This window comes from Megalops cyprinoides, chromosome 1 (assembly GCF_013368585.1).
Source record: "Megalops cyprinoides isolate fMegCyp1 chromosome 1, fMegCyp1.pri, whole genome shotgun sequence".
NCBI lineage: Eukaryota > Metazoa > Chordata > Actinopteri > Elopiformes > Megalopidae > Megalops > Megalops cyprinoides.
The window spans coordinates 6,605,998-6,750,176 of record NC_050583.1 but is presented as its reverse complement, the minus strand read 5'-3'; the positions used below and the strand labels follow the sequence as shown (position 1 = coordinate 6,750,176).

Here is a 144,179-nt window from a genome sequence, read left to right as displayed (position 1 = left end):
AAGTATTATCTATTACAAAAATAAAGCAAATGGATGGAGAAAGGGGAAAAATGCAATAAATTCTTTTTAAACCTTCAACAGAGAAATAATGCAAAGAAAAATATACTAAAATTAAATAAGAATGATTCAAAAATTCTCACTACACCAGTTGATATTTTGAATGAACTAAATGAAGACAATTGTAAATTATTCTTTCCTCATACTCATGTTAAAATATCTGACGAACAGAAAGAATCATGTGAAGGCCTAATTACAGAAAATGAACTTTACCAATCTATTATGTCCTTTCAGCGGGGAAAAACACCTGGCCTTGATGGTATTCCAACTGAAGTGTACCAAACATTTTATGAACAAATCAAAAAAACCCTCCTTACATATTTTAATTTTTCATATGAAAAAGGTATGCTCACAGGTACTCAGCAAGTGTAATCTCTCTGTTGTTAAAGCAAGAGCCTACTGGCCAATATAAAGATCCAGTCTACCTGAAAAACTGGAGACCCCTTACACTTCAGTGCTATGATGCCAAAATATTAGCCAATGCATAGCTTTTTGTATTAAACATGTCTTACCTGATATCATACACCATGACCAGTCTGGTTTTATGCAAAGACAAAATATTGCAAATAACATAAGACAGTTACTTGAAATTATAGAACACTGTGACAGAACAAAGAAACCAGGATTATTTTTTATAGCAGATTTTGAGAAAGCTTTTGATAAAATAAGATGGGATTTTATATATAAATGTTTGGAATTCTTTAATTTCGGAGATTCTTTAATAAAATGGGTTAAAGTTCTGTATAATGACTCTACAAGCAAAGTTATAAATAATGGATATCTATGAAAACCTATCGCACTTTCACGGGGGGTAAAACAAGGTTGCCCTTTATCCCCATATTTATTCATCATAGCAATTGAAATTCTTGCTGTTAAAATAAGATCAGATAATAACATCAAAGGTTTGGAATTTCAAGGGCTAAATGCAAAAATTTCAATGTATGCTGATGACTCAAGTTTCCTGCTGCCCTGACAACAAATGCCTACAAAACCTTATAAATGACCTAGACGACTTCGCAAACCTATCTGGACTAAAGCCAAACTATGATAAGTGTCACATACTGAGGCTCGGACCACTGAAAAATACAGATATCTTCCTACCATGTGATTTGCCAATCAAATGGACAGATGGATCAGTTAATGTATTTGGTATTCACATCCCAGAGAACATGAATGGAGTATCAACAGTAAAATCACAAAGATCTTGCAGCCCTGGAAAGGAAAACATTTGACCATTTATGGCAAAACAACTTTAATTAATTCATTAATTGTATTCCAGTTTACCTATTTATTCATGGTATTACCAACTCCTGAAGAATCATTTTTCAAAACATATGAACAGAAGGTATTCTAATTTATATGGAATGACAAACAAGATAAAATTAAGTGGACATATCTCTATAATGATTACGTATCTGGTGGTTTAAAATGACTAAATTTAAAAGCATTGAATCTCTCACTTAAAGCCTCCCTGATTCCTAAATTCTATTTCAATTCACAATGGTTTTCCAGTAGATTACTTAAGAGTGTTCACCCCATTTTTAAAAAAGGCCTTTTTCCATTCCTACAAGTCAAACCTATGCATTATTCAGTCATTAATTACATATTCTCTAATGTCTCCACTTTTTTGAAAGAAGCTCTACAAAGTTGGTTACAATACCAATTTCATCCACCAGAAAATACAGAACAAGTCTTACAACAAATTATATGGCTGAACTCCAACATTATGATGGTTAGAACAATGATTTTTTGGAAACAAATGTTTGACAAAGGCATAATTTTTATAAAGGATATGGTTGATGAAGAAGGTAAACTCGTGTCATATACACAACTAATTCATATTTATGGAATTGTTTGCACATTACAACAATACAATCAACTTATTGGATCTTTACCCCAAACGTGGAAAAGAAAAACTAGAAATGGCACTGGATACCAGTTAGTCTGTAGGCCACATATGAAAATGGCAACTAGGCTAAAAAAAAAACAAAGATTAATAAAGATATCTACAAATTTTACTTAAGAACAAAGAACTTAGTTGCTATACCATACAAGATTCTAGATAGCTGGGAAAAAAATGTTAGATACACCAATCCCATGGGATCAGATTTTCATAATCCTTTATAAAACACTAGATTAAAAAATAAGACATTTCCAACACAAACTAATATATAAGTTGCTGGCAACGAAAAAGTTGATAAATATCTGGGGAATTGACCCATCCCCTGTATGCTGATTCTGCCAAGAAGAGGTGGAATCTGTAGAGCATTTGTTTTGGTATTGTCCGATTGTGGCCTTATTTTGGACAAAGGTTCAAGAATGGTTATCAATGCAGGATGTTTGTCTTTAATTAAACTTGTTTACAGTGATACATAATTATATTGCTGGTAAAAGTATTTATTTTTGGGTTGACATCAGTGGGGACTAAGAATTGAGAGATTCAAGAACTTTGTCAACTATTATTGTAGAAGCGAGTGTCTTAAAGGTAAAGAATAATGAAATATATTGTATAATAAGCAGATGACAGAACAAGATGTTGTCCTCCTCTGGGGGAGGGGGGGGGGGGGTTAAATAAAATAAAGAAAAATTATATATATATATATATATATATATATATATATATATATACAATTTGTACAGTGCTGTCGATATTCTGTCGTTGTATTTTTCTTTTTTTTGTTCCTCCACATGTACTTATACATACATTTATTTTGTCCATTTGTTGATCCAGCCATAGCTTGTCCTTTCCATCCTGTCTACGGGGAGAGTAGGGGGGGGGAGCAAGGACTGGGTGGCTAGAGGGTGGGGGGTCTATTTCTTTGAAACTGTTTTTGAAGACTGCTCTCTGTTTGTTCTGTATGAAATCCAATTTAAAAAAAGGGACTTAGTGCCTAAAATCATGGCTGCCATAATCCTTAATCTTGCAAAATGTTTTTCAAAACAGTTCTTGACCATCAACAAATTAACCACTTGGTAAAAGACTGGTAAAACTCTAAAAATTCAAAAACCAACAGGAATGTCAGTACAGCACAAACTTATCTGATCCTAACATTATCAGAGCGGAAATAATGTCACTATACTGTAAACCAGTGGTTCTCAACGCCGGTCCTGGGGACCCACTGCCCAGCATGTTTTAGATGCTTCCCTGCTCCAACACACCAGATTCAAATGATCAGCTTGTTATCAAGCAACTACAGCAGTTAATACCCAGTTGATCATTTGAATCAGGTGTGTTGGAGCAGGGAGGCATCTAAAACATGCTGGGCAGTGGGTCCCCAGGACCAGAGTTGAGAACCACTGCTGTAAACCTCATTGCATTTTCAGACTCTGCTGGTATTGTTCATGTTAGTTCCAGTCAAAGCACTTTTAGATATATTGACACTCACCTGATACCTGGATCTGGACTGGGTTGCTCTCTGTGTACCAGACTGGGTTTCCCCTCCCAGCTCTGCACCTGTACTCCCCTGTGTGTGTAAGAGCAGCAGGGCTGAGTGTGTAGGAGCCTTTAGCTCCACTGGCAGAGGGGGGCAGGGTATATGATCCAGTCTTGTACCAATATTCCCAGCCAGCAGAGGACACTGCAACCTTACAGGACAGAGTGATAGTCTCTCCTTCATAGATATGCTCATGTGGAGAGACAGACAGGACAGGCTGGGGTTTTGCTGAAACAGAAACACATAAATCCCATTTTCAAAGTAATGGACTTTGAAAAGACAGTACAAAAACAATCAAACTGTGATTCAGAAGAACACATCTCAATTTTACGTTAATTACTAAGTTCTCCAGTGGTGCAATGTGTAAACATTGGATAGAAATATTTACTTTCCATATTTAAATATTTTCACACATTAATCTGTGCTGCACAATGCAGAAAAATCATAAATTGTAGGTGTACGTTTTTCTCACATTCTGATCTCTCAGATTAGAGCATACAGCTACCTGAAAATGACAATATTAAAAAATAGCACTGAAATAGAACAATGTATTTTATAATAACTTTACACATCATTACCTGATACCTAATATATAGTAAGTAACTTTCAAAATAGGCAATCATTTCTGTACTTTCTGTGGTGTGATTTTTTTTTTTTTCTGTAGACAGCAGAATGCAAGACCAAAGAAGTATGATAAGGTGCTTGGTCAAGAATGAGAAAGTTACTGGTACATGGACTTTATCATATTCCAAATTAGGATGTACCTTATGCAAGTAAAAATAGTTTTATGGCCTACTTATGTAATTGCAAAGTTAGGGTGCCTGGTCAAGAATGAAATTGAGATAACCATCAATAATTTCCTAAAAATTATTTTTAATTCAAGGGTCTGCCAATCTGCTCTACAGCATGGGAAATTTTGGGATATTATTCATCAATCTGGCGCTGAGAATGGGATCCATATCCACTGAGATGCAGGGAGTCTCTGGCCCCAAAAGAGGTGAGAATCTTTTCACCATTTCCACCTCCTTTTAGAGAATCAGGGGATAGCTGGTAGTTTGCTCATCAGAGGGGATATCCTAACATCTAGTTTATGTGGAACTGCTGAAAATGGCAAGAGTTGTTTGCCTTGATACAATTTTACTGAAAATGGCTAGAAATACATACAGTATATTCATTGTCATTGGATTAAATAAATGAATTTTCATTTGTTTTTTGGACCTCACTGAGAAAATAATTAAAAAAAACTGGAAAAAAGTCTAAAATAATAACAGACTGCAGTAACTTCAAGATATGTGGAGTTAATAATAATAAGCCTGTGATCCTTGATGTAGATAGAATATGATTGTTGAGTTCTTCGCAGTATGGATACATTTTCCTTACTTAGCCTTCAGATACACTTTAAAGGACATCTTTAGGCACCAGTTCTCAGCATCAAGCACATAATGAAACAAAAGGCTGAGGAATGCAAGTATAAACTCAAATGCAATTTCATTGAGATCTAGGAGCAGTGACTTTCTGTGAAATGCTTGAAAGACTTCATTTGAAATTGAAGAAGATTTATGTGAAGTTCATATAATATCAATGAGATTTCATATTTATAATATAAAACAGTACAAAATCTAGATCTCAATGGCATTTTCATATCCTGTGAGCTGCACTGTTCAGCACTCACCTTCCACAGTCAGAGTGATGGGAGCACTGAGCTGTGATCTCACATTCCTCCCTTCCAGCTGCACCTCACAGTAATATTCTCCCTGATCAGAGCTACTAACTGAAGTTATGGTGTAACTGTCACCAGTTAATCTCTTGTTACTGGTCTGAGTCAAAGATTTCCAGCTCTGGTCTTTGTACCAGAAATAATATGTCCATTTGCTGTGAGAGTCTGCTCCACATTTCAGGGTAACAGTCTCTCCAGTGTACAGGGGGCGCCATTGTGGCTCTACAGTCAGAGTGACTCTGGGCTGTGCTGTGGAAACAGACAAAATGGCGTAAAAGCTCCTTTTGTCAGTGGCATTTAGGCAAAAATAAAGAGGAAACCAAGCAAATAATGCTTTTTCTATATCATAAAGAAAGGGCCACAATGACTAGAATTATGGGAGCCCTGATGCTTAATCTTGCATAACCATCAAAAAATGAAACATGGCAACTTCAGTCTTTTAGCTCTACTTAACTGGTACAGTATGTTGAAATATGACCTGTAAAAAACATTAATTTATTTTAATTTTAACAATATATTCTAACTCATTAACTTGTATTGTACAAAGAAGCAAGTGCATCTTAATGTTAACCAGACGTTTTTCCCACATTCTGTCTGTAAGATTCAAGCACACATGAAAATGACTGAAATCACACAAATCATCATTTAAAATGCATTTTCATTAACAAATGTTATTGACTACTTGTATAATTGCAAATGTATATTTTTCTGTAACTGGTAGAATGCCTATAAAAAAGAGTCTATAGTTGAGTAATGCCACAAAAGCAAAAGGAATTTAATTTAAATGTACATGTCATTTTAGTGAGCTCAAGGGGGAGTTTCAGAGATCTCCCGATCATGTCATTCTGAGACATGATTGGAAGATTACAGTTGACATTATACAAGATTTCCGGTAGGTTCACATAATGTCTTTTCATTAACTCAATGAAATTTCAGGAAGTAGTTCTTCAAGAGAAAACAACTGAAATATACAGGTATATTTAAAGTTTTTTTTTTCAAAATCTCATTTTATTCAAGACGGAAGAAGGAATAAATAATTGTGATCTTAATGACACTTTCATATCCTGTGAGCTGCACTGTTCAGCACTCACCTCTTATAGTCAGAGTGATGGGATTACTGCGCTGTGATCTCACATTCCTCCCTTCCAGCCGCACCTCACAGTAATATTCTCCCTGATCAGAGCTACTAACTGAAGTTATGGTGTAACTGTCACCAGTTACTCTCTTCTTACTGGTCTGAGTCAAAGATTCCCAGCTCTGGTCTTTGTACCAGAAATAATATGTCCATTTGCTGTGAGAGTCTGCTCCACACTTCAGGGTGATGGTCTCTCCAGTGTACAGGGGGCGCCATCGTGGCTCTACAGTCAGAGTGGCCCTGGGCAGTGCTGTGGAAACAGAAAAAATGGGGTAAAAGCTCCTTCTGTCAGTGGCATTTAGGCAAAAATAAAGAGGAAACCAAGCAAATAATGCTTTTTCTATATCATAAAGAAAGGGCCACAATGACTAGAATTATGAGAGCCCTGGTGCTTAATCTTCGATAACCATCAAGAAATGAAACATGGCAACTTCAGTCTTTTAGCTCTACTTAACTGGTACAGTATGTTGAAATATGAAAAAACATTAATTTATTTTAATTTTAACAATATATTCTAACTCATTAACTTGTATTGTACAAAGAAACAAGTGAATCTTCATGTTAACCAGAAGTTTTTCCCACATTCTGTTCGTAAGATTCAAGCACACATGAAAATGACTGAAATCACAGAAATCATCATTTAAAATGCATTTTCATTAACAGATTTTATTGACTACTTGTATAATTGCAAATGTATATTTTTCTGTAACTGGTAGAATGCCTGTAAAAAAGAGTCTATAGTTGAGTAATGCCACAAAAGCCAAAGGAATTTAATTTAAATGTACATGTCATTTTAGTGAGCTCAAGGAGGAGTTTCAGAGATCTCCTGATCATTTCATTCTGAGACATGATTGGAAGATTACAATTGTCATTAAACAAGATTTATGGTAGGTTCACATAATGTCTTTTCAATAACTCAACAAAATTTCCAATTGCTGCTATTTCCAGCTCTAATAACAACTGAAAAAAAGTTTCCAAAACAACAACAGAAAACAGTAACTACTAAATCTGTGTAGGTAGTAATAGTTAGCCTATGTTACTTGATGTAAGTTAAATGTGATTGATGAGTTCTTCCCAGCATGGGTACATTTTCCTTACTTAGCCTTCAGATAAACAGAATATCTTTGGGCATCCGTTCTCAGCATCAAGTAGATAATGAAACAAAAGGCTGAGGAAAGTAAATATAAATTTAAATGAAATTTAAATGAGATCTATAGCAGCTGTGTCTTTCTGAGGCATGCTTGAAAGATTGCTTTTGGAATTAAACAAGATTTATGGAAGGTTTATATAATATCATTTCAATGACTCAATGAGATCTTAGGTGGAAGACAGAGAATATAACTGAGAATAAACTCAGGATCTCAAGGGGATTTTCATATCCTGTGGGCTGCACTGTTCAGCACTCACCTTCCACAGTCAGAGTGACAGGAGCACTGCGCTGTGATCTCACATTCCTCCCTTCCAGCCGCGCCTCACAGTAATATTCTCCCTGATCAGAGCTGGTAACTGAAGTTATGGTGTAACTGTCACCAGTTACTCTCTTGTCTCTGGTTTGGGTTAAAGCTTTCCGTCTCTGGCCTTTGTACCAGATATATGTCCAGTCACTGTGGGAGTCTGCTCCACATTTCAGGGTAACAGTCTCTCCAGTGTACAGGGGCTGCCATTGTGGCTCTACAGTCAGAGTGGCCCTGGGCAGTGCTGTGGAAACAGACAGACTGGGGTAAAAGCTTCTTCTGTCAGTGGCATTTAGGCAAAAATGAAGAGGAAACAAAGGAAATAATGCTTTTTCCAAGCATCATAATGACCAAAATTATGGCTGCTCTTATGTTTAAACTTGCAAAACTTTGTTTTCCAAAATATTTCATGTGAGATTCAACAAGTTTTCTTTGAGGATGACATAATACTGAACATTCCATAATGTACTGAAATGGCGAACTTAGTTGGGCCGAATGGCCTGTACTCGTTATAATATGTTCTTATATTCTTATTTTCTAATACGTCTCTAAAATTCATTGGGTTTTCAATAACTGGTTCTAAAAAAAACAACTGAGAAATACGTATTTTAAATTTTCTCATTTTGGTCAAAGAGGGAAATACAGTCCTAGGGGACACCCTGTACAATCCTATAGGCTACCCTGTTCATCACTCACCTTTCACAGTCAGAGTGACAGGATCACTGCGCTGTGATGTCACTTTTCTCCCCGCCAACCGCCCCTCACACCAGTACTGCCCCTGGTCAGATCCAGCAGCCGCAGTGATGGTGTATCTGTCACCAGCTACGCTGTGGCCTTCATCCTGGGACACGGATCTCTGGGGCTGGTCTTTGAACCAGTAATACGTCCAATCACCATAAGGGTCTGCTCTGCACTTCAGGGTGATGGTCTCTCCAGTGTAGTACAGTGTGCGCTGACTTGGCTCTGCATTCAGAATGCTTTTGGGAAGTGCTGCAGAAATAGACAAATGATGTCAGTTTTTTTTCTGTCAGTAGCATTTTACCAAGACTAAGGAGGAAACTGAGGAAATGTTTGTCTTTCTAACATAAAGAGAATACACCAGAGGGTAGATTTATGCCTCATTCAGTCCCTAAATTCTGAAAATTCTCTTTCAGTATATTCCATACTATACAAACCAGAAATTAACCATAGCATAATCCATAACATAATTCTATTTCACAACCTCAAAGTAATACCCCAAGAATCACACCATCAGTATGAAAACATTCATTCTATCATTTTACCAGCAGGTGTCTCTGTACCATGAAGAGTTTAGTGGAAGTAGTTTCGTTTTCTCGTTACATTTCGGCAGTAATTAAAATCAGATTGAAGGCAAAGAAAAACATTTCACTAAAGTCCTGTGATATATACATGAATGTAAGGTTTTAAAAAACAAAGGAATCATATTAAATACAACAATATGAAGAAACCACTGTGTTTCTCAGGAGCAGAACAGAGCTACTGCTAAATGTATTTCATATAATTTGCAATGTAAATGCTTTTCACACATGTAAGATACCAACAGAAAAATGTTAAACACGATTAAAAAAACTGAAGATGTTTTGAAAAACCTGTGTTGTAGCTAAGTCAGTTAACTTCAACTCATAGTCAAGTCTCAAGTCACTAGTACTTAAGCCCAAGTTCAAGTGTTTGGTGAGAGCCATCTGACTTGTTTGGTGTGAATGAATACATTTTCTTCACTCAAGGGTCTGATGGTCTGTTCCACATCACTGGAAATTCAGTGTATAATTCATCAATTTGGCCATGTGGATAGGATCTAGGCTTCATATCCACTGAACTGCAGGGAGTCTCCGGTGCCAGAAGACAAGCTTTTCACTATTACTACCTTATATTAGTGAGCTAGGGGACAGCGCTCCATTTCCTCATCAGGGGGACTAAGGATCTAGTGACATGAACTAAGAGGCGTGTGTCGAGTTAGTATAGAAATATGACCGCATCCGATTGTGTTGAAACAGTTGCAGCTGTCTTGGAGGTAGGGGATACCCATGGCCTGTGGAACACCTATCTTAGTTCCACTTAGGGGATTAGATACCCAAGGGTCTGGGACCCAGTGACAGGGCACAGGCATGGAGTCAAACGCAGACCAGGCGCACTCAGGTTCCAAGATGCTTTATTGGCAGGGAAATTGCAGGGCAGGTTCGTAATGGCAGAACAGGCAGGGTCAAAAAGCAGAAAGGCAGTCCGAGGCAGAACAAATGAGGAGCAGGGATCAAAAACAGGAGCAGGCAGAGTCAAACCGGGCAGACAGGCAGATCAGGCAACCAAGGCAGGGCGACGGGCAGGGACAAAGTCAGATGCCAGGCGAAAGTAAGAACAGGAACAACACAACAAAGGTACGGGGGGGGTTATGCAACAGAAAAAACTGAAATGATCTGGCAATCAGACAGAGACAGGCAGGGCTCAGAGACAGAGACAGAGACAGAGACAGAGCTAACAAAGACATAGAATGCAGGTGGGCAGGCAGGCAGGTGGAGACGGTCAGGTAATCAGGTGGGCGGGGACAGGGCAGAGAGCGGGGCAGGGCAGGATCACATGGGATCAGTAAACAACAGCACATGGACAACACTGACAGACAGGGAGAAACAAAAAACAACAGCTAGGGGGCCAAAGTACTGACACCCAGGGCTTTGGTAATAGTGTACTTTGTCCTGAAAATGACTAAAAAAAAAGGTTCAGAATAATTATTGGAATGAATATGTACAATCTATTCATTTTCCATTCATAAGGTAATTACATAACTGCATGGGTATGATTTTGAACTGAGAGACTATTTATAATTCTAGTTGTTAAAAGTGGATCTGAGAAATTGAAAACAAAAGAAATAAAAAATCTAAAACAATAACAGAAAACAGTAACTTTAAAATCTGTGCAGTTAGTTATAGTTAGTCTCGGTCACTTGATGTAAATTCAATTTGATTGTTGAGTTAGTTCCCAGCATGGATACATTTTCCTTACCTAGCCCTAATATACATTTCAAAGAGAATCTTCAGGTTCTAGTTCTGAACATCAAGCAGATAGCGCCAAAAAGGCTTTAGAAGAGGAAAATAAATTTCAATGCAAATGCAAGTTTTCTTCATGAATGACATAATATTTTCGATTATTCATTGAGTTTTCAGAAAGTGGTTCTTCAAAAGAAAACAACTGAGAAGTACATGTTTAAAAGTTTCTCATTTTATTCCAGGAGGTGGATGAAATTCAATGGGCTGTACTCTTCATCACTCACCTCTCACGGTCAGAGTGACAGGATCACTGCGCTGTGATGTCACATTTCTCTCCTCCAGCCGCCCCTCACACCAGTACTTGTCAGAGCCAGCAGCTGCAGTGATGGTGTATCTGTCACCGGTTACAATGAGACCAGCAGTCTGAGACACAGCTGTCTGAAACTGGTTTTTGTACCAGAAATATGTCCAGGTGCTGTGAGAGTCCACCTTACACTTCAGGATGATGGTTTCCCCAGCATACAGGGTCTGCCATTGTGGCTCTACAGTCAGAGTGGCTCTGGGCAGTGCTGTGGAAACAGACAGACTGGGGTAAAAGCTTCTTCTGTCAGTGGCATTTAGGCAAAAATGAAGAGGAAACAAAGGAAATAATGCTTTTTCCAAGCATCATAATGACCAAAATTATGGCTGCTCTTATGTTTAAACTTGCAAAACTTTGTTTTCCAAAATATTTCATGTGAGATTCAACAAGTTTTCTTTGAGGATGACATAATACTGAACATTTCATAATGTACTGAAATGGCGAACTTAGTTGGGTCGAACGGCCTGTTCTCGTCATAATATGTTCTTATGTTCTTATTTTCTAATACGTCTTTGAAAATTCATTGGGTTTTCAATAACTGGTTCTTCAAAAGAAAACAACTGAGAAATATGTATCTAAAATTTTCTCATTTTGGTCAAAGAGGGAAATACAGCCCTACGGGCTACCCTGTACAATTCTATAGGCTACCCTGTTCATCACTCACTCTGTCAGAGTGACAGAGTGAGGGCGGGACAGGGCAGGATCACATGGGATCAGTAAACAACCGTCCGATTCTCTTGAAAACGATCAACTCCTTATGAACTCCTGAAGCTGCTTAATAACAAACTGATCATTTGAATCAGCTGTGTTAGAGCAGGGAGAGATCTAAAACATGCAAGGCAGCGGGTCCTCCAGGAGAGGGTTGAGAAACACTGGTCTATTCCACAGTACTAGAAATTTGGGATTTGGGATTTGGGTTGAATTATCATTCATCAATTTGGTAATGAGGATGGGATCCTGGCTGCATATCCACTGAGCAGGGGAGAGTCATGGCTAGAGGAGCTCCTCTGTCAAATGCATTTGGAGGGTTGGATGCCCCAGAGACGAGGACCCCAGCTTTTGGTAACCATGCATTTTGGGGATCAGATTCCCCTCTGACTTCACCCAGCCTGTTTATAATTTTCTGTAATGTGGATGTGGGGACCTTCACATTCCTTGGTGTTTGAAGACAACTGAGCCAGAATCTCAGGACTCATTCATTCAAAATTATTCTAGCTATTGAAGATAATTAAGCAAAGACTGAACAAGTATATTATAGCTGTTAAGGAAATGGCAACGGAAATCATTTAACACTTGAATCACATAACAGTCTAAAACATACTTCCAACAGTATCAGACTATCTGTGATTTATAACTGAACTTTAAGTCCACAGTTCTGTAAGGGTATCTAATCAATCTGCTCATTCTGTCGGCAACTCTTACTTTTCTTCAAGGCGTCACCTAAGAAAACACAGGAGGTTGTTATGCTCTGGATGAGTGTTTAGAATATTGGAGCAAAGCCACAAAGTATCTGCCCAATATAACAAAATGGAATTTGCTGAAAGTCATTCAGCAGAGGCTTAAAGGAGTGTATTGTCATGTGGCCAAGAGTGCACAGCCAACTCTTGAGTGACAGAAGCACTCAGACCTGATATCACACCTCTCCCCTCCAGCCACCCCTCACACCAGTACTGCCCCTGGTCAGACCCAGCAGCTTCAGCGATGGTGTACCTGTTACCAGTTACACTGTGACCAGCAGTCTGGGTCAAAGCATTCCAGTGCCGGTCTTTGTACCAGAAATATGTCCAGTCACTGTGAGAGTCCACTTCACACTTCAGGGTAACAGTCTCTCCAGTATACAGGAGACGCCATTACTGTAGATCTTATTGTATAAATGGTCCACTGAAAACACTGTCGGACAAGTCAGCACTCACCTGATACCTGGATCTTGACTCGGTTACTGTACTCTGTGTTTCCTCTCCAAGCTATGCACCCGTACTCCCCTGAGTGTGTAGGAGCAGCAGGGCTGAGTGTGTATGAGCCTTTATTTTCACTGACAGAGGAGGACTGGTAAGATGATCCTGTCTTGTACCAGTAATAGTTCCATCCAGCAGAGGGCACTGTAAGCTCACAGGACAGAGTAACTGATTCTCCCTCATATATCTGCCCATGTGGAGAGACAGACATGACAGGCCGGGGTTTCTCTGAAACAGAAATAACAGAGAAATCGCACTTTCAAAGTAATGCACTCATCAAACACAAAGTCCAAACGTGATTAAACTGTGATTCAGCAGAAGACATCTCACATCTCTACATGAATTATTAAAGGTTTACTGTACCAATTGAGAAGTATGAAGTATGTCTCTTAGCAGCTCTCCAGTGGTGCAATTTGTTAACATTTGATAGTAATGTTTGCTTTCCATATTAAAATAAAATATTTAACATCATTCTGTGTTGCACAGCGGTGAAAATATATCTAAACTGTGGGCATACAATTCTCCCACATTGTGTTTCCTCTGACTGAACCACAGACCCACGTGAAGATGAATGAAAATATGAAAAATACACTTGAAATATACCAATGTATTTTAATAATCATTTTAAAAATGATTATTTCCTACCTATATACAGCAACTACGTTGTGAATAGGCAATCATTTCTCCACTTTATGTGGAGTGAAATTATCATATTTTTTTGTTAAAAGTAGCATGCTAGGCCTAAGAAATATGATAAGGTGCTTGGTCAAGAATGCCAAAGTTACTGCTGCATGGACTTTGTCAAAATCCCTATTAGGATGTACCTTCTGTGAGGAAAAATCGTCTTTTTGCCTGTATAATTAATAACTTACGGAATCCGGTCAAGAATGAACTTGAGATCACAACTCTAGACCTTCCCAGGGGCACTAAGAATGATTTGCTTTGCTTTATAAGACAACCTTATAATCTGCTTTGTTGAAAGCCATCTGACTTGTGTGGTGTGAATGTGTCTGTCTTGGACTTGAATATTTTTATTATTATTTTTAATTCAAGGGTCTGCTAGTCTGCTCTTTAGCACAGGAAATTTGGGATATTATTCATCAATTTGGTGATAAGGATGTGATCCTGGCTGTACACAGTATACACTGAGCTGGAGGGAGCGTCTGACCCCACAAGAGGAGAGAATCTTTTCACTGTTACCACCAACTATTAGTGAATTAGAGGATAGCTGGTGGTTTCCTAGCATGTAGTTATATGAACTTGAAGGTGTGTGTGGAACTACTGAAAATGGTCAGAGTTGTTTGTCAACAAAGTGTACTGAAAATGGCTACAAACACATAGATTCATTATCATTAGAATGAATAAATACATTTCCATTCATTTATTTGAACCTCACTGAGAAAATGAAAACAAATGGAAAAAGGCTAAAATAATAACAGAAGGCTTCAATGATTGTGGAATTAATAATAATAATCCAGCAATGCTTGATGGCCACAAACTATGATTGATTAGTTAAAAGTTTCTCATTTTGAGGGGGTGCTCGTGAGTTGGTAATGGAGTAGGACGTACTGAGAGAGGCTCCTGCCTGACTTTCTTTAAATCTCTGTTTCGTTGCGCATTGTTCCCACATTTGAGGTGAAATCTGTTCTTTAATACATGTACGAATATTTCGGAGCAAGTTTGAGCTGTATCTGTTGCGTCGATGGCCGCCAGTCTCCGTAAATATAAATACGCTGATACCTCAAACAGTAGGCCCAAAGCCTCCACGCCACAAATTTCTACGGACCACTGTGATCCACCACTTAGCCCACGGTCAGAGTCGAAAATGGACACCGCGGCTCTGAAAGCTGATATTCTCTCCTCATTGAGAGCGGACATTTCTGCTGTTATCAATTTGGAGCTAAAGAATGCACTCGCTGAAGATTTTAGTTTTCTTAAAAGCGAGCTAAAAGAGTTTAAATCTCAAATTGCAAACAGCACAGCGGCTATTCGCTCTGAAATGCATGCTATGAAGACAACTATCAAGGACGTGGAAGAAGGCCTGTCAACATGGTCGGGTGAGGTAACTGCACTACAGACTACAGTGGCTGGACTCAAAACTGAGATGGCGAAGTTGCGGGAGAGGTGCGAGGACATGGAGGGGAGGATGCGGAGATGTAATATCCGAATCGTAGGTATTGCGGAGGAACCTGGTTCGTGCTCTACTGCGTCAGTTTCCAAGCTTTTGAAAGAAGTGTTGCACTTGGAAAAAGACATTATGGTCGATCGCTTGCATAGAGGTCTCGCACCGAGAAAGCCCAATGGAAAACCACGGGTTATCGTTGCCAAACTCCATTACTACCAGGATTGTGTTGATGTGCTGCGTCGAGCCCGAGAGAATGGCCCGCTTCGATACAAGGGAGAACCGATCGCCATCTATCCGGATTACACCGCGAGCGTTGCCAAAGCCCGCGCTGCGTTCAACGACGTCAGAAGCCTCCTCCGAGGCCGACATGACATTCGCTATGGTATATTATTCCCTGCTCGACTCCGCATCCCGTTCAATGTGGATACCAAGGAATTCCTGGACCCGGAAAAAGCAATGGCCTACGTGAAAAATACCATCACAGTAGCAGACGCTGTACACTGACTCTTCATAATTTGATTCATTCTGTTCTTTTTGTCTTAATTTGTAAGGTTTGATGACAGGTAGTATAATCTTTCTTTATCATTCGGGCAGTTTATGTTTGCTCCATTGGCATCATTGAATGTTAATATGTTTTGATGCGCTTTTTCTAATTTCTAATTAGGGGGTTTGGCAGGGGCTGGTTTGTTGGACGCTAATCTGTACCCCACTACTTACACACAATGTGTGGAGTTTTTCTGCGAGGGGTGTTACAGTCACCATGTTCAGTTAGGTGACAGGGGTTGGGGACCTATCAGACCTGTACGTGTATTGGTTTATTTTGGTAATTGCTTTATATATTTTCAATTTTGCTATTTTACTTTTTGGGGGCATATTTATAGTATATTATACATTATGGTCTTTAATGGGGGATGCAAATAATTTCGGAGGATCTAAAGGTTGCCTGGTTAATTTTGTAAACTGGAACGTCAAGTCTTTAAATCATCCTGTGAAGCGCAAAAGGGTGCTCACACATATTAAACATCTCAAAATTGATATTGCCTTCCTCCAAGAGACTCATCTCTGTACCGCTGACCAATTCAGATTGGGGGGAGGATGGACAGGACAAGCATATCATTCTAATTTCGGCTCCAAGGCGAGGGGGGTGGCTATTCTAATTAGTAAGAATGTAACATTTTTAATGTCAAGCATAGAATCTGACTCCTCGGGGCGCTATGTCATTGTAGTAGGTCGATTATACGGATTCCCAATTATTTTGGCCAACATTTATGCTCCAAACCTTGACGACAATGCTTTTTTCATTAACTTTTTCTCCCGACTGCCAAGTATGGAGACGCATCACCTTATATTAGGTGGGGACACAAACTGTGTGCTTTCTCCAAATTTGGACCGTAGCTCCCCTATGGCAACAGCATTGTCGAAATCAGCACAATCAATCAAACTTTTTCTTAAGACATACGGCGTATCAGACGTATGGCGATTCTGCAATCCTACCTCTCGAGGTTATTCTTTCTTTTCCTCAGTCCATAAGACGTTTTCACGAATTGATTATTTCTTTATTGATAAGAGGCTTCTCCCTATGATAACTGATTGTGAATACCAACCCATAGTTATTTCGGACCATAGCCCCTTGACAATGAGAGTGCGCATCCCTAGTGCAGGGCCCAACTATCGCTCATGGAGACTTAATCCTTTACTTCTTTCTGAAGAACCTTTCGTAAATTTCATAAAATCCGAAATTGTTTTTTTCTCGCCCATAATCAGGGAATGTCGCCTTCAACGGTTTGGGAGTCGATGAAAGCATACTTAAGGGGCCAGATTATTTCGTACTCTGCAATACATAGGAAAGCGGACACTGAACGCCTTAGGCAGTTGACAGATGATATTTTGAAGTTAGATGTAGTGTACAGCCATTCACCCACGGATGATGTGCTTAAACAACGTTTGGCACTTAAAATGGAATTTGATCTTCTCTCGACGCGCCAAGCGGAGAATTTAGGCACAGCCTCTATGAGCATGGGGAGAAGGATGGAAAAGTTTTAGCGCACCAGATACGTCAGAGGACTGCTAATCACTATATATCCGAAATAAGTGATGGACAAGGTTTAAAGAACACTGATCACTTAAAAATAAATTCATGTTTTCAGCATTATTATTCTTCCCTCTACACGTCAGAGCCACAAGACGACGAGTATGCCTTAAATAATTTTTTCATAATCTTGATATCCCCAGAGTAGATCCGAAACTTGCCGCGGAGCTGGAGGACGATATTTCTATCGCAGAGATTGTAGAGTCGATCTGAAGTATGCAAAGCGGCAAATCTCCAGGACCGGATGGCTATCCGTCCGAATTCTTTAAAACATTTTCAGAACAACTTGCCCCCTTCTCCTTTCTGTATTTCAGGAGTCGCTTTCCTCTCAATCCCTCCCTCCAACTATGCGTGAGGCAACCATTTCACTTATTCTAAAGAGAGATAAAGATCCCCTTCAATGTGGTTCATATCGTCCAATTTCACTTTTGAATACAGATGTAAAGATCCTTGCAAAGGTTTTAGCCCTTCGTCTTGAAGTGTCCCTTCCCTTAATTATTTCTACAGACCAAACAGGTTTTATGAAGAACAGGTACTCATTTTTTAACATAAGGCGCCTTTTAAATATCCTTTATAATCCCTCTCCATCCGTCATTCCAGAGATTTTACTATCACTTGATGCTGAAAAAGCTTTTGATTGGGTGGAGTGGGATTATCTCTTTTACACTCTTGAAAAGTTCGGTTTTGGTCCCAAATTTATATCTTATATTAAGACTCTATATTCTTCCCCAATGGCTGCTGTGCGTACGAACAATAATTTATCCGCTTACTTTAAATTTCAACGAGGCACGAGACAGGGTTGCCCTATGTCTCCTCTCCTGTTCGCCGTCGTTATTGAACCACTAGCACTAGCCCTGCAACAGGATATTCATATTAAAGGAATTGGTTGTGGAGGTCGGGAATATAAATTATCGCTTTATGCGGATGATCTACTCCTGTACACATCAGACCCTCTGTCGAGCCTTCCTAGATTGTTCGACTTATTAAGCAAATTTGGCAAACCATCTGGCTACAAAATAAATCTCTCTAAAAGTGAGTTGATGCCAATTAATGCAACTGCCAAAAGTGCCTCCTTTAGTTCAACTCCTTTTAAAATTAGTGCAGAGAAGTTTAAGTATCTGGGAGTCTGGATTACACATAATTACAAAGACCTTTATAAAACCAATTTTCTGCCCTTGGTATCTTGTCTGAAACAGGACATCAAACGTTGGGATTTGCTGCCCCTTTCTTTAAGTGGAAGGATCAATATAATTAAGATGAATGTGTTACTTAGATTTTTATACCTGTTTCAAAGTCTTCCTATTTTTTTGACCAAATTTTTTTTTAGGTTCATAGATACACTTATATCAACTTTCATCTGGAATAAAAAACCCCCGCGTATACGGAAATGCATACTGCAGAAGCCTCGTCTTCAGGGTGGTATGGCACTCCCAAATTTTCAGTATTACTATTGGGCAGCTAACATTAGGGCGTTGATGTATTGGCTGAAGGACGTAGATGGTATTGATGCCCCCAAATGGTTAATCTTAGAGAGCGTTACTGTGCTCCAAACTCCCATTGGAAAAGCCCATCTCTTATTATACCAACAACCCCATTGTTGTACAGTCAGTAAAAGTTTGGAATCAGTTTAGGCGGTCATTTGCACTTCAGAATTTCTCACTATTTGCTCCGATAGTTAAAAACCACATGTTTACCCCTTCGACATCAGATGGAGCATTTAATATTTGGTCTAGGAGTGGGATCTCATCATTTCATGACCTCTATATAGATAATAATTTTGCATCCTTTGAGCAACTGGTGAATAAATTTAGTATTCCTAGATCACATTTTTTCAGATATCTACAGCTGTGGAGCTTCGTAGCCTCACATTTTGATTGTTTTCCTTTATATCCCCCCACGTCACTGTTAGACTCTATTTTCAAACTCAGGATAGACCTCAAGCAGATTATAGGTAGGATATACGACCTTCTCAATCTACACAATTTGGTAATTTTAGATGATCTTAAGAGCAGGTGGGAAGAGGACTTAGATGAACAAATTTGAGAAGAAATCTGGCAGAGAATTATTCGAAGAATTTACTCATCATCCATCTGTCAAAGGCATGTTGTTATACAGTTCAAAGTAGTACATCGACTTCATTGGTGCAAGGTTAGACTGTCTAGAATTGGACCAAATTTGGACCCTACATGCGATAGGTGTAAACCAGCCCCTGCAAGCTTATTACATATGTTTTGGACGTGTCCAGGACTACATTATTTCTGGCAATCTATTTTTGATACTTTCTCCAAAATCCTAGAGGAGCCAATAGACCCCTCCCCCTATACTGCATTATTTAGTGTTGTACCGCCGGATGTCCAATTAAATAATCACAAATGCAATATGCTGGCTTTTTGTACTCTGTTGGCCAGGCGACTAATATTGTTTAGGTGGAAAGATCCTCTTCCCCCTACTTACTCTCAATGGATTAAAGAGGTTATGCAGTATCTCAAACTAGAGAAGATAAGATATTCTCTCCAAGGGTCCGTACTGAGATTTTACACGATCTGGCAGCCCTTCTTGACATTTGTGGAAAATATGGAACCAGAGAATATAAAACTATAGTACGCCTCCACTCCCCCCCTTTTATTTATTTATTTATTTATTTATTTATTCATTCATTCTTTTTCCTCTTCCTTTATTATTGGTATTATTATGTATTTTGGAATATGACTAGTTCTATTTCATTGGTACAGGTCTGAGGGGTGGGTGGTATGGGTGGGTTTAGGGGTTTAGTACTGTTTGTACTTTTATACTGTGAAAATCTTTAATAAAAAGACCTTGATTAAAAGTTTCTCATTTTATTCCAGGAGGTGGATGAAATTCAGTGGGCTGCACTGTTCATCACTCACCTCTCACAGTCAGAGCGACAGGATCACTGCGCTGTGATGTCACATTTCTCTCCTCCAGCCACCCCTCACACCAGTACTACACACCTGGTCAGACCCAGCAGCTGCAGTGATGGTGTATCTGTCACCAGTTACACTGAGACCAGCAGTCTGAGACACAGCTGTCTGAAACTGGTTTTTGTACCAGAAATATGTCCAGGTGCTGTGAGAGTCCACCTTACACTTCAGGATGATGGTTTCTCCATCATACAGGGTCTGCCAATGTGGCTCTACAATCAGAGTGGCCCTGGGCAGTGCTGTGGAAATAGACAGGCCATAATTGTTTTGGCAGGACTGTAATTAGAGACATTCACTTTTCTCATGCCTTGTTTTGGGATTTAAGAAAAAAATATGAAAAGAAAACATTAATTACAGAATTTGCATTGATTTTAATGGTAAAATCAGTGATATATTTTATTCCACCAGGATAACACCGCTGTAGTGTTACATTGTTTCCAGTGCCAGGAAACAGGTGTAAGGCCTCATTGATGTTTTCTCTGCTTTCTCATGCTACTCCACTTCCTGTCTGTCAGACCCATGAGCTGGGATTCACTAAAGATGTTTTTGAATAGAGCAAGACCTGTCGTGATGCTCATATATTTACACACCAGGAACACACTGGATATTCATCCACAACAGTTAGAGACCATGGAGACCATGTAGGACAGTACTGCATATATGAACACGTCTTGTTTCAAATGAATGAATTGATGACCACAATGTGCACAGGAAATTTACTGTTAATGTCTGTGTAAAATATGGTTTCTCTGTGGGACCAGTGAGTCCACTTCACCTGATGGGCTGTTCTGATTCACCTGCCATTGTCAGTCTCACTGCTTCACTGCAGCCAGAGCCACTGCAATAATATGAACCTCTGTGGGTATCAGCAACAGCAATTACAGTGCAGTTGCCTTCACTGCAGGACTTTGACTTTGACAGGAGTTTGATGTTGCTTAAATGGCATTGCTACTGAACCCCTGGTTCCTGCTTGTCTGATCCTGACACATTAGAGTGACAACCTCAGCAGTGAATATCTGGGGCCAGTCGGTATACAGGATCAATACAGGATATGTATTTTTGAATTTGCTGCCGTAAGTTAAGAACTCATTAACCGCCTCAGTGATGGCTGGCAGTTAAAAAGGTTGCCTAGAGCAGGATTTTCAACCTTTTTGGGGCTAAGGCACATCAAAGGTCAAACCAGAATGTCAAGGCACACCAACTTATAGTTATCAGTTATGAAGAATGTCACACACATTATTATAAGCTATAATGCCATTAGCGAGATTTGACCCATATTGCACAGCAGACTGTCATATAATTATCAAACATACAGTAGTTAAATCAGACAGGCAATTGTATAATTTATTAAAAATGCATTTAAATGCATCGGAGCAAGAACTTGTCCGAGATGGTGCGGCATCATGAACAGCAACATACTAAAATAAAATAAATAAAATAGAACAAAACATTATTCCATTAACCCTTTTCTGTTTAGTGCGTATGCTAAAACCGGTGCGATTAGAACACTAGATTGGAAAATTCTAGCTAATTTTAGCTTTGAGGAAACAACGATTTTATGTCAAAAATTTACAGCAAATGCTAACTGAAAACCATGAGAAGCTTAATAACGCTAATGAAACGCTTGCTACATAGGATAAAAATAAGTTATGTGCGAAAGGGTTAATAGCACAATATAAAGTATCAGTCTTTTCACAGAGTATAAGTACACACAAACACTTATATTAAAACGCATCGGATTCCTCAAAATTCCACGGCACACTTCACTTTGCCTCGCGGCACACCGGCTGAGAACCACTGGCCTAGAGATTAACACCATTTCACCCTTTCATTCATGGAAACACTCTGGAAAGCTTGAACTTTTCAGCCTCACTCAGAGAAACTCAGAAACATGCACAACATGTGCATTTGTTATGAATATAATTGCATAATAAATTGCAATTTAGTTTGCTTTCTGATCTCTTTGTCAACCTTCACTGTAGGACATGAGTCTCACAGACCCAGACACATTACTGTCCACACATGAAGTCACAGAGCTCCATTCAAGATGTCAGTATGCTGCTATGTACTTGTCTTACCCATGGTGTTCTCTCTCATCAGAACCAAAGGAAAAAGGCATTGTAGTTTCAGTATGACCTGTTTATGAGAAACGATCCAGCAACAGAAAAGATTGTATTGGATCTAGTACTCACGTGATTGAGACTGTCCAAGTCCAGCTGTTAGACTGAGCACTGAAATATAAAGAAGAATCATTTTCATAATCAATTTAATGTTCCAGCTAAAGACATTAAAGTAAATGAAATATAACGCAAATATATTACTGAAAACAGATTCATAAAAGGTTGTAAAGTCCTTACTCATCTCTGTCTGATTTACCAGTAGCTTTGTTAGTCCCCCCTCCAAGTGACAGACAAAACAAATGGCACATCGCTATCTGTAAATTATCCTCTTATTTGTGCATTTGTACATCATTTTAATGTTCCGAGAGTCAGAGCTGATCTTGGGGAAAGTCATGTCAACACTTTCCCCCACAGTCATGTAACAACCAACGGGTTTACATATGGATATCTTCATTCCACTGGGGGATTTAAAAATCACATTTCAAAAAATACCGCAGACGTGCACACATTCTTGATGAAGGCAGAATTCGTGTTGTCATTTTGTGCTGCCATTCTTTGTCTGTGGTTTTGTATGCAAATGACTGTGCCCTGAAAGCTGCTCATTTGTATTTTTCATGTTGATATTTTTGTATACTCTGCAAATTCTGCAAACCTTTTAAGTGGCTTCTTTGCCAAGCCTTCATCATGAATGAGATGCCTTATCTCAGTAAATCTTCCTGGTTAAATAAATGTTAATTAAACTAGACATTAACTGATGCATGATAGTGGCTACTTAAAATTTGCATGCATTGTATTTATGTTTAGTGTTACTCCTCGAATGAGTAACTCGTGAATGAGTCACTGTACAAAATATAATGGGCCATTTTCCACACCTATAAGCCTACTTATGGACCAGAAATAATTTTGGATGAAAATTCAAAATTCATATTCATTCATATTTTTAGATAAACTGGGAGTAGGCTTAATCTGGATCTGGGAACTGTACTAAAAGACAAAAGTAATTGCATCATGAGTCCTAAATCAATACACCAGGCCAAAAAAAGTGAACACACACTTCCTTTGGTAAAGTGCCTATATCAGAGAAGAAATTATCATACATCTGATAATGACATGGATGGTATTCTATCCAGTGATTAGGTCTTAAAATAACAATGCTAGCAACAAATATGCTACATGATGTACTGAAAGCATGCCTGCTATGAAGTTAAGACTATTTCTGGAAGTAATGAGTTTTCTGAAGTTTGCAAACCTTTAGGCTTAAGCCAAACGTCCAAAAGAAAACAAAAAATGGAAGCAGTTTGAAATAAAACTTCCTTTTTACTGTATTCTGTGTCTGTATTGTGCAAATAACTCTCGGACAAAACAGGTGACAAGATCGACAGTGATAGTATAACTTCATGAATATTCAGTTGGAGCGGCCTATTTTTGCAGAGGATAAGCGACAAGCGAGACAGTGATTGGATAATGCAGGCGATGAACAGATTACTAGTGAGACAAACGCCCGTCATATTTTGCTGGATACCTGGCTGGTTACCCAACTGCTGTCATCTTAATGAATTCAGTCGGAGCGGCCACCCCTTACCCTATTTAGGAATGGAGAAGTATGCACCCATGTGCGTTGTTGGGCTCAGGGGATTATATATCAATTATTTCACACATGTAACTGATTGATTTTACTTTATGATGAAGTGATTTTTTTTACAACAGTGCAACACAGGTGCAAAATTACGAACGGATATAGGATAAATAAAGCTGGAGTCTTTGTAAAGGTTAAGGGACTACACGCAGTATTTCACACATTATCATCAAGGGAGTGGTTTATCGTGCACAAGAGACAAAATAACCGCTGCTTTACCTGGGCAATCGTTAGCCTAGTCTAAGACACGTAACAGTAATTGTAATATGTGTATCTTGTTTACACCGACGTATTTATGAATAAATAATGCTTAACCGGTGTTGGCAAGATAATTTAAATTGCAGTAGTACAGGAGATGTATTACAACATTAGAACAACTTCGCTGTAAACAAACTATAGGCCTACCGTGATTTGATACTAATCCATTTCGTGTAGGTAGGTGCATAACATGTGTTACTTGCTATCTGATTCAACATGAACTATCTTGTGAGCAACAGGTATGACACAGTCAGGAACCGAGTACACCTACCGCTGACTGGTTAGCTAGCAAGCAGTTTCTAATGGACCGCCAGTAGCCAGGAATCTTAAATTCCACATCGCGAACTTTCCTACAATCATTACAGTTGAAATAAAATGCACAGTTTGCAAAGTATGACGTAGACAGACAAAACTATTATCAATGAAAGCAAACCATCGGCTATTCTTCACTGACCCGTCGCGTTTACAGATCTTGTTTGCACGTTGCGAACAACCTGCATTAAATGCAACGTGGTAGTAAATAGAAAATGTCGTTCATTTGAATAAAATCTACGCAAATACAGTTAGCAAAAGGCATTTATACTCTTCACAGCAAAAATCACTTCTTCTTTTTTGAGTTTTTGAGAACTGCGTGCGAGAGAAAAGTTTTCACTGATGAAAATGATAAGTTATTTGTGTTATCTTATTTACAAAATCTGTTTCACGGATATTTGTAACAGTGGTCGCAGTTTCTTGTTCCTCAGCAAAAAACACGGTGAAACAGCGGAGATATTCGATATTGAATGTTTCCAAATTGAACTGAAAATCTTGTACGTAATCTATCGCATGACAATCGTTGCGCTATGATTATCAATCGACAATGGTCACATAAACAAAAAATAGACATAATTTCACATTAAATATAGGTCATATCCTCACCATCTCTGTCGAAACGTGTTTTAAAAGCCGGCAGTAATTTCAGCAATTTTTTATTAATATGTTTCACTTGCAGAGTTAGGCGCTTCCTACAGCGCATCCTTCCTGCTTCAGCTCAGCACAACTGATAAAGCTGGTTTATTAATGTTCTTCAGCGCCTCTCAGTCTCACAATAAAAGGACTCATTGAATCAGTGTTTTCACATCATCTGAACTTCTTACTTCTTACTCCTTAAGCTTCAAAAGTATTCAGTATGCCATAGACCTCAAAGATCAGTCTCTCTAATGGACAAGCTGCCATTCACTCACATGTTCTAGCTCTCCCTCTCAGCCTCTTCCTGTACATCACTGTCACATTTGTGCAAATATTTTGCAAACAAATCTCATACAAGTAACTAGAATGATATTCCAGGCCAGAAATCTGGATCACAGCTTGCACATAAAAAACATATTTTTGCTTCATAACACTGTGTTCTTGACCATTGATCCCTACAGTTCTGCAGCTTTGCAGCTATGGTCATAAGACACATTCACTCATACTCAGTACGCTGTCACACGATATACAGCAAATGTGTGCACTGTTTCAACGACCTCATCTGTACTTTACCACAGTGTCTCAATGTTTTTGCATCCTCCCTGTACTTAAAGAGGGCATGTCAGTCTATCCTGCTGACCTGTGAATCTAAAGAAGCTGTTGTCCAAAACGATTCCAAACAGTCTTTTCAGAGTAATATTATTGAGATTTCAAATGATATAGGTTCAACATTCATAAACATGAAAAAATATAAAGGCAATCTGGAGCAGTATTTAATCGGTGATATTAGCGTAAATTTTTTATTCTGAAGTACTTACATGCCAATGCAACAACTCTGCTTGCCTGCATGACTCTGTATGCAGTTATACACTTTAACTTAAAACAGTGAGAAAAAAAGGTGGCTATACTTTCATTTTCATGCTTATGCGGTCAGTCACTAGGCGATGTTTTCTTTCACACCCACCTCCCCACACAGGCCTTCATCTCTACTTCAGCTCTTCATACACAGCAATTTGGCGCCATTCAGTATCTATTATGGAGAATACACGCTCCCTCTTCAACTGACATTATACAGACATGCATCTTTCGTGGGGTGAAGTTCTGCTTTTTTTGAGGGTCAAAAGAGACTCTTAAATGCTGATATAGAAGATGAGCTGTGATGTAAACCTCACAGTTTCCTCCATTGTTCTGGGCCATATTCAGACCACCATGTAGGCACGGATACCTTTGCAAGTGACTAAAGCTAAACATTAAGACATGGGTCACTGTGCCTTGAGTTGAATCTGGTAGCTCCTATTCGCTCTGCACAGCCGATGAAGCTGCAGGTTCATTTGCGCAATTCAACATTTTTATTCTGATTTAAACAGTCGAAATCAATCGACCAAACCTCTCAGTTTTGTTTTCATCACACATCTGACCTGACTGACGTGTTTACCTCAGAAGTTAGTCTCTGTAATGGAGGAGCTATGACTGACTGACTGACTGACACTGTCTCTCTCTCTCTCTCTCTCTCTCTCTCTCTCTCTCTCCCGCTCTCTCTCATCTGCTTTCTAATTACTTTACTGGGTGAGGGCATCAAGGCTGCAGTTTATAAACTGATATCCTGACTCGGATGTACTCTGATGGTCAGGTATCCAAAGCACCATGTGGTGACAAATACAAATCCGCTATTCACATCATATTTAATGATGACCGAATTATCACGTAACTGCTACTGTGTAAACAAAGAACAATCCATTTAAACATTTCGAATTCTTCATTGTTAAGATTTTTGAATAGTTTGTTTCTAAAAGTTTTTCCTATCGCAGACACTAAGATGACAGCACACAGATCAGTAGGAACAAGCCCATTCATAATGGGTGTCTGTTACCCCCACTCCTCAATAGATGGTGACATGTGGAGGCACTATATCATTTCACTTTCAGCTTCAGATGTAAATATGGGTCAAATTAACATCAAAGTGCTTGTACCCATCCAACTCTTCTAGAGCTCCATCTTCCCTCCCCCTCTCTCCCTTATTTTTTCTCAATGTAATTTTGACACAAAAGCATATATTTCTGAAACTCATTTCAGGCCAATAGATGGATTCTCTTTTTGCACATTAAAGGCATATTTTTAAACCCCATGTCTGTCCATTAACGCAAAAAGCAAAGAGAAGGCTGGACTGATTCTGAGGCACTCACCCATCAATGCGACCGCTCTGTATGCCTGCATGGTTCTGTGTGAGAGTTTACACTTCAACTTCTGCTATTAGGAGGGTGAGGAAAACATAACAGTTGCTGTGCAGCACAGATGTTAATTTCTTTACTCTCACACTTACGTACTCAGTTTTAAATAAAAAAATGTTGTACCCTACTTCCTCTCCCAGTATCTCTTTCACTGTAGCTCACAGTTCCTTGTATATGCATTCAAAAACATATTTGTTGTTAGTTATGTGTATTGTCAGTTTATATACCCCCACTTCAAAAAATGCTTAAATTGCTTTAGTCACTTATTCCTCAGTAAAAGTTATGGGTTACAACATGACAAATTATAGGTGTTGGGGCCTTCTCAAAACTTCCATCTGACTCAGAAGTGTAGCATAATGGTAAGGAGCAGTGCTTGTAAGTGAAAGGTTGCTGGTTTGATTCCCAACTGAGGGTACCCTTGGGCAAAGTCCTCAGCCTAAAATTGCACCAGTATATCTAGCTGTATAAATTGTAACCTATGTAAGCAACTCTGGATAAGAGTGCTTGCTAAATGACTGTAATGCAATGACTCATTGTAAAAATTAATTACAATTATTCACTTCCTACCTGAGCTCCTTCTTCTCCATCTTACTTTACTTGCTATATTACATCATCAGTAATTCTCTGGGTCCTGAATAATGCTCATATCAATGACGCGTTTATGTAAGCAGTTTGAATTCCAGATGATTTACACTGTCTTCAGAGCATATATATGAAAAGTCCACATTTAATGTTTTTGAAACTAGCCATATATATGTATTTTCTGCCACAGATATGACGTATAAGCATCCTCACATGAAAAAGAAGTGCTGATTGACAGACTTTAAGACAGAGTAAAACCATGTCACTGATGAAGGCAGTGTACTGACAGGTTTTAATGTTTCTATCCACACTGTCCATCTAATACATGAAAGGCAAATGAGGCTGAAACGGTCATTCTACACCAGATAAAGATCTTACTACCCTCTCTGCAATATATTAGAAGCATGCTCAGTAATACGTAGAAAAAATATGTTTGTGTGTGTTGCACAGAGCTCCGACACCTCATACAGCACTTCCTTCTCATCACAGATGAAGCTACTAGTTGGTTTTCTGCACTTCTCTCTCTCAGAATGAAGTAATGAGTTCTACAACTCCATGAGGAAATCATTGAACTTCTCAGCGCTGTTCTCAACCTTCTAATTTAAGATTCTCATTAATATTGAATATGCTTGTCTCAGATTCTTCTCTCTCATGCTTCCTCTTTAGCTATTCCTTCATCAGTTACACACACAGAGGAACAGTCTAATGTAGCATGAAGAATGTAACACTCTTTCATACAAACTAAACTTTATTGTTTGATCAATAAGACAAAACAGAATACTCAATGATTAAGCTTGCATTAACTAAGTATGTATATAAAGCCTGCCAAATTACTCTGCACCCCAGCACACGTCACGAGCTAGCCGAACAACCCCAGGATCCCCCCCAGGATCACTACCCATCAAAACACCAAAACGCAAGAAGCGATTAGAAGCGGTTTAATTTTATTAACGATTTAAATGCAGCACTTCACGGAACACAGACACAGTCAGGTATTCACTCGACTCGACCCCCCTTTGTCTTCCTTTTCCTGAGCCACACCTCGCCCCAGGTGCACTGACACGACATTGGCGCTCTTCATCTGATCGCATAGCATGGCTCCCGCGGATGCGCTCACTCTCCATCCCATCCGGCACATCAGCGCTTCAGCGCTTCCTCCTGCTACAGCGAGACTGCCCTGGCTTCCTGCTTCTGCGTTTTCTTTCCCCAACCGCTCTCTCTCTCTTTCTCTCTTTCTCAGAAAAGCTGCGACTGGCTTTGCCTTCATTCTTTTGTGGTCAGTCAGTTTTATATATAAATCTTTTTGATTTCACTTCCCCTCTCTGTCTGTTCTCAGCTTTATTAGAACATAACTAATGCATTTTCCTGTAAGGAGTAGATAAATGCTTCAGCTGATGAGAAATTATACCTGTAGTTTATATCATTTATGTTTCATTATCTTATAAGGTATTGAGGTGTGTAGGATTTTTAAATATGTTTAATAAAAAGATGCAATCCCAGCATCCTCTTAGGGAAGGCAAAGCAGAGTTTCAGATTCACAAGGTCACACAGTTCACACACAAACAATGCCAGCTTTCTAAGCAGGGCTGTTATAGACATGACAATATTATTATTATTTATCTCGTAGGTCAGGATGAGTTTGCTTTGGTCCTTGTTGAAATCTTTCTTTTAAATGTATCCTGAAATAATACATCACTGTTTAAACTTCCATTGTGTCAGGTGTGTAACAGTGACAGTAATTAGTGTTATGAATACCTTTTAAAGTCACAATACAGGCATCACAATTTTAATTGTGACTTAATTCTATCGGCATTATTATTTTTGTTTCTTTTTGAAATGTTTTGTGTATATGCTGAAATCATAATTCACACAGAGTGTACCACTGTGCTCCATTGACTATCCAGGCATCTGCCCAGCCCCACCAAGCAGCCCACAGAAGCAGGAAGTAGGAAATACACACTGCAACCCACACCTCTAGTTCACCCCAGAAAAAGCCTCCTGTCCAGCTAGATTTGGGGGTGGGGGGTGGATGTCACAGCATTGCACCCCAAATCTCAGGCCTCCCTTCAGATAACCATATTGGGTTGTTTCCTGTTGTTAATTGTGACAGTAATTGCTATTGTGCATACATGTATGAATTTTTGCATTTTATCATGATGCTGTGAGAGACTTGGATTGATCACATAAACACTCATGCTCTCACCACCCATAAATATCTTCCTCATCTTCCACCTCTGTCTTCTGGGTATCTTTTCCATGGTTCTCTGCGCTTATGCCTTCTTCCATGGCTCTTATGGAAGTTGGAGTTTTGTGAAACAAAAAAAAAAGGTGATAGAAATGATAGAAACAGTTGGTGCCTGTGTGCCCTGGGCAGTATGCTCATGAGCACATACTGTATGTGTGTGTGTGTTTGTGTGTGTGTGTGTGTGTGTGTGTTGTGTGTGTGTGTGTGTGTGTGTGTGTGTGTGTGTGTGTGTGTGTGTGTGTGTGTGTGTGTGTGTGCACGCGCGCGCATTTCTCTGTTCTACTGAGGTTAACCATCTCTTCCGTTTCTATAGACACAAATAGAAAGAGCATACAGTATAGGAAAAAAAACAAAAACACAGCAACCTTAATGCGTCAATCTGAAGTCCAGTGCCACTGAAACTCCACCACATGAATTAATGTCACACTGGGAAAGATGGATGGGTTATTGTGATGATAAAATCTTTAAAATGTAAAAGTTACACTTTTACTCTGAGTTAATTTCGGAGGTGTTTGCACAGAATTAGAGGTCAATAAGTGTGATTTGTGATTTAACACAATACATAATGTCCAATAAACTTAAGAAAAGTTAAATAACTAGACATAGGCCCTGTCTGAAGTATAGGGGCTGGGTAAATGAACTAATACACCACTGATAAATCCTTGATTCTTATTTCACATGACTTCTTGAACACAGTCTTAGTCTAGTTCAATAAATTACTAAAGCGTCACCTAGTGCAAGGTGTGTGATCAGGGCATTGTTAAGGTGACTTGCACGGCAAGTGAACACAGCACTGTCTGCAATGTTGCCAATGTGTCTGTTTCCTTAACCTGTGCTGTTTACACACGCTGTTGCTCTGTGTCACAAAGAGACGAGTGAATTTGTCAATGGATTAACTAGTGGGCTAATCAGTTCACATGCAGGCTAATCTAATGAAAGATGGCCAAGTGACTGCGTATCATGTAATGTGAAAAATAGGTGTTGGCTGTGTGCAGGTGTATTGGAAGATTGTTTTCTAAATAGAAATGTAAGGCAAGAATGTCACTGACCAGAGGTTCATAGTGGATTAAAGCCCCTGACTTAATCTGTTATTCACCAGAGTATTTCAATTTCTTATACCTTCATCCAATTATCCTTTGAATCTAAAGCATTTATGGTTGCAAATTAGTCCAAACAGTCTGGTTTTGCATTGATATTACTGGGATATCAAATGACACAGTCACAACAGACCTTAATGTTAACAAATCTAAAACAAACAGGAACACTATTAATAAATAGGTGTTTCTTCTGCAAAATATTGATTCTTCAGTACTTCCACATCAATGCTACCACTCTGTTTGCCTGCCCAATTCTTACACTTCAGCTTCTGCTTTTAAAATGGAGAAAAAACTGATTGAGGGTGGTTGAGTCAATAAAGTAAACCTCATAGTTTACTTTACTGGACATTTCAGGCCATATTCAGACCATAGAGAGCAATAAGAACAAGACTAGATGTATAAATAGGAAGCATCAGCCAGAAAATAAAGATGAATAGAGAGATTGGAGAAGTTGAAACCTGCCCAAACCGGTCCTGCTGCCCCCCTTATCAGCAGGACCCCCGCAGGCAACCTGAGGCCACACGTGCACCCCCAAGGACGGCCCCCAGGTCACCATTTGCCCTCTGAACTGTCCGTATCCTTCGGCCACCACTCAGAGCCTCAATAAGGCCAAGGATATGGGACAGTATAAACGTGGTGGTGACCTCCCCTACCACAGTATCCCACCAATACCTGGCAGAGTGAAGAACTAGGGAGACCAAGCCTTTGGGGACCAAGCATTGTGTTGTTATTGTGTGCGTCTGTGCCAAAGTAAGTAGTATGCCTAAGTTCAACTGGTTGTAATACAATTGCCTGTAGAGAGAGAAGGGTGTGTGTGCATGTTAATTAAGATACTGTTTGTCCTTGATGTATAAATGTTTCCATAGCCATACCCATTAATGCAGTCAAAGCCTGTATGTCCCATACAATGTTATCCCAGTGCAATGTACTTTGCATAGGGGTTAAATGTATGTTTATAATTGCTGTAATAGCACTATTATGTGGCATTGTATATTGCACATTCGCAATGTACCCATCAGTCCTGATTTATTCTCCCTGCTTACTCCTTGCAGGAAACCACACCCATATAAACAACACACTCCTGTGTTATGCTAGACATCTCGTTGGGGTTGCGGGAGCTAATACGTCAGACATGGTTTTAGCCCTCCCAAGTTGACTTACAGCAGAATTGTTTTATTCTGAAGTTGAGCAGTGGACTTGGATCTCAGAACCTGTGTAGAATGTGCAGCTCTGTGGCACTGCAGCATCACCTCTGACCCTTTAATCCCTCCCATTTACAGCTGTGCCCCACTCCACAGCCTCCACTCTTCTGGGAAGGCTTTCCACAAGATTTTGGAGTGTTTCTGTGGGAATATGTGCCCATTCAGTCAATAGAGCATTTGTGAGGTCAGGCACTGATGTTGGACGAGAAGGCCTGGCTCGCAATCGGCGTTCTAATTCATCTCAAAGGTGTTCAATGGGGTTGAGGTCAGGGCTCTGTGCAGGCCACTGGAGTTCCTCCACACCAAACTCGTCAAACCATGTCTTTATGGACGTTGCTTTGCGCACAGGGGCACAGTCATGCTGGAACACGAAAGGGCCTTCCCCAGACTGTTGCCACAAAATTGGAAGCACACAATTGTCTAAAATGTCTTTGTATGCTGCAATGTTTGCATTAATGTTACCCTTCACTGGAACTAAGGGGCCTAGCTCAAACCCTGAAAAACAGCCCCAGACTATTATCCCTCCTCCACCCCCAACTTTACAGTAGGCACTGTGAATTCCAATAGGTAGCGCTCTCTTGGCATCCGCCAAACCCAGATTCATCCATCAGACTGCCAGATAGTGAAATGTGATTCATCACTCCAGAGAACGCGTTTCCGCTGCTCCAGAGTCCAGTGGCAGCATGCTTTGCACCACTCCAGCTGTCGCTTGGCATTGCACATAGTGATGTTGGGCTTGTGTGCAGCTGCTCGTCCATGGAAACCCATTTGATGAAGCTTCTGACGGACAGTTCTTGTGCTGATGTTGCAGCCAAAGACAGTTTGGAACTCATAAGTGAGTGATTCAACAAGAGGATAGGCAGTTTTTATGTGCTACCGGAGGACCCGCTCTGTAAGTTTGCATGGTCTGCCGCTTCGTGGCTGAGCTGTTGTTGCTTCTAGACACTTCCACTTGACAATAACAGCACTTACAGTTTGACTGGGGCAGATCTAGCAGTGCAGAAATTTTGTGAACTGACTTGTGGCAAAGATGGCATCCTATGACAGTGTCACGTTTAAAGTCACTGAGCACTCCAGTACAACCCATTCTACTTCCAAGGTTTGTCTATGGAGATTGCATGGCTATGTGCTTGATTTTATGCACATGTTACCAATTGGTGTGGCTGAAACACCTGAACTCAATAATTTGGAGGGGTGTCCACTTTTGGCCATATAGTGTTGCTCACTCTATCAATTTGAGAATAAAATTATCCAAAGGAAGAATGAAAAGGCTGTGTTTATGTTCACGAGTCTGTATCCATGGTGACGTTCACACACCTCTTTCCTGTCTCTGGACAGGCATACATAGGGTAGAAAACACAGGAAACCCACTGTGTCACGCTACTAATAAGAATGGTCAAAGACTGAAAAGATTTTTGCTGAAAAGGGGTTTTGGACTCAGCCAAACATCTGAAGTGCAGCACTACTCAAATTGTAGCTACATTATAGAATACTATAGGCCTACACTGAACAGCAAAGTTGCAGCCATCAAACACACTGTGTGTAGCTCCATCACACGAATTAATGTCACACTGGGAAAGATGTAAGGATTATAATGATGATGAAATCTTTTAAGTAACACTTTTCATTAGCCGTAATTTGGAAGATTAGATGTAACGTTCATCAAGAAATACACGTCTTCTCACATGATGCAATCATAATTTATTTCTTAGGTGATGTGTATAATTTTAGGTATGAAGTTACAGAAATATTGTGATGTTGAAGTTTTTGAAGTTTTTAAGTCATTTTTTTGTACTGACTTTGATGATGGTATTAATAAACAGCTGCCCTTAAGGTGAAGTCAAGAGTTAAGAGGAATAAGTGTTTCTCAATCAAAAGGAACCCTGGTCAAGCGGTAAAGGAAGGCAAGGGAAGACAGAGTGGAGCTAAAATGGCAAAACTAATTTCACCTTGAGGTTTTACTGCAGCAAAGTTAAGAAACACTTCAGCAGGGTCAGTTTCTCTAAGCAGGACCCCTGTTCAGCTGATAAATACAAACCCACTATCAAGTGTCATGCTAACCTGGAGCAATTACCTGTGCCTAGCCTTTACCCTGTGGAATCACACCCCAGTAAGAGCTGACACCAGGCCAGCTCACAGTTACTGCCTGAGCACACAACGAAGGAAAAGAAACACTCCTGAGAATAAGAGAGAGCCTGTGAGAATCTCTCTGGCAGGCAATATACCCAGTCATTTAGCTCCACCCATCTGGAGATTCCAATAGCATGTTACCCAGTTAATTAATAATATATTTTGCAATACCGAAAGAAGCACTTTAATCTATGAATAAATTGTTTTCTTACTGCATTTAATGAAGTAGTCTTACTGTAGTAAATTACTCAATTGATATTGAATTTTTTCCTCTCCAAAACTGGTTTCACCAGAAGAGAGGAAGAGATGCCATATACATGTTCCAGTTAAGCATACTGCACTCACCTGCCTTCAGTCTACATTAAACAGAAGCTTTAATGAACCTCAAAAACATCCGCAGCACAGAAAAGAAAAAACTGCACAATAGTGTATGGCCACGGATATGTGCACTCATCCATAATCAAAACAAATTCTGCTGGGTTTGAAGGTGGGTGCATCTCACTGATCTCAGGCTTGGAGGACATCAGTGGAGATCACCTATCCTCCAGTTGGCACCCACTTCACTGAAGTGCGCTTTGTCACTTCTAATGTGAAACATAAGAGCCACTTATGTTACCCTTGTCTCACTTAACCCTTTGGTATATCACTTATTTTATGCTATGCAGCATGAGTGTTACGTTACATGGTTCGTTATGTTTTTATTAGCGTTATTAAGTTTGTTGTGGTTTTCACCGCTGCATTTGCCATACTTTGTAATATTAATTCACTGTTTCTTCAAAGCTAACGTTAGCTAGAATTTATCGGATGATGTCGGCAGAGATCGCCTATCCTCCACGTGGCACCCGTTTCACTGCAGTGCGCTTTGTCACTTGCATTGGAAGATTGCTCTTGCCTCACTTCAGCACTCCTCTAGAATGGCAGGGGTTGCAGGATAGCAGAAACAAGCCAAATGTGTAATTGGCAATTCCAACAAAATGGTCGCAGGAAGGCAAAACGTTTCAGAAATCAAATAAAGACAGCAAAACTAAAATATTTTTCTTTGAAGATATTAATTTATTAATTTAGCAAGAAAACCGAATTTACAATGTTACAATGTCCAGATGACAATGCTGCAGATGGCATTTTAAACTTCATTCATCAAATGAATACCCTTGCTATCAAATGGAAAATCTCCCAAACCGAAAAATGAATATGGAGCCCTGGTGTAGCAAACTCAGTCTAACCTTTCACGTCTGTCCCCATTAAAACAGAACATATTATTACCACATATACATTACCTCCACTCTAAGATATGATAACATCATACTGGACAGTAACCACAGTGTAAGCTATGATAACATGATAATATATGGTAGCTACAGTGCAAGATGTGATAGCGTTAAAGTATACTGTAGCTACAGTATAAGGTGAAACTGTCTCCTGTCTCCATGCCCCAAATCCTGTATTACAAGCTAAATAATGAAAAATATAATGTCTCAAAATGCCTTTATTCCATATATGCATGCTGTTTATATTTGGTGTGGTGTATTTATGTGTGAATTTCCACATTGTCTTCAGTGTACGTGACAGCTGCCTCATGAGATGAACCTGCATGTCAACAAAGAAAAAGAACAAACACAAATGAGCCAGAAAGGTGAATGAGAACAAATGGAGAGATTAAACACCAAACCTGATTCACACGTCGCAGATTAGAGTGGAGATATTTAGCTCAGTAAAAGGAGATCACCTCGAGTCCTGTAACATTTCACACACAGTATAATGGACACCAGCAGGAAAGGAGCAGCACCCAGACCAAACACCAGCCTGTCTGTGGGGTGAGACAGAGATGAGGACACCATGAGCTCTTAGCCTCTTTAGCCCATTAGACTAATCATTTACAGCTATGCTCTGTTCATGAAATCCATTCAACCAAATTAATCAGCTCACTGTGCACACACAGTGATACAAATTCAGAGAACACATCATCATTGACAAGCTTCTGCGGTATAGAAATTTTGACTAAGTGTATATCCCATATGTAGAGTCTAAGCATTGCCAATATGTGTTAGTTTTTGACTTTAACCACATTATTTTTACTATGCACAGATAATTTAATATGTTAGCCTTAAATAAACAATAGATCCTATTATGCCTTGTATGCATGTGAGTAAAAACTAAAAAGAAGGGTCAGAAGAGTACAGAAGACTGCGGGAGGGGTAAGCAGCTGTGAGATACCTGTATGCCAAGTAAGGCTTGTTATTGGGGCTTAGCTGGACGTTGTCCGAGCGCTGCTCGGAAGATGGACCTTGAGTGTAAGATAAAAGACTTGGACTCTGTGAAAGGGGGGGCTGCTGAACAGGGATTCTTCATGGGATATAGCCAAAGCAGAACAGGTCAAGAAGGGATAGTTTTTTTATACATAGATTAGGTATGCATGGCCTCTGTAATATTGGAGGGTAGCTGAGGTAGGATTGATATTCTTTAATTATTTTTTATATACTAGATATGTGCGTCCTTGGAGATAATAGTGTACAGCCAAGGCGAGGTAATTATTTTTATAATTAAACAGGTATGAGCTTGGCAACAATCGTGAACAGGAAAGGCCAAATATGTAATGAGAATGATGCCAGAATGAAAGACAATGGTGTACAGAAAATGTGTTATGAAACTGAAGGAGGGGGGAAGAGCATAAAAGAAAGATGTATTTTGGGGGATTCTGGGACTGCTTGGGGACTGCTAGGGGTTATGGCTGATGACGCTACTGCTCCGCGCGGACCAGCCCAGTTTACTGTATGTGATTGATCACCATATGCAATAAACCTAATTACATCAGACTCTTGAGAATGATATTTCTTCTTTATTGGCCACTGGAATTCATGTTCTGTAATTATTGAAAAGGTATGTATAAATTATATAACTTAGAATTGTTACAACACAAGTGTGGAGGGAGCCTCCAGTCCGATTGGCTTAGACTGGGAGTGTCAGGGCTCCGCCCCCTTAAGCCGCAGTGTTTTTGTTTTCCCTGTCCTTGTGCTTTTGTTTTCCTTGTGTTCCTGCCCCGCCCTGCTCCCCGCCGGGTCCCCGCCCACCTGATTCCCTCATTGCCTTCACCTGCCTGCCTGCTCACCTGCTTCCCATCTCTTCGTTACCCCAGCCCTACATCTTCCCTGCGTGTCTCTGTCTTGTTGCTAGTTCGTTTCAGTGTGTTTCACCTGTCTCGTCCCCGTGCTTTATTTCTCGAGAGTTGTTGCTACATTGCCGTTCCTGCCTGTTTCCTGACCAAGATTCCTGCCTGCCGTTTTGGATCTGATCGCTGCCTCTCACCTGCCTGATTCCTGACCCTGTTCTCCCTGACTCCCGATTTTTGGATTTGCCCCCGGATTGCTTCTCTGTGCTTCGAACCCTGCCTGTCCCTGGATTTACGAACTGCCTGTCCCTTTCTATTATCACCTGCAACCGGAACATCCTGCGGTCCGCGTTTGTGTCCCGACCACCGGCGCTAACAGGGAGAGGTTCCCTGCCACACTTCCAGGAGAGAGATGGAGTTGTTTCCACTCTGAGAGATTAAATTTCAGTGATTTGCTATTTTTTAGGGCATGTCTGTATGTTTCCTTAAATAATCCACACTGTTTATTCTGAAATAATAGTTACATACTTTGGCTTGTAAGAACAAATTTAGGGGTTATAAAACTCACAGAAAGGTGACGACAGGTACAACTTCCTTCAACTTAATTAACCTGAATATCATTAGTAACAATGTCCAGTAATATGATATGCAGAATGCAGTCAATGTGCGACATCCTGAATAAAGGGATCTTTTAAGCAACTGAATAACTGTAGAGTTCTCCAAGCTGAGCCTCGGCAGGGGCATCCATACAGATGAATGGATGGATGGATATATCAGTGCATATAAATGCTATATTTTTCCAGCAACTATTGTTTTGTTTCTTTTAATTATCTCTGAACTCCAGATGACATGTGAGAATGGAATGTACAACTCTTAGTTGGCTGGAATATGGACAAAGCACCACAATGGCTGAAGGCCCCCGTGAGACTCACCTTCCACAGTCAGAGTGATCACATTACTGCGCTGAGAGGAGTGAGGTCTGGACTCTCTCTGTCCCTCACACCAGTACTGCCCCTGGTCAGACCCAGCAGCTGCAGTGATGGTGTATCTGCCACCAGTTACATTGCTGCCAGCAGTTTGAGACATTGCTATCTGGAGCTGGTCTTTGTACCAGACATACGTCCAGCTGTTGTAGGAATCTACTTCACACTTCAGGGTGATGGTCTCTCCAGTGTAATACAGGGGGCGCCATTGTGGCTCTACAGTCAGATTGGCCCTGGGCATTGCTGTGGAAACAGACAGACTGGGTGACAGCTCCTTAGTGGAACTGGGCCAAGAATAGGCAAACAAAAGACAATACGTTTGTCAAAAAAAAGAAAAAGAGCCCTAATAAGTAAAATTATGCTTGTATTAATCCTTAATCTTGCAATAGTTTGTAGTCCCAAACATTGCTCAAGTTAATTAATGGTTAATTTGCACTTGTAATTGTAGTTATACACAGTTCTATCCATTTTTCTCTTTTTAAGATAATGGCAAAACTGCACGTGTATGTGTCAGAGTAAGAGAAACTATTTCTAACTGAATATCTAAAATACCTAAAGTGGAACTATTAGAGAACAACAAAGAAACAAAATTTAAATTATTTTAACATGATGGCACCGGACCTCTTGGAGGCTGCTGCTGATTGTATAAAAGTAACTTATGTGTGTATGAGTCTCTCTGACTTGTAGAAAATCCCATTTGCAATAAGAGAGAAAAGCCAAATGAACAGTTGAGTCACAACAAAACCCATCTCTTCAGCAACCCAGAGCAACACATCATGTAATGCATGTAATGTGATCAGTAAAACCCAATCTCACTTCATCCAGCCTGTTTATAATTTTCTATAATGTGGATCTGGGACCTCTAACACTCAGTGGTGTTTGAAAATATCTGATGGCAACAGAAATCATCTACCTCTTCATACACATAAAGTTTCATTAAAAAATATTTCAACAGTATGAAACTGTGTGTTTTATGACCGAACTTTCTTTCTGCAGAATTTTGCCTATATCCAATCAGTCTACTCATTCTATGGGTAACTGTCATTTTCCTTCAACGCATGTCAGCTAAATAAAAACAGAGGACTGGTGGAATATTCAATTGAAGCTACAAATTATCCTCTCAATATAATAAAACAGAATTTGCCGTAAGCAATACAACAGTAGAAACTTAAAGAAGTGCGTTTTTGTACGGCTTAGACTGTACAGTGCACTGCCAACTGGTTAAAGGTAAGTGTGTTAGTACACTGGTAACATGTACACATCCACCCTCCATTCAGCAACTGATTCAACTCTATTCTGTTCAGCAGCTCAGTGCTGCCATCATGTGAAAAGAATAAGGAGGAATCCGAGGAAACGATTGTTTTTCTACATTACAAAGAAAGGGCCATGACAAATAAAATTGCAGCTGCCTGAATTGTTAATCTTGCAAAAGCTTATTTTCCAAAATATTTCATGACCATCAACCACTGAGAATGACTGGATTTTGTGGAGATTAAAAAAATTTAAAAATCAACAGGAATGACATCAGTGCAACACACACGGATCCTACCTTTGTCAGAGCAGAAACAATGACACTGTACTGTAAATCTCACAGCATTTTCAGACACTGGAGGTATTGTTCATGCAAAGGCCAGTCAAGGCAGTTTCAGGTATGTCTACACTCACCTGATACCTGGATCTGGACTGGGTTACTGTACTCTGTGCGCCATCCTGGGTTTCCCCTCCCAGCTCTGCACCTGTACTGCCCTGTGTGTGTAAGAGCAGCAGGGCTGAATGTGTAGGAGCCTTTAGCTCCACTGGCAGCAGGGAGCTGGGAAGATGATCCACTCTTGTACCAGTAATATCTCCATCCAGCAGAGGGCACTGCAACCTGACAGGACAGAGTGACAGACTCTCTTTCATAGATATGCTCATGTGGAGAGACAGTCAGGACAGGCTGGGGTTTTGCTGAAACAGAAAAAACAGAGAAGACCTATTTTAAAAATAATGCACCCTTCAAACACACTGTCCAAACATCACTAAACTGTAATTCAGCAGAACACCTCTCAATTTTACATTAATTACTGAAGTGTTACTCCACTTATTTTTGAGACATATGAAACTGTTATTAGTTCTCTAGTAGTGCAATATTTTAACATTTGATATTAATGTTTACTTTCCATATTCGAATAAAAATTTCATCTCAATGTATGTTGCACGATGCAGATAATATATCTAAACTGACTGAACCACAGACCTACCTGAAAATGACTGAGAATATAAACATATCATTGAAATAAAACAATGTATTTTAATAGTAATTTTAAAAATCATTATTAGCTATCTATATAAAGTAATTGTGTTGTGACCAGGCAATCATTTCTATACTTTCTGTAGTGTGAAATTGTTTTTTTTTTTTTAAAGGTAGAATGCTAGGCCTAAGAAATATGATAAGGTGCTTGATCAAGAATGGGAAAATTACTGGTACATGAACATGATATTCCAAATTAGGATACTCCTTCTGCAAGGAAAAACTGTCTTTTGCTTATAATTTACAAGTTAGCGTGCCTGGTCAAGAATGACCTTGAGATTACTGTGGTTCATTTTAGATTTAGACCTTCCCAGGTGCACTAAGAACAATTTCCTTTGCTTTATATGACAGCCTTATAATGTGCTTTGAGAGCCATCTGACTTGTGTGGTGTGAATGTGTCTGCCCTGGACTTTATCATCAATATATTTTTTTTAATTATTTATTATTCAAAGGTCTGGCAGTCTGCTATACAGCATGGGAAATGTCAGATATTATTCATCAATCTGGCGATGAGGATGGTATCCTGGCTGTATATGCACTGAGCTGCAGGAAGTCTCTGGGCCCACAATTGGAGAGAATCTTTTCCACTATTACCACCTCCTATTAGTGAAAAAGGGGACAGCTGGTGGTTTCTTCAGCAGCGGGGATATCCTACCATCTAGTGATATGAACTTGGAGGTGCATGAAATTGCTGAAAATGGCAAGAGTTGTTTGTGTCGATACAATTTACTGAAAATGGTTAGAAATACACATATTCATTTTCATTAGAATAAATACATTTCCATTAATGTCGTTGGACCTCACTGGAAAAAAACCAATTGGAAAAAAAGGCTAAAATAACAGAAGGTAGTAACATGATCTGTGGAGTTAATACTAATAAGCCTGTGATGCTTGATGTACACAGAATATGATTGATGAGTTCTTCCCAGTATAGATACATTTTTCTTACTTAGCCTTCAGATGCACTTTAAGGAATATTCTTTAGGCACCAGTTCTCTGTATCAAGTACATAATAAAATGAAAGGCTGAGGAATGCAAGTATAAAATTCAATCCAATTTAAAGGAGATCTAACAGTTGTGTCTTTTTGAGAGTTGCTTGGGGGACTGCATTGCAAGTTAAACCAGATATAATGGAGGTTCATACAATATCTTTTCAATGATGACATGAGATTTCAGGTAGACGATAGAATATAAAGGCACTTTTAGATAGATTAACACTCACCTGATACCTGGATCTGGACTGGTTTACTGTACTCTGTGCGCCATCCTGGGTTTCCCCTCCCAGCTCTGCACCTGTACTGCCCTGTGTGTGTAAGAGCAGCAGGGCTGAGTGTGTAGGAGCCTTTAGCTCCACTGGTAGCAGGGAGCTGGGAAGATGATCCACTCTTGTACCAGTAATATCTCCATCCAGCAGAGGGCACTGCAACCTGACAGGACAGAGTGACAGACTCTCCTTCATAGACCTGCTCATGTGGAGAGACAGTCAGGACAGGCTGGGGTTTTGCTGAAACAGAGAGAACAGAGGACACCTATTTTAAAAATAATGCACCCTTCAAACACACAATCCAAACATCACTAAACTGTAATTCAGCAGAACACCTCTCAAACTGTGTTTCGCAACGGTGAAAATATATCCAAACTGTAGGCATACACTTCTCCTGCATTCTCATTTAATTTTTCTGATTGAAACACAGACCTTCCTGAAAATGCTAGGCCTAAGAAATATGATAAGGTGCTTGGTCAAGAATGGGAAAGTTATTGGTACATGGACATGATATTCCAAATTGGGATACACCTTCTGCAAGGAAAAATGGTCTTTTGCCTATAATTTACAAGTTAGGGTGCCTGGTCAAGAATGATCTTAAGATCACTGTGGTTCATTTTAGCTTTAGACTAACTTTCCTTTGCTTCATGGGACTTGCTTCATAATCTGCTTTGTTGAGAGCCATCTGACTTTTGTGGTGTGAATGTACCTGTCCTGTACTCCATCATCAATAATTTTTTTAAATGATTTTTAATTCAAGGGTCTGACAGTCTCCTCCACTGTATTGGGAAATTTTGAATGATATTCAACAATCTAGCGATGTGGATGGAATCCTGGCTGCATATCCACTGAGCTGCAGGGAGTCTCTGGCCCCACAAGAGGTGAGAATCTTTTTCACCATCACCACCTCCTATTAGTGAGTTAAGGGACAGACTGTGATATCCTCAACAGAGGGGATATCCAAGCATCTAATGATATCAAATTAGAAGTGTGTGTGGAACTGAAAGTGGCCAGAGCTTGTGCTGGCACAATTTACTGAAAATGGCTAGAAACACACACATTCATTATCTTTGGAACAAATAAATACATTTCCATTAATTTGTTTGGATCTCACTGAGAAAATAAAACAACTGGAAAAAAATCTAAAAGAGTAACAAGACAGTAACTTCAAAATCTGTGGAGTGAATAATAATAAGCTTATGATGCTTGATGCACATAGAATATGACTGGCAAGTTCTTCCTAGCATGAATACATTTCCCTTACTTAGTCTTCAGTTACATTTGAAAGAGCATCTTTCAGGCACCAGTTCTCAGCATCTGGTAGCAAATGAAACAAAAGACTGAGGCAGTAGATAATTTTTTTTCTGTTTCCGTTTGTTAGCAGTCTCAAGTCGATCATATTTTTATGAAAAGTAAATTTATGTTTCATAAATTGATTAGGCAAAAAGTATATATGTACTGCACACCAATCATAAACTCGTTCTAGCGTCACCTGACGTGAAGACTGCCAATGATATTTGTTCAAATAGGAAGTAAACAAACGGATGAGAGGAATTGAGACTGAAGCTCAGAAGCTTAGGAAACTGATGTCAGGTAAGGTGTTTCATTTCATATTCATTCATATTCAAATTCATATTTTCTTTCTTTCTTTCTTTCTTTCTTTCTTTCTAATAGCAATACTTATATTACTTATACTCAATATTGGCAACCTACTAAATGCATTGCCACACACATAGTTGCCTCCTATTCCTGTCTGGTGTAGCACATTGTACCAAACGTTGTACACTCTTTGGTTGTAGTTAGTGGACTTAAACTTTGGACGTGTTTAGATAAACAAGATAAAACCCAAGGTTAATTGTGATGACTGTATGGATTGTAGTAGTAATGCTTCCAAAGTTACAGTTTGTTTACTACTCACCTAATCTGTTTCCCCAGGTAACCTGTTATGGCCAGACTCCTGCCAAAGGTGACTACAGGCAGTCACAGGGCAGTTGGCGGGATAAATACTCCGCACATAAAAGTACAACAACCCGGCTACTCACTCTTCCGTGTTTGATCCAGCCGGGCAGAAGACGCAGCGGCGAGTGCTTTGGAGTTTTAACTGGCTAAACAGTATTTATACGGATCAGAGAAAAGATAGTTGGAGAGATAGCAGTGCACAGGAGTTTTAGAATGAGTGGTTTGAGAGAGGGAAGAAGGTAATGTGGAGTAAAGAAAAGTGGAGATCTGGAGATCGGTGCACAAACGGTGGGGACCAGCCAGTCTACAATAGACCGTCGGACCGGCTCCACCGTCCTACCCAAAACAACAAAACAAAACTAGAAAATAAACTCGACAAAAAATGCACCACCGTCTCACGAACTTTACACATAAAGCTGCACTTAAACACTAAGTGAGAAAACAACTAAATTCGCACGATATACCACGCTGGTACTCACTCAAATTCCCCGACGACTATGCTTGCCGGCATAGACGTTTAAATTACCTGCGGTGCACACCTTCGTGCACCTGTGACCCTGACGTTACGTGACCCATAACCCCTAATTCCGTGCATCCTTTACCTGACGTCATGTGGCATACCTGTAACAAACCCCAGATGCTCAGCCCTGCTATCAGACATCTTCTGGACCTGACCTGATTCTGACCCTGACCCATCTATGATGCTGAAACAATGAACGTGCACTTTGTCTTTGATGATTCAGCTTAAAATGGATTCTTAGCATTTATACACTATTTATATAGCATTTATACACTGTTGTACAGCTTGTTACATGCATGCAACACTCCATATTTTTTCCCGTTTGCATCCAGACATGCCAGCTAAGGTATACACATGTTTGGCTTTATGCAAATGAGATGTCAGACATCAATTGAGATTTAAGCCGTACGCGATTGGTTGATATTTTCAATGACGTTAAACACTACAATCTGATTGGTTCACCAACTAGCGCTATCCCGCGATTTGCCTGAGCAGACTGACAATTAAAATGTAAGTTTGTGAAAATATACAGTATGATCAAACCAGAGCTGCCAACAAATTTTATTAGACTTTATAGAATTATTTAATATCATACACAAAAAATGGTTTACTCTGGATGGAGGATGGAGATCGATCAACAACACGAAAAACGCGTACGGTCCACCCTCTAAGGGGGGCGTGGGTAGGTTGACCTCAGGTCTCCCCACTGGAAGCCGGAGGTAGGGGGAGAGGGGGAATCCATCAAATAGCGTACCTCTAACTTTGTACAGTACTAATGCAATTAGTAAAATCATTCGCACTACAAAATGCCACCAATTAAACCACAATTCATAATGCTGTGAATATATAGTTTCACAGACATATTGTTGCATGTTTTCTGGTTTGAGAGAAATCATTAAGAATAATATAAATCCAGTCTGCACACCACCAAGCTGAATTGGTTTATGCATACCTTTATCTCCTGCACGTTTCTCCTCTTCTTCTTTCCTCTTTTTCCTAAACTGGGAACCTTTTTCCTAAACTGGGAAACTTTTTCATAAACTAGACCTTTTCTTATCCATTTGTGCTGATTTGGCACTTAAGTATCAATATATTACCCATTCCCCAACACTGTCAACCAAGAGTCAAGACTATGCCATCTCTTTATGAGCATAATATTATGCATTTAATGAAACAGGCGAGTGTAACACTTATGTTTGTTAGCCTATGTTGCTTGCTCTGCTATTACTCATAGGGCGACAATATTCCGTTTTCTGTCCAATTAGCCCACATAACATTGAATATAATTTCACACAGTTTCATCATGACAATGTGTGTAGCCTGCAGCACAACAATTATAACCTAATTAACACATTAATGATGTGGTTAAGCTTCAATGAGGTGACATAAAAGTAATAAAAGTCATAAAAGTTTTCTGTGATTGTATTGATTAGGTCCTGAGCTCAGGAAGTGGAATTTCCAATGCTGTAGGCTATCTTAAAAGACATCTATTTGATGCAGATATTTTGTGTCTTTTGTGATATAATTAGTGTTTTGGGGTGTCTTATACCTAGAATTAGCCAAGGAGGCTGTATGGTTCATTTGGTTCCTATTCTGAATGTTTGATAAATTGTGTATAAAGATGGCAGCTGTGCAATTTAGTTTGTGTGTTTTTTGTTTGAAGTGCAATAGTGTAATAATCACATTCTCTTGTGTGTGTGTAGTGTGTTATTCTATTTGTGTATATGTGTGATATAGGATTTGTGAAATTCAGTTTTATTTGTGTGTTTTTTGTTAGCAATAGGGTAATAGTGTAATAATTCGATTCTCTTTTTTATTTGGATTTATATGCTAAAATTTGTTTCTATTTGTCTTTGTTACTTCTTTTTGATATTTATGAGTCTTAATTTTGTATATATTTTTATATTTATATAGTTTTAAATGTTGTGATTATTTATTTTTGTTGTTCTAAATGTCTGAATAAAAATTACATTTAGTGCAGAATGGTGATTTTTTTTTTTGGTTGGGGCTGAAGTGGGGGTTTGCAGCTGTGTCTTTCTGAGACATGCTTGGAAGATTGTATTTGAAGTTAAACAAGATGTATGAGAAGTACATATAATATCTTTTCAATGACTCAATGAGATTTCAGGTAAAAGACAGAATATAAACTCAAGATCTCAATCACATTTCCATATCATATGGGCTGCACTGTTCAGCACTCACCTTCCACAGTCAGAGTGATGGGAGCACTGCGCTGTGATGTCACATTCCTCCCTTCCAGCCGCGCCTCACAGTAATATTGTCTCTGGGTATACAAAGTGTCTGAAGTTATGGTGTAACTGCCACCATTTACTGTCTTGCCACCAGTCTGAAACACTGCTGACTGAACCCAGTCTCTGTACCAGTAAAATGTCCAGTCGTTGTAGGAGTCCACCCTACACTTCAGGGTAACAGTCTCTCCAGTGTACAGGGGCTGCCATCGTGGCTCTACAGACAGAGTGGCCCTGGGCAGTGCTGTGGGAACAGATAGACAGGGTCACAGCTCCTTAGTGAAATTTGGACACAAATAAACAGTCAATGAACAAAATGTTTGTTGTCCCAAGAAGAAAAAAGATCCATAATTTATAAAATCATGCTTGCCTTAATCCTTAATTTTGCAACCATTTGTAATCCAAAACATTGCTCAAGACAAAGACATTAATCAGTTAATTAAGGGTTGATTTGCACTTAATCTTAACTGTAGTTATACACATCTACCACACTCTGTTATGTGGCATTCATGCACTCCTGAAAATGACTAATACACAAAAAGGAATTAAAATGGCATAAATAAACACCATTATATTCTTTTTGTGTGTTTTGAAGTCTACATACGAGATACAAATGGTGTACCTTCTCACATATAACATTAGTGAAATACATTTCTATTTTCATTTTTTCGTGTAAGATAATGACAAAACTGCATGAGTATGTGTTAGAGTGAGAGAAGCTATTTCTGGCAAAACACAATTCAACGTGGATCTAATTGAGATGAATTGAATCAAAACTGAAAGTATATGAACAACATGAAAACAGTAACAAAATAACAGAAAGTAGTACCTTAAGAGTCTGTGGATTTGGTAATAGCCTGTGATGTTTGATGTAAATTAAATGTGATCAATCCCTTCATTCCCAGCATGAATACATTTTCCTTACCTAGCCTTCTGATGAACTTTAAAGAACATTTTTAGGTACCAGCAGATAATGAAACAAAAGGCTGAGGAATGCAAATATAACTTTTAATGAAATTTAAATGAGATCTATAGCAGCTGTGTCTTTCTGAGACATGCTTGAAAGATAGCTTATGAAATAAAACAAGAGTTATGGAAGGTTCATTTAATATCGTTTCAATGGCTCAGTGAGATCTCAGGTGGAAAACAGAAAATACAAACTCGAGAGCTCAAGGGGATTTTCGTAGCCTATGGACAGCACTGTTCAGCACTCACCTTCCACAGTCAGAGTGATGGGAGCACTGCGCTGTGATCTGACATTCCTCCCTTCCAGCCGCGCCTCACAGTAATATTGTCTCTGGGTATAAATCTTTGAAGTTATGGTGTAACTGCCACCATTTACTGTCTTGCCACCAGTCTGAAACACTGCTGACTGAACCCAGTCTCTGTACCAGTAAAATGTCCAGTCGTTGCAGGAATCCACCTCACATTTCAGGGTAACAGTCTCTCCAGTGTACAGGGGCTGCCATCGTGGCTCTACAGACAGAGTGGCCCTGGGCAGTGCTGTGGAAACAGACAAAATGGAGTAAAAGCTCCTTCTGTCAGTGTCATTTAGACAAGAATAAAGAGGAAACCAAGGAAATAATGCTTTTTCTAGGGGGCATAATGACTATAATTATGGCTGCCCTTATGCTTAATCTTGCAAAACTTTGTTTTGCAAAATATTTCAGGACCAACAACAAATTAACCACTTAAAATACTGGATTCTGTGGGGAAAATAATCTAAAAATCCAAAAACCAACTGTGCAACACAAACTTATTGGATCCAACCATTAGCAGAGCAAAAGTAATTTCACTCTCTACATCAAAAATAAAGGGAAATAGCAATTAAACTATAGCTACCTCAATCCTTTATCTTTAAAAGGGTCCTCTGCCAAAACCTTCCGTAAGACACAAACATATTAACCCATAAAATAAGAATATAAGAAAATAAGAAGTTTGTTGCAACATTAATAGAAGTTCCAAAACTGACAGGAATGCTGTTGGTGCAGCACAAATGTATTTGATCTTTGCATTATCATAGTAAACATGTCACTTTACTGTAAATCTTGTTGTATAAACGGTCCACTCAAAACACTGTTGGACAAGTCAGTACTCACCTGATACCTGGATCTGGACTGGGTTACTGTACTCTGTGCGCCATCCTGGGCTTCCCCTCCCAGCTCTGCACCTGTACTGCCCTGAGTGTGTAAGAGCAGCAGGCCTGAATGTGTAGGAGCCTTTAGCTCCACTGGCAGAGTAGACGAAGAAATGTGATCCATTCTTGTACCAGTAATATTTCCAGCCAGCAGAGGGCACTGTAACCTGACAGGACAGAGTGACAGACTCTCCTTCATAGACCTGCTCATGTGGAGAGACAGTCAGGACAGGCTGGGGTTTCTCTGAAACAGAGAGAACAGAGAAATCGAGTTTTCAAAGTAATGCACTCATCAAACACACTGTCCAAACATTCAGCAGAAGACATCTCACATTTCTACATCAGTTATTAAAGGGTTATTGCACCTACAGTATATTTGATTTCATAGTAATGTTAACTTACCATATTAAAATAAAATATATCAATCTGTATCAACGGTGAAAATTTGTCTAAACTGTAATCATACAATTCTCCTTCATGACATACATGAAATACACTTGAAATAAACCAATGTATTTCAATAATAATTTAAAAAAATCATTATTTGCTACCTATGTATAGTAACTACATATGTATAGTACTAGTAACTATATTGTGAATAGGCAATCATTTCTGCACTTTATGTGCTGTGAAATTATTTTTTTTTTAGTTAACAATAGAATGCTAGGTCAAAGAAATATGAGGAGCTTCATCAAGAATGGGAATGTTACTGGTACATGGACTTTATCATATTCCAAATTTTTCTACCTTCTCTGAAGAAAAATAGTCTTTTTGCCTATTTATATATTTAACAACTTACAGTGCCTGGTCAAGCATGAACTTGAGATCACAATGGATCATTAACTCTAGACCTTACCAGGCGCACTAAGAATTATTTCCTTGTCTGTCTTAGACTCGATCATGAATATTTTCTTTATTATTTTTAATTCAAGGTTCTGCCAGTCTGCTCTACAGTACAGGAAATTTGGAATGTTATTCATCAATTCAGCAATGAGGATGGGATCCTGGCTGTATATCCACTGAGCTGCAGGGAGTCTCTGGGCCCACAAGAGGTGAGAATGTTTTCAGTATTACCATCTCCTATTAGTGAGTCAGGGGACAGCTGGTGGTTTCCTCATCAGGGGGACCAAGGATCCAATGACATTAAACAAGAGGCATGTGTGCAACTACTATAGAAAGACAACCAGAATTGTCTGTGTTGATACAGTTGCAGCTGTCATGGAGGTAGGGGATAGCCATGGCTAGTGGAACACCTATCTCAGGTAGTATTAAATTAATATTTAGATAGATAGATAAGTAGATTTAGAAATAAACTCCCATTCAGAATCATACCCATGCAGTTATCTAATTAGCTTATGAATAGAAAATGAATAGAATTGTTCATATGCATTCCAAAATTTTTTTTATGTCAACTTTTCCAAATCATTTTCAGGACAATTGCCAAAGTCCAATATTACCAAAACCCTGGGTCCTAGACACTTGGGGGTGTTTTTCTTCAAGGATCACATAATATTTTTGATGATTCACTGAGTTTTCAGAAATCCACTCTTCAAAAGAAAACAACTGAGAAATACATGTTTTAAATTTTCTCATTTGATTCAAGACGGTAGATGAGATTTGATGGGCTGCATTGTTCATCACTCACCTCTCACAGTGAGATTGACAGCAGCACTGCGCTGTGATGTCACATCTCTCCCCTCCAGCCGCCCCTCACACCAGTACTGCCCCTGGTCAGACCCAGCAGCTGCAGCGATGGTGTATCTGTCACCAGTTACACGGAGACCTGCAGTGTGTGACACGGCTGTCTGTAGTTGGTCTTTGTACCAGAAATATGTCCAGTTGCTGTGGGAGTCCATCGTGCATTTCAGGGTGATGTTCTCTCCAGTGTACAGTGGGCGCCATTGGGGCTCTACAGTCAGTGTGGCCCTGGGCAGAGCTAAGGAAATAGACATGCCATAATTGTATTGTCAGGACAATAATTTGAGACATTCACCTTTCTTATGCCTTGTTTTGAGATTTAAGAAAACAAAATATGAAAAGAAAAAAAATCATTGCTGAATTTGCACTGATTTTAATGGTAAAGTTAGTGTTATATTATTCCACCAGACTAACAGTGCTGTAGTGCTACATTGTTTCCAGTGCCAGGTAACAGTTATAGGGCCTCATTACTGTGTTCTCTGCTTTCTCTCATTGCTCAACTTCCTGTCTGTCAGACCCATAAGCTGGGATTCATTAAAGATGTTTTTGTTGTTTCTCTGTGGGACCAGTGAGTCCACTTGTCATCACCTGACGGACTTCTTTGACTTTGACGGTCTCACAGGAATAATATCAACCTCTGTGGGTATCAGTAGCAGCAATTACAGTATACTTGTCTTTACTGGAGGACTTCTTTTGGTGTTGCTTAATGCCATTGCTACTGAACCCCTGGTTCCTGCTCGTCTGATGCTGACATATTAGAGTTATGCCCTCAACAGTGAATATCTGGGGCCGCTCAATATGCAGGATCAACACAACATATATGTATTTTTGAATTTGCTGCCACAAGTTAAGAGCTCATTAACAGCCTCACTGATGTCTTGGAGATGAAAAGGTTGCCAAGAGATTAACACCATTTCACCCTTTCATTTAAGGCAACACTCTAGAAAGTCTGAACTTTTTATTTTGAATATGCATTTGTTATGAATTTAATTGCATGATTAATTGCATATCTAGTTTGCTTTCTGATCTCTTTGTCAGCCTTCACTGTAGGACATGAGTCTCACAGACCCAGACACATTACTGTCCACACATGAAGTCACAGAGCTCCATTCAAGATGTCAGTATGCTGCTATGTACTTGTCTTACCCATGGTGTTCTCTCTCATCAGAACCAAAGGAAAAAGGCATTGTAGTTTCAGTATGACCTGTTTATGAGAAACGATCCAGCAACAGAAAAGATTGTATTTGATCTAGTACTCACATGACTGAGACTGTCCAAGTCCAGCTGTTAGACTGAGCACTGAAATATAAAGAAGAATCACTTTCATAATCAATTTAATGTTCCAGCTAAAGACATTAAAGTAAATGAAATATAACTCAAGTATATTATTGAAAACAGATTCATAAAAGGTTGTAAAATCCTTACTCATCTCTGTCTGATTTACCAGTAGCTTTGTTAGTCCCCCTCCAAGTGACAGACAAAACAAATGGCACATAGTTATCTGTAAAATATCCTCTTATTTCTGCATTCTACTTGCATTCCTGCATTGCATTCAGTGCATTCTTATTTGTGCATCTGTGCATTATTTCAGTGTTCCAACAGGCAGAGCTGATCTTGAGGAAAAAGGCATGTCAATACTTTCCCCCACGGTCATGGAACAATCAACAGGTTTGTATATGGATATCTTTATTCCACTGGGGGATTTTAAAATCACATTACAAAATATACTGCGGAAGTGCACACATCCTTCATGAAGGCAGAACTCATTTGTGCTTCCATTATTTGTCAATGGTTTTGTATGCAAATGACTGTGTCTTGAAAGCTGCTCATTTGTATTTTTCATGTTGATATTTTTGTATACTCTGCAAATGCTGCAAACCTTTTAAGTGGCTTCTTTGCCAAGCCTTCATCATGAATTGTTAGATTGTTTTCACATGTATGTAATTAGTCCCTATGTGTCTGCTGCTCTATTTAAAGCCTGCCTGTAGTTTGGTTCCCTGCTCAGTCTTGAGCTATCCTGCATGGTATGCTTTCCTGTGCTCACGTTCGCTTGGGTCTAATAAAGATTACATGTCATTTAAGACCCTTCTGTGTTTTGTATGATCTCTACATCTGGGTCCCTCCTGCTCAACCATTACATCATCATCATTTTTTGACTGATTTTACTTTCCCAACAGGTCTTTACGCTGGGCAGTTGAGTGAAGAAGGCAATGTGGTGTAGGGGTTGTAAGAAGGAACAGGCAGTTGCATGAATGTTTCTGATGATGATGATGAAGTGATTTATTTACAACAGTGTAACAGTGCTGAAGTGGTCAATACATGCAGTGCAAGATAGAAGATATCCACACTGAGGGCACTCCTCACAGTGGCCTTTTATGTACAGCATCCACAAAGAAACAAAAGAAAACAAGACAGAAATAGACAAAGGATGAGTGTAAAGATGCAATGGAAGCATTCTGTTACCACATTGTACCCCACCGAGAGCTCAATGACATTAGTCACCTATAATACGTGGCGAACAAGACATCCAACTGAACGACTTAACCTTAATGCCAACAAACTTGCAAATATTAGATGAAACATTATTAAGAACAAAGTAATAACATATGTGGAACTTGAGACCATCCAACAAAACAGCAGACAAACTATGGATAACAACAGCAACACAGAAATGAAGACAAGACAATTTGAATTGCTTATAGCTACAGAAAATGATCTAAATCCCAATGATCCTGCCCTCAATGAACAATATGAGACAACCTTAAGAATCAGGAAGCCAGAAAATAGATGAGATTAAAGAAAACACTGAGCAAAAATGGGAAGCTCTAAAAGAAATACCAATGACAGAAAGACCAAGGATACCAAAAACACAGAAAGACCAATACACCGAGGTCATCATCAGTTATGCCAATAAAGCCATACAAAAGATCAAGGCAGAATTACTAAAACCATTATCTTTAACAGATTGAAGTCATCTTGTCCATGCCTCAGCGTCAGCAATTGTAGTCTATAGGAGTAACACCACAACAAATGAAGAAAATTAAGAAAAAAAAAAAAAACAACGGATGTGGAAAGAAAGGATTGAGAAAGAGATAACAAAAATGCATGGAGATTTTTCTGTTCTATGTGAAATTGAAAAAGGATGCAACATCAAAGACAAGAAAAGCACACTATTATATTGAAAACTAATAGTCAAGAAAAAGGAGGACCTACTCACTGCTAAAGAAGAGCTAAATCAACAAATTCAAGCTAAAGCACAAAGATTAAGAAGATATGTAAAGAGAAGTGGCTTCTTTAAACAAAATAAGATCTTTAGGGAAGATGCAAAGAGGTTCTGCCATGAACTAAGAAAAGAGAAGATTGTTGTCAATGATCCACCTATTATCAAAGTTGTGGAGGAGTTCTGGAGCAAGATGAAAAAAGGCATGAAAAAATGATAGATCTGCCTGGATCCTCGAACAAACTGAGCAGCACAAAAACCTGATTACAGAAACTATTACAGAAACCGCTAATGCCATAAAGAAGACCAGTAACTGGAAGGCGCTGGGGATAGATGGGATAGCCAATTTCTGAATAAAAATCTTGCCCAGAATACACGAAGACCTTACATATGCATATAAGACCATTGTCAAGAATCCAGAAAAATGCCCCAACTGGCTGACACAAGGGATCACCTACTTACTCCCTAAGACTGATAAGACCCAGAACCGCAAAAAACTACAGACCCATCACCTGCTTGCCCACCATGTATAAGATCCTAACCCCATCACTACTGAAAGGACTTAAACTCTCCTTGAGAGTAATAACCTTCTACCAGCAGAACAAAAAGGTTGCAAAAGAGGTAGCTATGAATGCAAGGACCAACTTCTCATTAATAGGAGAATCATAGAAGAGGCCAAATCAAATAAAAAACAACCTGTCTACTGCTTGGATTGATTATAGGAAAGCATTTGATAGTGTGCCACACTCCTGGATCTTGAAAAGCTTAGAAATATAGAAAGTTTGCCCAATTACCATCCAATTTATTAGAGAGAGCATGAAGACCTGGATGGCTACCCTAAACCTCCACTATCTGGATGGAACACTAACATCTAGACTAATCAATATCAAAAGTGTAATCTTCCAGGAGGACTCACTGTCACCATTGCTCTTTTGTATTACATTAGCACCTCTTAGCACTTTACTTAACAACAGTGGCTATGGTTTTGAAATGCAGCATGGCAAATTAAACCATTGGTTTTATATGGACTTAAAGACATTTGCCAAAAATGATGACCAACAGACAGGTCTACTTAACATTGTAAAGACCTTCAGTGAAAATATAGAATTTGGGCTTGATAAGTATGCAAAAGCCACCTTTAAAACATCAACCTTGACATCAACACCACAATCAAAGAGCTAGATCAGAATGGTACTGATAAGTACCTAAGCATTGACAAAGGAGATGGCGTTCAACACTCAGCCATGAAGGAGAAAATTCTAAAAGAATTTTATAGAAGAGACAGGATGGTACTGAGAAGTGAGCTTAATATAGCTAAGAAGTTTGAGGCCATTAATACATTATCTATACCAGTAATAACAAATATCTTTAACGTCATCAGTTGGAGCCTTAATGACATCAAAAGAATTGACACCAAAACAAGAAAAATGCTGACCATGGAAAAAATTCACCACCCAAAAGCTGATGTTGACAGACTCTTTATACCACGATCAGAGGGTGGATGTGGCTTGACCCAGATGGAACTGACTTATAAAACTACGACCATTGGCTTGAACACGTATCTATCAACTTGCAATGATGTGCCTCTCCAAATAATGAAACAACACGATAGTAAGAAGAAGGTATGTTCCATAAAAAAAGAAGCTGCCAAGTACAAAATTTAACTAGGAATCGCAGAAACTATACCAACCATTAATGAGGCAGCTAATAGCTACACTGAAAGAGTTAGAAAGAAAGCAAAGCTACTCAGACAGAAACAACTTCAAGAAAGCTGAGAAGAGAAAGCAATTGCCTGGGAAATACCCAAAAAGAATAAAAGAAGCAGACGTGGACAGGCAAAAGACTAATTATTAGGTCAAAAGCTGTGGACTGAAAGCAGATACAGAAGGACTGATCATTGCTGCCCAAGACCAGAGCTTTGCCACCTGATCCTGCCACCATTGAATAATTGGGGCGGCAGTGCAGCATAGTGGTAAGGAGCAGGACTTTTAACTGAGAGGTTGCCGGTTTGATTCCCCACTAGGGTACTGCTGCTGTACCCTTGGGCAAGGCACTTAACCCACAATTGCCTCAGTAAATGTCCAGCTGTATAAATGGATAACATTATAAAAAACTGTAACCTATGTAAGTCGCTCTGGATAAGAGAGTCTGCTAAATGCCAACAATGTAATGAATAATCAAAGATGGAGCAGACCCACTCTGCAGGATCTCTGGTAAATTTGAGGAAACCATCGACCACATTATCTCAGGCTGTCTGGAACTGGCAAACATGGAATATATTTACAGATAGAACAAAATATTGCCTTATCTTCACTGGAAGATCTGTACGGAAAACAATATTGAAGCAACAGACGAGTGGTACTAACACCAACCCAATACTGTGGCTGAATCTAATGGCATTACAATTTTATGGGATATGCCATTCTACACTGATTGACAGATGAGAGCAAACAATTATATAAAAAAAGTTATTAAAATGAACAGTCTGAAAGAAAGTGTTTATTGATTTATGTAGCTGTACCAACAGAATGAAATACATCTGTCAAGCTATCTGAGAAACTATTCCCTTTTCGGTGCCAACATTCAAAGAGCCTGTTTCCAGGTGTTTGGGGAGTGGTACCGGGGATTGTTTTTGAGAGCTGTATGGGAGCTGTTTCAAAGAGCCGTTGCAGAGAGAGAGACATAGTTATTTTCATTGTTTTTTTTTCTCCTAATAAAGATGACAGTAGCTGTTATTTCGTTGTTGCGTTGTTCTTTTGTTTGTTACTTCCCTGACCCTAGACGTCAACATCCAAGAGGTATAGGTGTTGCGAAGCCCATGTATAATATAGTTACGTTTCAATCATTCTACCAATAAGCAGTCCTTACAACCTATGCACCTATCACGTGAATGTGCCTAATCCCTAATGAAGGAGCGCCGGAGAGACTGCGTCAACTTTAGCAGTAAACGTCGCGTATAGCGGGGATGCTAGTTTCTCTTCTTACCGTCTTATTTCTTTTCCTTGCTACGGTTTGTGTGAGTGCATCCTAAGTGTAAGTACTGCAACGTTTATGTTTTTAGGACCAGTTACGGACAATGTTTCCCTGTTATGTGAAGGAACGTAGTATTAATATGTCTGTATAGTTCGTGCTGAGCGTTAGCTGCCTAGTATATGTAAATCCTTCATTCCGACCTTAAAACTCAGTTTATTAAAACTTAATGGGCTGTCGCACTGCACGGCTCACAGAACACCTGTTAAGAATTTTGAGTATTCATTCGTAGTTTATCATGCATGTTCGATGTAGGCAATTGCTAGTGAATTGTGTTTAACTGTCCCCACTACCTCTGGCTATAATATGTAGCTCCAGTTGATTTAGAATAACCCAAATATCGCTTGTACATGCCAAGTTAATGATGTGGTTAATCGTTAAATAAGTAGTATTATTTCCTATTGTACAGTTATCTGTTAAATATGCAAATGGAGCTACTTTACTTATATACGTTTATGTATAATATGAATCATTTATGTATGTAACTGCAATGAGAGATTTATGTTTGTATTTGTGTTTGTATTTGCAGAACCACACACACACCACCTGATTAAAATCAGTTCTGGATATCGTTCTGTGTTCTTGCTGGACACACCCGCAGCGATTCTGCCCTGCCTGAACTAGCTCCATTGCTCATTCCTAAGAATCCAATGATAGGGAAGATAACCTTCCAAGGAACAGCGCACTTTTTGCGGAGGGTGCTCTCCATCACACGAAAGACAATCTGTCCTGTAGCACCCGAGTACCATTGTTTGGACGCAGTTCTATAGACACTACAGCCTGCACTTGGGTGGTGATCAGCAATGTGTAGGCCTACTGTTGCAATAAGGAACATTAAGGCTTTTCTGCCATTGACATCACACTTCACATCAAAAAATCAAAACCGAAATCCAAGGAATATACGGCCGTTATCTTACGTTAAGCCTTTTCCTTATAATGCGCGTCAATGGAGAGGAAAACGCTGAATGAAAGATAATGTCCATACTCATAGGATTTTGGTTTTGATTTTTTGACAGATGGAAGTGTTTATGACAAAATATGTCCGAGAGAAATTAGGTGATCGTTGATCGCTGTTTTAGAACATTAAGCCACGTTAAGCCTTTTCTCGTTAAGCATTTTAGAATTTCCCAAAATATGAAGTGGACTTGCACGTGATCTGTGAATATCAGTAAACACAGAGGTGGTCACCATGTTATGCCCGGTACTTAATAAATTCGGTATATCACAGTTCGTTTTATAGCTATTTTTTTCAGTGTGCCGAGAGCTAGCTGCAGGTGACTAGCAAGCTAACTAGCTAATTGGCACACCTAGTTAGCAAGCTAATTTCTGCTTAAATAGAAATTGAAAAAAACACAATAAATGCCAAATGTTAATAAATGCTCACGCTATTACGATCATACAATCCAAAAATGGTCTATACTTTAATTCTGTCAGACACAATTGTGTCGTCTTTTACATGTAATATTTGGCCAAAAAGCTGGCGCAATAATGCGCCAATCTCCATCAAAGACGTTATATAGGACGTTAGCTTGGTACCTAATATTACTCATTGTGTAGATTTGCCCTGTTTGTATGCTGCGTAGCTATAATTGTGACAGTAGAGTGGGCTGTGGGCGTTCATTCTTCGTTCGAATATGATAGGCCTGCCTTTTTCCAGGTAATGCCTTTACCAACAAAGCAATTGGCCGTTTGGTGTAAAAGCAGGACTTCCCTTAATGCAACCGCCACACTGAGCGTTACGGTCAATGCCATTCATATTTCAAGGAGTGGTCTGTCTCCTCCTTTGTAATGTCTCTGACACACCTCTCTCTCTCTCTCTCTCTCTCTCTCTCAATTTTCAGTTTCAAATTTCAATTCCAAAGAGCTTTATTGGCATGACAAATATATACATATACATCTCTCTCTCTCTCTCTCTCTCATGGAGCGCTCACAAATTGGGAATCTCATGGTTCGCACTGTGCGTACAGCCCTACAGCTGCAGGCGCCCGTGGCGGTCACTGCGGTGTAAACGTATTTAAAAAGGCAGCAGTAATTTTAAAAGGTATTTCTTCGCAGCAGATCTTCTATTTATATGTTTTCATATGTTTCAAATGCAGAGTTAGGCACCTCCTACAGCACGTCCCTCCTGCTTCAGCTCAGCACAACTGATAAAGCTGCACGTCTATTAATGTTCTTCAGCACCACTCACTCTCACAATAAAAGGAGTCACTGAGTCAGTGTTTTCACATAATCTGAACTTCTAATTTCTCCTTAAACCTCAAAGCTATTTAGTATGTCATAGACCTCAGAGATCAGTCTCTCTATTGGACAAGCTGTCATTAATTCACACATTCTAACTCTTTTTCACTCATCCTCTTCCTGTACATCACTTTTCAACATACTGTGTGTGCGTATCATTTATCGGTAACTAGAATGATATTCCTGACCAGAAGTCTGAATCACAACTTACACATGAAACACATACTTTTGCTCTATCGCAGTATGTTCTTGAACATTGATCAGTGCTGTTTTGCACCTTTGCAGCTATGGCTGTAATAATATACAATAATATACAGTACGTTCAATAATATACAGTATGCTGTCATCAGATAGACAGAAAGTGTATGTATTGTTTCAATGACCTCGTCTGTACTTTTCCAGTGTCTCAATGTTTCTACATCCTCCCTGTACTTAAGCACAGCACATCTGTCCATCCTGTTACCCTGTGAATCTAAAGTAGTTGTTGCCATAAATGATTCCAAACAGCCTTTTCTCAGTAATATTGTTGAGATTTAAAATCATATTGGTTAAACACTCATGAACATAAAAAATATAAAAGCAAACACCAGCAGTATTGAGAAAGTGATATTAATGTAAAATGTTGATTCTGAAGTACTTACAAATCAATGCAACCACTCTGCTTGCCTGCATGACTCTTTGTGCAGTTTTACACTTTACCATCTGCTATTAAAATGGTGAGAAAAAATGGTGGCTGTGCTTTTTTTTTTGCTTTCATGCTTATGTGGTCAGTCACTTGTCAGTGAATTCTGTCACACCCATTTCCCCACACAGTCCCTCATCTCTACTTCAGCTCCTAATGCACAACGTTTTAAGCCATTCAGTATCTATTATGGAGAATACACGCTCCTTCTTCAACTGACATTACACAGACATGATGGCCTAGAATATGTGGTGGTGTAAACTTCCCTCCTTTCCTCCAGTTTCCTCCATTGTTCTAGGCCATATTGAGCCCACTGCATAAGACCATTTGCATCTTTTCTGAATTTGGTCACAAAAAATCCAGATGTCTTCGCGACCTCTTTGTCACCCCCCACTGTAGGACATCTCACAGACTCAAAGACATATTACTGTCCATATGTGAAGTCACAGAGATCCATTCAAGACTTTATGCTGCTGTTATTTAGTCTAATAAACAATGCTAACCAGCAAATCTTTGCTGAATCATACAGCAACAGGAAAATGTCACTGCAGTTTCAGCACTGGGATTTTTTTTTACCATCCAGTTACAGAAACTGGATTGTGTCTGAACACCTGTATATCCTCATGTGGTCAAGACTGTCCAAGTCTGGTCATTGTCCTCAGCACTGAAATACAGAGAGGAATCAGTAATGTGTTTCATTGACATTATACTGTCCATCTAAATACATATAAGGCAGATGAAGCTGAAAAGATCATTCTCTACCAAATAAAGATCTTACTACCCTCTCTGCAGTATATTAGATGCAGGCAAAAGTCAGTAATATCTATAAAAATAAGTTTGGGTGTGTTGTGCAGAGTTCTGACACCTGATAGAGCACTTCCATCTCACCACCGATAAAGCTTCTAGTTGGTGTTCAGCACTTCTCTTTCTCAGAATAAAATGTCTTACTGAGTTCTACATGCTCATAGCATTCTACAGTGGTATGCTCATCTCAGATTCGTCTCTCTCATACTTCCTCTTTAAGTTCTTTGTCAGTTTGAGACACAGAGGAACAGTGTAGTGTAGAAAACAGCGGAATTCGATTTACAGTTTTAATAAACAAACTTTTGATAAATAAGACAAAATATAAAATTCAATAATTTAGCTTGACTTTAAATAAATAAGTAAGTAAAATTAATTTGTATAGCGCTTTTCACAGACATAAGTCACAAAGTGCTTTTCCTCCATTGTTCTAAGCCGTATTCAGACCACTGGCAACACGTCACCCAGACAACCTCCATCCTCCCCTCCACAGGATCACTACCCGTCAGAGCATCAAAACACAAGCGGTGATTATGAGCAATTTAATTTTATTCATGATTTAAATGGAGGGTTTAATGTTTCACTTGCACTTGTATTCAGAAATATTACATTTGCATCTTTTGTGAATTTGGTCACAAAAAATCCAGATGTCTTCGTGACCTCTTTGTCACCTCCCACTGTAGGACATCTAACCTGCAATTTTTTGCTGAATCACACAGCAACAGGAAAATGTCACTGCAGTTTCAGCACTGGGATTTTTTTTTACCATCCAGTTACAGAAACTGGATTGTGTCTGAACACCTGTATATCCTCATGTGGTCAAGACTGTCCAAGTCTGGTCATTGTCCTCAGCACTGAAATACAGAGAGGAATCAGTAATGTGTTTCATTGACATTATACCGTCCATCTAAATACATATAAGGCAGATGAAGCTGAAAAGATCATTCTCTACCAAATAAAGATCTTACTACCCTCTCTGCAGTATATTAGATGCAGGCAAAAGTCAGTAATATCTATAAAAATAAGTTTGGGTGTGTTGTGCAGAGTTCTGACACCTGATAGAGCACTTCCATCTCACCACCGATAAAGCTTCTAGTTGGTGTTCAGCACTTCTCTTTCTCAGAATAAAATGTCTTACTGAGTTCTACATGCTCATAGCATTCTACAGTGTTAGGTATGCTCATCTCAGATTTGTCTCTCTCATACTTCTCTGCTTCTCTACATACTCCTCTTTAGCTAGTCCTTTGTCAGGTTCTCTCCCACACACAGAGGAACAGTGTAGTGCAGGGAATGAAATTTTATTTTTTGATCACTAAGACAAAACACAACATTCAGCGATTTAGCTTGCATTAACAACGTACGTACATCAAGCCTGCCCAAAGACTCTGCACCCCAGCACATGTCATGAGCTAGCCATGGCTTTGCCTTCATACTTTTGTGGTCAGTCAATTTTAAATATAAATCTCTCTGATTCTACTTCCCCTCTCTGTCTGTTCACTGCTTTATTAGAACATGACTAATTAATTTTCCTGAAAGGAGTAGATAAATGCTTCGGCTGATGAGAAAGTGTACCTGTAGTTTATATTTTTTATGTTTAATTACCTTGTAACATTTTGAATTTTTTAGGGTCAAGGTAATAAATGATAAAATTAAAGGGTGTAACCCCAGCATCCTCTTGGGGAAGGCAAAACTTGTCTGCCAGAGTTCCACATTCACAAGATCACAGTATTTACACTCAAACAATACCAGCTTTCTGAGCATGTGGTTAAACACACAAAATCAGCAATTATTTGGCCTTTTTTAAACCCAGAGGACTGACTGATTATTTCTTATACAATACTGTAATACATAAATCCAGATTTTCTTCTGTATGACCTGTGAATAACCTGAGGACAGGTCCAAACCATGTAAGGGCTGAATTTCAGTTCAAATAAGTGGTAATATTTCTACAACACAGCAACTGCCCTCATTATGTGAACTCTGACTAAGGCCTGTTACTGATATTACAATATTACTCATGATTTAGATCATGGGTCAGGATGAGTTTGCTTTGTTCCTCGTATCTGGTTTTGTAATATGTACTGTATACTGAAATCATACATCAGTTTTAAATGTTACATTGTATCAGGTGAGTAACACTGACAGTAATTGGTGTGGTTAACACCCTCTGAGGCCACAATACAGACATTATAATTTTGTTCCTGACTTAATGCTTTTAATCGGCATTATTATTTTTTGTATGTATGCTGAAATCATGTCACAGGCAGTGTACCACTCTGCTCTGTTGACTAACCAAGCATTTGCCCAGCCCTACCAAGCAGCCCATAGAAGCAGGAAGCTGGAAATAAAGCAAGCTTTTCTTAACTTTTGTGATTCATAAAAACACATACACCACAAAACCCAACCTCCCCCCATCACTGCACCTCTCCCCTTCCTTTGCACTCCCCCACACTGCAGCCCAGGTCACCCCACACCTCCCCTCTCCCGCACAATCCCCCCCAACCCTGATTCACCCCAAACCTCAGGCCTCCCCTCAGGCAAACTGGGCTGTTTCCTGTGGTTAAGAGTGACAATAATTACTCCATACATGCAAGGTGTGCATAAATTTCTTGCATTAGAGAAGTTTTTCTTGTTTCACCTTTGGGTTTGACGCGCCACTTCAACTTCTGCTTTTAAAAATGGAGAAAAAAATGATTGTGGCTCGGGTCAGATGTGACCTGCGGTGCAAAGCTCACAGTCTAAGTTATTGGACATTTCAGGCCATATTCAGACCATAGAGAGCAACCAGAATACCATTAAATGTGGGAATACCTTTTCAAGTGAACTAAGACAAACAAAGAGATTGGATCAGTGCGTATTGGGTCATATCCATCAGGCTGGCAGTGCTGCTGTAGGGTGGATTTCTGAGTGAACAGGGAGCCTCACTCAGATACACTTGGTACAGAGGAGCTGTGTCTCTTATGGAGTTCCGGTGGATCAGAGTTTGAAAAATTAGACAGTATTAACAGTATGTCCTAGTGTATTTTCAACCTCACAACAACAACAAAACAGCTTCTCTCTCTCAACAAAACAAAATTCTGCCGGGGTTGATTCGAGCCTGAGATCTCAAAATTCTGCCAGATCTCACTGATCTCAGGCTCGAATGATGTCAGCGGAGATCTCCTATCCTCCAGTTGGCCCCCCACTACACTGTGTTTATTGTTTCCTCTAAGGTGAAACATAGGTGCTGGCCACTGCAAGTGCATTTGAAGATTGCTCTTATCTCACTTCAGCACTCTTGTAGGAAGGCAAAGGTCACAGGAAAGCAGAAAAGAACCTAGTGTGCAATTGGCAATTCCCACATAAAGGGTTTCGGGAAGGCAGAACGCTTTAAGAAATCAAGTAAAGACAGCAAAAATAAAATATTTTTCTTTGAAAATATTAATTTATTCATTTAGCAAGAAAACGGAATGGACAATGAACAATATACAGAGGGAATTTTTTAATTCATTCCTTAAATCAAAATGAATATGGAGCCCTGGCGTAGCAAATTCGGTCTAACCTTTCATGTCTGACTGCATTAAAACAGAATATATTATTACCACATATACAGCACCTACCTACACTTTAAGATGTGATAACATCAAATTGTACAATAACTACAGTCTTCGGTACGATAACATTATAATATAAAGTAGCTACAGCGTAAGATGTAATAGCATTCTACAATGTTAGGTGTGACTGTTTCCTGTCTCACTGCCCAAAACCCATTGTGTATCCCTGCTGCTACAGTTCCTGTATTGCACGCTTCATAAAAAAAATAATGAAAAAGATCACTGATCTCTCATGTACATGTTTCATATTATTCAAGATGAAAGACAGCATACTGTATGTAATCAAAATCTCAATGACATTTTCATATCCTATTGGCTGCACTGTTCAGCACTCACCTTCCACAGTCAGAGTGATGGGAGCACTGCGCTGTGATGTCACAAATCTGCCTTTCAGCTGTGCCTCACAGTAATATTCTCCCTGATAATAGCTCCTCACTGAAGTTATGGTGTAACTGTCAGTTACTTTCTTGCCACCAATCTGGGTCAAAGCGCCCTGGCGCATTTGTTTATACCAGATGAATGTCCAGTCACTTCAGGAGTCCACCTTACACTTCAGGATGATTCTGTCTCCAGTGTACAGGGGCTGCCATTGTGGCTCCATAGTCAGAGTTGCCTTGGGAAGTGCTGTGGAAACAGACAGACGGGGTCATAGCTCCTTCTGTTAGTGGGATTTAGACAAGAATACAAGGAAACAGAGGAAATTATTATCTTTCTGTTATTATTATTATTATTATTATTTATTGCCTGTCTACATCAAGAACACAGGATGAAAACAATTAAGAGTTAGAGCTGCATTACCCTGCGCTCACACCGGCAGCGACGACGAGCAACAAAGCGTCCGGAAGTCATTCATCTCCAATGGTCGCTGGTCGACGCTGAGCGACATGGCGAATCTCGTCGCCTGGCGAAGCGATCACCGCGACTTCGCAACTAAAAAAAGTTAAGCAAAGTTCAACTTTATGCAAATGAGCAGCGAAAGAGTTGAGCGACGGCCAATCGGAGCAGATGTGTTCCTCATATTCTTTCGCTGTGAAATGTTTTCTTTAACTTTGGTTCCTATATTAGCATTTTAGTTCCCATAGCAGCAATTGCGAATGCTACTTTGCGGTCCATGGTGAAACAGTAGTGTTTAAACAAGATCACACCCTTTATAGGAAAATTCCCCCCAAAACGTATTTTTCAGCGGGAATGCACCTGATTTGTGGGTTCACGCATATATTGGGCGATATACTGGGCCTGCCTTTAAGAAAATTTGAGCATACAACTCCATGATGAATATAGCAAAGATGACGTAAATATCACATATAAATAAATATAAAATATAATATATATTTATAATATCTATTAGTATATACATTTTTTTTTAGAAAATTGATGCATCTCCTGTCAATACATTTGTAGCCCACTTCCTCAAAACTACGTTAGCAACGCCCACAAGCTGGCTGCAGCAAGCAACACAGTGACTTGGCGACATATAGCGATAAAATCGCTGCTGGTGTGAGTGCAGGGTTAGGGAGGGCTGTGGAAACAGGCAGATCGCACCTCCTCTTGTCAGGAGCATTTAGACAAAATACAGAAACATATATCAAAGTTTGACTGCGTGCACTGACCAATTGTCAAACAGGGGCTAATGTGGATCAGGAAATTATGCAAGTCTGCTGAATTTATCAGCAGAAATTTCAGCTTTTAGTTATGAACATGTAATTGAAAAATTGTTGATTTTATTTGATTAAGAATTAGAGGAACCAGTCAGTCAGAGGGGAAGTTTACTTCATGTAGTGATGGAAAGGAGAAAAGCTTGTAACCAGGTGAAGCACTGCTCTTGTACTTGTGAGTGGTTAATCTGAATTTTCTCAGTAAGAAAGACAGCTGTGTGAATGTATGCTATGTACAAAATGTGAATTAAATAAATTATTCAAAACAGCAGTGTCAGCTATGCACATCTAAGTGACAATGGAACAACATCTTAATACTGTTTTCATGGTGAATGATCACTACTCAAAAGTGTGATGCAAAAAATGACAAAGCGGTAGAAGACTGCCTTGATCAATTTAGCACAACATCATCATCACCTAAAGAGAGATAAGGAAGACATAATCTCAATCACCCCTAATTATGCAATGTTCACAGAGAAATTTGGAGCAAAATTCCAGAGCGGAGGGCATGTGTCCTCTGTAATGCAGCCAATAAGAGATTATGTCAGTTTGTCTGTGGTGCTGCCATTTTCTTGGGGTTAAATACTTGGCAGTTTTTACATTTACATTTTACATTTATTTATTTAGCAGACGCTTTTATCCAAAGCGACCAAAGTAACTGAAAATGGTCCTGGACCCAGTCAAAAGAACATTAACTTTACAGGTTATCAATGTAATTCAAATATTTACAGTATTTTAAAAATAGGTCAATTAACTTTCTCCAAAATTTGAATGTAATTGCAATCACCATTCACTAAAATCAAAGGTTTAAGCTTGATGTTCCCTGCATCATAAAGACAATACTGGCATACTGAGATCTTCATCATAACAGCTTCACCAAACACACTGCACACTGGGTTTAAAATGGGATTTAACACCCTCACATTTCAATTATACATATAAATCTAACATTTCAGTTATACATATACATCTAAATGGTTAAGCAAATGTGTAACATGTTTAATTTCCATTGATTAAAACTATACTATCATGCAACACACTGTATATCTGTCCATCATGGTAACACCAAAGCAGAGAAATGGTCTCTGTAGTGAATATCTGGGGCCAGTCAGGATGTAGGGTCAGTCTGATGTCTTCCTACTCAAACACCACATGCAGTGTGTGAGTACATGGATTTTAATAGTTGTGTTTATAGTGTCCTGATTCATACGGTTTAGAACATATAAACATATAAAGGTCTGGCTCTCTTTTATTGCCTCTCTGTCTGACCTTCACTGTAGGATATGAGTCTCACTGACTCGTTCAATAAATGATGATGCTGTTATAGTATTAGTATGTAGTATATATTAATATATAGTATTGTAATGTGAGCGGACTGATTGAATCGTAATTTTGAATGAGCGTGGACTCAGTGCTTGACCGGACTGATTGAATTGTATGTGCACCAGGTGACTGATTGGGAGTACTTGAGACGTAAAGCATGAGAAGACACGGAAGATACGGGTAAGGAGAACACGGCTGGACACTGTTTGGTGCGGGAGGGTGTCGTTCGCAGTTGTTTAGGACTGCCAGCGACGAAGACAATAAGATTAGGGGGGTAGACGTTCCTGCGTTAGGAGGGGAGGTTTGCTGCCTCCTGTAGAAGAGTTAGGGCCGGGGCTTCAGGAAGTGGACTAGCCGCGGTGAGACCGGTGTGGCGTTCCCTGGTGTGGGGTGAGCGACTTCTGCTTACCCTTCATCTAATGTGGCTCAGCTTCGTCCCTGGGGATTAAGACACTGCCTCGAAGTCAGACCCCAAGGGGGGGGGGGTCGCCAATTGGGCGAGTTAAGTGTACGTTTTAAATCTGTGTGTGTGTATGTGTGTGTGTGGGCGCACGTGTTTGTGTTTGTGTGCGCTGTGCGAGTGTGAGGATGTGGGGTGGGTAACAGGGGCTAGCGGGATAGCCGCTAATACAGTGTATTCATATGGCTTCTCAATATGGTTGTGGGTTGTAGTGCCTCCTGTTCAGAGGGTGTTAGTGAGTGCAGTGGGTTGGTGTGCTTCATTTCAGCGTAGTGTGACGTTTAAGTTTAATGAAGCCTGTGTAATGCTGATGTTGACTGTTGCCCCTGTGCCCTTGTGATTCCCCCCACTCTTTTAAGTAGTTTAAGACATGCTTATGAATTAATAAAGATAATTATGTTTCCTGATATTGTGGTTGGGGTGATCATTTTCAGGCTCTGATATTTACATGATCTTGTAAGGTCCCTTAGACCCCCTTTTATTATAGTATTATAACCAATGGTGACAAGAGGTTCTCTGATTCAGTATTGAGCCAGAGGAAAAATGCCAGCGATGTTGTTAGTTTTGTAAAACATTGATTCTGCAGCACTCACACATCAATGCAATTGCTCTGTTTGCCTGCATGGTTCTGTGCTGCACTTCAACATCAGTTTTTTTTCAGATTCACAAAGTCCCACTGTTAATGCGCAAACAATCCCAGTTTTCTGAGTTGGTGGTTATAAACCCAAAATTAACTCTTTCTTCTGCTTTAGGTGACTGGCTATCAAATCAGTCAATACTCCACATCAAGTTGAATACTGTAACATGTATTCCTAGATTGTTACGGTTGATTGGTCAGTCAATGCACTTTAAAATTGGAGAATCTGGGCATAACCCGAGGACAAGTTCAAGCCCTTTAAGGGCTGAATTCATTTCCAAATGTGCAGAAACACTTTTACAAACGAGCAAACCTCATGGCTAAGGGACATCTGACTAGGTGTGTCTAGAAGTAATATATGTGTTATAAAAAATTATAAATATATATACAGTTTATTAAGTATATAAAAGCTGGGACAGGCAGTTAGGGCGGCCTGGGTTATTTTCAGTCCTTAAATCCTTAATCCTTCTTTAGGTTTTACCACTGGACGTGTTCTTCACATATGAAAACACACAAATCAAAAAAGAACAAGTGAAAGTCAGAACAATATGTTTTCTTCCTCCAGTGAGGTGGAGGTGGGGCTGAGCCGGGCTGGTCTCCACTCTGCACTTCATCATGGAGCAGAAGAGGAGATGCAGCAAAAAGGACACAGAAGAAGAAATGTCTGCTTTGTCTTGTTTATTTGAAACCCGAGAGCATTTATTTTGGTTTGGTGAATTTTCTTCAATATATTTTTTCCAAAAAAAGTCCTGAGGAAAAGCACAAGAGCTGCCCCACTTCCTCACTCCCATACAGAAAGCATTATACAGGCAGGTGACACAATATCACAGGAAACTGTGCATCAGATAATATGGGAGAACTACAAAATGTAACTCATATTTGAAAATATATGTTTATACATATGCTGTCTGTTTTATTGCCAATTTTGCAGGGGTAACCATGCCTTTGCCATGAAAATTGAATCTGCTGCCAAGTGAACCATACAGAGCTGAATTGTACATTCATTTATATAAAGCTGCTTCCTATTATTGCATGCAGAAGTCAAGCATAGGTCTGAATCCTTAGTCAGAGACTGCTGTTGAGAGAGAGAGAGAGACTCAATCTGAAGCTGAATCTAAAATTACATAAAAATCTAAAACCATCACCATTTTCAAAACTGCTGAATACATCTTTTTTAATCAGTATGAAGGAAAATCTAGTTTGACGATGGTCAACAGTGGAGTGAGGTTGACTTTGGAACAGAAACTCACTGTCCCGCTCTGAATCCACCTCTGACTGCGGAGTATGTCACCTCTCCATCATTGCCTACATTGGGAAACAGAGAACTCAGGCCACTGTGTTGAATGATACCAACACAAACACATGCACAGAAAAACATGATCCCACTGTATCACTGGCTCTGTCCGTAAACGAAGTTCCATTGTAAAGCCTTCTCATCTTTAGATTCCTAACAATCTAAACACAAGATCAGGTCATAATCATGGAAAAATTGGGAAATTGTGTGGTTGTATCATTGTTAAAATGGGCCATTTGTGGTGGATTATAGTTTGATGAAGGATAATATGCACACTGCCTTTTGACTGCATTTGCTTCATCACCGTAGCTATATACAGGAAGAATGCTATAGCATGGAAAGTAGACACTGCTAGCTAAATCTCATTCAATATTTCTAAACAGTCCACTGAAATCATAATAGTCCTATAAATTGTTGATTAATATATACACAAGAAGATTTTTTTTAGGTCATTCCACATAGTAATTACCCTAATAACCCATGAAATATGCATTAAGAAATATATCATCAATTAATTGGTCAGATGACCACCATTTGACAGCCCATAAAACATTAGAGGATTTCAGTATTCCTCTTAATCTCACTGTTACTCTTTCAGTGATATTCTTACTCTCAGTGTTCCTTTTATTCTTCTTCAGTCTCTTATTCTTCTCATCATCCAGGACCAAGTCTGAGTAAACCACATCATCACCTGCAGCCTCCTGGGCATCTGGAGGGAGAGCCAGAGAAAGGAAGAGAAACAGAGAGAGAGGAAGTGAGTAAGGGTCAAGGGTCCCTTAATTAGTATTCTGCGTGTTACATAAATTTAAACCCCATAATTTATCAGTTACATTTTCACTGAGAAAAAGACCATGACTGCTGTTGGTGAAGGGTGCATTATTTTGCAGGTGGAGCTTAATGACACAAACTGACTGGCATATTTGCTGCTCTCCATCGACAAAACTGATGTTGCTGAGGGACGGCAGGACTCACCTCTTCGGCCCCTCCGATTGGTTTTAATAATCTGAGAGTAGAGGGCCTCAGAGCTGGATCCCACAGGCTGGTCAGAAACTGAGGGAGAGGTGAGAGTCGATGACAGAGAACAAAGAAAAGTAAAGCAGAGTAGGAGTAGTTTCCTTTAGATTCATTGATTGTTCTTTAAGGTGTGTTCTAATAAAGGTCACCCAGGCCTCTGAGGGAGAGAGACTCTCCTCAGTGAAAAGGAGGGGGACCTATTGTGAGAGACAATCGCCATCAGCAATGTGTCCAGCTGAGAGCTGAGAGCAGACAGAGAGAGCAGAACTGACCTGACTGTCCCGCAGGGGAGAGCTGCACCTCTACTGCTGTATGGGCCTGAGACTGTCCTGAGGAAATACTAAGAGAGAGAGAGAGAGAGAGAGAGAGAGACCAAAGTGAACATTATTAAGAATTCCCTTAGTGGAATAAAGTAGTGGAATTCCATAAGTTACAGTAACTTACTCTGTGTGTAAACAGGGCAGGCTTGGTAAACCTGAAGAAGAGACAGATACAGTGAAATAGGTCAGTGAGGAGGGAGTTAATAGGCCAGCACTCCAGCTCTGACCATTATAAGGCTGCCAACAAGAACAACTGTGGACTTTCCATATTTAAACACACATCAGAAGGGACTGATGATAACATAAAGTATTATGCATTGATATTAACCCCATCAAACACCCTCATGCTGTAAACACAAATAAAACCAAAAGGAGTCTCACCTTGGATCCTGTGGTATTTCATGAAGAATATCAGAGCTGCTACAATCAGAGTGACCCCAGCAGCCAGAGCGATAATCCAAGGGATTGAGAGGACTGATGAAGGAGACAAGGAGAAAACAATAAATAAAAGGAGTGAGAATATGTCCTGTGGCCCCGCCTCCACACCATGCATATTTACATTTATTCATTTGGCAGACACTTTTATCCAAAGCGACTTACATAGGTTACAGTTCTTTACAATGTTATCCATTTATACAGCTGGATATTTACTGAGGCAACTGTGGGTTCAGTGCCTTTCCCAAGGGTACAGCAGCAGTGTCCCAGCGGGGATTGAATCAGCAACCTTTTGGTTACAAGTCCTGCTCCTTAACCACTATGCTACACTGCCGCCCATGTCTCATGACATTACAGATTAGTCATTAGACCTGCTTTGAGACCAGGCAGCCATAACCACCATGACTCCATGCCATCCTACAGTTACAGAAACAGCTGACAACAATCTCACTGAGAAACAGAGGCTGAACCAGCTACTTCCCGCAATATATATTGCAGGGATGCCACCAATCATATTGTCATACATGACATCTGCCTGATAAGCAAGGTTACAACAAGGTTATTCTCCAACTGACTGACAATATCAAAATATCACAAAATCCTTTCTTGAATATTATTTCAGGTTAAATTGAAGATCCATTCAGACTCACCTCTCACAGTCAGAGTGACAGGATCACTGCACTGTGATGTCACATTTCTCCAGTCCAGCCGCCCCTCACACCAGTACTGCCCCTGGTCAGATCCAGTAGCTGCAGTGATGGTGTATCTGTTACCAGTTACACTGTGACCAGCAGTCTGGGAGATGGCCGTTTGATTCTGGTTTTTGTACCAGAAATATGTCCAGTTGCTGTGGGAGTCCACCCCACACTTCAGGGTGATGTTCTCTCCAGTGTAGTACAGGGGCTGCCACTGTGGCTCTACAGTCAGAGTGGCCCTGGGCAGTGCTGTGGAAACGGACAGACTGGGTCACAGCTTCTCAGTGGCATTTGGACAAGAACAAGCAGGAAACTGAAATTTGCAACAGTTTGTAATTTGTAACAGTGCTAATGACAACCAAATAACCCAATTAATTAATTGTTCCTTTGAATGTAATCTTAATTGCAGTTGTATACATCCCCAACATTCTGTTTTGTGGGGTTCAGAAGCTCCTCAAAATGACTAAAAACATAGAATTACATATTAGTTGTAGCAAAGAAATACATTTACAAGCTCATTACAAAATGTTTGGACATGTTTTACATTGAGAAACTAATCCTAATTGAAAAATTAAAGACAACTGAAAAAAATGAAATCAATACCACATGAACAGGAAACAGTACCCGAATAATGTGTGCAGTTAGTACTGATTAGCCTGTGATGTCTGATGTAAGTTTAACCTGATTGATGAGGTAGTTCCCAGCACTGATACATTTTCCTTAGCCTTCAGATGCACATTAAAGAACATATTTAGGCACCAGTTCTTACCATTAAATAGATCATGAAACTGAGGAAGAGGAGGAATGTGAAAAAAAAGTTTAAGTGTAATTTTCCTGAGATCTAGGAGCATTTTCATTCTGAGGCATGCTTGGAAGATTACATTTGAAATTAAACAAGATTTCAGGGATGTTCAGATCATATCTTTTCAATAACTCACTTAGATTTCACGTGGAAGTAGAATCTAGATCTCAATGGCATTTTTATATCCTACATCAATCCTGCACAATCATATGGGCTGCACTGTTCAGCACTCACCTTCCACAGTCAGAGTGATGGGAGCACTGCGCTGTGATGTCACATCTCTCCCCTCCAGCTGCGCCTCACAGTAATATTCTCCCTGATCAGAGCTGGTAACTGAAGTTATGGTGTAACTGTCACCAGTTAATCTCTTGTTACTGGTCTGAGTCAAAGATTTCCAGCTCTGGTCTTTGTACCAGAAATAATATGTCCATTTGCTGCGAGAGTCTGCTCCACACTTCAGGGTGATTTTCTCTCCAGTGTACAGGGGCTGCCATTGTGGCTCTACAGTCAAAGTGGCCCTGGGCAGTGCTGCGGAAACAGACAGACTGGAGTAAAAGCTCATTTTGTCAGTGGCATTTAGGCAAAAATGAAGAGGGAAATCAAGAAAAATATTGTGTGTCTACATCAAGAAAAAACAGCCATAAAAATTAAAATGATGGCTGGCTCAATCCTTAATCTTTAAAAAATAACTCTTCCAAAACATTCCATCAGACATGAAGAACTTACCTACTACAATAATTTATTCTAAGGCAATAATCCAGAAGTTCAGAAAGCACAGATGCCAGCGCAGAGCTTTTAGGACCATGCTTCCAAAATATTATGATGAAAATAATTTCTACAATTTAAAGTCATCACAATTTTATGGCTGCATGAAAGCAATCAATAACATCCAACCAATCTATGAGAAACTCACTTATCTTCAGTGCACATCAGCTTTGGAAAAGGGTTTAGCAGGGTAGGGTTTATGTAGTAGGGTTTATGTTCTGGATGACCCTAAATATTGGAATGAAGTTGAAAAAAGTCTCTTCCCAGTACACAAAAAAATGTATTTGTTGTCAGCGACTCTCTACAGGCTTAAAGGACATTGACATGAGAGAGCAGTACACTGCCAGATAGTGAAAGAGAAGTGTGTTAATGCACTGGTAATGCTAAGAGCGGGTTCTAAGCTCTCCCAATCATTTATTTCTGAGCCACGCTTGGAGGATTGCATTTGAGATTAAACGAGATTTCTGAGAGGTTCACATGGTATGTTTTCGAAAACTCAATGTGATATCAGAATGTGTTTCTCTGTAAGAAAAATAATGTTACGTCCTGGGACGTGTCTGCTCCCGCTCTCGCGCTGTTCCGCCCTCTGTTTTCTTTTTTTTTTCTGCAGATTGGTGCCCCGCTGCGATTGGGTGAGGAACGAGCGGGAAGATTTAAAAGGAGGAAACCTCGGGATGGAGAGATGGCTTCCCCTCGGATAGATTATGCGCGTTTGTGTGCGTGCGCTCTGTTTTTGTATACATTTGTAATATAATGTAAATACTTTGTGTTACCGTTTTGTGGTTTAGCCAGCGGGTAGTAGGGGGTGGGTGCCGTTTTCTGTTGTTGATTCCCCCCCCCCTTTTCTCCTGTTTTCGGATAATTAGGGAGTCAGGGAAGAGATTGTATTTTGTTTTCTTATTTTCCTTGGTTAGGTCATTTATTCCCTTTCTCCTCAGCAAGTTGTGTTATGTTTGTTATTTTGGCTTTGCCCACCCCCGAAGTTTTGAGTTAATAAAAGAACCCTGGCTTTATTTGCGGTGTATGTGTTCTGGACTGGAGACAAGAAAGCGGGTGTCCACACGTTTTATTTTATGTTGTACCTCACCCTAGACGGGGTCGTAACATAAAATTTGGGGGCTCTTGTCCGGTTTCTTCTGCCATCCTGCTGTGTTGGGCTGCAGTGTCTGCTTTGTTCGGGTGAGTTTTTTTGGTTGGCAGTTTTCGTTTTTGTGTGTGGGGGTGTCATAGAGTTTAATTTGGAGGAGGTCGCCATACGTCCCACGCTTGGACAGTTTAATCGTTGTCGAAAGAAAGCGGGTGTCCACACGTTTTATTTTATGTTACACCTCACCCTAGATGGGGTCGTAACAATAACCAAAACAAATATTTTATGAAATGTCTGATTTTATCTGACAACGAAGAAAGAATATAATCCAGATCTCAATAGCAGTTTCATATTCTGTTGACTGTACTGTTCATCACTCACCTTCCACAGTCAGAGTGATGGCATTACTGAAATAAGAGTAGTGTGGTCTGTACTTTCTCTGTCCTCTACACCAGTACTGCCCCTGGTCAGACCCAGCAGCTGCAGTGATGGTGTATCTGTCACCAGTTACACTGTGACCTGCAGTTTGGGAGATGGCTGTCTGATCCCGGTCTTTGTACCAGAAATATTTCCAGTCACTGTGGGAGTCCACCCTGCATTTCAGGGTGATGTTCTCTCCAGTGTAGTACAGGGGGCGCCATTGTGGCTCTACAGTCAGCCTGGCTCTGGGTAGTGCTGTGGAAACAGACAGACCAGGGTTACTTCTGCAGCACTGTAATTTTAGACATTCACTTTTCTCATGTCTTGTTTTAGGATTTAAGAAGAAAAAATCTAAAAATAAAACATTTATCATTGCATTTTCAGTGATTGTAAAGGTAAGTTACTAATGGCTGCAGTTTAGAAAACTGTACTCTTTCTGCAACATAATTTGCAATTTGACTCAGCAAATTGTGATCAGTTCACATGCACACTTCCTTCATTTTGACACTTGCAGCACATAGGAGTAACCTGCAGGGTTAAAGTATGACGTGGGATTTATGAGCACAATACATGGTTCTGTTTTTGTTCTGACATACATGAGAGATTAGCATACAGTACATGCCTAATAAAGTCATCACCTGACCCAAAATGATTAGGAAACTCAAATGAGAAAATCCATTTGATCCACTCAGAGGTCACCCCAGAATACAGCAAACTACAGCTCTTTTCCACAGCTGCTCACAATATTCCATCATGCCAATTAAAATATTGCACATTTGAAAATGAGTTGATGAGTAAAACCTGGCTGATTTGGTTTAATTAGCATAGATTCACAACTTCTGAATGTTGAGAGTAGTAAGAAGATGACATTTTTCAGGGGCATTTTTCTCATATGCAAAGGTTTAATGAACTGGATCACAGCATTTCTTACAATTCAGTCTGAGACCCCTCTGGGCCAGAAACGTTTCCATTACCAAGAGTTTACCTCTCTGAAATTAATATTAAATCAAAAATTATTAAATGAAATTAAATTTCTGCACTTGAGGTTTTTTGTGCAGTGTGTCCTTCTCATCATCACACTGTACTGCAAAGGTACTGAATCCATGAAGTAATGAGGGATATTGTGCACAGTGTTAGAAATGGAGCTGGTTAGAGACCTTAGACCTGTTTTTAAAGTGAAAAACAGCCTCTTAAATGGCAATAAATTATATCTGTACAACCAATAGGATGCATGCATTTTCACAGCAGGGCTTGTGTCTTTTTCTCATTAATCCAATTGCATTCTGGAACATATTGTGTCTTAAAGCCATTCAGAGCTCACCTGTTACTTTTAGCTGGACTGGGTAACTGTAGGCTGTGTACCAGACTGGGTTTCCCCTCCCAGCTCTGCACCTGTACTCGCCTGTGTGTGTAAGAGCAGCAGGGCTGAGTGTGTAGGAGCCTTTAGCTCCACTGGCAGAGGGTGTTACATTATGTATTACATCCCAACTTTTGTCTGGCCCATACCAGTAATACACCCAGCCAGCAGAGGGCACTGTAACCTCACAGGTCAGACCCACAGCTTCTCCTTCATATATCTGCCCCTGTCGAGAGACAGTCAGGCGTGGGGAGGGTTTCTCTGTAACAAAGGGAAAAGTTTGAGAATTCTCTCCCCATCTTTGCAACAATGATTTCTCTAGGATATCAGAAATACATATACAGCATGTGCTCCTAAAGTGCTGTTGCAGCTTGCAATAGTTGTCCATTGAAGCAATCTGCTAAAGATGTTGTTTCTGAGAAAGACCTGTGGTAATGTTCATCCATTTACGCAACAGGAACACTATGGATATTTGTCCACACCAGTTACTAGAGACCATGTAGGGCAGTACTACATATATAAACATCTCCAATTTTAAATGAATTAACTGATGAACACAACACACATTGAGCAGTTACAGTAAACGTCTGTGTGAAATGTGGTCTCTTTGTGAGACCAGACAGTCAACCTGTTTTCATCTGACGTTGTCACCACCTGTTTGGCTCACCTGACACCATCAGTCTGACTATGGGCTGGTCTAACTCACCTGAAATGCTCAGTGTCACAGCGTTACTCCAGGCAGAGCCATAACAGTAATATGATCCGCTGTGGTCCTCAGTAGCAGATGTGATGGTGTAGGTGTCTTCACGGGAGGAAGGAGACCGGTGTACCACTCTTCTACCCTTGTACCAGCTGTACCCCTGCCTCCTGCCCTTCTCACCCTGACACCTCAGAGTGATGGTCTCTCCAGTGAATATCTGGGGCCAGTCAGGATGCAGGATCAGTGTAGGCTTTGGACTCTCTGCATACACAACAGTAAGTACATGGATTTTAATGGCCAAGTTTATAATGTCCCGATTATATGTATTACTGGTAACAGCCTTGCTGACACTACAATTACTCTTTGATAGTTCAAAAGGTTGGCAACAGATTACAATCACAGTTTCGCTAATAAAGACAGTGTCCTGAAAAGTTTGAAATTCTTGTATGAATTTGATTGCATGAAATATCCAGTTTTCTTTGTAACACCTATGTCACCTGTAGGACATGGGTCTCAAAGACCCAGAGACACATCACTGTCTACATACAGAAGTCACAGAGCTCCATTCAAGACCTCATGAGGCTGTTATATATTCTTACTACTGATGGTGCACAGCAAACTCAAACGAAAAGGCATTGTAGTTTGAATATGATCTGTCTATGCTAAAAATAAATGTAACTATGCAGTAACAGAAAGGATTTTATTGGAGCATCACTTAATACTCACGTGACTGAGACCGTCTAAGTCTGGTGATTAGACTCAGCACTGAAATATGGAGAAGACATTGAAGTAAATAAAATGAAATACAAGTATATTGTTGACAATAGATTCATAAAAATACAGACTATACAATTGATAGTTATCTGTAAACTATTCTCTTATTTATGCATTCTACATCTGCCATTGCTTATGAAATGTTATTGCAGTCCTATTGTATATCTATTTTAATGATCCAAGAGTCACAACTAGTTTTGAGGAAAATGGGTTTCAATACTTTCTCCCACAGTCATGGAACAACCCACAGGTTAAAAGAAAATTGGACAAATTCATTCCACAGGAGGATTTTTATCATAGGTTACTTGCCAGTGATTCAACACAGCAAGTGAGTGTCTGACTGGCTGGGTATCTATCTGATTAGTGAACTGCTGTTTTAGAGATGTGGACACCACTTATGCTTGTAGACTCTGCATCTTGTGCGTTTTTAAGCACGTGGGATTGCATGTAGATGAGTTTACACATTAAATTCCAGGGAGTGGTTTAATGTGCATTACGCACAATCCATATTTTGCTTGACTTGTGTATTTGGAGCACCATGATTTAGCTTGTCAGTCTGGCTACTTTTGTTCATCTAGCTAGTTACTCTAGTCTAAGAGATTTATTACATATTGTATTATGCGTAGTTTGTTTACACTGAAGTATTTATTCAAAAAAATAATGCTTACTTGGTGTTAGTTAGCTAAAAATATAAATTGCAGATGTATTACAGCTTTAGAAAATTTTCACTGTAAACAAACTATACTGTGATTTCATACTAATATAAAGCCTGTAGATAGATAATGTGTGTTACTAGCTATCCAATTTAATGTGAAATATCTTGTGAGGAATAGGCTACATATGACACCATCAGGAACGGAGTACACCTACTGCTGACTGGTTACCGAGCAAGCAGTTTCTAATGGATCACCAGTAGACAGGAAACTTAAATAAGATCACATTTACAGATCTTGTTTGCATGTCGCTAAAAAAAAAAAAAAACGACGCCATTAGATTCAATGTGGTAGTAAATGGAAAATGTCAATCATTTCAATAAAACCTACACAAGTACAGTTCGCAAAACAGCACTGGCAGTCTTCACAGTAAAAATAATTCAAGTCTTTAAGTTTACACTTCAAGATTATTAGTGTTGTCTTGTTTACAAAATCTACTTCACGGATATTTGCAACAGTGGTCACAATTTGTTGGCATGTAATATCTCAACAAAAATTATAGCAAAATGGAGGAGATACTCGATGTAGAATTTTGCCAGATTGAATACAAAACTTGTGTGCAAATTAATATCATTGCATTGGCTGTACTATAATTAGTTGACAATGATTTTTTATATATATATATATATATATATATATATATATAATATTTTATACTTAATTTCAAATTCTAATTTTAATTTAATTCTAATTTTAAATTCAAAATACAGGTCATATCGTCATCTCTGATTTCATTAAACCTTCTGGCCGAGTTTACTTTGTAAGGGAATGCGGTGTAAACATTTAAAAAGGCAACAGTAACTTTAAAACATACTGTATTTATCCATAGCAAATATTTTATTTATAAGTTTTCATGTGTTTCACATGCAGAGTTAGGCACTTCCTACAGCATGTCATTCCTGCTTCAGCTCAGCACAACTGATAAAGCTGCACATCTATTAATGGTCTTCAGTGCCTCCCAGAATAAAAGGAATCATTGAGTCAGTGCTTTCAGATCATCTGTACTTCTTAGTGCTCCTTAAGATTCAAATCTATTTAGTATATCACCGACCTCAGAGATCAGTCTCTCTAATGGACAAGCTGTCATTCACTCACATGTTCTAGTTCTCTCTGTCTCACCCTCTTTCTGTACATCACTCGACATTTTACATTTACATTTATTTATTTGGCAGATGCTTTTATCCAAAGCAACTTACAAGTGAGGTAAAGTACAACACAACTGAAAAACCATACAGAGTCATCAATATTAGAAGTGCTACATGACGAAGTTCCAAAGGTTGGCCAGGCAAGGTACAAACTAGCAGGTAAAGCTAGCAAGTGCGTTAAACCATTACAACCAAACCATTACGTTAAACCATTATGACCAAACCCTTACATTTTTTTTTATATAGTTTAGTAGGAGATAGGGGGGAAGTGTTTCAGGTGCTCAGGTGAGAGTGGAAGAGCTGTGCCTTCAATATTTCTGGAAGACAGAGAGGGACTCAGCAGAATTGATGAGGTGTGGAAATTCATTCCACCACTGGGTGACAACCGCCGAGAAAGTCCTGGGTGGTGATTTAACACCACGATGTGACCACCAGGCGCGGTTCGGTGGCCCAGCGTAGCAGTCGGGAGGGAACATAGGGTTGCAGCAGTGAGTTCAGGTACTTAGGTGCAGTTTTGTTGGTCACCCATGCGCGTATATATCGTGCAAACAAATCTCTCATTTACTGGTAACTAGAATGATATTCCAGGCCAGAAGTCTGAATCACAACTTCCGCATGAAACATGTAGTTTTGCTCCATAGCACTGTGTTCTTGACCATTGATCCCTACAGTTCTGCACCTTTGCAGCTATGGCCATGAGACACATTCACTCATACGCAGTAGGCTATGCTGTACAGAAACAGACAACAAATGTGTGCACTGTTTCAGTGACCTCATCTGTACTTTACCACAGTGTCTCAATGTTTTTACATCCTCCCTGTACTTAAAGAGGGCATGTCAGTCTATCCTACTGACCTGTGAATCTAAAGAAGTTGTTGTCCAAAACGATTCCAAACAGTCTTTTACAGTAATATTATTGAGATTTCAAATGATATAGGTTCAACATTCATAAACACTAAAATAAATAAATAAACAAAAGCAGACACCAGCAGGATTGACAAAGCAATATTAGTGTAAGATCTTGAATCTGCAGTACTTACGCATAAATGCAACGACTCTGCTTGCCTGCATGACTCTGTGTGCAGTTACACACTTTAACTTAAAATGGTGAGGGAACAAAAAGGTGGCCATCCTTTTTTTCCACTTTTATGCTTATGCGGTCAGTCACTTGTCAATTAATTCTTTCACACACACTTTTCCACACACTCCTTCATTTCTACTTCAGCTCTTAGTTTTTTACAGTCATTTTCACACGTGCCTCAATACCATGTCCACTTTTTCAAAACACTTAACACATCCACCATATCAGTAGACTATGTGAACTAAACTGTGTTTACTTTTGCATTGCTTTGATACAAAATTCATTCAATCACCACATCTTCTGAAATTCATGAATACCTCTCTCAGTCAATGTTCACCACCAGCAAAATCCTGTACAACTACAGCAAATTTTGCAGACATGAAGATACTCTGTTCAAAACAGTTAACTTAACAGTTAACAGTTAACTAACAAAATTTAGATCACTGTAGATGGAAATATGCTGCATTTTGACAGACAAATGAAACTATATGCTTGAAATAAGACAGATTATTCCATTTTTTTTGTTTGCAGCCTTGTTACCACTTTTGTAAGTGATCATATTTGCGTTGAAATTTGCATGTATATAGGCAAAATATAGATATAGTTGTTGCTGAAGAGATTTTTCCACTATTACTGCTGTATATGTAAGTCATGGGCTATCAGTGAGAGAAAGTGACCCAAGAGTGCAACTACAGTAAATTTACCACACTCAATAGTGGTATCTAAAGTATTGTGACAGGCAAAACAACAGATCAAAAAGTTTGTTTTTGGTGTCATGATAGCTGCTTGGCTTCAAATATTTATGGGGCGTGGGGGATTGTAGGGGTGGATAAGATATGCTAAACTAATGCTATGCTAACTTTTTCTAAAAGTTTAAGGCAAGGGAGAATGTTGCAGTAAATGTGAAAATCATAAAAATTTGACCCAAAATACAGAGTACACCATGGATCAGCATTAGGGCTACAACAGACTTCTAGTGGTAGTATCTAGGTGTGTTGTTGTTTCACTTACTGTACTAGAAATGAAAAGCATCTGCAGACTTTTTGTTGTACTATACTATACCTCAGAAATTGTAGCATACAGCTGCCATGAGGCATATTGCAGCATTTCAGATTTTTTTGGTATTACAATATGTACTGTAAACTTTACTTTTTGCAACCCAGCACTGATCTATCCAAAAACAGAGGATACGGCAACACATAATATATGCATTTTGCAATGCTTCAAGTTGTCTCTGTTTTTTAGTCCATTGTATTTTGAGTGACAAAGTAATCTGCTGGGAGAGACCATTTGCTATACTTATGGCAGCACAAGTCACTTTTGGGTGAATTATGAGGTATTTTGGTGGTTGTAGTGCATTTTGCACAAAAGATTAACTGATGTGCTCATGTGCATGGCTGTTAAGCACACAGTGTTAAGAGTTTTGAAAAAGTGGATTTTTTACGGTTGTAAAAAACTGTAATGCACAGCATTTTAAGCCATTCAGTATCTATTATGTAAAATGCACGCTCCCTCTTCAACTGACAAGACATCATACTGACATGCAACTTTCATGGTGTGAAGTTTTGCATCTTTTGTGTGTCAAAAGAGTCTCTTAAATGCTGAAGTAGAATATGAGCTGTGGTGTAAACATCACAGCTTCCTCCATTGTTCTAGGCCATTTTCAGACCACTGGTAGCAGTGAGAATGAACCTTCTTAGATGTGGGTACAGACAGCTTTGCAAGTGACTAAAGATAAACAGGAAGATATGGGTCCTCCAGTTGAATCGAGTAGCTCTTATTTGCTCTGCTCTGCACAGCTGATGAAGCTGCAGGTTTATTTGTGCAATTCAACATTTTTATTCTGATTTAAACGATGATGAAATCAATCAACTAAACCTCTCACTGCTGTTCTCCTCACACATCTGACAACACTAACTTGTTTATCTCAGAAGTTGGTATCTGTAATGGAGGAGCTATGACTGACTAACTAACTGACTCACTCACTTTCTCTCTTTCGCTCTCTCTCTCTCTCTCTCTCTCTCTCTCATTTGCTCTCTAATTACTTTACTGGGTGAAGGCAGTTTATAAGCTGATATCCTGACTTGGATGCAGTCTGATGGTCAGCTATGCAAAACACCATGTGGTGACAAATACATGTACAATATTCACATCAAATGTAATAATGACATGATTATCATGTAAATGTTATTGTGTAAACAAAGAACAATCCATTTAAGCATTTGGTGATTTTTGTTTTTAAAATTTTTAACAGAGTTGTTTTTTAAAAAGTTTTTAATATCTCAGACATTAAGACGAGAACACACAGACCAGTAGGAACAAGCCCACTCATAAGCCAGGGCTGTGTGTTACCCCCACTCTGTGGTGGGGTAACGTGTCAAAGCTTTAAGTAATTATGTTGTTGTAATTTCAGCTCCAGATGTAAATATGGGTCAAATTAATATTAGTGTGCTTAATAAATGAATGAAATTATTTAATAGAGTGCTTGTACCCACCAAGACCCCTCTCCCTCTCCTACTTCCTGAATGTAACTTTTACACACAAGCACACATATTTCTGACACTCATTCCAGGCCAACAGATGGATTCTCTTTTTGCACATTAAAACAGATTTTTAAACCCCATTCATGTACTTTAAATCAAATATCAACAAGAAGGCAAGACTGATTCTGCAGTACTCACCCATCAATGTGACCGCTGTGTTTGCCTGCATGGTTCTGTGTGAGAGTTTACACTTCAACTTCTGCTATTAGGAAGGTGACAAAAACATGACAGTCCACTTGCAGCAAAGCTGTCAATTTCTTTACTCTCACACTCACACAGTCAGTTTTAAATAACATCTCTCACACCCCACTTCCTCTCCCAGTATCTCTTTCACTTTAGCTCACAGTTCTTTGTATATTAAACACAAACCATATCCATTGTCAGTTATGTATACTGTCAGTTCAGATACCCCTACTTCAACACAAACTTAAATATCTTTCATCACTTATTCCTCAGTGAAGGTTATGAGGTTCAGCATGTCAAGTTACAGGTAAGTGGGTCATACCCAAAACTTCGGTCTGACTCGGTCGTGTAGCATAGTGGGGCGTGTAAGTGATAGGTTGCTGGTTCGATTCCCCACTGAGGTAACCTGTGTAAGTTGTTCTGGATAAGAGCGTTTGCTAAATGACTCATTGCAGTGACTCATTGCACTAATTGAGGCAGGAAGCATGTACTGACTTTCTGATTATGCTGTGAGTAGTGTGGATTTACAAAAACACTGCGAGAGAATGTGTCTAAGTGTATTGTTCTTCATTTTAAGATATATTTACGTGAATTTTTTCTGTTTTATGAATCATGGAGAAAGTATTTTGAGTATTTTGTATTTTGCTCCCAGCTTTGTGAGCAAATATGTCATGCCTCACAGCCAAAATGTGAGGAGTTTGCATCATATTTTGATGATAAGATCGTTAATATCCGAGCTAGTATTGCGAAAAATGTTGACAATCAAAACAATCTAACCGTAAGTGGCTCTCGGGGAAATCTGAATTCTTTTTGTAAAATTAGTATAGAGGAACTCCTTAAAATTATTTTGCAGTTGAACTCATCCACTTGCTCCCTGGATGCAATTCCCACTACTTTCTTTAAGGAGGTCTTAGATAGTGTGATTGGTGAGGTACTGGATATTGTAAATTGCTCTCTAGAAACAGGCATCTTTCCAAATGCACTCAAAGCAGCCCTAGTCAAGCCCTTACTCATGAAGCATAATCTTCATTCTTCTGTTTTGAGCAATTTTAGGCCTATTTCCAACTTGTCTTTTCTGAGTAAGATATTGGAAAAGGCAGTGCTTAGACAGTTGGATGCGTTCTTACATAAGATTCATGAAAAATTTCAGTCTGGTTTTAGAAGGGGACACAGTACTGAAACAGCGCTTGTAAAAGTAATCAATGATCTTAGAGTGAGTGCCGATAATAACAAAGTTTCTGATCTTGTACTTCTTGATCTGAGTGCTGCATTTGACACAGTTGACCATGGGATACTTCTGAACCGATTGGAAAATTAGATTGGTCTCTCAGGTACAGCCCTGAACTGGTTTAATACTTACCTCACTGGCAGAATATATTTTGTTAGTCTCGGTGACCATGTTTCAGACAAGCATGACATTCTTTCTGGTATTCCACAGGGTTCTATCCTTGGTCCTTTACTGTTTTGCTTGTATATGCTGCCACATCACAGATGATTATTTTGAAAATACAAAATTACTCCACTCTAAAGTATCTTGTGACAAATTAGATTTGAATATTTCAGCTCTGTCAAATACAAATTACAAAATTCTCAAAAGTAATTGAAATTTGTATTCGTACAAGTAACAGAAATACTGCCCTTCTCTAGCTGAAGTCATATGTCACTTTTAAATGTTACATTGTGTCAAGTGTGTAACACTGACAGTAATTAGTTTCGTGAACACCCTCTAAGGCCACAATACAGACATTACATTACAATTTTAATTGTGACTGAATTCGTTTAATCGGCATTATTATTTTTTGCTCCTTTTTGAAATCTTTAGTATGTATGCTGAAATCATATGTCACAGGGAGTGTACCACTGTGCTCCGTTGACTAATGAGGCACCTGCCCAGCCCCATTAAGCAGCCCATAGAAACAGGAAGTCGAAAATGAAGTAAGAGTTTTTTCAACTTTTGCGATTCATAAAAACACATACACCACACAACCCAAACTTCCCCCCAGCACTGCACATCTCCCCTTCCTTTGCACTCCCCCACACTGCAACCCAGGGCACCCTACACCTCCCCTCTCCCACACAATCCACCCCCCCCCCCCCCCCAACCCTGATTCACCCCAAACCTCAGGCTTCCCTTTAGGCAAACTGGGTTGTTTCCTGTGGTTAAGAGTGACAATAATTACCCTTGTACATATATGCAAAGTGTGCATGAATTTCTTGCATTACAGAAGTTTTTTTTTTGTTTCTTTGGGTTTGACGAGCCGCTTCAACTTCTGCTTTTAAAAATGGAGAAAAAAATGATTGTGGCTGCCCGGGTCAGATGTGACCTGCGGTGCAAACCTCACAGCTTACTTTATTGGACATTTCAGGCCATATTCAGACCACAGAGAGCAACCAGAATAACATTAGATGTGGGAATACCTTTTCAAAACATAATGCTATGTGAGACTTACTGTTAGGGTTGCAGGAGCTAGCACATCAGACATCATTTTATCCCTCCCAAAGCTGACTTTGATCTCAGAACCTGTGTAGAATGTGCAGCTCTGTGGCACTGCAGCATCACCTCTGACCCTTTAACCCCTCCCATTTACAGCTGTGCCCCACCTCTCCCCTTCAAATCCTTCTCTGCCTTCCTGCTGATGCATCTCTAGAAGCATGTGTTTGTGTGCGTTTATGTGTGCTGAAGATCACACAGCTCTTGCCTGTCTATGGACAGAAGCACCACAGCAAGCTCACTGTGTCAGTCTGATACTAAAATTATCCAAAGGGAAAGGAAAACGTTTTTTCTTATATGTGTTTATATTCATGGGGGCGTGTCCATGATGATGATCACCCACCTCTTTCCTGTCTGTGGACAGACATACATAGGGTACAGAAACACGGGAAGCTCACTGTGTCACTCTAATAATAAAAATGTTCAAAGACTGAAAAGGGGGTTTTCAGCACTACTGAAACTGCAGCTAAATTAAAGCATACAGGGCCACAGTAGCAGAGCAGGAGTTAACAACACCTCCACAGACAGTGCGTGCAGCTCTACCATATAAATTAGCATAACACTGGGAATGAGTGACCGAGCTGCTCAGGAGCCTGGCAACAAAGTAAATACTACAGAGGCAGATACACTCCAATAAAGAGTACAGGTGCACAGGTGTGCTCCACTGATCCTCAAGGTCAGGTCTTCTTCTGACCTGACCTTGAGGAGAGACCTTCAGAGAGAGAGAAGAAAGAGGTTGGTGTAAAATTTATTCACTCAACAAGTATTGATGATCGAGGATGCTCAGTTAGTACCAAAGCTTTGTTAATTTAATTAACAAATTAATGCAGTTACTATCCCCATTTACCCTTTACCCAGCTATACAATGCATCCCACTGACAATGCATCAGTTAATTGAATTAACTGAATATGAAGACTGAATATATAAAACTGAATCTAAAAATCATATAAAGATATAAAGCAGCTCCCTCTGTAGAATGCATAATATTACTTTACAGAAGTAAAACCTGTCTTTAGAGCCGGTCTGTAAGGATGGAGTGGACCTGAGGTGGGAGAAAAGACTTACCTTTCTCTCTTTATCCAACCCTGATTGCGGAAGAAACATCACTGCCTGCAGGGGGAGACAAAGTGCCACATGTTAGTAACACACACACGCGCACACACACACGCACGCACACACTGTAACTCATAACTGTTAGTTTTGTCTATCTAACTTTATACTCTTGAGTATGAAGTAGGAAATATAAAATTAAAACAACCGTTTATTAGGGCATTATTATGTATAGGTATTCACTTGAAGCTTTGTTAAAAGAATGAGATCTGACGGATTAAAGTTAAATGAACAATGAGAATGATTTTAACCCATCATTTCACTCATGTTCCATCAAGCTACCCATTTTTTAAAAATAATATTATATTATGTTATATTACTTGATATTGTTTTCAGTGATAATATCAACAATAATTATTATTGTTATTATTAATAGATAGCAATAGAAATATATAATATTTATATAATTTATATTTATATAATCATAAATAATATCAATAAATATTTAATTAGTACTCAGTGAATTAGTCATGAGTTAGGTTAGCAGATCAGTTGCCATTACTATACCATAATGTACACTCAGTAACAAATTTAGTCTCTTACTGTTCTGCACAGTTTGAGAAAGTTCCTAACTTAGTCTCTCTCAGTTTGTCTTTCTTAGAAGGTTTCTTATACAGTCTATGTGTAAGCTATTGCTCCAGATAAGGATGCCTCCTCAGAAACTCCTACTGTCAGTTTTCCTTTCATTCCCAGTGTTCTTCTTCTCTGTCTTCTTCCTCACATCCAGGACCAAGTCTGAGTAAATCACATCACCATGACCTTCAGCCTCTTGGATGATTAGAGAGAGGGAGAGAGAGAGAGAGAGAGAGGGAGAGAGAGAGAGAGAGAGAGATAGTGAGAGGGAGATAGTGAGAGGGAGAGAGAGAGATAGTAAGAAGGAGAGAGAGAGAGGGAGGGGGAGAAAGAGAGAGAGAGAGAGAGAGAGAGATAAAACACCTCAAGAAATAAATACACACACTCACACCACACACACACACACACTCTCTCTCACACACACACACAAACACATGCATTCACACACCACACACACACACCACACACATGCACACACACACACACACACTTCTGTATTTGTTGTTTGTTTGTTTTAATGTATGTAGAAATGCTTTGGCAATACAAATGGAGTTTTTGTCATGCCAATAAAGCTCATTTGAATTTGAATTTGAATTAGTGAGAGGGAGAGAGAGAGAGAGAGAGATAGTGAGAGGGTGAGAGAGAGAGATAGTGAGAGGGAGAGAGAGAGAGAGATAGTGAGAGGGAGAGAGAGAGAGGGAGGGAGAGAGAGAGAGAGAGAGAGAGACATCACCCATATCTTTTCTGTCAGCTCTGCTGAAACTACAGCTGAGTTATAACTACGTGTGGCCTACAAAGACAATGTGTGTGCACCTCCACCACATGAATTAATGTAACGCTGGGAACAATGCACAGATTATTGTAATGTCAAAATGTTTTCAATAACACTTTGCTGTGAGGGAGGGAGAGGCAGAGGCGCCCTGTGAAAAACCCTGTGTTAACCTACAGTTGCAAATTATCTCTTAGTCCCAATTGAAGTAGTCTTTATATTTCATGCTACCCTCTAGAGGTCTCTAAGATATGACAAGGTTATCGTTGATGCAGGAGATCTTGTTTTGCTTCAATGATAAGCAGGCTGCCGGCACTGCAGCTCTGTCCACTATGAAAAAAGGATGTCTGTGATGTTTCTGTGCAACACAAGCTCTGTTTGCAACATTGTCAATATATGCGAAGCATCTCATGGTCTAATGGCAATAAAACATCAAAATCCCTCAGAAACGAGAGAGGAATTCAACTCTCACTGCTTGACCTGTGTCTCCAAGCTAGTTGATAAAATACACACTGACTTTTTCAATCCATACCATACATTTCTGAGACAACATGTACATTCAGTCCAGAATTTCTTAGATGGCGTGACTGTATTTGATGAGCTGGTCGTTTTTGATTTGATGTGAACATTTGTTCATGTGTATCTTTGTATACTGTAGAACCCAGGACCTCCTGGAAAGCAGTAATACTTTTACCAAGAGGACTATCCCAAGTAAATAAATACAATGAATGAGTGAGTGAGTGAGTGAGTGAGTGAGTGAATGCACTCTGTTCATCGAGGTCTAAAAGGCCGATAATGCTGGGTGTTATAGACTGGTATAAATTCTAATAAACACGAACATTATGAACAAAAATTACACCAAAAAAGTTAAACCAAAAGATAGCATGGCGGTCTCATCTTGGTTCCTGTGGTATTTCATTAAGAATATCATAATCAGAGCTGCTACAATCAGAGAGACCCCAGCACCCAGAGCGATAACCAGAGGGATGGAGAGAGCTGGTGAAGAACCGAAAAAGAGAAAGCATGCTTTAATCTTGAATTAACAATAATATTCTCAACAGCCATATCTTATTGTGCTTAGATTTGTTTCCTCACGCATATCCCCAATAACAAGGAGATGAATTCTACAGATCCTTCTGAATTTGAATTTTGACTTTTCATGTTTGTTTTAAGCAGCACAGGTATTTTGGACAAGGTGTATGTACTGATTTACGAATTGTACTTGTGAATAACTGTTCACTAGAAGCAGTTTATCGTTGTTGTCGATATTGTGTAATTCTTCCCTAAATGTGTGAAGAAAAAAAGCACCACAGAGGCCCCTGAGACTCACATTTCACAGTCAGACAGGATCACTGTGCCGTGATGTCACATTTCTCCCCTGCAGCCGCCCCTCACACCAGTACTGCCCCTGGTCAGACCCAGCAGCTGCAGTGATGGTGTATCTGTCACCAGATGGCTATCAGGACCTGGTCTTTGTACCAGAAATATGTAACAGATGCATCACTCACATCACTCACTCACTTTTTCATACTTCCTATTTCACTAGAGGTCTTTCATTAGTGTGACACACACACACACACACACACACACACACACAGTGGGACAGTGTAATGTTTCAAAAAACAGTACAGTGTACATTTAAAATTTAATGATGAATGCAAGCTAAAATCTAATGTTTTAATTTTTTTTTGACTTATGAGACAAAGAATCACAACAAGTATCTTTACCATTTGCCATTGTATGTGATTGACAGTATAATGTTGAATTACTTGCTTCTTAACTGCAGTAAGCTTTGCACTGCCAACACACACGAACACACAAAAATTCATCTGGTCTCTTCTGTTGTTCTAAATGTTGAATTCAGCAGACTGTACAATATATGAAATGTGGCTTTTCAAGTCCTCATGACATAGGCTATGTAACACTCAGATAACTGTAACCAACAGTGATGCATCATTTGCAGCAGTGTACAAGAATCATACCCATGAATAAAATGCTTCATTTGCCACATTACCACAGTATCTCAGTGTTTTATACTTTCATCCTCCTACCCTATTAATCTAGAATATTTGTTAACTGCTGACAACAGCTCATTTTTCAACTGTTAAGATAACAATATTAATGGAGCACCCAGGTACCATTATAATTCAAAGCTGCTTGTGAAAACAGAAAATCAAACTGGAAGATGATAATCAATTAGCCAATTCTGATTGAAACTGAGGGGGCAGTTTCACCCGTACTAGGTTCAGGCTAATTTGCTATCACAGTGGGGTGTCGGTCAGGACACAGGAGTCAGGTTCCGGGTTCAGGTGTTTATTGGGGATTTTGAACGGATGGATACAAGGGTTTGTGGTGTATGGGTGTGTGTGGTTCCTTTGGCACAGACGCACACAACAACAGCACAATGTTTGGTCCCCAAAGACTTGGTCTCCCCAGTTCTTCACCTCCCAGATATTGTTGTGGTACTGAGGTGGGGGAGGTCACTACCACCTTTATCTTGTCCCGTATCCCCGGCCCTATTGAGGCCCTGATTGGTGGCCAAAGGATACGGGCAGGTCCGAGGGCAAATGGTGACCTGGGGGCCGTCCTTGGGGGTGCGCCTGTGACTCGAGTTCCCTGTGGGGGTCCTGCTGATAAGGGGAGCAGCAGGACCGGTTTGGCCAGGTTTCAGCTGAGTTGTAAACAAGTGCCTGTGAGAGGTGGGGGTGGTGCGCAAACAAAGACAAAGACAAAGACAGAAACATTCACATGTGGCCCTTTTCTACACTGATATTGTAAAACATTGATTCTGCAAGTACTCGCACATCACTGTGATTGCTCCATTTGCTTGCATGGTTCCGTTTTGCACTTCAGCTACAGCTTTTTAAAAGCGAGAAAAACATGACAGTTGTCATGCAGGAAAGCCGCTACTGCCTTTACCTTTGTGCTTGTGTGGTCAGTTTTTAAATATATCTCCAATTCCACATCCTGGCTCTTTCTGCTCTCATATGTTAGAACATGACTACTTTAGTATCATGCAAGAAGAAGGCTAGTGTGCCAGCTTATTATTACTGCAGTCATGTTTTAAATTGTCTTTTAAAGTTTAATTATATGTTTATTATGAAGGTAAAATGTTACGTGATCCAGTCCAGGCATCCTCTGCGAGAAGGTAATGCCCCTCTGCGACAGTCTTAGGCTCAAGTCACACTACTCATGCACAAACAAGTCCAGCTTTCTGAGTTGGTGGTTATACACACAATATTAAATGTTATTATTCCACACACAGAGGACTGATTGATTACTTTAAATAATGAATCATTTTAGATGACTAGCAATCAAATCATTCAATGCTCCACATCAAGTTGAATACTGTAACATGTAATCCTAGATTGTTATGGCTGATTGGCCAGTCAATGTTATTGGAGAATCTAGGCATAACCTGAGGATAAGTCCAAACCATTTAAGGGCTAAATTTTATTCCAAACATGCAGGAACACTTTTACAAAGGTACCCTCTTGGCTAAGATACATCTGACTGTGTAAAAGTATTGCAAATATGTGAAATTTGTGTCAGAATTTCTTGCTTGATAGAGATTTTTGTTAAATGTTTTTCAACACGATTTCATAAGGGACCTCCAGCAGTCAATTGAAAATAATCATTCGATAATGCTATGTGTCAACAAGAAATATCTCTTTTGTGTAAACTGTTTCCTCAAAAACCAATTGAAGAAGCAATGAGAGCTATGGAAGAAGAAAAATAGTGTTACAGCATGTGAGTGCCAAGCAAAAAATATCCATTACAATGAGATGGAGATGAGGAAGTTATTCAGCTCTGGTGAGAACATGAGAGTTTTTGTGATCCATCACTTTTAATGACAAAATAACAGAAACATGATGGGTGCAAGCAACTAGCCAGGGAACAGTTGAGCACTGTGACCCAGCAAGTTTCTGTTTGTGCGTGCGTGCGTGCGTGCGTGCATGCGTGCGTGCGTGTGTGTGTGTGTGTGTGAGAGAGAGATCGCCCATCTCTTTCCTGTCTTTAGACAGAAGTAGAAAGCACAAAGGCTTGAAAACCACAGCAAGCTTGCTGTGTCAATCTGAAAGAAAAATAAACTATTGGAGAAAAAAAAATCATCTGGGTTGTGAAACATGAACATCTGAAGTCCAGTACAACAGAAACTACAGCTGAGCTCCTATGGTGCAGTGGTAATTTTTTTTTTTTTTTATGAGATATAGAATAGAATAGACTTTATTGTCATTGCACGGTGGGGGTGCAACGAAATTGTGGGTGGATATAAGTTTGGATTAATTGTGTGTCACCATTGACTAATAATACTGTTAATTTGGTATATTGTAAAAAGAAGAATTGTTTTGATTCCAATTAATAATTTATGTGAGAGATTCTAATATAACTGGATTATTATAAGCAGTGTCTGATAAGACTCCAGCATGCGTGCAAAACATTTCAAAGCCAATGGATTTGGGGCAGAAAGATATTTATTAAAATTGAACAACAGAAAGACAAAGACAATGCAGAAGAGATGTATCTTTGAACATGATTCTGTTTCATGAGCTGCTATTTTAGTTCTGCTGCCACCATGACATGCAACCACTAGACATGGGTGCTCACACTTGCTCTATGCAAACTTAAAAACACCACCATAAATAATACTAATCAGTGCCTCCTTTATTGCAGAATAGCATATTGTTTCACCTTTGGTTTAGTGCACTTATATGCCAGTTTCCACATTGTCTTCAGTGTATGTGACAGCTGCCTCATGAGATGAACCTGCATGTCAACAAAGAAATACAACAAACACAGATGAGAATGAGAACAAATGGTGATACTAAACACCAAACCTGGTACACACATCACAGATTAGAGTGGACATATTTAGCTCAGTAAGAGGTGATCACCTCGAGTCCTGTAACATTTCACACACAGTATAATGGACACCAGCAGGAAAGGAGCAGCACCCAGACCAAACACCAGCCTGCCCCTGTCTGGGGAGAGACAGAGATGAGGACACCATTAGCTCTTAGCCAGGGCTAATCATTTACAGCTGCGGTGTGTTCATACAATCCATTCAACCAAATGAAACAGCTCACTGTGCACACACAGTGATATGAAGTGAGAGAATGCATCATCATTGACAAGCTTCCAGGAGAGAGAGATGGAACTGCTTCCACTTTGAGGGAGTATTCAGCGATTTTCTGTTATTTAGGGCATGTCTGAATGCATCCTTAAAAAAATAATCCACACTGTGTATGCTGAAATACTAGTTACAGACTTTGGCTTGTAAGAACAAATTTAGGGGTAAAAAAATCACAGAAAGGCCACTGCAGGTGTACCTGTGTTTAACGTAATTAACCTAAATATCATTAGGAAGAATGTCCAGTAATATGAATTGACGATATGTAGAATGCATTCAATGGGAGACATCCTGAATAAAGGGATCTTTGAAGCAAAAAAAAAAAAACCTGAAGAGTTCTCCAAGCTGAGGGGTAGGGGCATTCATATGAACTGATGAATAGATGGATGGCTACACAAATGAGTGTCAATATAATATTTTTCCAACAAATATTTTTACATTATTTTAATGACCTTTGAACTCCAGCTGACGTGTGAGAATGGAAAATACAATGCTTCCTTATCTGGGTTAAAGACAAAGCATCACAATGGCTGAAGGCCCCCTGAAACTCACCTCTCACAGTCGGAGTAACAGGATCACTGCGCTGTGATGTCACATTTCTCCCCTCCAGCTGCCCCTCACACCAGTACTGCCCCTGGTCAGACACAGCAGCTGCAGTGATGGTGTAAGTGTCACCAGTTACACTGTGGCCTACAGTCTGGAAGATGGCTGTTTGGAGCTGGTCTTTGTACCAGAAATATGTCCAGTTGCTGTGAGAGTCCACCTCACACTTCAGGGTGATTCTCTCTCCAGTGTACAGGGGGTGCCATTGTGGCTCTACAGTCAGACTGGCCCTGGGCAGCGCTGTGGAAACAGACAGACCAGAATTGTTTCTGCAGCACTGTAATTTGAGACGTTCGCTTTTCTCATGCCTTGTTTGGGGATTTAAGAAATAAATAAGTAAAAATTAAACATCTATCATTGCATTCTGATTCATTGTAGCTGCAAAGTTAGTGTTATATTATTCCACCAGGATAACACCGCTGTAGTGTTACATTGTTTCCAGTGCCAGGTAACAGGTGTAAGCCCTCATTGATGTTTCTGTCTGTTTGTCTGCTTTCTCATGCTGCTCCACTTCCTGTCTGTCAGACCCATGTGCTGGGATTCATTAAAGATATTTTTTACCTGTTGTAATGCTCATATATCAGCACAACAGGAACACATTGGATATTTGTCCACAACAGTTATGAGACCATTTAACCATGTGCATTGGACAATTACATTAGATTACATGCATTTAGCAGATGCTCTTTTCCACAGTGACTTCCACTTTACATTAAGTGTCTGGGTTTTGCTTGTTTTGATTTACCTGAAACTGTCAGTCTCACTGCTTTGCTGCAGTCAGAACTACAGCAATCGTATAAACCGCTGTCGGCCTCAGTAGCAGATGTGATGGTGTAGGCATTTTCGCGGGAGAAATAAGACCGGTGTACCACTCTTCCATCCTTGTACCAGATGCACCCCCAGCTCCTGCCAGTCTGATCCTGGCACCTCAGAGTGACGGTCTCTCCAGTGAATATCTGGGGCCAGTCAGGGTGTAGGCTCAGTGTAGTCTTTGGATTCTCTGCACAAACATCACATGTACTTGACTGTTTTAATGAATGAAGATATTTCTGTTTATTCTTTCAAAACAAACAAACATAAACACAGGGAAGGGAGGAGGTGCTGATTTAATGCACGTTACTGTCAGGGCTCCCGCCCCCTAGCTGCTGTGTTTTCGTTTTTCCCTGTCCATGTGCTTTTGTTTTCCTTGTGTTCTAGCCCTGCCCCGCTCTCCGCCCTGTCTCCGCCCACCTGATTGTCTTCACCTGCCTGCCTGCACACCTGCTTCCCGTCACCTCATCAGCCCAGCCCTATTTCTACCCTGCTTGTCTCTGTCTTGTTTGCCAGTTCGTTTCAGTGTTTCATCCCTGCTGTTGTTTTGTTCCCGTGTCCGCTGGTTTCACCTTTCCTGCCCGCATCCTGACTACCATTCTGCCTGCCGCCTGGACTCGATTGCCTGATTTCTCGCCTGCCTGGTTCCCGACCCTGTCTGCCCCGCTTCTTCGACTTTGGATTTGCCCCCGGACTGCTTCTCTGTGTTTTGAACCCTGCCTGTCTCTGACCGGTCCTTCTGCCTGCCGTTTTAATAAACGCCCTGAACCTGACGATCGCGTGGTCCGTGTTTGTGTCCCGGTCACTCCCGTGACAATTACACAATATCGAAGTGCAGAGAATTGTGGCAAACCCGTTGCACCTAATCAGAGAGATAAAAAGAACCCCCTCCAAAAAAAAAAAAAAAAAAACTTCAACGTTATAATGGTTTGTGCACTCCTTAAGAAAAGTTGCAACTGAAATGGTGATGAGAATGAATGCCTTTGAAGAACACAAGTTAGTAGAGATTGTGTAGGACAGCACTGCATCTATAAACGTCTCCTGTTTCAAATGAATGCACTGATAATAACCATGTGCAGACAGTTACAGTAAATGTCTGTGTGAAATACAGTCTCTCTGTGCGACCAGTGAGTCCACTTGTCATCACACGCTGGGCTTCTTTGACTCACCTGACACTGACAGTCTCACAGCTTTGCTGCATTTAGAACCACAGGAATACTATTAATGTCTTTGGGTATCAGTAGCAGCAATTACAGTGTAGTTATCTTTAAAAGAGGGCTTGGAGGTTGGTGTTGCTTAATGCCATTGCTACTGACCTCCTGGCTCCTGCTCATCTGATGCTGACACATTAGAGTGACGACCTCAGCAGTGAATATCTGGGGCCATTCAGTCTACAGGATCAATACAGCAAATGTATTTTTTGAATTTGCTGCCACAAGTTAAGAACTCATGAGCGGCCTCACTGATGCTGTAAGTAGTGGCTGGCAGTTAAAAAGGTTGCCAAGAGATTAGCACTTCACTAGAGTTTCACAATTTAATCCCTTTCATCCCATTTTATCCCTTCATTTCAGGCAGTGGGGTGAAAAGTTTGAACTTTTCTGCATCCTCACTAAGAGATACTCAAAAAAATTGAATTTGCATTTAATTGCATAAAATATCTACTATAAAATATGCACTCATATTCGTGATCTCGTTGACACCCCTTACTGTAGGACATGAGTCTCACAGAACCCAGAGACACTTCCCTGTCCATGTATGAAGTCATGGAGCTCCATTTAAGACCTCATAATGCTGTTGCATAGTCTTATTACTGATGATGACTATGTATTCTTTCACATCAGAGCCAAAGGAAAAGGGCATCGTAGTTTAAACATGATCAGCTTCTGATAAACTATCCAGTAACAGGAAGCCTTTTATTGCAACATCACTTAATACTCACGTGATTGAGACACTCCAAGTCTGGTGATTAGACTCATCACTGAAATATGAAGAAGGAATCACTGTTACATTGGCAATATATTGTTGCAAGGAGAAACATTGGACTAAATGAAATGAAGTACAAGTGTATTGTTGAAAGTGGGTTCATAAAAGATTGTAAACTCTTTACTCATCTCTATGTGCTATACCAGCATGCAGCTTTGTTAGCCCACTTCCAAATCACAGACTATACAACTGATACTCGTAACTGACCCATTTCAAGGGTTGATTGAGCTTGGAAAGAAATAAATAAATAGAAAAAAAAAAAAAAAACATTTTAAGACTTTGCCCCTTTTATGGAAAAATCTACAGGCATTAACTTCATTACATGATTTTAAAATAACATTGATTGTATTTCGCCCCATAGGATGAGAAGTGCCCGATACATGTAATCATTGCCAACAGTAGGGTTGTCATAACTATACAATTCATGAAAATGATCAAACATTTCACGAATGTCGATAATTGGCAACAAACGAAAGGCTTCCATTCCTGGTCAGCCTGAAAGCAACAAAAGTAATGCATTTGAAATCGTTTTGCTAATGATAACAATAAAGGCTTTGTTTTTTATTTCTATATTGCAGTTAATATTGCCTTGGTTCCTGATTTTCCTCCAGGATAATGGGCAACAAATCTCACATACGCCATCGCGAGTCAGCAGCTTGTAGATCTTGTGCAGATCCTTGCGCGAGATGCTATTTTACGGTTGGGGATTATCTGGGCTGCTGCCGGATGTGTTCGTGGAGAATGTGAAATCTCCACTTCCCATTGGCCACTTCCCGTCTCCACAACACTAGCCATGAAACCATGAACCATATAGATAATGTGAAGCATAGTGTAAGTCATTTACAGTTTAAGGCAATGCCATAAATGTAACAGTAATGTTTGACGTGTAACTAGGTGTTGTACTTGAGATGTGCACCTATAAGCCGTGTACAGAATGGAGTCACTGTTTTTGGAGGTAACAACACAACAGGATGAAATTGTATTCAAATAAAACTGATCCCCGTCCGTCACCAAAGGACACAAACTTGAATTACTTTTATTAAAGCAGTAAGTTGTGACCTTCTTCATGCAGACGGAATAACAACGTATCTGACGCGGTCGCTAATGGATAAAATCCTTCTTGTCTTATCGTTATCTTTTTAACAGGTCCGTGTTGTTAAATGTATACAAAACTTATCTCCTCTCCCGAATAAGGCGTACGCGTGGGCTTGCTTTGGCCAGACTCGCTCACCCGTACAGATATTTTAGCATCTCAGACTCAGTGTTTACCTTCCCCCTTTACTTTATCATCTTATTATCTCAGTCCATTACTATGTCAGTGATTTATTCCTCTCTCCTAGTGCCCCGTGAATCTAAAATACTCGTGGTTCCTTGTGGACTACCAACGACACAGGTACAACATTCATAAATGTTAAAAAAAATAATTTAAAATAGGCAAAAATGTTGTTTGTGCAGTACTTACACATCAGTGCTACAGCTCTGTTTGCCTGCATGATTCTGTATGCAATTTTATACTTCTGCTTTTAAAAGGGAAGGAAAAAGTGTTTTTTCTTTCATACCCATGTGGTCAGTCAGTTTTAAATAAATTCTGTTACTCATTCTGTTTCTCACTTACCCTCACAGTACTTCATTTCCACTTCAGCTCATAGTTTACATAGTTTTATAAAAGTACCTTGATGTTTTTCCCTAGGGTGAAAGTTGGATGTTAAAGTGTAACTTTTAAGCAACTTTTAAATACTGACCCAGAAGTGAGCTCTGGCGAAAACCTCATAATTTCCTCCTTTTGATAACCATGGCCATATTCAGACCATTGAGAACAACCACTGAACCCTTCTATAAGATCTAATATGAAGCTTTTACGGTGATTTGAGTCATTGTGTCAAACCAACAAACTCGGTGCAAAGCTAAATCCCTTGACAGAGAAACGAAAAGGCCATTCAGAATTTGGTATGACATCCAAGACATTAAATTGTTTCTTAGCAGATGCTGTTGCTTTGAGAGACTTACAAAGCTTAGATTTTACCTGTTGTTCATTCATAAAACTCAATATTTACTGAGCCGATCCGGGTTTGTCCAAAGGTAGTATCAATGGTTATAGGACTGGAAATCACTAGGTTACAAGACCTGTTGCCTCGTGCATAGAATTTGCGTTGATTTCTTGTTAAATTTCAAAGCACAGTTAGGGAAATTTGTATACGCATTTTTGTATGAACGACATGTGTATTGTGTACCAACGGGCACAGGGGTCCTAAAATAATTTCAGCGACTCTCATTGTCATTTCAGCGCATCTCATGTTCATTTCCCTTCAGCGTCTGATATGAGACTTCCTGCTGACTGTGAAGCAGTTCTGGCTCCCCCTGGTGGACTTAAAGGTGTAGTTCATTGTGACTATAGCACTGCAGAGATGGAGCGTACTGTTGAATGTGTTACCACTTCTTTCTTTTTTTTTCTTAGAGGACATGGAAGTTGGCAGAAAAATACACAGGTTCTGTTTATTTACTGGGACATTTTTTTGATAACGATACTATACCATGCATTGCTACTGTCAACCCCTTCACTAACACACACACACACACGCACACACACACAATCTGTTGCATTAAATTAATTTACATTTGATTAGGATAAAACGTTATCAACAGCAACTTAGACATCTTACAATTTTTACGTTTATTTTTACATTTTTACAATTTACTATTTTTACCTTATTGTTACAAATGTTCAACGTATTTAACACAGTACAGTGCAATGCAGGTGTTAGCCATGCTAATAAACATTTCTGTGCTGACTAATAAAAGAGTTTTTGATTTTCTTTTAAATATGACCGAACTGCGTCTATAAAAAAATGATTGAAGCTTGACCAAGGAGCGCAGTAGCAAGAACGGTAACAGACCACCACGTACCAGTTTTTAGATTTTACACGAGGAAAAGGTAGAGGGAAAAGTCTAACAAAATCATTGACATGTGTTACATGTATATTATATTACAGTCTTGTCAAAGACTTGTTTTCTGACAATTCCTTTTCCTTTGTAAAGAAAAAAAAAACTTAATGTTTTCAAAACCATTCGATGAAAGGGTGCAGCACAGAATTGTGACCGCTAGATCATGATGAAAACACATGAGACTTGCTTGAGAATTAAACATGATTTTAATGTCCGAAATACTGTAACCCAATTGAAATCATCTATAAAAAGTAGTTAGTTTGAAAAAGCGATTACAATTTTACATCATAAATCCAAATAATGCTATTTACGACAGAAATTAGCTTGAATCTACAACATATACACTAAAAAATATATACTCAAATAAATTCTATAAGTGTATAGCAATATTGTATGGCAAGGTTGGAAAATATACATTATTTTGCATGACTGTGTAATTAAATGCACAAACAAAGCCTTCCATATTAAAAACACAATACGCAGATCGGCCGCATGGCTGTCATACTCTTAATTATTAATTCAGATTCTCTAATGTTTTGTCCTACTGTAAAACGAAGCATTATACTTTTAACACAAACATTTTTAGTAGGGAAAGGGAGGGGAACCTGACCGTCTCGGCATTATGAACCAACCAATGCTGGTGGTTAACGCCCCAACCCTAATGTTCTTGCTTTTCAACCTGATGTTAGTTTCACTTTTTATTTGTTGTTTAGTTTCACTTTCACCTCATGCACGAAAACAAGACGTATTTTGTTGGGAGCAATGGGAGGAAATATTAAGTGGTGTTTCTTTATGTTTTACCTTCAACAGACGAATGCAGGTGAGACCTATTCATCTTTCGAACGCGTGGTTTTCATGGGCGTCTGCCCATGAAATTACTGCCAACGTGTGCGAACGGGCGAACATAATGGCGTCATCCTCCAAAATAGGCCTAATATGTTATTATGACGGTTATATATGACGGTAATTTAAATGGCACGATATTTGGTGATCGGCTGCCATTATGGATAGCTATGTAGTATGCGATGTGTTGGCGAACGATTACTTTTTGAGTCTGAACACACATTCGATATTTGAGCATTCAAGTATCAGCGTTGTCTTTGAGCGGATGTATAAAGCGCCTAAGACTTAAAAGTGGAGACTGTGAAAATCTAAAAACCTAAAAACGACCACATATTTGATAAATAAAAGTGTAAGAGTTAGAATGTTTACACTCTCTTTGCTAGTAACCACACCATGAGTTATGTAGTTCTGCCTACGGTCCCTAAAGGGATCACTTTCTGTTTACCAACATTACCGTGAACGCTTGTCAGTGAAAGTTCTGGCCAATGCTGCTGGGGAACCGACTCCGATAAGCGGATCCCTGTATATCCCAATATTTAGGATACGTTGCCCGTAAATGCTGATCTAGGACAAGCCCTGCTGTTTAGTTTAAAATAATGAAGGTCTGAATTGTGGTTGGGGAATCTGGTCCTTGTTCAGCGCTTACAGAGGACTTCTGTTGGCAACAACACTGCTGCCAACGGTCATGCAATGAGTCTGCCTTAACCAGAATTCCAGCGAATTTTAGGGTACGATTTACTATATCGTGGGCTCAGGTCAGTAAATTGCGGGCACGATTTAGGAAACCTTGAGCAAGGACTGATAAATTGAGAATACGACTTACCGAATTGGTAGATTGAAGATAGGATTTACTAAACGTGGGTACGAATTGAAAAACTGAGAGTACGCAGAGGGAAGGTTTATTTTTCGACCCGAAAATTTCACCAAAGGCCCGGAATCTGCTGACTGATGACGGCACCACAGGAGAACTGGTCTCCTGAGACAGTGTCATTTGTAATGAAAAGCATTTGTGATTTAATTGTAAAGTAATTATTACGAATAAATCCAACACATATATATTCAGAATAGCAGAATTACTGTTACACAGGGACCCTTGTATTGCAAGTGACAACAAAAACTCAACCAAGCAGAGCCAAGGAACAAAAGGAATCTCCAGGTGATATGACATCCCAATATAAACTGATTCATTTTTAAATGCTTGAAAGAGTGTAGCTTATTGCACAGATTATATACATTTCAATTTAAATATGTCTGAAGCATATTCTTTGTCATGTGTTGTTTTGAATGTCAGTTTTAATCTTTAAAATAATGAGTACAGCATTTTTTAGGATTGTAATTTTTTGTTTGTTTTTGACATTTTTCAGCCATCCATTCTATGAGGGGTTACTTTGTGGGCTCAAAAGGACTTGAATTACCAGAGTATTATGAAGTTATTATGGTGGATGAAGTGCCAGTCTTTTACTATGACAGCACCATGACAGCAGAGGCCCCGATCCCAGACTGGCTGAATTTCCCAGAAGGACGCCTGCACTGGAATGACATAAACTCAATAGCTATACATAACAAACATTCAATGGCTGTAGCCTTACAAGTGACAATCCAACATGTTAATCAAACTGGAGGTGGGGCCATAAACTGATTTATCAATATGTTGTCCTAAGTGTATTTCAAGAGTAATGTTTGCCTTTATTATAAAGTAATAATTTGTGTTTTATTCCAGATTTTCCTTCCAAAGTACATATTTATCAAGGGCATGGTATTTGTGATCTTCATCCAGATGGAACCATTCAGTCTTTTGTAACACATGCATATAATGGCAAAGACTTCTTGAGCTTTGATATGGAGACTAAGACCTGGACTGCCGTGGTGCCTCAAGCTGTTTATTACAAAAGAAAGCGAGAGAGTGCTTCAAGAAGTGAACGTATTGCTGAGTTTTACAAGCACCAGTGTGTTGAACGAATGAAGATCTTTCTGAAGAATGCTCCAGCATTATTAGTGGATAATCACAAAGGTAATATGTCAGGGATCTATGACTGCATCAAAATGACACATCATTTGCACAAAATTTAAAATGTTTGTCTAATGTTAGTTTGACATTTTTTTCTGGATGGGGGTTGTATGTTTAAAGTCAATTGTTATTTTAAAATGAACCTGAGAGGACATGTTTAGTTGGGTATTCCATGCACAAACACAGAAACAATGGCTCTGAACATAGTTTAAACATAAAACATAAAAACACATCAACAGGCTCTGTACCCGTACTGTTGTTATACTTACTGTATGCACTTTTGTACATCGCTTTGGATAAAAGCATCTGCTAAATAAATACATGTAAATGTAAATGGTACAAATACATTAAAATGACAGATTCCCCATATATCCATACATATGCATCTACAAAATAGTTCTGCCTTTCAAAATATTGACGTGAATAAGATGCCTACTTGCAATGAACATATTTGCACACATTACTACTTTTTTCTGTTTTATCAAGTATCTTATTCCAGTAGACACATGAGCAGTATGTTAGTATTTTATCAAAGATATGAAAACTGTAAGTGGCAGACCTGTTTTTGCAAATGGGTATGTACTGTGGAAGGTCTTGTACAAGTGTATAACTTGGAGTGCACCCTGCATGTCGCAATGATGTACAAATAAACCTGTGAAACAAATGCCCACAGACATACATAGACATGTAGAAATCAGTGATGGGTAAATGTGTAAAATGCAAGTAGTTCAGTAGGAGGGGCTCTTCTGCCTTGCAGAAATCCTTTCTATTTTCCTCGCAGCAGCTGTGAACAACTGCATCAGTGTTAGTAGAGAAAGATACAGCATTCCAAAATAATATGTTTATTAAGAAAAGAAGAAACAGCGATTTGGACTTCACTTGTTTTATTTAATCTCACAATATTCAAATAAATGTAATTCTGTCTTGCTTAATTAAATGCAAAATGCTCCAAAAAGATTCCAGCCTTACTGTCACATCTGTGGTATATGATCCTGTAATATTACTGTAATATGTAAGCGGCAGGAAGCTTTAAACTGGCAGTTGGGTACAATGACCAGATGTTGCTTATAGGCTGAATATGTTTAGCTTGTCCTGATAGGTCAGACTAGTGGTGAGTATTATTAGGGGTACTGGAGGATTTGCAATGATATGATGTGACAGATAAAGTAAGATGGAAGATGACAAGGAATAAAGTGCAGTGTGGTTCAAGTTTGGCCATTTATTGTGTGATTGTATGTAGCTGTCCCAAAAAGCATGTATTTCTTGGGGCTGGGTGTGTCTGGTTGGCATAACTGCCAAGCCAAAAATTCTTCTTATTTAAAAAAAAAACTCAAGACTGAAAACTGAGATTATATTCTCATTAAAGGGTAAGCAAGTGGAAGTTGAAATGTTAGGTTTCCAAACTATAACTATAATCGCATACCTATCTGGGAAATATGGATTGTACTATTAGACACCTTACTTTTACGGGCAGTTTACTTGTGTTTTCCCTTTGGAATAGTTTGAAATCGGTAATTATATCTGCCACTGAAATAATCACTTGGAATAGTGCCTATAGTATATAGTAACCTATAACTCCTGTGCTTCTGAATGCAGCTCCAGAGGTTAGCCTGTTTGAGAAGAGGGGATCTACTTCCTCTGATGTCACAGTCACATGTCATGTCACCGGGTTCTACCCGCCTACGGTGCAGGTGGAATGGTTAGGTGCTGGAGTGCGCCCCCTGGTGGAAGGTGTGAACAGTGAAGAGGTGCTTCCCAATGGAGACGGCACTTTTCAAATGAGGAAAACGCTGACAATATCAGCAGCTGCCCAGAACACACAGAGTTACAGATGTCTAGTGCTGCACAGTAGTGTGCCTTCCAACATCACCAGACACTGGGGTAAGCTGATGGGCTCTGGCCGGCAGTTACTACAGACAATTAGTACACAGACAGCGCACCTGTGATCTACTGACTGACTGACTGTCTGCTGCTTCCTCTGCAGTTCCCGGTGAAGATCCGCCCACTGCTGTCATTGTTGGAACCATCATTGTTGTGACCTGTCTTGTTGTTGCGGTGGGACTCGCCATCTACTGTTATAAGAGGAGGACAGGTAAAAGGCTGAGAGTATTATTGCTTCACTCTGAAGGAAAATTGCATGCTGCAGGTCCTAAGGTTGCAGTCCATTCACCCTCACCTTACTGGTGGTGTTTTTCAAACGTTACAGTGTTGTCTGTGTTTACAGGTAGTTCCCAACTGACGTGAAACCCAATTAAAATCCGCAACATTTTTTACTCTCTTAATCCCGATAAAAAGTTTCTTTAAATGTCTTTCTGGCCTCTAGATGTGCCCAAAATACTACAGTATTTTATTTTATTTATCTCATTTTATTTATTTTACAAATTAAAGTGAGTGAGATTTTTGTTCAACTATTGGTACAAAATGTAAGAGAAAAACATATTCTGGGAGAGAGGGTTGGAATCACCATTCCTATCATTCACCAACACTTCAACAATTTCCGATAAACTTCCAAATTTTCCATGGAAATTTTGTATGGGAATTTTACTTTAGGCAAATTTTGGGTAAAATCTGGGGAATTTTAGCACACTAGGAAAACAAAAGCTTCCAACAATCTTATCTTCAAATGTAAATCAAATCAGGTATTTGTTGCTGGTACATGTGGAGATAATGTGGAAAATAATCTAAATACGATATGGAATGTGTGCAATATAGAGAATGGATAGTCAATGTAATTTTATGTTCATAACTGCTAATGAACGAAAGTTTACAACAAACATTTAAGATGCATTCTAGCTAATCTAAGCACAATATTTGTATGCATTGCTTTGAAGACCACATGTTTAAGATGATGTTACACAAAGCACCTTAAACACAACTAAAATTACATACATTAGTTGCATGGAACCTCCTTACTGCCAACTTTATTGTGACATGAAGCAATTTGCGTGGAATGTCCAGTCACATGTATATACTCTATGTATTTTTATTAAAAAAAAAAAAAAAGAATAAAACTGTATTATTTTTAAGCTACTACAATTTTTGAAAAAAGAAGAGGTAATCAAGTCACATTTAGCTATTCAACTGGCTACCGATCATTTCAAACCTCGAATTTGCTAGTTAAAAACTCAGTCAGAAATGGGAAAACAGATTTTCTATTTACAAGTGTCTTATAGGCTAGTTTGTTAATACAATTTATTGTGAATGTTTTGTGTTAACATTTTATTTATCACTTGACTATGTGTGCAGACATTCATAAACAGCTCAATGAGCACAGTTCCTTTCTCCACACAGTGTATTTTCCCCAATTTGCGAACAATTGAATATGAATTAATTCTGCATGCTCAGACCTGAATAAAAGAATATTTATTTAAAGGTACTAGTACCTTTCTTAAAAAATGACATATGAGTGGAATATCAGTGCTTCGCAAATGAAAGGTGAACAATATCTGTGTGTTGATTGACCTTTAATTTTTCTCCATAGAACAATCCCATGTTTGCCATCAAATGTGTGGATGCATCAGCTCAGATAACATACAGGGAAAGAGCACATTGCAATTACTGCGCAAAGTCGTATGTCAAGAATGTTGCAAAGATGCAGCACAATTTGACCAAATGCAATACAACATCCCTCAAAGATGTTGATCTTATTATAATTCCTTTTTACCTTAATTTGATCTCAGTCATTTTCACCTGACTATGAAATTCACATCAGATTTTTACCTCTTAACAACGTTAACAGGTAAAAGGATATAAACAAACGGAAAACATTCAATGGATATTGCAAAGTTCTATTTTCATTCAGTTTTATCCAATTAAAATTGAATTATTTGTACTCCTCTGAGAGCACTTTAAGGTGGAAGATGCATTGAAATGGATGCACTTAAAAATCAGTTGTAGCCAGAGCAGATGTGCTGATACTGACCACCACTGAGCGTGCGTTTCACAGTGATGTGTTCTGTACCGACACCCAGGAACAAGAACAGTATCTGAATTCTGTGTATACAAATGACATGAAGTGGAACACAAATAAATGTTTGTTTGATCTGTGACATAAGGAAAGGGCTTTGGTGCTGTATGGGTACAAGGTGTGTCCTGTTCAACAGTAACTAGGGAGATGACACACCAGCTATTCTAATATTTGTGCTTTAATGTGTAGTAATGTGTAGCATCACCATTTGTCCTCAGTCACATTTCTCTCTCTTCTGCTTTTAGCAAGCTGTCAACATACAGGTTCAACTTATAAGGCAGCTGCCACACAAACTGAAGACAACGGCGAAACTGATGTAACTACATGACACCAAAGACAAAACAACATGGTCATCTGCATTACCCAATTACAGACAGTGCCTTCCTTAATTTTTTTTTTTTGTTTGTGGTCAATTGGTGGCACATTTTTCGTAGTAGGCAAATAACATGAAAGACTGAAAAATAACACAACGGCAAATAGGTTTAACACGACATCTTTTATTAAAGGTGCATAAGATTTAAGTGCCAAAAAAGGGCAGCAAAAATACTACTTGCATTGTACAGGTATTACCTGACCATTTAATATTTCTGGGGATAGAGAAGAAAAACCTCTCCAGGGCTTTCTCATAAGGGAACTTCTGAATGGTGAAGCCTTTAAACGCAACAGTCTAAACAATGACATTAAAATACATGGCCTGTAACTTGTCAGGAGACATGTGCAAGACGCATTCAGTGGTGGTGGGGGTGTTTTTTAGGAGGCTGCAGCGCCCCCTTAAGGCTACTGGAGGGGAAACACAGCATACAGCAGACAGTGGGGAAGTGAGAAACACACACTATAGTTGTCAGATTAATTTAATGTTATGTTTTATTTTAAAATAATGTTATGTTTTATTTTTGCATTATGAGGGCTGCGTTTAAATTTCCAGTTTCATGCGTAATATAGCTCCACATTAAAAAATTGCAGGGTTAGGGTTAAGGAAGAGCTTGGCAATGTAGCTGCTGTTCATGTAGCATTGCCCCTGGATACTGTGTTGTCTTTAATGTGCAATCTGCCCTGATATTTAATGAATAAAACAGAATGTTAAGTGTAATTTGCTGTCCTTATTTCTTTACAGTGTAAATATTTTCATTAGCTGACAGTAAGATCCCTTTTAAGGAGTGCAATGTTTCCAGCAGGTCTGTGAACTCTGTTTTCAGCATACCTGTAAACACGAAAAGACACCTGTAACAGAGATAAAGCACCTCATATGCGCCTGTTTGGAACCTTGGGAAACACAATAAAGTACAAAACTAAATGTAATGCTATCGAACCAGAGAATGCACTCTGGCAGAATCTCAGACCAGAATGCAAGGCAGAGGCAGATCTCGACAGACTGCTTGAAGAGTGACTGTATGCTGTGACATAGTTCAGACATACACCTTCTGATGCTACTTCTACCTGTCTTCAGTGATGAACCTGGGGTCATAGGGTATTTCGGGTCTTTAATCATCATACAGCTTCGACCGGGCGACCCAGCCAGGGGTGATCAGCCCCCGACTTGTGTCCAAGTGGCGCAGTAAGCCACGGATCCCCCCTTCGGATCCACAGCCACCGCGAGGCCTTTTCAGCAGCCTCCAGGATGTTCTTGATGGCTCTTCTGTGCTGCAGTCCTTTAACACCAAGGAGTTTGAGAGTTTGCTGTAGTGATTTTCCAGCAAAGCCCCGACACCCAACTTTGACTGTGTCAGGGCTCAGGCAGGGACTCAAGCGCAGACAGCGGAGTAGGGTGCACAAAGCGATGTTTAATAAAGCCAACACGGGGAATCCAGAAAACGTAGTCAAAACAGGCGAAGTCGGAAAACCAGAAAAACACGGCTAACAATACCAAAAATCGGATCCAAAAAACGTAGTCAAGAAAACGGGCAAGAGTTCAGATAAACAGCAGGCAGGCAGGCAGGCAGGCAGGCAGGCAGAACAGGAACAAACAGCTTGTAGCAACACAGACGAACTGAGACGAACTCGCAATGAGACAAGAAACAAACAAGGAATATATAGGGCAAGGCAGATGACAAGATGGGGTTCAGGTGTGCAGGTAGGCGGGTGGAGCCAGTCAGATGACCAGGTGGGCGGAGACAGGGCGGAGAGCAGGGCAGGGCTGGAACACAGGGAAAAACAAAAGCACATGGACAGGGAAATCAACAACAAAAACAAAAACAAACCCGGCTAGGGAGCCGCAGTCCTGACAGACTGGCTCACAGCGTGCTCTCCAGCCATTGCTCCAGCACTCTGTGACGAGGTCTGCGTATTTATCCTTCTTACGCTCGTTGGCTTCCTCAATCCGGTCTTCCCAGGGGACAGTAAGTTCCAGCAGGACCACTTTCAAACTGAATGTCATTGTTTGAAAGTGAGCGTAGATGTCGGTGTGAATGTGTGGGTGTGCACGGATCCCTGTGCATATGTTTACAGTTAGTGAGATGAATGAGGCCCGTGAGCGAGAGAGATTCACCACAGAAATGTTCTGACGTGTAGAGCAATACATTGTGCGACACATAAATGCCATTCTGATTTATGAATTGCAAGTCGTGCGAAGAATATATGGGTCGAAGGACTGAGTCACTCATGGACCACCTAGTCCACTCAGCTGGGAGCAAGACCAAATCTCATTTAAGTTGTAAATCACATGAAGTGCCACAAACAAACGGTTGTGATATTTTTCACAGTTTATCTCATGTTGAGAATGTAGCCAGTGAATGCAGTCATTGATAGTGGTGGTGTTGCCACAGTGCCCCAGTTGTGAACATGATGAAATGTTACATAAACGTGAATAAATGCCAGCAAATTAGTTGGTTTCGATTCTCTGTCTGAAAGCAACAGCAGATGTTTACCACGCTGTTTACCATTATTTGTAACTATCTGAATGAGCTTTCTTTAAATGCTTAACTGAATTAACTACCAAGAAATGCTATTCGTCAATAGGAAATATCACACTTTTACACACCTCCATCAATGACCTGGGTGATTGGAATACATAAGCTTAAAGACAGAGTGTATTCTCTTAGTACTGTTTGCCAGCCATCACTTGTTCAAAAACAGCGTGTCTGTTAGTGCCAATCAGCAGCCATCACTTTAAACACACCCCAAGTGAAAATGTAAGAGATGAATGTTTCAACATAGTCTGGAGATGGTACACTTAGCCCTTTTGGAGGAATACACATAACGTGGCCCTATGGAGTGAGTGCATATTCCAAGGATGATGTGATTTCCACATGACACCTAACTACGATCAATAACTATGCACGGAAAATCATTGTCATCCCACTAGGATGATGCCAGTTACAGCTGTGTCCCCACAACTACAATCTTCAAAAGATGGCAAAAGTGGAGCTCATAGGAGCTCATTTCCCTCTTCTGCTGCTCTAATTGGTCACAGCAATCTGAGAGTACAGGGGCTCAGAGCTGGATCCTGCAGGCTAGTCAGAAACTACAGGTGAGAGGATACAAGAAAAGGAGAGAGACAGAGGAGTTTCCTTTAGACTCATGGAGTGTGTTTGGATGTCTGCTCTATTAAAGGTCACTCAGGCCTCTGAGGGAGAGACTCCTCAGTGAAAAGGAGGGGGATCTACTGTGAGAGTCACCATCAGCGTTGTGTCCAGGAGGAAGTGAAGTTTTCTGTAAATTTAAACACTATTAGCAGCCCCAGCAGGAGAACTGAAAAAAGCTTTTTTGGTCCCGCACTCGTGAAGTTGCAGTAACTCTTACAGCACCTACAGTTTACAGGAAGTGGTCTTTGCAGACCACCCCATTGGTAATGTTACACTCGTTAGACTTAGCCTTATTTTAATCTGATGATCTTGTTTTTTTTGCATGAGGTTATAAATAAAGACAACAAAGAACAGAATATTTTGTATTGAAGAGAAATATTTAATTTATTAAAATGACAGCAGAAATCACCTTAAAGAGTGTCTGTGCTGCATGAAGCCAAAAATTTTGCAAAGAATCAAGGATTGCAAAGAATCAAGGATTGCAATGTGTGTAATTTCAATATGTGCAGATACATTACATTGTATTCTTTTACATTTTTGCACATATTCATTTTTTCTGGACATGTTTCTCAAGGGTGCCTAAAAGCATTTTTCATACTGTTGAGTGTTGTTGGTGTTTTAAATGTATTTCTTAAAAATTAACCCTCACATATGCAAAGCTCACCCAAACCTCTCCTGGAGTACCCCTTGTCCTGCATGTTTTAGATCTCTCCCTGCTCCAACACAGCTGATTCAAATGATTAAGTCATTATGAACTCCTGAAGCTGCTTAATAACAAACTGATCATTTGAATCAGCGGTGTTGGAGCAGAGAGATATCTAAAACATGCAGGACAAGGGGTACTCCAGGAGAAGTTTGGGAAATGCTGTACTAATACACGGTTTACTGTGTAACTTACTCCTTGTGTTCTCCCGTTTTTTTTTTTTTTTTCTTTGCATGTGTGAGGGTTAATTTTTAATAGATTATCTGTTTAGCTATTAGATAACACTGGTGTTTTACCAAGATGAACAACATGCCATTTCACATGAAAATATCATGTACTTATAAACAATACAGAGATACAATCTACAAACAGAAAAGATGATGCAAATTTACACTTGCTGCTCTACCTATGATTCGTCTCCAGGGGGTATAATCCACACAAAAGCTTTAATATTCACATTTAATCCTCTGTAGAATGCATACTTTTACACCTGGTGTAAGTAAAACCTGGCTTGGTGGTGGTCTGTGTAGGTGAAATGGGGTTGAGTTTGGAGTAGAAACTCATTGTTCCTCCCTTTGACCGATCCTGATTGTGGAATACACCACTTCTGCATAACGGCCTGCAGGGGGAGACAGAGAGCTCAGATCAAGTCTCTCATGTGATGGGGACATATACATTCATACTCCTTATTTCATCATTGAGTTGTTCAATTGATCTCTTAAAGCCTTCTTTTGTCTTTAAATTCCTAACTATAAAGAAAAACAGCATTAAAAGATATATACATATGCAAATTATTCAATCTTATTATTATTTGAAAACAATCGCAGTTTTGACTAAATAAATATAAGTCTGAAAGATAAGTTTGATGACAGACATGCTGCCTTTAGACTGCATTTGCTTCAACACCCTCCCTTTTTTCTGGAAGTAGCATGGACACTTGACATATTATTCGTCTGCAGATGGATTAATTCCAGTACACTAGTAGCTACATTTCATTTACTATTCATAATTAAATCACTACTTGTAATTAAATCATTATAATGTATAAATTCTTGATTAATATATACAGAGGAGTTAGTGCTGTAGATGTTTAGGTCATTCTGCACAGTAATTACGTTAATAACCCATTTATAAAGCATTAATAAATACGTTATTAGTTAAATGGTTGTATGAGCACCATTTAGCAGCCCATGAAACTCCAGTTCCTCTTACTGTCCATGTGATATTCTTACTCTGTCTAATGACTCATAATCTCAGTGGTATTCTTACTCTGTCTGTGACTCATAATATCAGTGGTATTATTACTCTGTCTAATGACTCATAATCTCAGTGGTATTATTACTCTGTCTAATGACTCATAATCTCAGTGGTTTTCTTACTCTGTCTGTGACTCATAATCTCAGTGGTATTATTACTCTGTCTATGACTCATAATCTCAGTGGTATTCTTACTCTGTCTAATGACTCATAATATCAGTGGTATTCTTACTCTGTCTGTGACTCATAATCTCAGTGGTATTCTTACTATGCCTGTGACTCATAATCTCAGTGGTATTCTTACTCTGTCTGTGACTCATAATCTCAGTGGTATTCTTACTATGCCTGTGACTCATAATCTCAGTGGTATTCTTACTCTGTCTGTGACTCATAATCTCAGTGGTTTTCTTACTCTGTCTGTGACTCATAATCTCAGTGGTATTATTACTCTGTCTAATGACTCATAATCTCAGTGGTATTCTTACTGTCAGGGTTTCTTCTCCTCTTCTTGTTCATCTTGTCATCATCCAGGACCAAGTCTGAGTAAATGACATCATCATCTGCTGCCCCTTGGGCATCTAGACAGAAAGATCGAGAGAGAGAGAGAGAGAGAGAGAGAGAGAGAGAGAGATAAAGTAGGCTACATGTGCCTGATTGTGAGGGGGACTGTGTTTGGTGCTCTCCATGCTATCTATGGTACACTGTTTTTTATCTTCTGTGTCTGACATTCAATCTGAGTGAGAACTGGTGGAGAGTGAGTGTCGGTGTGCCTTCTCCTGGTGCATTAGGATTGGAGCAGAGAGAATTATGTCACCGAGGGAAGGCGGGACTCACCTCTGCTGCCCTGATTGGTGACAGCAATCTGAGGGTACAGGGGTTCAGACCTTGATCCCACAGGCTGGTCAGAAACTGAGGGAGATAGGATAAAAGGAGAGAGGGTGGGGGCTTCCTTTACATTCACTGCCTGACACTAACAGGTGTGCAGAGACTCAAAGAAAGATTACTGAAGCTTCTGAGAGAGAGAGTATCCTCATTGAAAAGGGGGAGGACCTACTGTGAGAGACAGAATCACCATCAGCAATGTGTCCATTATGGTGCTGAAGCACAGAGAGGGAGAGCAGAACTGACCTGACCGTCCCACAGGGGAGAGCTGCACCTCTACTGCTGTACGGGCCTGAGACTGTCCTGAGGAAATACTGAGAGAGAGAGAGAGAGAGAGAGCAAGAGAGAGAGAGAGAGAGTGAGGGGGGGGGGGAGAGAGAGAGAGAGGGAGGGAGAGGAAGAGAGAGAGGGAGAGAGAGAGAGAGAGAGGGGGAGGGAGAGAGAGAGAGAGAGAGAGAGAGAGAGAGAGAGAGATAGTGAGAGGGAGGGGAGAGGGAAGTGCATGTTAATAAGCCTGACTGAATGATAAATCCTTTGGAAATTCTTTGTAAAAGAACGTCATTCTACATGTAACAGAAGCTTACTCCGTGTGTAAACAGGGCAGGCTTGGTAAACCTGAAGTAGAGACAGATACAGTGACAGAGGTCAGTAGGGAGGGAGTTAACAGGCCAGCACTCCAGCTCTGATAATTATAAGGCTGCTACTAAGGAAGAGCATGTGTATTTAAAGACACATCAAAAATGGGTTATTGGATTAAGTATTAGAGCTTGATGTCAGCCCCAGATACCACCCACTGTGTACACACAAATAGAAAAACAACAAAAAAGACAGCATGACAGTCTCACCTTGGTTCCTGCGGTATTTCATGAAGAATTTCAGAATCAGAGCTGCTGCAACCAGAGAGACCCCAGCGCACAGAGTGATTACCAGAGGGATGGAGAGGGCTGATGAATAACAGAAAAAAAAGAGTGGGAAACTGTTCTGTAACCCTGCCTCCGCTATATGTCTCAATACGTCATTGGATCTGAGGAGATGCCTTTCCCTGATTGGAGGCTGTGGGTGTGAGGAAAAGATGGAGACCTGGATGGATGGAAGCTTCAGCGAACCTCAGTGTCCATCATAGGGCAAACAGAACGGCTTTGTTAGGATGAGCGCAATGCAAGAATAACACACAAGGAGACACTCTCAGTAACTCCACCTGGTGGATGGGTGGGGGCAAGGCAGTTGAATAGGTTCAAATAATGAACTGTCCTTGGTTAACAGCAATAAATTGTTCAACTCTGATTTCATTTAGATGTGTTTAAAAGAATGAAGCTTGTATTCAATTTGTGAAATGTGATTCTTTGTATTAAACGTGTGAAGTTAAGGACAAGGCATTGTGCTGCTTAAACCGATGTTTTCTGTGAGACTCACCTAATATAGACATAGTGACAGGATCACTGCGCTGTGATGTCACATTTCTCCCCTCCAGCTGCCCCTCACACCAGTACTGCCCCTGGTCAGACCCAGCAGCTGCAGTGATGGTGTATCTGCCGCCAGTTACATTGAGATCAACAGTCTGGGACACTGCTATCTGGAGCTGGTCTTTGTACCAGAAATATGTCCAGTTGCTGTGGGAGTCCACCTCACATTTCAGGGTGACTGTCTCTCCAGTGTAGTGCAGGGGGCGCCATTGTGGCCCTACAGTCAGAATGGCCCTGGGCAGTGCTGTGGAAACGGCACAGATTTTTGAAAACAATTTATATTAATTACAAATTTCAACAGGATCTGACATTGATTTGTCTGTGAATCCTACATTCGCTCAAAATAAAATTGATCATGTAAAATAAAATTTGAGTACATTTGGGCAATTCCTGGAAGTTAAGGGCTTGTCTCATTTGAACAGAAATCCAAACAATATTGCGTTCTTCCTCTGGTTTATGGATTCTTCACTTATGGCTTGCTCACCAAACAGCTAAGTGTTGTTACTGCTAGCTTCACAGAGCTGATGTTTAGTTACAGTTATCTCCTTTTAAAGGTGTCTCATCAGGTTACCATCACATCTTCCTCATGGGAAAAATGTCGTTGACGAAGTAACAGTACAGAGATGGAGGAAATAACTGAAACTAATGCAAGTAACTTTGCAACTGATTGTCTCCTTTGACAGAAATGAACTGAGACAGCCTAAAAAGTAACGCAGAAATATAGACCAGATTAGTACATTTGAAAGCATGTAGAAGGAAGCACATGTGTAAAAGGGTACACTTTTAGCAGCGATGAATTTCATACAACAAATTTTAAATTAAACAACAGCAGCACAGAGGAGTTCAGTTAATCTCCCTCTGAGACTCACCTCTCACAGTCAGAGTGACAGGAGCACTGCGCTGTGATGTCACACTTCTCCCTTCCAGCTGCCCCTCACACCAGTACTGCCCCTGGTGAGACCCAGCAGCCGCAGTGATGGTGTATCTGTCACCAGATACACTGTGACCAGCAGTCTGGGACATTGCTCTCTGGAGTTGGTCTTTGTACCAGATAAATGTCCAGTCATTGCGGGAGTCCACCGTACACCTCAGATTGAAGGTCTCTCCAGTGTACAGGGGGCGCCATTTTGGCTCTACAGTCAGAGTGGCCCTGGGCAGTGCTGTGGAAACAGACTGGGTCACAGTGGCTTCTAGGCAGAACTGAAATTAGCACACACAACAATCTAGTTGACCTAATAATGGCAGGAATGATATCAGTGCAACACTAATGACAGGTAAGATATTATAATGCCTCATTATTCATGTGTCCTCTGCTCCACTTCCTGTCTGCCAGACCCATGTTCTGGGATTCATTGAAGATGTAGTTTTGCTGGTAAAGATCTAGTAATTTCCATGGTAATTTCCATCCTTTTACATAACATGAACACACTGGATTTTTTTCAAGAACATTATTACTAGTGCCATTCTAATACAATACTGTCTCTATAATTACCTCCAGATTCTAATGAATGAACCAAAACACCGTATGAGTATCTCCAGCTTCTACTGAATGAACTGAATGAACACCATGTTCATTGGACCATTACAGCAGATGTCTGTGTAAAATGTGGTCTTTCTGTGGGAACAGTGAGTCCACCTGTTGTCACCTGATGGGCTGTTCTGACTCACCTGACACTTTCAGTCTCACTGCTTTACTGCAGTCAGAACCACAGCAAAGGTATGACCCACTGTGGGCCACAGCAGCAGGTGTGATGGTGTAGGTGTCTTCAGGGGAGGAGTGCGTTTGGTGTATCTTAATCCATTCCTTAAACCTGTACTTGTGCCACCTGAACCCTCGGCTCCTGCCCCTCTGATCCCAACACCGTAGTGTGATGGTCTCTCCGGTGAATATCTGGGGCCCGTCAGGATGCACAATCAGTGCAGTCTGTGAATTCCCTGTGTGCAAGTTAACATGGATATTTAATAGTAGTGTTCATATACTGTGGAAATGTTACTTTAACACAAAACTATTGTTTCAATATAATTTATTTCCATCAAAAGGTGCTGGATTTTATCTGAACATCTGTAAATACTCACTTGATTGTGACTGTCCAAGACTGGTAACTAGATTCAGCACTAAAACAGAGAGAGAAATTATTAATCTTATTCATTATCAATGTGTTACCTGCAACAGTACATCCTCCTTCATCTGAGCACAACTGATAAAGCTGAAGGTATATTTATAAGTCACAGAGGTCCATTAGGAAGTCAATAAGCTAAACCCAGTTCTGTTCCTACTGGTCTTCTAACCTGTCTAATCTTGCTTGTCTCAGAGATCAGTCTCTCAGATGGTTGAACCAGTATTCACTCACCCACGCATTGATTTCTGTACTTCCTCATATCTTTCTGTACTTCCAACATACACACGCACAACTTCTTTCACTGTGTATAATTATTTGTACAAGTTTGCCTTCCTTATTTCTTGTTTACTGCAGATTCCATGTTTGTTGGAAATATTCAGTGCCAGGAGTCTAAAGCCACCAAACAGAGGCTTTTACCAAAATATCTGTATTTTAGTATTGGCATTTAGCAGATGCTCTCATCCAGAGAAACTTAAATCAGTTACAGGTTTTTATAATGTTGTCCATTTTTACAGCTGGATATTTACTGAAGCAATTGTGAGTTACGTACCTTGCCCAAGAGTGCAACAGCAGTGCAATTGGGGGGAATAGAACCAGCAACCTTGTGGGTACAAGTCCTGCTCCTTAACCACTACGGTGCTCTGCTGCCTCAGCAGTTAAACCTCTTTATCATACTTTACCGTCGCATCTCAGTGTTTTATCTCAGTGTTTACATCCCATCTGAATCTGAATTACCCATGATTTGTTTTACTCATGCTATGATTGCCATTTTAAATGACTGCCCGAGCCTAATGACAGTGAATGTCACAGTCAAAATAGAAAAAGTACAAAAGGAACACATTTTATACAAATATACCAGCATTGAAGTAATTCTGCAGTACTTACACGCCAATGCGACCGCTCTGGTTGCCTGCATGATTCCGTGTGAGGTTGTGCACTTCAACTTCAGCGATTGAAAAGGTGAGAAAAAAACATGATAGCTGTCCCCGTGACATAGCGGGCACTTTTTTAGCATTTGTGCTCGTGCGGAAAGTCGATTTTTGAATGCATTTCCTCAGTTGACCCTTGCCAGTCTTTCATTTAGAATTCAACTCATAAGTCACTGTACCTTTACAACACTAATTCGGTGTCTATCACGGAGAATACACGTTTCCTTTTCAACTGACTGGCAGTTATGCTGAGAGATAGCAATGATATTACGAAGGTTTGCCTACTTTTAAGGCGAGAATCTCTGCCAAATGCCAAACCACGACCTCACCAATGGCCACCTTTTGACATTTATGGCCATACTTCAGACCAGTATGATCAATCAGAATGAACCCTTACATAAATGCAATAAGACATCTCCTAGTGAGAAAAATATCACTGTAGTGATTTGGTTCACTGCGCCCTCAGTTGTGTGTATCAGGCTGGCCGTGCTGCTGTAGGCTGGATATCTGACGGGACAGGAGGCCTCACTGTAATACACTTGGTCCAGAGCAGCTGTGTTTCTGGTGGAGTTCTGGAGGATCTGAGTTTGATTAATCAGGCTGACCAAGTTCCAGAACCTCCTTATGACTCGGTGTTCCAGGAGTGTCTGATGGGATACTTACTGCAGGACTATAGGAGGGTGTTTGCTCCCCATAGTGGGGTTACTACTGACATGTTTATCATTCTTTTTATTTAACATGAACTAAAAAAAAGAATAAAATCTTCAGCTCTGTGGCACAGCAACAGCAGCCTTTAATCCTCCACACCCTGCTGTTTAAAGCTGTACCCCAGCCCTCCCACCCAACTCCCTTTCTGTCCTTGCACCTCTTTATGTGTGTGTGCATGCATGTGTGTTTGTTTGTCTGTGGGTGGGCTTAAGTGTGCATGCTGAAGATCACGCGCCTCCTTCCTGTCTCTTGCACAGGGCAGAAAACCACAGAAAACTCGTTGCCTCAATCTGAGAATAAAACTGAGCATAGAAAAAGAGCCGGGGTGTGAACCGCAGACAGAGGTCTGGACTCCAGCCTCTGCAGAAGCTGCAGATGTGCTATACCATACAGGCCTTCACTGTACAGCAGGGTTAACAGAGTGCAGCCCCTAAAGACACTGTGTGCAGCTCTGCCTGCTATTTCTCACAGCGGTTTCTCGTATCACTGTCAAGCTAATGACTCTCAACTCATTTTTTCTTTCCCCTTTTTTTACATTGTGAATGAGTGAATCATTTGAGAAGCAAAGCATGTAGGGGTTCTTTAAACAGATTTAAATACAAAGGATATCAATAATAAAAATGATATGAATGAAAAATCATTTTCACTGAAAACTCAGAAACTGCTTCTGTGGTGTAAAGTGTCTTTTTTTCTGATTTCCACTGTCAGTTTAGTGTCCTATGCTCCTCGCACAAAAACCTTTTCTTTTGCTGGAGAACTTATTGCTGTGGTGTTATGGTGTTAACATAACATGTTGACGTGTTATGGTGATGTGTGAGCTCATATACCCATACAGTGGGAAAGGTGTTAGTGAGGTCAATGCAAACCCAACTAACGTGACAGTGAAAACACTTTAGTAAGGCAGAGCTGGTCTCCACCCTGCCCTACACTATGGAGCACAGGAGAGATGGAGCATAAAAGACATGGATAAGGTTTTCACACGTTCATATTACTTTACTTACAAATGTTAGTTTTCTTTCATAATATTCATAAAAGCAGGCTCTCCTTCACCCCCACCAACCCATACATACATTATATTTCATAGTATACAATAGTTTATGAATATTTTATGTACTATCCCATTGCTTTTATATATAGTTCATGAGGCAGTAAATCATTTAATCAAACTGTGACATTAGTTTTATTTTTGGCCATCACCCCCCTGAAGAAGGAGGAATACTTTACTCAATGTAGTGTCAGGCCTCCACAAGTTTCAAGCCCCCAGGTGCTCTACTCCCACACCACACCCGTCTCTCCAACCAATACTGTCCATATTAATATCAAACCCAATATTGGGATTGTGATATCGTGCTTTAAGGATGCAACAACTTTGGATCAGAAATGCATGGTCTGTGTTTATAACAGCTTCAGCAGTGTCTAAACTGGAGATATTCAAACTATTGGTTTTGGCAAGGCAAAAATATAGAAAATATGTAAAAATATAAATATGAAAAAATTATATTTTGTAAAGATTTACAGATATGGAAATTCTAGAATCAAAGTAAATACTGTTAGTGTAGGTGCTGTTCATGCCACAGTGAAGAGGAGACAGGTGGGCTCTATTGCAGTATTGCTGTTCACACACACACAGACACAGGGAGAGAGAGAGAGAGAAAGAGAGAGAGAGAGAGAGAGAGACCGAGAGAGAGAGAGAGAGAGAGAGAGAGAGAAAGAGAAAGAGAGAGACAGAGAGAGAGAGACAGAGAGAGACCGAGAGAGAGAGAGAGAGACAGAGAGAGAGAGACAGAGACTGAGATCCCGACTTGTATTGCCAAGACTGATGTGTACATTCATACCTGTATGTATTCACATACAGTGGCAAGAAAAATTCCACCAGCACTGTGAATTTTTAATGGATGTGTTCAATAAAGTCATGAAATATTATAATTGTTTGTGTGGTATTAAGTTAAGCACATTGTGTTTGTCTATACTTGTGACTTAGATGTAGATCAGATCAGATTGTATGACCAATTAATGCAGAAAACTAGATAATTCCAAAGGGTTCAAATACTTTTTCTTGCCTCTGTATTAACAAGGTAGGGAAAACACACACACATAGACAAAAAACAGCTACTGACGCAAATCCAAAAAAGAACACAAAAAACACAAACAAATGTGATAAACACAAAAGGCCACAGTATCAGTAGTAGCATGTCATTTCCATTCCCCCGTCACGCTAATATAACAAAGTAAACCATGTAGTGCCCACCTACTGCTTAACTCAAAAAGATTGCTGCTTGTATTATAATACACATATTCCAGTTTTATCCAAGATGTGGTAATAGACTTCATAAGTGTAACACAGTCACAAAATCAGTGGTCCCCTGCTGCTGTAGTACCTTCTTCCTAGTCTTAAGGATGCCATTTTTGCAGCACCATAAATAAAATGTACATGTGGGCTGACATTTTTCTTTTCTTTTCTATACATAACCTCAAAACCCAAAAATGTTTTGGAACAGCAGTCCCTCAGCTTTGATGTACAATTTGCTGAGAGAGAGAGACAGAGAGACAGAGAGAGAGAGAGAGAGAGAGAGAGAGAGAGAGAGAGAGAGAGACCGCATATATCACATGGCAATAAAGAATATCTGAAAGGGAAAGTCCAGCTTTCTGATCCTAATTTGAATCCAAAATCATATATAGATCCAAAGCCACATCCTTTTAGACCACTGCAGAGTGCATCATTTTACAGCCGGTATAAAGCAAAACCAGTTCCAGGGGATGGTCTGTATGGGTGGAGCAGCGCTTGAGGTTGGCACAGAGACTCACTGTTCCTCTCTTCATCCAGTCCTGACTGCAGAATACACCACTTCTGCATCATTGCCTGCAGAGGGAGACAGAGAGCTCAGATCAAGTCTCCTCAAAGTCCTCTTAACTCTAAACCAGTGTTTCTCAATCCTACTCCTGGAGCCCCCCTGTCCTACATATCTTCTATCTATCCTTACTCCAAACACACCTGATTGAAATTAGTGATTAAGTCAGGTATGCTCAGCTAGTCAAAAGTGCCACTGATGAGTTCAGTCAGGTAGGTAGAGCAGGGAAAGATGTAAAATGTGCAGAGCAGGGGGGCCCCAGGAGTAGGATTGAGAATCAGTGCTCTAAGCCAATGAGATCTATCAAATGAATCTGTGTAGCATGAAAGTACGAAATTATGGTTCAGTAACTTTGTCAGACGTTCCTTTAAAAGACTGCATTTTTTTTTCTCAAAATATTAAATGACATTTTCAGTTTTGTTCATTAATTACTGGCTTGCATTCACAAAGGAAACAGTGATTTAGAATTCTTAGTAACTTCCAACCAGTAATTATCAAAAAACGTATGGATATCTCATGAACAAATGAGTTACTAATTCAATGGTCTGACTCACAGCATTTGGCAGAATCTAAAACTCTGTATTTCAGTATTCAAGTATTCTCATGTCTTGTTAATTTCACTGTTACCCTTGCTCTCAGTGTTACTCTCCTCTTCCTCCTTCTTCTTCCTCCTCTTCTTGTTATCCAGAACCAAGTTAGAGTAAACGACATTATCATTTTCAACTGTGTGGACAGTGAGAGAGGGAGATTGTGAGAGTGAGTGAGAGTGAAGACCATGTTTACTTTTTCCCACAATATCTACACAGTGCCGTTTACCTTCAGAATTTGACACCCAGTCTCAGTGTGAGAACTGGTCTTAGTGTGGGTGTCAGTGTGTCTCCCTTCTCCCAGTGCACTGGGATTTAAGCACAGACACTGATGTCACTGAGGGAAGGCGGGACTAACCTCTGCTGCCCCTCTGATTGGCCTTTGTGATCTCAGAATACAGGGGCTCAGAGTTGGATCCTGCAGGCTGGTCAGAAGCTGAGGGAAAAATGAGATAGAAGGACATAGAATGAATAGAAGAGAATAAAAAAGAGGGAGACAGAAATAGGAGGGATTTCCTTTATGCTCAAAACTCCCAAGTGTGCAGAGACTAACAAAGGGTACTCAATTCTCTGAGGGAGAGACTCTCCTCAGTGAAAAGGAGGTGGATCTACTGTTAGAGACAGAGTCACCATCTACAATGTGTCCATTATGGTGCTGAAGCACAGAGAGAGAGAGCAGAACTGACCTGACTGTCCCGCAGGGGAGAGCTGCACCTCTACTGCTGTACGGGCCTGAGACTGTGCTGAGGAAATACTGAGAGAGAGAGAGGGAGAGAGAGGGAGAGAGAGAGAGGGAGGGTAGGAGAGAGAGATGACAGAGGGAAGAGAGAGATGACAGAGGGAGAGACAGAGAAGGAGGCAGGAAGAGAGAGAGGAAATACAGAAAGGGAGGAACGATGGAGTAAAAGAGAGAAAGAGAAAGAGGCAAGGAGAGTGAGAGAGAAGGAGGAAGGGAGATGAAAAGAAGTAAGACTGACTGGTGTCCTTGTCTGTGTGGCATTTTGTGTGGTTTTATTGGGTGCCCTTTGTGTCACACGGATGAAGAGTGTCTGCCCAAAGTCAGCAATGTACATGTAATGTTAAATGGTGTCACATCTGTTACATTGCTCCACTGAATGTCAAAAATATAAACACAATGATAGATTGACTCATCTTGTGTGTCACTCCCATAAGCGACAAGATGTACTGTCAAGGATGCATATTCTCCATGCAATGGTGACTTACTCTGAGTGCAAACAGGGCAGGCTTGGTAAACCTGAAGTAGAGACAGATACAGTGACAGAGGTCAGTGAGGAGGGAGTTAACAGGCTAGCACCTCTTATAAGGCTGCTAACAAGGACATCTGTCTGGACTTTCAGTATTTTAACACATGCAAAAAAGGGCTCATAATGTAAAATATTATGGATTGATATTAACCCCAGCAAACACCCAGTAAACCCTCACACTGTAAATACAAATAACACCAAAACAGTTAAACTGAAAATAGAAGTAACACAGCATGACAGTCTCACCTTGGTTCCTGCGGTATTTCATGAAGAGTATCAGAATCAGAGCTGCTACAATCAGAGAGACCCCAGCAGCCAGAGCGATTACCAGAGGGATAGAGGGGGCTGATGAAGGACAGAAAGAGAAAAAAAAGGCATGAGGAAGTGTCCTGTAGCCCCACCTTCTCTATATATCTTATTACATTTACATTTATTCATTTGGCAGACGCTTTTATCCCAAAAAGCAACATACATAGTTTACAGTTCTTTACAAGGTTATCCATTTATACAGCTGGGTATTTACTGAGTAAATTGTGGGTTAAGTACTTTGGCCAAGGGTACAGCAGCAGTGGCCCTGCAGAGATTGAACCAGCAACCTTTTGGTTTTGAGTCCTGCTCCTTAATCATTATGCTACACTGCCACACCAGTACCACCAATACCAGTGCTGCACCACTTGTTACAGTACTTAACTACAGTACTTAGAGCTCATTTGCTTTGAGGAAATGACTTTCCCTGAACTTCACAGTCTCTACCTTACGCCAAGCAGAAAACTGTCTCAAAGGAACAAAAACTCCATCCTTAGGACTTACCTGATCTCTGTCTAACACAGGGGATGGGGGGAAGGTCAGGGCAGTTGAGTGGCCAGCATTGTCTTCTCAACAAGGAACATTTCCAAGTTAAATACTCTGCATCAACTATAGTGAGCACACCACTGTTCTCTCAGTAGGTTATGCAAAAAAAATTATGATACAATCCTTCTCTTTGCTGTGGACTCACCTGATACAGTCAGATTGACAGCAGCACTGTGCTGTGATGTCACATTTAACCCCTCCAGCCGCCCCTCACACCAGTACTGCCCCTGGTCAGATCCAGCAGCTGCAGCGATGGTGTATCTGCCACCAGTTACATTGAGACCAGCAGCGTGGGACACCGCTATCTGGAGCTGGTCTTTATACCAGAAATATGTCCAGTTCCTGTGGGAGTCAACCTGACACCTCAGGGTGATGTTTTCTCCAGTGTACAGGCGGAGCCATTTCGGCTCTACAGTCAGAATGGCCCTGGGCAGTGCTGTGGAGACACAACTAATTTTGAAAAAAGAAGTTGTACCAGACAAAACCTGAAGCAGGGTCTGGTAGAACTCAGAGAAGCAACTTTGGATTCACCAAACTAATCAAGTGAAATCTGAGTACATTTGGGCATTCCTGGAAGTTAAGAGCTTGTCTCCTTGAAACAACAATTGAGAGAATTATCTTCCTCATTCCAGTTTTTATAGACACCTCAAAGTATGCATACAAAGCAGCCCAATCCAGAGGAAAGCCTTGTAGAAGATACGTCCATTGTAAACAAACTGTAAAAATGCAAAAACGTATTAAACTAGAAAATGTGAGCAGAGGTATATAAAATCAAGTTGCAACGAAAACATGAAGAAATAAAAGATAAAAATTAAAATTGGAAGCAAAGTTATGTTAATTCAAAGTTAATTCATATATGTTATGGTGACTGGAAGAATTTGGATTCATATGTACAGAAGACCATAAACTGACAGCTTTTGAAAGAGTGTAAAGGGGAGTTAAATCTATGTGACTTTATAACCCCAGTGCTCCAGGCTGAAGGGCAACAGCCTGCATTACGTTGCATTATAGTTCCTTAGCAAATGCTCTTACGCAGTGCAGCTAACATAGCTTACAATATTTACCTTATCCATTTACAGTCTGATGTAACCTGAGGCAATCTGGGCGGAACAGCATGGCATGGGGAACAACAGCAGTGTTCTGAACTGAACTGGCAACCTTGGGGTCACAAGCGCTGTTCCTTAACACTGTACTACACTGCTGCAGGGCTGTAGCCTTCACTGAAACCATTCTGGGAACATACCCTCAATGAAATCAGACATATGGTACAAAAATGCAACTCCATAAAGCATATTTAAAGCCTACATGAGCACAGCGTATGCAGGGCTGCAGCCTTCACCGAAACCATTCTGGGAACATACCCTCAATGAAATCAGACATATGGTACAAAAATGCAACTCCATAAAGCATATTTAAAGCCTACATGAGCACACCGTATGCAGGGCTGCAGCCTTCACCGAAACCATTCTGGGAACATACCCTCAATGAAATCAGACATATGGTACAAAAATGCAGCTCCATAAAGCATATTTAAAGCCTACATGAGCACAGGGTATCAGCTGCACTCCTAAGATAATACGTATAACACATGATGCACTGTCACGTTACAACACGTCTTTTATAAAATTAATGTCACATCCAACCCTGCCAATAGTGTCACATAATACATATAACATAACTAGAGGTTTTCTAGTGTCATGTGACCAAGAAACCTCTGAGGTTACGAATGTGAATTTGCACCACAAGCTTCTTTCCGTTGTCAGAAACATCTTCAGAAGTCACAGATGAAACTGGTAGTAACTGAAAGTAAAACAAGTAATTCATAACCAATGTATCCCTACCTACAGCAAAGACAGGAAACAGCTTAACAATTATATACCATGGAGAAAAGACTCTCTTAAGACTCACCTTCCACAGTCAGAGTGACAGGATCACTGCACTTTGATGTCACATTTCTCCCCTCCAGCCGCCCCTCACACCAATACTGCCCCTGGTCAGACCCAGCAGCTGCAGTGATGGTGTATCTGTCACCAGTTACATTGAGAGCAGCAGTCTGGGACACTGCCATCTGGACCTGGTCTTTGTACCAGAAATATGTCCAGTTGCTGTGAGAGTCCACCTCACACTTCAGAGTAACAGTCTCTCCAGTGTACAGAGGGTGCAACTGTGGTTGTATAGACAGAGTAGCTTTGGGCAATGCTGCGGAAACAGACAGACAGGGTCACATTTCATTTGGTCAGTGGAATTTAGATTAAAATAATTGGATTAAAAATAAAATAGAGGAACTATTTACCATAGGGGTTAGTTTTCTGTCCCTTTTAAGCTTTGAGTTTACAAAAAAAAAAAAAAAAAAAAAAAAAAAAACTCTCCATTCTACCAGTGCCAGGTGACAGAAGCGTGACAGACTAGTCACAGCTACTAGTTAGGACTTTAGAAAAGGCTAAATTCTGTATACACACGTTAATCTGTTGACTATAATAATAACTACGGCTATCAAGCGATTTAAAAAAAGTAATCTAATTACATGCTTTGTGATTAATTAAATTAATCACATATATCAATATTTGCCATGATAAGCATTTTATGTTCAAATTGTGCTTTATACAACAGTTAATTCCGGCCAAGTAATTTGTTTGGACAAAAAGCTGTAACGGTTCACACAAGGACTCAGTCTCAGACCACGGGAGCTTTGGGTTCCAGGCGGGTTTATTGTAAATGGTAAACAAAGACGTAGTACAATGGCAGGCAGAACCAGAATCAGGAACAGGAGCAGGCAGGGTCGAGGACCAGGCAGGCAGGCTATCAGGCGATCGGGCAAGGTGGCAGGCAGGGACTTGGTCAGGGCTCAGGCAAGGTCGGAAACTGGGAATCGCACAGACAGGGAAGAAACCGGCAGGGACAAAACAGGCGAAAAAAACACTGTGACAAACTAGCAAAAAAGACAGAAACAAGCAGGGTAGAAATAGGGCTGGGCTGATGAGGGAACTGGAAACAGGTGTGTGGGCAGGCAGGTGGAACTGCTATGAACTAGCAACAGGACAGAGACACACGGGGAAGATATATAGCATGGCTAACGAGGGAATGGGAAGCAGGTGTGCAGGCAATCAGGCGGGTGGAGACCAGGCGGAGAGCGGGGCAGGGCTAGGACACAAGGAAAAAAAAACAAACAAAAGCACATAGACAGGGGAAAAAAAAACAAAAACACCACAGCTAGGGAGGCGGAGTACTGACAAAGGCATTCCATGAGTGCTGATATTCAGTATGACAGCACTGGCACTTTTAACTATACATGTATCACTCCGCTTTACAGATGTTCCTGTCACACCCGCTCCCAGTCAGCCAGCTCAGCCATGCCCAGCTCAACTTGCTCAGCCACGCCCCGCTCCACCCGCTCAGACAGAACAGCCACACCCAGTTCAACCTGGATCCACCACTCCCACTCATCAGGCACACCTGTAGCCCATTCCTCCATCAAGCCCTGGCTATTTAGGACTCTGTTCAAGTTGTCTATGTGTGAGGTATTGTTTCTGTCATACTACTGAATGCCCACCCACCCTCTGCAGGTGAGGAAAGAACTTAAGGCTGCTCTTCAACCTTGTATTTATTTTTGAGTAAATGACTGGCCATAACATGTAAACTAACCATTTTGTTTTTGTATTACATTTTCTTAAAGGTGCAGCACTTTTTTTTTTTTTTTTTTTTTACAATGATTAGATAAAGGGGCTTTAGGCTTATTTTTCAAGTGTGACACAGACAGTTAATGCCATAGGCCTAATGAGAAGCTATGTATTGTGGTCCTGCAATGTTGTGCTGTCAGTGAAGATTAGAAATGGGTATTGCCACAGTTCACCATTGTTATGAATTTTGTTTTGAGTTACAGCTACAGAAATCAAGTCCCAAAATGTTGGACAATCGAAGTGACCACAAAAAAAAAAAAAAAAAAAAAAAAAAAAAAATCTAGCCAGTATGTGAAGTTTCCCACATTGCTGAGTTGCATTTGTAGTGAATTTATAATTTTCAGTTGAAAAGAACGTTTAGGGTCCGGCTATGATATACTGTATCGGGCTTGCTGTGATATTTTACTATACTTGCTCTATATGGATAAAGTCAATGTATCTTTACCCAAAAAGAAGGCTGTTCATGTCATATTTTCTTTCAAAGTAGAATAAACTAATTGTTTAATCTTTCTGCATGCAACACGTGATAAACACTGGAAAAGGTACCCTGTGGACCTGAGGCATGGTTAGCTGTGACACTGCATGGCACTCATCTATTTCAAAGCAGTAGGGCAGGACCCATACAGGACCCCCATTGAGGTGAATTTGGTTTGGTTTACTTTGCACATTTAGACTATGAAATATTTTGGGGTGACCCTCAGCCCAACCAGTACAGTTTTTTTTTTTTTTTTAATATTATAGTATTATTTAATTGGGTTGAGTGCATGGAAGTCATGGTAAGGAATGATATAAAAGCAGGCTTAAAGGAAATGTATCTATTGTAGCTCAAGGACCCTGTAAAAAGTGCACCAATAATTAACCCGTTAACATCTTTATGAATTTATTTTGGTTTATTTTCTATCTTTTTGTAATAATCATGTTGCAGTATTTCAGGTCCTGAATGATGGTTCATTGATGATTTGTGCTCCCTCCTGTCTGGCCAAGGCGCTATACTCATAACGGGTATGATCACAACTAGCTACTTAATTACTGCGAATCGGGTTGTCAGTATTTTTATTTTTAGAAACATTTATTAAACGACAGCTTCATTCTCTTGCTCTCGTTCCGAATGACTTATTTACTTTTAGATCTCTAGTTCTCTTAAAAGCAAGTAATGAATTTCATTAGTTGATGGCTCCTGCATGGAGAAGAATTGCAATAATTTTGGCCCCAGTCACACAGGTATGTTTTGCTATTGGTAGAAAACATTATGGAATTACAAATTGATGTTGACTAGTCTGTTTTGACAGGTATAGGGACTAGTAAACAGTCAGAAACCAATCACATCTGTGAATGCACCCTAATGAGTATAAAATTGTGATTTGATTGTTGCTCACAAAGCCTGAACAGCAACTCCTGTGCTACTATTTTTTATTTGTGTTGTGTTGTGAAAAGTTAGGGTTGAAAAGTTCAGTTTTTGGATGTGAAAGAGATGTTAAAACAAAGGGCCCCATCTTACACCCGGCGCATGGCGGGTGGCGCAGTTGTCTTAGCTTACAGGCAGCGCATTGTTAATTTTCGGGTCATGCGCTCACGCCATCAAAATAGCAGGTGAACATCCGTGGCCTTAGGTGTGGTAATTAAAAAAAGAGGTGTGGTCAAGCGCATGGTCTATAAGACGCTATTTTGACAGCACTGAAAATGTGCCGCTGACCAAGCGCCGTTGACCAAGAAAAACCTGGTCGGAAGTCAGTGGTGCATTGTTTAATGTTATTTTAAGGGCGCAGTATCAACTTACTAATGTCAGGCTGCGCGATCATACATCCTGCTTCTGTCAACAACAAGCAATGGCACACATCCATGCAAAATATAACAAATTAGATTACAATGGGACACATCATTTTGGGATATATGAAGAAATGTGTGTCACAATGAGTAGTTATAATAATCAGGTATTCACAGATACGGGAGATTAGAAAAATTAGGTAGGTAGACCTTTTTAAAAAAATTAAAAAAAAAAAAACTTTCACCAATAGCAGCAAGACCACGGGTATTTAAGGACACATGTCACAATGGAGCTGTCGGTCAATAACCAGGAAAAAAATCTGACGGATCAACACTGACGGCTACTTTAGGCTACACCAACACAAGACCATGTAAGTTTATAAAAGCACCTTGAACTCTTCAGTTAAATATCTTTGCGTTTGCTCATATGTTGTCTATTCGCGCAGCCGAATGGAGTATCTGATGGCACAGAGAATTTTAAGACGGCAAAGGCAGAGAGTTCACCGGCTGAGACATTCCTATCTGTCTCTCAGTGAGGAAGAATGTAGGCGTAAGCGGCACCTATCTCGCCAGGCTGTGACAGACATCTGTCATCTCCTGGCGGATGATCTGGGAACTAATGCATCCTGTCCCTATGCCCTTCCTGTTGCTGTTAAAGTAACTGCTGCACTGCAATTCTGTGCTAGTGGGTCATTCCAACATCCCCTAAGTTCAATTGGAGGCATATCACAATCTGCCATAAGTTCGGCCGTACATGCAGTTACCTCAGGTCTAGTCTGACATGCTAGTGAATACATTCAATTTCCCATGACACCTGACAGCCAGGAGCGGGTTAAACAGGAGTTCTGGGCAATGAGTGGGTTCCCTGGCTATAGATTGCGCTCATGTGCTACGTGCACCATCTGAAAACGCACTGATTTATGTCAACCACAAAGGGCTTGGTCTCCCTGGTAATTGCGCCATTGAAATAGCAGTCCGCCATTGATCAAGCACCTCGCTTTTAAATGGAATGACAGATGACGATCTGATTGGTTCTTTGCATGTCACACCCAAAACGCACCTCTGATTAATTAGGTAGAGTAGTCCAACCCCTATGGAGCAATGCGCCGGCGCTTGGCGCGTTTTTTCCGCCATCAAAATAGCAAAACGCACCAGACCACACCCACGACGACAGTGTGCTTCACGCCACTGACGATGCGCCTTAGATCGTTAAAATAGAGCCCAAAGAAGGAAGATGCTTTACTGATTTTTCTCTCCCTTCCCTGCTTAATGTGGACATCTAAAAAGTGGTGGTAACCTTGTTTGACAAGGTAACGATTAATGTCCATGTGATGATTCATTGGTCATTGTGTACATGTCCACAGTACATTTCTCATCCTTATAGAAATGTGAGGTGTAGTATGTGTGTATGTGCTGTCCTAAAGTTATTTCTGTGTGGTTTTTTTTTTTTTTTTTTTGTCTTTAGAATGAAACTATTGAAAAGAGGAGGGAGTGCATCCTCAGGGCACTTCGGATCTTCATTCAGGTAGATACAAACATGCTCTTCAAAGAATACCTGGTTGGAAATTATATTTCTAAAGTTTGATATTTAATTTATGCTTTATACTTTAATTTATGCTAAAATAAATGTTGACAGCAGCAAGTGTTAGATGATTAGACCATTATGCTGTTACAAAAATTTGAAAATTGTTTCAAAAGCCTATTGTATTGTTAGACCATGATATTGACAAATAAAGGGATGTTTTGTTGGATTTTTACACTGCATCAAGGCAATTTACAACTGTTAGTGCTGGACCATGCTGCACCATAATGTTGCCAACTGAAAGTACAGTTTATTATATGTAGTGCTGCAACTAACGATTGTTATTATCAATTATTCTGTCAATTATTTTTTTCTATTAATCGATTAGTTGTTTGGGCTTTGGGAAACTGTGATTGTCAGAAAATGGTCAAAAATGTCATTTTGTACACCAAGGTGCAACCTAAAGTGTCTTATTGTCCCGGCCAACAGTCCAACCCAAAGATATTCAGTTTACTGTCATAGAGGACTAAAGAAGCAGAGAATTTTAGCATTTTTCTCCTTAACTCAAAATGATTGATTCATCAAAATAGTTGGCGATTAATTTTCTGTCAAACTAATCGATTAATTGATTAATAGTTGCAGCTCTAATTATATGCGTTACACTTATGGTGCAAAAGAAGTTACAGTATTGTTTTTGTGGACCAGGTGCACCAAAATGTTAACTGAATCAGTGCTGTGTTGGTGAATAAAGGAAATGACAAAAATTATGTTGGGTGTATCAAATTCATTTGTGTAGAACCTGTTGACAAACTAGAATTATGTCAAACTAATTGGTAAATAAATTGGATGAAAACCTAATGTTTTAATTAATTGAACTTTTTTTTTTTACTACTACAAATACGATATATGTTGAAAGGAAAAATGTAAAATATATGTAGCCTGTAAATATATTCTTTAAGTCCATATAACATAACTGACTTGATTTGGGTAAGCTTAAATATCTATTGTTGATCAGAAGTTGGTTTTTTTTTTTTTTTTTTTTTTTTTTTTGGCTCAATTCACAATCATTGTGTTACTGTAATACAAGTTCATTAGCTTAGATGACCTTAACATTTTTGCTTTTAACTAACCTAATACAATTTTGCGGAACCTGTTGACAAAATAAATTTAATTAAAGTCAATGTTTCAGTTTTCTGATTGTGTAAACCAAAGTGCAGTCTGTGACTCTGCAGGCCTTGTGCTTTGAAGGGCCACCCAAGGGACATATAGACCAGTTGGTACTCACCCGATACCTGGATCTGGACTGAGTAACTGTATTCTGTGTAATAGGTTCCTCTCAGAGCTACGCACACACATTCCCCTGTGTGTATGAGCGAAGCAGGGCCGAGTGAGTAGGAGCCTTCAGGTCCCTCGGCAAAGAGAAATGTGTTCTTTCCGGTACTGTGTGCTTCAGTCTTGTACCACTGAAATGTCCAGCCAGTAGAAGACACTCTTGCGTCACAAGTAAGATGGACAGATTCTCCTTCATATATTTTCCCATGTGGAGAGACAGCCAGGACAGGTCGGGGGGGTTTCTCTGTAACAGAGAGAATCAACTGAGAATTCTCTCCCCCCGGCTTCAGGATAATGATCTCATCAAACACACAGTTCAAACTTAAAACTTTAAGCTGGGATTCAGCAGGGCACACTTTAGTTATAGATGTGGTGGTGAAGAGCTGAATTAACTGTTTAAAGAAAATAAATGATCACTCAAGTTATAATCAAATTAAGTCATGTGAAGATACTGCTTTCCATTTTGAAGAAAACATCAAATAAATGTACATAAATTAAGGTACAGAAAGCTGGAATTTATCACAATTTTAGTTTTGCACATATTTGTAAATATTAGGGATGCACCGATATATTGGCCGAACATCGGTATCAGTAATATTCGCCTTGCAGACTGCCATCGGCCTATCGGCAAATAAGATGACATTCACCAATGGCAGTGGCCGATGTTTATCTGTTGTGTCGCATCAATTTTGCGCGGACTAAATGTTGTGTTTGTTATTTGCAGTCTGACTCAGACAACAGTGGCCTACCTAGCTGCAGATTTGAAGAAGATCCAATAGGTGGTACTATAATTAGCCATTTTGGCCATTTTGTTCTTACGTCAAGCTCAGGGTGGGAGCAAGATAACTCTTCAGTCAACATCTATGGCAAAGTGGACCAAAGGTTTGACGTGTGTCTGTATCTACCTTTTGAAGAAATAAAACAAAACAGTGGCTGATATTAAGTTATGTTATGTCCACTACATTTAAAGAAAGACCTGGCACACTTAGTTAACTAGCTAGCTAAAACAGTCACTACAGACTACCTAGCTAGCTAACTATAATGTTAATTTGGTAGCTAGCTAGCTAACAGTACTAAAGTTGTCAGAACAGGTTGCTTGCAGTGTCGGTGGTAAAATTAACTATTTGGTCAGAAGAGGTGTTATCTAACTCTTAGTAATATGACAGCTGAGCAAAGTGAGTGAAAGCCAAATTAGCTAGCAAGCTATCTAGCCTTCTACATTCTTATTATTGTAGCTAGCTAGCTGTGTATTTGTTTGCAAGGTGATATTTGTATTTGTCAGCAGAATGTGATAACTAGCTAGTTAAGTTTATTGTTTTTGTATTTGTATTTGTCTTCGTAAGGTGGTAGCCTATTTGTACCTGTCAGCTGAATGTGCAAGTAGCTAGCTAATTTGGCTTTCACTCACTTTGCTTGCTATCAAACCAGTACAGCTTCAGCTTCATCATGTCTCTTATGAACAAATAGTTAATTTTAACATTCGTACTGCAAGCCAAGGTATTGACATCTGATCTTAAGTACTGTTTGCTAGCTAGCTAGCAACTAACATTAGCTAACTAGCTAGTTTCCCTGACACAAAAGGGGGAAAAAATAACAACAAAAACAAAATAAACAAACGAACAAAAAACATTGGTATCAGCATTGGCTATCGGCCAAATTGTTATTTTAAATATCCGTATCGGCCCAGAATTTCACAATCGGTGCATCCCTAGTAAATATAGAAAAAATGTCATTGATCAAAAAACAGTGTTACGCTAATGCATGATCTGATACAGTTTCAGGAAGCAAATTTCTATGAAAAATATTTTCTCTGTGGGACCAGTGAGTACACCTGTTGTTATGGGCTGTTATGACTCACCTGACACTGTCAGTCTCACTGTTTTACTGCAGTCAGAACCACAGCAGGAGTATGATCCACTGTCAGCCACAGTAGCAGCTGTGAAGGTATAGGCATCTTCATAGGAGGAATAAGACCAGGATACTATTGCTTGCTCTTTGTACCAGATGTACCCTTGGTTCCTGCCAGTCTGATCCTGACACCTCAGAGTGATGGTCTCTTCAGTGAATATCTGGGGCCGGTCAGGATGCAAGATCAGTGTAGTCTTCGGACTCTCTGCATAAACATTGACTTTTTTTAATGAATGAAGATATTTCTGTTTACAGAGTCAAGACAACCACAACATAAACACAGGTAAGGGGGAGGGTGCTGATTTAATACACATTACACAATGTGGAAGTGCAGGGAATTGTGGCAAAAATGTTGCACCCAATCAGAGAGGCAAAAAGAAAATAACTTCAATGTTATAACGCTTTGTGAATTCCTTAACAACAAAAAGTTGGCAATGAAAAAAATGAACCTCTTTGAGTCTGCTTTTAGTCTTAATAGATAGAACAATGCCTCTTCTATGCTGCAATTTAGAAAACTGTACTCTTTCTCCAATATAATTTTTAACTTAAACCAGCAGGTTGTGACCAGTTCACATGCAAAAAGCCTTCCTTAACTTTTACACTTGCACTGAACAGGAGTAACCTGCAGGTTCATTTTTTATGTTGTAAATATGTAGTGGGCTTTTTGAACGAAATGCATGGTTCTATTTTTGTTAAATGATAAATGACAGATTAGTGTATGATACACGCCTCACAAGATCCTCATCCAATGCAAAGTGATGAGGAACCTGGAACAGGCCAATCGACCCAATCAGAGGCCATCCCGGAATGCAGCAAAACTACAGCTCTCCTCCACAGCTGCTCACAATACTCCATCATGCCAATAAACACAATTCAGTCTGAGACACCTGGGCCAGACACTTTTCCTAAGAGTATCTCCTATCTCTGTGCAATTAAATTATAACTACATTAAATGAAATTTAATTTCTGCAACTGAGGTTTTTTTTGTGCAGCTTGTCCTCAAACCATCACACACAAGGAACTAATGTCATTAAGTCTTGAGGGATATTGCATTTGCATTTACATTTACACTGTGCACATTGTTAGAACTGTCAGCTGATGAGAGACCTTAAACCTGTTTTTGAAAAACAGCCTCTTAAATGGCAATAAATGATATCTGCACAACCAAGAGGATCCAAGCATTTTCAATCCAATTGGATTCTGGAACATGGCAGATATTGTGTCTTGAAGCTATTCAGAACTCACCTGACACCTGGATCTGGACTGGGTTACTGTATTCTGTGTACCAGACTGGGTTTCCCCTCCCAGCTCTGCACCTGTACTGCCCTGTGTGCCTGAGAGCAGCAGGGCTGAGTGTGTAGGAGCCTTTAGCTCCACTGGCAGAGTGCCTTGCATAATATGCTGAAGTCCAGCTTATTTCTGTCTTGTACCAGTAATATGTCCAACCAGCAAATGGCACTGTAACCTCACAGATCAGACTGACAGCTTCTCCTTCATATATCTGTTCATGTGGAGAGACAGTCAGGACAGGCTGGGGTTTCTCTGTAACAAAGGGAAAAGACTGAGAATCCCTTCCCCATCTTTGAAACAATGGTTTCACAGAGAGTCCTCAGAAACACATTCATTACATACAGTATATACTCTTAAAGAGCTATTGCAGCTTCTAGTAGCTTTCCAGTGAAGCAAACTATAAAGATGTTGTTTTCCTGAGAAAGATGTTGTTTTGCTGTGGTAATGTTCATCCATTTACACAACAGGAACACAATGGATATTTGTCCACAGCAATTATTAGGGACCTTGTACGGTGGTACCACTTCTATAAATGTCTCCTGTTTCACATGAATGAACTGATAAACATCAAGGTACATTAGACGGTGTAGTACATGTCTGCATGTGGGGAGGGGTGAGGGGAATTTGAACACCCGCCCTATCTGATGCAGAAAAGACTGCACCACCAGGACAAGATGAAGATGACTGACTCTGTCCAGTTGTGTTGGCTGTTGGGAACTCTCATGCCCGCAGTGATGGGGAGAGACTGGACGACAGCAAGAGGATGAGGGGAAGCAACAGGCAATGCAATTGCAAGAACCATGTGAAAACCTGTAAGGTATCTAACACTGTAAAGGTGTTTTTACATTTTCACTTTGTTTTTAGCTGCTTTGTTTGCAGACCTGTGAGGGTGAGCCAATGAAGAGTTTTGTTAATTTTCTCACCCTTCTTCTGAAACTGCACTAATAGATGCCAGTCCACAGGTTAGAAAACCTGAACTGTAGTACACAGCTGCAGAACATGTCTGTATAAAATATGGTCTCTCTGTGGGGCCAGTGAGTCCACCTGTTGTCACCTGATGTGCTTTTCTGACTTACCTGATACTTTCAGGGTCACTGCAGCACTGCAGAAGTTATAGGTCTGCCCAGGACAGCAAGTGTATGAACCACTGTTGGACACCATAGCATATGCAATGGCGTAGCTGTCTTCACTGGAATAGGAATACGTACGGTGTACCACACTCCCATCCTTGTACCAGCTAAGACCCAATCTCCTCCCCATTTGGTCCCGACACCTCAGAGTGATGGTCTGTCCGGTGAATATCTGGGGCCAGTCAGGATGGAGAGTCAGTGTAGTCTGTGGTTCCCCTGTACAAACATCACATCCAAAGAGTAAGAACAAAGATGAACTGTTTTGTATTTTTCACTTAACTTTTTTTTCTTAAAAATAGTGACAAAAAGACTGGCAAAAAGGAACAAACGCATGTCGTATTACGTAAAATGCAAAATTACTTGTACTTTGTAAGGAAGAGAAGTACAGGGAAACATGGCAAAAGTGACAGTAATATTAAGGCCAGTAGAAAATTAATAATGTTAAATAATGTTAAAGTACAATTTAATAATGTTAAACTTAAACTTACCCACCCAATCAGAAAAAGAGACAAAACTTACATTTTGAAAATGGTTTGATCGGACCTTAAAATATCAGAGTGCAGCAAAGGAGGAAATCATACAAAATTATTAAAAAGGGTCTTAGCTGTAGTTGAGAAATCCTGTTTGCTCCAATATGGCTTTCCCTTCGGCCCAAAAGGACAATAAACAAGTCCAAACTCACTGTCTGTCTGTGCCTCTTACAATTTTACACTCCCAACACAGAACAGTAAATTGCAGGCTACTTAAATTTACTGTTTCCATGAATGCAGTGACATAAAGTTGACTTGAAAGTTGACTTATTATTTCTTCCTCTCATTCCTATTCTACCTGGTTCTCTATATGTAATTTCTCCTACAGCTTTTCATCTACAACATCTTCAGCTTGTGCACTTATTCACTTGGGTGAATACTTAACAGGTTTTTTTTGAGATATTTACTATTTTACATACAAAAAAAATCCCATTACATTACAAATTTTCCCTAATATTAACCCTTTTGACTTTTTTTATCGAAACATCATTTTCACATTACTTAAAATATTTCAGCTGTATTCTAAAACTGCAGACCAAAAAAAGCCTACTTTTTCTCAGCCAATACTCAGCCATCAAACCCCCCCCCCCCCCCCCCCACAACTTGTTGCTTGCAACTGGAATATTTAAGTTTATCAATCACACACTCATGTGAAATCCCCCCCAACCCCCCCCTCCCCAACACACACACACACACACACACACACACACAAACACACACAAAGCATGTTTTGTATTTGCGCATGTGAGAATATCACACATATACGTGCAAGTGTCTCATGCACATATGTTCAAGTCATTCATATGCGTATGCACAAGCATTTAATATGAATGTGGGAGGCATTTTGTATGATTGTGCGTGAGCTTGCAAATCAATGCACAATGAATATGTGTTTGCGGTAAAGTGAAATATGCACCACACAGCACCTCATAACACGGCTTACTGAGGTCATCTGACTAGCCCATACTGCAGGTATCTAATGAGTGCCATTACTGTGCCAGCAAATGGTTTGATGAGGGGAACCTGGCCAATAAAACCCACTGTACCCAGGTGGATCAAGCCAATTATGGTCTGTCACTGTAGACTTCTAGTCTTTGTCAGCTAATGACACAGCCCAGAGTCAAACTTGTCTTGGGTTATCAAATGAGCAACTCTGCTGACTAAGCCATTTGGTAAACACTCGTTACAAGAAACTTTGTCTGAATCTTTAATGGCATTCCTCATTTCAGGGTGAATGTTGATCAAAGCCAAACAGTGAGAAAATTTCATGGATTTTGGCATTAATTGTAATTTTGAGCACAGAAAAAAGGACATAGGTAAGACAACCTTGGTTGAAGTGTATAGATGTGTTTCTTTCTGATGCTATAGAATTAAGCTTTTTTAATGCAGTTGAACATCACATGAAAGGCTCCCTACAACACAATGTGAGGAAACAAAAGCACTCAGTAAGCACTTATTTCAGAAATGAGAAATGCAATCTGGGAAAGCCCTAGTCATCACAAAACATGATTGAGTAGGACAATAATGCCCCACTTTAAATGTGTGCAGTAGACAAGTTAAATAGCACAAAGACAAGAATAGGTACCTATCCTTTTTCCTACACAGAGAAATCCCTAAATGCCTAAATGCATAAAGTGGTACTTACTGGGTTTCAACTCTTTATTTAGCCATTGGCAAAAATTGTGGCAGTTTAAAAAGTCTGTGTACACCATTTGGTTCACATGTATCTAATACAATGTCATTTGGCTTAAGCCACACCCCTGGAACTTTCCAGAAATTGATGGAGAGGGTTTTAGATGGCTGGAGATTGCATTCAGTACTTCTCTATAGTGATGACATGCTTCTATTTTCAGCCATAACTGAACAGCACATAGACCAGCCTGACAAGTCACTGTATATATAAATGCCTTGAAACTGAGGGTGAGGAAGTGAAGCTTCTTTCGACCATTGGCATTTCCTCTCAGGCTCATGAGTGCTTGCATACCCATGAACGACTGAAGCAGTTGCAAGTTGCAGAGAACCAAATGATCCTGAAGAACTCCAGGCTTTCCTGGGCAGTACCAGCTATTACAAGTGATTGTTTCAAGTAGTTTGGTAAGATTGCTGCCTCATGACATGCAGGTCTAGCACAGGGAAGCTCATCCAGCCCACAGATACATCTTGATCAGTAGCGTGATGAGACAGCTATGACACAAGAAGTGAAAGGGCAGCAAAGGCCACTGGCTCATGCTAACAGAGGATTGTGGGTAATCAAAATAACAGTATTAGAATTCTTCATTTTGAAATGGGCAGAGACTGAAATGTTGTCAGATTATTTGATTTGGAGCAATTTTACACTTTTTTCATGTAAATAATTGAGCTATCTTAATGCAGCAGCACTTGGGGAAATAAAGCCTTGCTGGACAGCATTTAATCACTTGATAGGTTATTTTCCTTATTGAATATTACATAGGTTTTCTGCTGGGAAAGGGAGAGGCATTGTTGGTGGGAATGCACAGAGTGAAAGGTCATTTCAACCCTCTGTTTACAGAGTTGTCCTTATGAATCAGCTGGGGACAACCACACATTTTTGATAGACCTGCACTCACATCAGTGAAAAACCAGAAGACTCTGACTTTGCTTGACTGCTCTTTCTCATCAATATTATGGATTTTACTAAATATGCAAATACTCACCATATTGAGACTGTACAAGTCTGGTCATTAGACTCAGCACTGAAACAAAGAGAGAAATTAGTTATGTCTTTATTAACTAAACACAGAATATATTTAAAATACGGTAAAACTTCTCTTAGTATCCAGGGGCCCTGCAAAAAAAGGTTAATGATAAGCACAATACTCACAGGCCTCTTTTATTTAAAAGCAAGCGTGATGTTTCAGCGGTTAGAACAGCCTCAGCTCACTGTGACACTCTTCAGCACAAATGGTTTTCTTTTATCATGTCATTTAAAACAGCACCGGACCTCCTCTGTTACTGCACAAATACATCCAATACTGGCAGGCTACCGAGCGGACAAGCATAGATTTTTCTCTATGTTGTTTCTTGCAGAGAGCATGATATCCCTGTCTATTTAAGTTGAGCTGCCCATAATGTTTTACACATAAGATGCCATAACAAGTCTTTTGTCTAGTATTTTCCTTTACTTTAGATGGATTTTGAAGCCTGATACAATGTTGCAATTTTGAGCAAACAATGCGTCTGCTGCTCTTTCACAACAATGTGTCAAGGGACACAAGAAGACGCCATCTCTTTACTTTGCCTTCTCCATACTGATATTTTTTTACGGTTTATGACGGTATATGTAACATGACATTTGTCTCATGTTACATATTAATATATTTTCTACAACCTGTTTTTGGCTCCAAGCCTGATATAATCTTCTGAGCAAGTCACATTTCCCCTGCCCTATCTCCAGAGCGATTGTGAGGGATTGTATGGGCTGCTAATCACACCTCCCATAAGCTCTACCATAACATTAGAAGATTAGTCATCACTGTTGACACTTGTTTTACAGGCTGTCGTGTAATCGGAGCAAATGAGAATACAAGCATAAGAATGTCAAACAGTTCCGATCTTATGTTGTGTAAAATTATCTTGTTATTTTTACTAGTAGTACTTGCCACTTAGTATTGCTATGTGTCATGGATATTGTGATCTATACAGTATATGGAAGTGTGTGTAGTTGATTAGTGGTATTGCAGCAGTGGTGTTGTGCCTGCACTTACACGTGTGGGAGTATTGTTAGCCTGGCCCAACTCTATTGCTTTTTTAACTTGGTTGGATACTCCTCTGTTCTCTTGTGCTGAAGGTTACTCTGGATAAGAGTGTCTACTAAATTAATGTAATAATAATAATAATAATAATCTTGCATTACTCTGGGTTTTCTAAATCAGTTCCACCAATTCCTCTTCCTTATTGTTTACCCAAATGATTTCACAAAAAAAGGTCGCGTCAAACTTCGGACTTGCTGAAGCCAAAGCAAACCCCCAGCAATATTCTGTGTCCTGTCTCTATTTAATTCCATCAAAGACATTTCAATGGTACCCCTCCCCAATATACAATATAATGGGTACCACGTGTGTCCCTTGCCTCTTTCATTGGCTACGGCATGTCCTACAAGAGTTCAGGATTCTACACGTAGAGGTTGGGCCTCGCTATTCCCCATTCACTTCCAATGACCTCATGACAACGATCAGGTGGTTATGAACTCAGCGTGGTGCCAGCTACTTATACATATGGCTTCAACAGAAGAACTCCATTACCACTGGTGAAGTGTTGTTACTAAAGATCTTACATAATTCCTGTTCAGTTTGGCTTCAATAGATACTCTGTGCAGTATATGGAGTACATTAGATTCTGAGCAAACCTAATGCTCTTTAGGATCAGTTCAAATAGCTGCTGGTGTACAGTTTCCGCTTTTGTGTTTGAATGTGTCACGTATCTCTTCTATCGCCCCCCGTATTGTACTTCCTTCCTCATTCAGCTGAACACATCCGAAAAAGCTGCAGGCATTGTGTCCTTTACCGCTTCTCACAGCTAGAAAAAAAAGGTTTACTGAGTCACTGAGTTCAGTGAGGAAATCAGCTAAATGTCTTTACGGTGTCTTGAAACCCCTAATAGGTTTAATATTTTTAGATTTGTTTCAAATGAAGGAGCCACTGCTCATTGGTTCCCTCTCTCCCTCTCTCGCGTGCCCCCCAACCCCCCCCAATTTCTCTCTGTCTGTCTGTCTGTTTGACACAAATATATACATGTTTCTCCAACAGGTTTCTCATTCATCAATAATCAGGATGGTATTCTATGCCATGAGCCTGAATCACATTAAATGCAGATTCTGCTCTGTACTCACATGTTCTTTGGCATTGGTCACATGTATGCCTGTAGCTATGGGGAGTGTATTCCCTCGTACACTGTCTCAAGATAACACTGATCCCTGTTCTGTACAGTATCGCATTGTTTTGTACCTCATCCGTGTATTTTACCATATCATCCTGATGATTTATACTTGTACACAGTACCAATAAAAACTTTGGCCACACCTACTAATAGAACCGTTTTTCTTTATTTGGACTATTTTCCACGTTCCAGAATATTAGTAAAGACATCAAAACTGTGAAATAACAGTTTGGATGTCAGAATTATGTAGTGACCAAAAAAGTGTCAAACAAATCAAAACTATCTTGTATTTTAGATTATTCAAAGTATATTTTTTTAAAATAAAAAATAGAAAGAAATGCATACATCAGGCATTAACTATTTATACTTGTCAAAGAAACAAATTTCAAGTATTTAAGCATTTAAGTCAAAATGTCCTTGAGTGCACATTTCCCATTAAAAGGTGTGTCCTGATTTTGACTGGTACTGTCTTCCTCACATACATCTATACATCAGTCTCATACCATTCCGAATCTAATGTACTCATAACTCATTCTAAACAAGCTTTTTTATGAGATATTGTAACTTGGTTTTTTAAAGAATATGCAAGTACAATGTTAATCAAGGTTACTGTTAAAGCTTAATAGCATTTATTTGGTGATACTGGTATTACAAATCACAGATTCTACAATACTCACACATCGATGCGACCACTCTGTTCGCCTGCATAGTTCCTTCTGAGGTTTTATACTTTCACTTCTGCTATTAATAATGTGAGAAAAAAAAATTAGATGCATGCTTTCTTGCACATTTCATTTCCCTCCCACCAGTCCATTGTGCTGGTTTCAAAATTAGTTGCATCTTAGCAACATAATTCAAAATCCACTATGCAGAATACATATGCAGTATACAGACATACATACATATGCAGAATTTTGCAATCCACGGGAAGTGATAGGGTTAGCTATGCAACCCACATATGGGCTGTGATGCAAACCTCACAGTTTCCTCATTTTGACATTTATGGCCTTGTTCAGACCGCTGAGGGAATTCAGAATGAGAGTGTGCCCTCCGTAAATGAGCAGGCATTTACATACAACTGGATACTGTACTGTTTACGTGGAACAGAATCTGATGTTATATCTATACATATACCTTTATGTATCTACCTTTATCTTTATCTATCTATCAAGTTCAAGACCTTGCTACTAACCTTTAGGTTTCTTAATCCTACTCCTGGAGCCCCCCTGTCCTGCATATCTTCTATCTGTCCTTGCTCTAAACATGCTCTTGCTTAAGTCAGGTGTGCTCAGCTAATCAAAAGTGCCACTGATGGGCTCAGGCAGGTAGGTAGAGGGGGGAAGATGGAAAACGTGGGGGGGGGGACCTTCCTTATATTATTATTATTACAGGGGGGGCCCAGGAGCAGGATTGAGAATCAGTGCTTTAAGCGACTTGAAGGATCAGCCCCCTTAAGCCGCGGTGTTTTTGTTTCTCCTTGTCCATGTGCTCTTGTTTTCCTTGCGTTCCAGCTCCCGCCCCGCTCCCAGCCTGGTCCCTGCCCATCTGATTTCCTCATCACCGTCACCTGCCTGCCTGCTCACCTGCATCCCATCTCCTCATTACCCCAGCTATTTATATCCCTGCTTGTCTCTGTCTCGTTGCTAGTTCGTTTCAGTGTTTATTACCTGTCTCGTCCCCGCATTAGTTTCCCTGATTAGTTTGCCGCATTGATGTTCCTGCATGTTTCCCGACTACGATTTCTGCCTGCCGCTTCGGATCCGTTTGAAACCACTCGCCTGCCTGGTTCCTGATCCTGCCTGCCCCGACTCCCGATTCTGGATTTGCCCCCGGACTGCTTCCCCGTGTTTCGAACCCTGCCTGTCTCTCAATTAC

At 39.8% G+C, this 144,179-nt stretch overlaps 2 protein-coding genes across 2 annotated transcripts; one reads left to right on the top strand and one right to left on the bottom strand.

Moving 5' to 3' along the window:
• Window positions 1–31,870: 31,870 nt before the first annotated feature.
• On the bottom strand, window positions 31,871–98,990 carry LOC118786515 (Fc receptor-like protein 5). The gene is made up of 10 exons (XM_036541604.1): window positions 98,975–98,990; window positions 94,516–94,806; window positions 77,456–77,710; window positions 49,186–49,467; window positions 48,302–48,589; window positions 47,040–47,330; window positions 42,317–42,598; window positions 40,469–40,750; window positions 38,941–39,046; window positions 31,871–32,054 (listed from the first exon to the last, which is right to left on the bottom strand). The coding sequence occupies exons 1-10, from the start codon at window positions 98,988–98,990 to the stop codon at window positions 31,871–31,873; spliced, it is 2,277 nt and encodes a 758-aa protein (XP_036397497.1).
• A 2,256-nt stretch (window positions 98,991–101,246) lies between these two features.
• Window positions 101,247–108,803, top strand: LOC118786453 (class I histocompatibility antigen, F10 alpha chain-like). The gene is made up of 7 exons (XM_036541512.1): window positions 101,247–101,265; window positions 102,510–102,767; window positions 102,866–103,156; window positions 104,750–105,034; window positions 105,138–105,245; window positions 107,366–107,436; window positions 108,708–108,803. The coding sequence occupies exons 1-7, from the start codon at window positions 101,247–101,249 to the stop codon at window positions 108,801–108,803; spliced, it is 1,128 nt and encodes a 375-aa protein (XP_036397405.1).
• The last annotated feature ends 35,376 nt before the right edge of the window (window positions 108,804–144,179 follow it).

What these genes read in the sequence shown, in the direction of transcription:
- LOC118786515 (XM_036541604.1), bottom strand. An exon ending in TGTGACACTGAGCATTTCAG is followed by an intron (nt 49,468 to 77,455) that starts GTGAGTTAGACC and finishes TCTCTGTTTCAG; the next exon opens with AGAAACCCCAGCCTGTCCTG. An exon ending in AGTCCAGATCCAGGTATCAG is followed by an intron (nt 40,751 to 42,316) that starts GTGAGTGTTAAT and finishes TTTCTGTTTCAG; the next exon opens with CAAAACCCCAGCCTGTCCTG.
- LOC118786453 (XM_036541512.1), top strand. An exon ending in CAACATCACCAGACACTGGG is followed by an intron (nt 105,035 to 105,137) that starts GTAAGCTGATGG and finishes CTTCCTCTGCAG; the next exon opens with TTCCCGGTGAAGATCCGCCC. An exon ending in CTGTTATAAGAGGAGGACAG is followed by an intron (nt 105,246 to 107,365) that starts GTAAAAGGCTGA and finishes TTCTGCTTTTAG; the next exon opens with CAAGCTGTCAACATACAGGT.